We start from the raw sequence: 144,179 nt of genomic DNA on the forward strand, positions 1-144,179 counted from the left end.
AATGGCAACTGTCAGAGAGGAATAATTTAGTAGCCCATGACTTATTTCAAATGTGGGTGCCTTGTGGAATTTTCTAGGGCAGCTTCGTGATCATAGAACCGCTTATTCCCTGCTTACATATTATACTTAGATTTACCTCACCATGATCACAGTGAAACTCAGTCCTAGGCTTTAGAATGTCTGAGCTTGTTTTCCTGACTGGGGATAGCTGTCAACAGTTTATGAGGCAGACATTTCCCCAGTGGTGCTTCAGCACACACTGGGCTCTGTGTATGGAACCTCAAATAACTTCTCCAAGTTTAGGCAGTGATGGGACCAGCCTTCATTCCCCACTGATGAAGAAGATCCTTGGTGAACTTCCATCCCAAAGCTCATGAAGTGGGTTCAAGTAAATACTAACCTACAGACAGGAGACATGGCAAAAGGGAACTGAGCAACATTTATAGGCCATTCATGTTAGGAAGCTTCCATTCTTAAGGTGCGATTCTATTTCAAAGCTGTTTTTTTTCAACAAAGAATAAAAATAATTTTTTTATACAAAAAAGATGTTTTTTCTCCAACCATCTTCTCTCACAAAGACTCAAAATGCCTTACCATGAATAATGCAATTAAATGCTTCTACTTTAAATGAAGCTCTAGATATCTGTTCGGGATGCGGGTGGCGCTGTGTGTTAAATCACAGAGCCTAGGACTTGCCAATCGGAAAGTCGGCGGTTCGAATCGCCATGACGGGGTGAGCTCCCGTTGCTCGGTCCCTGCTCCTGCCAACCTAGCAGTTCAAAAGCACATCAAAGTGCAAGTAGATAAACAGGAACCGCTCCGGCAGGAAGGTAAATGGCGTTTCTGTGCGCTACTCTGGTTCACCAGAAGCGGCTTAGTCATGCTGGCCACATGACCCGGAAGCTGTACGCCAGCTCCCTTGGGTCAATAAAGTGAGATGAGTGCCGCAACCCCAGAGTCGGCCATGACTGGACCTAATGGTCAGGGGTCCCCTTTACCTTTACCTTTAGACATCTGTTGCTAGCCTTGGCTACTAGTATTTTCAGCAAAGTGCTCCCTTTGTGCTAAGCTCTTCCTCACTTGTGCCTTCACACTTCTGGGAATAAGGGGTGGAGTGATGTAGCCTGATGTCCTATGTATTGTTATATGAGTTGGATTCCCTTGTTGAGGCCACATTCCCTTGTGGTGGGTAGCCTTATGGGGACCACATGCCCATGTTGGAGCCAGTGGGAAAAGGAGGTGGAGCAGTGGATGTAACTCTTTCTTTTGTCCAGTAAGCTACATTCTGGCCATGCAAAAAGCAGAGATTTCTACACACCCATACACATCTCCCCACCCTCCATCCAGGCAAGCGGCAGCATGACCACTGGGCAGGGACATATTCCAGCCAGGCAGAAGCGCTCAAGAAGGGTGCAGAGCAGGGCTGGTGAAGGACACGGAAAGCCCTGAGGGCCAGATAGAAATGCCTAGGGGGCCACATTTGCCTCTGGGACGTGAGGTTCCCTACCCCTGGTATAATTTGGTGTTCAGAATTTGGAGCAATTTCCTTACACGGTATTGTCTTCCAGGCAAAGATTTTGCTCCCCTGGTCCGAGGGCATCAAGATCCTTTCTCAACCTGAAGACGTAACCTAGTGATAAGATTGCTCTTATCAGTGGCAATGCAAAAGCCTGGCCACAGATTTCCTGCTTCCCTGCGGATAATAACCTGCTTCGGTGGTGCTTTAAGAGCAGGATTGCATTTTTCTGCTCCTTAGAAGTTACCACAACATAAGGAGCAATGGGTTTTAAAGAGAAGCAAAGATCACATCAACTTACATTAATTATTGGCCTGCTTCTCTGAAATGTTATACGTTATCTTCTGCATGTTTGTTTTTATCTGTCGGCGTGGTTTATTATTAGGGAAGTATAGTATCGGCTGTCTCTTCCCAGCCTTCAAAGCTGCTTCATTAAAGTTAATAGTGTTTGACTTCCAGACTAGGATCTTTTACCAAGGTAAGACAAAGGAGCTTCAGCTCTTGATTTCTTTCTACCCCCACAGTATTAAAGGCACCAAACAGATGCAGTAATTTGTTCTGTCTCTTTTTTAAAAAAAGATTAATCGATTCTATTAAGTCTATTGAAATTGTATTTGCCTTTCATCCTTTGGTCTGAGCTCAAGTTGTGTAATGGCAAAAGCTTGGCAGGGCATCTCCTCTGGCAAACAACCATAAAAGAGGCAACGTTGAGTCACTGCTGTGCATCGGTTCAAAGACACCTGCAAAGCAAATACACCACAATTGGGTAATTGCAATAAAGTTCCCAGGACTACACATGCCTTGGCACTGCAACTCCCCAGGGACGCATCCTGCACTCTCCCTCATGGCCTTCTGAAAAGCTTCAGGGGCACCACTGAAGTGGAAGTGGTGTTATTGCTGTGGTTGAATTATTGGTGGCTGGAGTGGGTAATAGAGAGAGAGAGATGGAGTGAACTAGAGCCACATTTATTGCTACAGATCTCAAAAGAGGGAAATAACAATTGGCATGGGAGCAATTCTAATTGTATACTGCCTTGGGTGATTCACTTTGCCCAAGAGAGGAGACCTTTCAGCATCATACCTGAGCCACACCCTTAAGTTCCATAGGGATGTTTTCCTGACCCCTCCCCAGGGCCTCACAACTGTGGGTTCTAGGCTGCCTCAAAGGTGCTCCACACCCAGCCCATAGGTTACCCTGAGCAGCTGGCCTCCAGAAATAACTAGCACCCCAAGGGTGCCTACAGGTGATCACCTAATTGCCTCACCTCTCTACCCTGAATCTCCCTGCCAAATGTGACCAGATATTATTATTACATTCTATGGATACAGCTAGGCTGATGGGAGTTGTAGTCCAAAGTATCTGGAGGCCATCGGGTTGAGAAAACCTGTGTATAGCATCTCAAGTATCCTAATAGTGGGATAAAAATACAAAAGTTCAATTAGAATTAATTTCTAAATATATATGCTTGGGATTGAAGCATAAAAATGTGTGTGAATGATTATAGAAAAGTATTTGCTGAATTATTGCTTTTGAACCAACATTTTTCAATCTATAATTACAGTTATTATTCTAGAACTTCTTACTAGAGGACATTTCAGAAAGCATATCTCCTTTTAAAAGTTTTAAGTCTTCATTATTTTAATCTTCTCCCTCTACATCTTTCCTTATCTTCCTTTTCCATTTGGCATTTGAGAGACACTCTATGAATACATACAGCTGAGAAACATGAAACGGGCATCACTTTAGCAAAAGTGGCTGTAAATTTTATTGGTTGTCTTTAAAAAGCACACATGCCATGAATACTCTCTACTCAAGTCAATAGTTTTGTTTTGGTAAGGCAACTGGGGAGGAGGAAGGGTAGGCAGGAACAGCACAGAACCTGTATTAAAATAAATCTGGAAGGAAAAGATGTTCATTCATTAAGTGAATGAACCTATAAAAAGCTTATTTTTACTCTTACTTTTAATTAAGCTGCCAAATGTAAGGCACCAGCAGTTCCCCAAATGTTTTGGTTTTGTGTACAGCAGAGATGCTGGCTCAGTTAATGGTAAAAAATATAAATTGACATGGCACTTAGACAGCTTTCAGATGTCACAAAAGGCTTTCATTCATTGTCATACAAACAATCCTAAGTGGGAACAACATAGGAAGCTGCCTTTCACTGAGTTTGAACTCAGAAATGTTCCCTTAAATTCAAAAGGCCATATTCCCAGGTAGATAGGTTTAGGTCTTAATCTGACATACAAATCCCTTCAGCATGTTGAGTACATCAACTGACAGGCAGTGGATTGGGTCCTGAGAACCACAAGTGGGAGGAAGTTTGTGGAAGGGGACTTTCCTCCTGCAGCCCCTTGCTTCCCCAAAAAACTTCTCCAGAGGTTCAGGATTACCTACTGAATGGCTTAAGATGGGGGGGGGGGTGAGGAGTTCCAGTGGCAAGAGGGAATTGTACAAAATCAGGCAGAGGCTGTCTTTCACAAACTTTCTTCCACTCGCATTCTTGGGATCCGAGCCAATGCAAACTTGCGGAACTTCCACATTCCTTTGTAAGTGGCTTTATAAATGGGATTGGCAAACAGAAATATGGAGGTTCACCCTGACACTCCCATCTCATAGACTCATAGAATCATAGAGTTGGAAGGAATCACGAGGGTCATGTAGTCCAATCCCCCACAAAGCAAGAATGGTTTGCCCAACATGGGGCTCAAACCCATGACCCTGAGATTAAGAGACTCATGCTCTACCAATTGAGCTCCCTCATTCCGTCAAATAACCTTATTTGTCAGGATAGCCTAGAATCCCATCTATGAATGCTCAGTCAGCATGGCAGAAGAGACTGGAATTCCATCAAGTCATGCAATTCATGCCAAGGAAATGACATTCCTGTCCATTCACAAACTGTTGAGGCACTTCTGGCTTTTATAGTACACTGGATTGTGATCAGTCTTGTTTTTGTCACCTTCCACATGGAATATTTTCTTTCTTTCCTCTCCTCTCTTTTTAAAAAGTTGTCATCATGGCTTTCATGAAGAGGACAGAAGATTTAAGACCTTCCGTACCAAAACTATCCATTGTTCAAAAGGTTCTGAGCAAAGCTTTGAGGAGCTCCAGCTTGCCAAGAGCTGCACTTTCCACTAATAAGCCAGCAAACTCATTTCATCCAGCTTAGATAAAGCTCACATTTCTGCTGGAGTTGGCTCTGTTCCCCTCACCCACCCGCCCATTTCAAGTTATTCTGTGTTTGGTGTCCAACATAAACAAAACATGTTTCATGGAGAACTCTGACCCCCAACCCTTGGAAACCATAACAAATGCAGAGGAGCATTCTGAAGTGCTAAGGTCAGAGTATTTGTACTGCCAGATGGACGCAGCTCCAGTTAACATCACTCGGAATCTCCTTTGCAAAGTCTCTGTCTGAACTTGGCAGGCTCAGGTTGGAATACCTGAAGTCCACTTACAGGCCAGAGACCAGCACTCAAGCCTGAAATGCACGCAACCAGCATCTTCCTGTGAAATAACAATAAAACCCTCTGTCACCATTTGGAATGGGCAAATCTCTCACTCTCAGTTTCTTACAGTTTTTCCTCCTCCCAATCGTAATTCCAATTCTCCCCATTTCCACATCAGTTTGTTTTATATGGCCATTTTAGCGTGAATTTGTCCTACAAAACACACGTTAGGAGCAGTTGTGGAATTCTTTCCAGCAGTTATGGAATTCTTTTGAAAACAACATGCAGAGTCAGTGTGGTGCAGTGGTTAGAGTGCAGGACTGTTGGCTTTTTGTTTTGTTTATTTGTTTGTTGCTTTCTACACAGTGTAAGGCAGGAGGCCAACAGTAGGTGGAGCCAGAGGCAATGACAGGTGCTGCCACAGTTTTGATTTTTCCTGCTGAGCTCTACAAGGATTACCTTATTTTTCGCTCTATAGGACGCACTTTTTCCCCTCCAAAAATTAAGGGGAAATATGTGTGCATCCTATGGAGCGAATGCATGCTCTTTGGCTTCAGCGAAAGCAACGCGAAGCCTCCGAAGCACAGGTTGCGCACGGCTAAAGAGGAAGCCAAGACAGCCAACGGGATGGATCCTGCTCACTGTCTTGGCTTCTTTGCTCTTTGGGGCTGGGGGGGGGATAAGATTTTTTTCTTGATTTCCCCCTCTAAAAACTAGGTGCACCTTATGGTCCGGTGCGCCTTATGGAGCGAAAAATACTGTACATTGAAACTAAGGAGGAGGAAGCTGACAGTCAGATTCATGTCTGGGCTAGCTGTATGAAAGCTAGGAGGGTGGTGTGGTTGAGGGCAGATAGAGATTGGTGGGGCAGTGCCCCATTTGCCCTAGTAGACTGGCCTCCATTGCCATTTGTGCCAGATAGACAACACACCAGTGCCTAGACTTCTTTCTGAGTGCCAAAGCAGCTCCTTAATCTGCCTTTCTTTTATTCTTAAAGCTGGTTTCCCAGAATGTTGCTTTGCTATCAGTTAAGCTGGAGGAGAACATGCAGGGCTCCCCGCAAAACGATTATGCTTACGGGCAATAGAGCTCCGTCGGTGTGGTCATGGAAAGGAGGATCAGTCCAAATAAAGGTAATCCATTGCAGCGCATAACCGAACAGGAACAACTTAACAGTAATTGCCAAGAGGGATATGGCTGAGGATCAAAAATGTTTTACAAAACAGAAACACGATGATAAGAATAGAAGGATGTTCATTTTCAAAGCGTGAGATAAGATATGAATTACAGTTCATTCTTAGAAGAGTGCAAGAGGAAAAAAGGCTTAAAGCCCAGTCCCTTCCCCCTGTCCAGGAAGGTGCTCTTGGGCTAACGCATAACCCTTTGCCTGGGCCTCATACCAGTTCAGGAGCCTTGCGGCTTCAATGGCTATAATAATAATAATAATTTATTATTTATACCCCGCCCATCTGGCTGAGTTTCCCCAGCCACTCTGGGCGGCTTCCAATCAAGTGTTAAAAACAATACAGCATTAAATATTAAAAACTTCCCTAAACAGGGTTGCCTTCAGATCTCTTTTAAAAAGAAGATAGCTGCTTATTTCCTTCACATCTGAAGGGAGGGCGTTCCACAGGGCGGGCACCACTACCGAGAAGGCCCTCTGTCTGGTTCCCTGTAACCTCACTTCTCGCAGTGAGGGAACCGCCAGAAGGCCCTTGGTGCTGGATCTCAGTGTATGGGCTGAACGATGGGGGGTGGAGATGCTCCTTCAGGTATACTGGCTACCAACCAATCACTGGAAACTGCTGGGAAGGAGGGTGTTGTCACTGATGCTGCTTATGGATCTGACCATGGAGGCAAAGCATAGCCGTTGTGGCTAGTGGCTATGGGTAGACCCAACCTCCATGTCTTTGTCCAATCCTCTTTTAAAGCCATCCAAGTTGTGAGAGCGAGTTCCACAGTTGAACTATGGGCTGCATCCCATGAAGTATTTTTTAAAAATCTGTTCTGAATCCTTCAGCATTCCACTTCATTGGATGTCCACAAATTCTAGCATTATGAGGGGGGGGACCTTTTCCTATCCACTTTTGCTAAGCCATGCATAGTTCTGTAAATTTCTATCATGGCGCCTCTTACCTTTTCTCTAAACTTAAAAGTCTGAAATGCTACAAGCTTTCTTCAAGAGGCAGTTTCTCCATCCCCTTGATCATTTTGTTTTTCCTTTTCTTAACCTTTTCCAAAATATATATGCAAAATTAAGATTTATTTATTTTTTTGTCCTGGCATGCTGGCATTTATTTATTTTTTTGTCCACTGCTGCCGCTTCGCCGTGCGTGTGGGGAGGGCTTCCCCCTGCTAGCCCATTCTCCATCTTGGGCTTGGGGACGGGCCCCAGACTCCACCTCAGCACAAAAGACTCCAAGTAGGCCCGGGACACTGCTGCTGCCGCTTTGCCGGTGAGTCTTGGGGAGGACCGCTCCCCCTGCAAGCCCATTCTCCACCTTGGGCCTGGGGGCGGGCCCCAGACTCCATCTCAGCATATAAGGCTTCAAGGAGGCCTCGGAACACCACTGCTGCCGCTTCGCCGTGCGTGTGGGGAGGGCTTCCCCCTGCTAGCCCATTCTCCATCTTGGGCTTGGGGACGGGCCCCAGACTCCACCTCAGCACAAAAGACTCCAAGTAGGCCCGGGACACTGCTGCTGCCGCTTTGCCGGTGAGTCTTGGGGAGGACCGCTCCCCCTGCAAGCCCATTCTCCACCTTGGGCCTGGGGGCGGGCCCCAGACTCCATCTCAGCATATAAGGCTTCAAGGAGGCCTCGGAACACCACTGCTGCCGCTTCGCCGTGCGTGTGGGGAGGGCTTCCCCCTGCTAGCCCATTCTCCATCTTGGGCTTGGGGACGGGCCCCAGACTCCACCTCAGCACAAAAGACTCCAAGTAGGCCCGGGACACTGCTGCTGCCGCTTTGCCGGTGAGTCTTGGGGAGGACCGCTCCCCCTGCAAGCCCATTCTCCATCTTGGGCTTGGGGACGGGCCCCAGACTCCACCTCAGCATATAAGGCTTCAAGGAGGCCTCGGAACACCACTGCTGCCGCTTCGCCGTGCGTGTGGGGAGGGCTTCCCCCTGCAGGCCCACTCTCCATCAGGCCTTGGGGCGGGGCCTACGCTCATCACTGCCGCACCTTTGGGGACATTGGTGCTGCGGCAGCGGTTGTTTGAAGTGTTTTTATATGTTTTAAACTGTGTGGGTTTTTTGTTTTGTTTTGCTTTGTTGTACCACCATAAGCGGTGATTTTTATCCATGTATTTTTATTTTGTTTTGGTCTATTTTGGGTTGGGGTGGGGTGGTTGTGGAGTGGGGTGGGGATCGGCTTTATTTTCGTATAATTGTTTTTGTTTGTTTGCTTTTATATTCTGTAAATGGAGGTGAGCCTGAGGCTTGGGATTCCTACCGTGGAGGGGCAAGGGAGGTATGGCGGTGGGGGCAGATGTCATAGGCGAAGGGGATCGAGATACGGATATGCTCGTACCCCTTCCAATCTGCGCCCCATCCCGAGAGACGAGGGTAGGGTGAGCAAGGATTACTCACCTCCGTCACTGGTGTTGTGCAATGCCAGGTCTATAGGCAACAAAACCGCCACCCTGCGAGATTTCTTTACCTCGCAGGGGGTCGACCTGGCTTGTGTGACGGAGACCTGGGTGCGCGAAGGGGTAACTGTTACCTTACGAGAGATGGCGCCCCCGGGTTTCTCCGTCCTCCACCAGTCGCGGACTGTGGGCCGGGGGGGAGGGGTGGCGTTATTAATCCGGGAAGATTGTCCTTTCAGGGCTCTACCATCGCCATCGATCCCCGGCATTGAATGTGTTGGCCTAGTGTGGGGCTCCGAGGTGAGCTTGGCTGTCTGGCTGGTGTACCGGCCACCCAGCGCACCAGCAGCCACCCTGTCAGGCCTGCTGGAGGCGGTGGCCGGCTGGGCCTTGGAGTTCCCTAACCTATTGGTATTGGGGGACTTCAACATCCATGCTGATGCCACTCCCTCCTCGCAGGCTCTGGACCTGGTGTCTTCCATGGCGACACTAGGGCTCTCCCAGTTTGTTTCGGGCCCCACACATCAAGCAGGCCACACGCTGGATCTGATCTTTGGCATCGGTATAGATGTGATCATGTTTCCTTCGATGAAGGTGCCATGGTCTGATCACTATGCCCTGAAAGCCAGGATTGACGTTCCACCCCCACCCTGCTTGGGTGGCGAGCCAATTTGGGCTCGCCCGCAAAGGCTGATGGACCCTGATAGATTCCGTCAAGCCTTGCGGGACCTTTCTCCCCCTGGCGACTCATTGACTGAGCTTGTTGAGGCCTGGAATACCCAGCTCCTGGCAGCCATCAATGAGATCGCACCTAAGCGCCCTCTGCGACCCCGCAGAAACCGGGCTCCCTGGTTTACCGAGGAGCTCCGGAAAATGAAGCGGGACCTCAGACGGCTAGAGCGAGTATGGCGGGGTGCCCGTGACGGAGCCTCAAGAACATCTTATAGGGTTTTTATGAAAACCTATGAGATGGCAGTGAAGGCCGCTAAGAAGTCTTACTTCTCGGCCTCCATTGCATCCGCTAGCTCTCGCCCGGCGCAATTATTTAGTATAATTCGGTCTTTAACGTCCCTCGAAGGACAGCCAAATTTAAATAACAATTTGACACACAGCTGTGAGGCATTTGCGAGCTTTTTTGCGGAGAAGGTCTTGTTGCTCCGCCATGACCTCCCTGCCAATTTGGATACAATAAAGGAACTGGAGGCCCCTCGACTGTCCTCGGGTCCAGTATTGGACCACTTTGACCGGATATCCCCAGCCGATGTGGACAGACTCCTCCGAGCTGGAAAGCCCACCACATGTCCTCTCGACCCGTGCCCGTCCTGGCTGATTAGAGCGTGTCCAGACGAGGTGCGGGCCCCCCTGGGGGATATCATCAATCTGTCCCTTGGCACCGGGACATTCCCAGGGGAACTGAAGGAGGCAGTGGTGCGCCCGCTCTTAAAGAAAACATCATTAGATCCCTTAGATCTATCCAATTACCGCCCGGTTTCGAATCTTCCATTCCTGGGTAAGGTGATTGAGAGAGCGGTTGCTGAACAGCTTGGTAGGTTTCTGGATGAAACATCGGCTCTGGATCCATTCCAGTCCGGCTTCCGCGCTGGTCATGGGACTGAGACGGCTCTGGTCGCCCTAACAGATGACCTCCGCAGGCAGCTGGATCGAGGCGGGTCGGGGCTGCTGATTCTTCTAGACCTGTCAGCAGCCTTCGACATGGTCGATCACGAACTCCTGGACCACCGCCTTGCCGACGTGGGGATCCAGGGCACAGTCCTTCAATGGCTGCGCTCGTTTCTCTCCGGTCGGGGACAGAGGGTGGCGCTTGGGGGGGAATTGTCATCCCGCCACTCCTTGGTGTGTGGCGTGCCCCAGGGTGCAATACTCTCCCCAATGCTTTTTAACATCTTTATGCGCCCCCTCGCCCAGCTTGTCCGGAGTTTTGGGCTGGGCTGCCATCAGTATGCTGATGACACCCAACTCTATCTGTTGATGGACGGCCACCCGGACTCTGCCCCAGACACACTGATCAGATGCTTGGAGGCTGTGGCTGGATGGTTACGTGGGAGCCGGCTGAAGTTAAATCCTTCGAAGACAGAGGTCCTCTGGCTGGGACGGGACGACGGGGGGCTGAGGGGGCAACTCCCATCTCTTGCGGGGGTGCAATTAGTGCCAGCACCGTCCGTTAAGAGTTTGGGTGTAATCTTCGATACCTCCCTCTCTATGGAGGCGCAGATTGCAGCTATAACAAAGGCGGCATTCTTTCATCTCCGCCAAGCTAAGCAGTTGGCTCCTTACCTCTCACGCCCCGACCTAGCCACTGTGATCCACGCGACGGTCACCTCCAGACTGGATTATTGTAACTCGCTCTACGTGGGGCTGCCCTTGAGACTGACCCAGAAACTCCAGCGGGTGCAAAATGCTGCAGCGAGACTCCTTACGGGGTCTTCGCTTAGAGATCACATTCATCCGGTGCTATACCAGCTGCACTGGCTCCCGGTGGAGTACCGGATCAGGTTTAAGGTGCTGGTTTTAACCTTCAAAGCCCTATACGGCCTAGGGCCCTCGTACCTACGGGACCGCCTCTCCTGGTATGCCCCACAGAGGAACTTACGATCTTCAAATAAAAACATCTTGAAGGTCCCAAGCCACAGAGAGGTTAGGCTGGCCTCAACTAGAGCCAGGGCTTTTTCGGCTGCGGCTCCAACATGGTGGAACGCTCTCTCACAAGAGACAAGGGCCCTGCAGGACTTGACATCTTTCCGCAGGGCCTGCAAGACAGAGCTGTTCCACCTGGCCTTTGGTCAGGGCGCAGCCTGACTCCCTCCTCTGGCAATCTTTACAAAACTTTAGTTTATGGTTGCCATCAATTTTGATTTTAATTCATTTTAATCCATTTTTATAATGTTTTATAATGTTGTACTGTTTTAGTGTTGTTAGCCGCCCTGAGCCCGGCTTCGGCTGGGGAGGGCGGGATATAAATAAAATTTATTATTATTATTATTATTATTATGCATTGCTTTATACTTCTTTATATTGAATTGTATTGGCCATTTCCCCATTCATTCACTCAGTTTGGAAAGATCATTCCTGTAATATCTTTTGTTTTGACAACCCTGAACAAGTTAGTATCGTCAGCAAACATGGCCACCTCGCTTCTTTAGGAAAAGTTTAAAAGCACAGGTCCCTTTATGAAAAGCTAAAAGGCACAGGTCTCAGTAACAATCCTTGCAGGACTCCACTTTCTCCAACTCTTTTTTCAAAGAAGTACTCTGCATCTTGCTACTCAAATAATTCCTGATCTACAAGAGGACTTCTCTTCTTATTCCGTGACTACTAAGCTTACTCAGGAGTCTTTGTGAGTTACCATGTTGAAAGCTTTTTGGCTTTTTAAAATTTATTTATTTGATTTTTCAAATTAAAGTTTTACAGAGATATATCAAACATAAATAATCAAAAACAAAATTCCAAGGAATCTCCTGGACTCCCATCCTACCCTTTGTGGGTCCTGTCATTAATCATTTCCTTCCATGATGGTCCAAATCTTTTACATCGCCATTGTATCCAGAATTCACCCTTAAACTACAAATGATATTCCAATCCTACTACCGATTCTAACTGTTTACAATGGTCTTTAAAATAAGTTATAAATTTTCCCCATTGCTGATTAAAATTTTGATTTCTGATTCTTCTGGTCATTTTAGCCATTTCAGCATAGTCCATCATCTGCCATTCTTCTCTGGTAGGGACTTTGTCTTTCCATCTCTCGAAAGCCTTTTTGAAAGGACATACACTGATTAGACTTTTGCAGGTGCAAAGAGAGTTGAAAGTGGGATTGCGAAGAACTGCCCTGAACACTAATAATCATGAATGCACAATGAAAAGAGCCTACCAGATGAGACCAGTGGCCCATCTAGTCCAGCATCATGTTCTCAAAGTGGCCAACCAGATACCCATAGGAAACCCAAAAGCAAAACCTGAAAGGGAAAACTGGAAGGGCGCCAGGTTTATGCTGAAGGAGCTGATATGTATATGATGACACTTTAACAACATTTTAGCACTCTTTTCATGCTTAAATCTTTTAGCACAACTGTTGGGTCTTTGAGATCTCTTTTATCAATAAATGTAGCTCTCCCTAATCCTTGTGCACTACACAAAGTGCTTTAAAGCTCAGCAATGGTTTCATTCACTAAAATGAGTATTTGAGTCGATTCAATGAAATTTTTAGGTGAAGTCATTTATCAGAAACTAGATTCCCTCCCCCATTATAAATATTCTTCTTTCCTTCTTCCTGAATCCCTAAAAGATACCAAAAACAAAGTTACAGAGGATCTCTGGTAAGCAGATAAAGAGCCAGTAGGTGGCACTCAAGTTTGTGAAGCCCAGCATCTTCACCAACATAGTTCCTTTTGCCAAAGTATTTCATCTTTTATTTTACAGCCATGTAGAAAGCAGAAGTTACGTCTTGTTTTAATTAAAAAAAAAAAGCAAAATAGAGTAAATTTGTCTATCTAACAAAAAGGAAAACGTAGAAGTGCCAGCTAATATATTACATATAGCATAATCAAAGACTCTCTTGATCATCCTCTCTCCTTCACACCCACTTCCTTAGCTCCAATTCCCACAGCAAGGATGGCTGTCCTGCTTCCTCTTCTGAAGAAAGCATTACAACGGGTCCTGCCTTGTTATCCATAAAGAGATCTTGTCTAATGTGTCTTAACAGGTGAGCATGAATTTTTAGACCATCATTCAAAACACTGAAAGTTGGCAACATGCAGCATCTGCAAATTCCTTATTGCACTACAATTTACAGTGGTATCTGTAAAGCTCAAATTCAACATGCACAGAAATGTGGTCCTTGTGCAGTGCTGTAGCTTATGACAGGGGCGCCTCTTCAATGCTTTAGCAGTAGCATGTCCTCAGCACAGGGGCTCAATTCAGCTGAGGAACCTGTCAGACTCCCATCAGATCCAGCCAGCGCAGCCAACGATCTGAGATGATGGGAACTATAGTCCAGCAATCTCTGGAGGGTCATAGGAGAGAAACCAATCAGAAATAAGGAGATGGTGCTTTGTTGACTCATTATAAAAAGACAAAATAGATGCAGGCTGTGTTGACATCTCTGATTAAACTGTGGCCAAAGGATGCTTTGTTCTGTAAATCTCCTAAACTGCAGACAAACTGCAGATGATAATGTGTGCGTGTTTGTTTTAGCGGTCGAGTCTATGGGCTGCTGGCACTCCTTGGCAAACAGGATGTTACCTTTGTACGAGGGAAGCTGTGAGACATACCCATTCCTCTTGGTGGTCTTTGTTAGGTATTGTGCCCAAGTAGGCCAATGCATTGTCCACTGAGCACAAGTACATGCAACCGTAACCCCTTTGGGGGCAACTCCTTGAGGCCTGGATGCCAGAGCCCATATCACTTGACTGGGCTGCAGAGGAATGCATTGAAATAATAATAATAATAATAATAATAATAATAATAATAATAATAATATTTATACCCTGCCCATCTGGCTGGATTTCCCCAGCCACTCTGGGTGGCACCCAACAGAATATTAAAAGCACGATAAAACATCAAACATTAAAAACTTCCCTGAGCTTCCCAATAATATCCCTCAAGTCAAAACCCTAAGTCTCTGTCATTGAAAACAACATGCTTCAAAAACCATATCTGAATTAAAAGCCATAAACTACATAATGGTAGCTTGAACACTGTCATAGATGGCCTGATTCAGCAATATCAAAAGCAACATGATGGCCAGAAACAATTACAATGTGAAAAACTTTATGGAATAATTCAAAACATCAAAACTAACAAACTGAAGTCTCTGAAAGTCCTTAAATGAATCACGGTGCCAGACTTCACCTGGCAGAGAGCAAGCTGTGAAGCTTTGTATAATAAGCAAATGTCCAGCTGGGTTGGTTGATTCAGGTTATATGCTCAATGCCTTTGCCAAACCCTACTTATATCTGTAATCAAACCCTACTTATATCTGTAATATATGGCTTATTTTAACCCAATGCTGATGTCCAGTGCTTTGTTTATCTTCCTTGTCATTGACCCATGCCAGTCGCAAGCTTCCTGCTCATGGGGCCGCAAGTCACCACAGACACACTGTAATATATGAAATGTGGGTACCAGAGGCACACATTACTGGTATAAATCCAGAAAATATGCACACACATTTTATTGGTCTTAATCCAGTTTCTTCTGTTTAATGAACCACTAGAGGCTACATTAAAATTCCAAGTTTATCAGTACTTATACATTCTGTGTAAGTAATCCGACAGATTGCAATAAACAGCCGTATGCAACTCTATCTGAAGTCTCCTTCTGCTTCAAGTGCATGGGAGTTGTGCCATCAGAGCTGTGCAAGAATGGAAGTTCCAGTAATTTATTACTTCAGGAATCTCATGTCTTAGTTAGTAATAGGCTTCTTTCCCCCAGAAACTTTAACAAGCCATTGACCAGACAACTGAATTTCTCAGCATCTCACTTTCTCAGGTCACCCATAAGCACCTCAAGATTTATGCGAAGGAGAAAGAGTGTTGCTATTTTAGGTGGCGGTGTTTTCTTAAGCAGTGCATCTCTGACCGAGATTTATTCTAGCGAGGCATACCGAGGGCCTCTGCTCTGAGAGGGCTTGGTATGAACTGGGTCACAAAGGCAATTAAAAGTCGTAAAGCAGATGTATCGTGTCTTGGTTCAATCCCTTTGCTTTCTGTCAAGAGGTGAAATCATTGCATGGTACTTGCTGGTGCATTTCTTCATTCCAGAAGTGGAAATGATGTAAACGGGGGAAGGGGGTGCAAGTGAGAGAGAGGGAGAGAGAGACTCTCTTATGCTATAATCCACGTTATCTCATATGCTGTAGTGTGTGTGTGTTTGCACATGTGTATAAGAAAGAGGTCGAGATCTTGCCACTGATTTCACATGCACAGCTGGTTCTCATGATCAATCCATGATGTTTAAGGGACAAATTATGTAGACATTGCAATAGAAATTCCACATGACAAAGCGCAGAAGAGGAAAGAGCAAAACATTCCATGGGATTGGCTTCAATGGTGCTGCATGGGGGAAGAGTATGCAAGAGTCCTCCCACCCTAAAAAATATGCTGTCTTCTCCCAGTTGCAGAACATCACTCAAGGCAACACAGTGTTGGCTGTTCATAAAACTACAGCCAGCAAATGAATGCCTGCTGATTCAGTCCCACAGCCTGAACCCAGATTGGAGCGTAACTAAATACTTTCTGAACTACTACTGCACATCAGTCAGTGCTGATTCTCATTGATATATATATATTTTTAATGGAGGCTTTCTTATCATATTTGCTTCTCACACAGTTCATTCTTCTTATACAAAATCAGTGTTCCAAATAGATTTACTTGACTGTAAAATAATCAGCCGGTGGTGAAATCCCTCTGAACATAAAATGAACTAAGCAATGGCTATTTGTTTATGTTGTGGGAAAACAAAGAACCCTTTTCTATAGTTTTGTGGAGATTCTGAATTATAATGTAATAGGTTCTTGTCATTTCCCATGTGTTTTGCACTGGGATCCAGCAAGTAAATATTCTGTATCCATCAGGCCTTTAAACTAGTAAATTTTAGTTGGGACAGGTTACATTATTGAAGGAGTACACTGGCAAATATTTGCTCTGATGGAAAAATAAACCACACTTCTCACTTTCTTCAGAGATAATCACAGCCCCGCCAGCCCCTGAAAAATGTGTAAAAGACACAGTTAATAAAGAGGAGCTATTTCCAAACAACAGCATATATACATAGCAGACATTCACATTATTTCACATTCACATAATTTCCTCAAACAGAAAATCAGACAGTGAGGAAATTAGGCATACCTCTAAAAAAAAAATGGTGCCAGGACTTTTATTCTCTTTTATTTATTTGGCACTTGGAACAGTTTCCATATAACAGTCAAACAGTATTGATGCAAAGAAGAAAACCCAAATTGAAACATTAACCATAGAATGACCATAAACAATTCAAAAATACAAATGGAAACTAAAGGCTAAGAATGACCTAAGCATGGTCTTCAAATGCTTCAGTAAGCAGTTGTGTTTTTGCCATGTGACAACATCCCATATGTGTTGCAACCATCCTTGCCTCTAGTGAGAGGGAGTTCTATAACTGAGATCCTATGCAACTCCCATGTGATATAAGCATCAACACCCACTTCAAACTGGAAAGCAAAAACTTCTAATACACTGTCATTTCCCCATTCAAAAAATCTTCTATTGTTTTATGCATTTATTTAAGTGTATAATAATAATAATAATAATAATAATAATAATAATAATAATAGCAAGTAGTTCAAACTGGAAAGCAAAAGCTTCTAAGCCACAGTTCATTAAAAAAAGAATGTTTGCAAATGCTATCTTGCTTTCCAACTCAGTATAAAGTTAATACAGTTTGCAAGCAGGAAAAGGACTAGAAATAGATTACAAAAACCAAAATATGCTGATACTAAGGGGAAGGAAAGGTTTTTTTATGCCAAAAAAGAGAGGAGGGACGATTGCAGTATGACCTGGAAGTCTGAGAACTTGGAGAGCATTGCTGCAATGTTTAATTTTCTTTTTCTTTGGCACAGTTCAATTTACTGGCTGTGCATTAGGACACAGATGTTGACTGTCTCCAGCATGCAGTGATTATGACCTAGTACTCCAGTGATTTACTAAGCCTCCGTTCTATGTAGCCACTCAGCTAGTAAAGGCCTAATCCCTTAATGGTCATTTGTGTCTTTGCAACACATCTTAAGGAATTCAACAACACTGCAAATTGTACTTGGTGGATTTACTTGCACGTTGTCCACCCTTGTTATCTTATCAAGAGGCTAATTCCCACAAATTATCATGCAGTTTCAAGGAGGGGAAAAAGGAGCTGAATCATAAATTTGTCCTTCTCCAGACAGTTGCTAAATCAGTAGAATCTTGATCAAGTGAGAATTAGCAACTGCTCTGAACGATGAAGACCTGAGAATATATTTGACCCTGGGTCAATGAAATGTACATTGATCGAAGGAGCTGATAGCATTTTTTTAGGGGGGGGGGAGATTCATTCCTAGGTGGAAAATAAATAATTGTTCTCAAAAGTTCTCACAAAATATATTAAATGTTTGGGTTATTTCCTTAGGATCAATCTTTGGAAAAGTGATGAATACATACCTCTGTCAGTATTTTCTACAATCAAGCACTGTATAAATTTTATGAAATTAAATGAATGAATGAATATTGCATTCTAAACACATTTACAGTGCAATCCTACAAATGTCTAATCATAAAAAGTCCCACTGAGTTTAAGGACTTGCTTACAGGTTAGCGTGTATAGAATTATTCAGCAAAGTCATAATCACCAGTGTTGAAGCAATGATTCTTCAACATCAACTTCGTTGGACTGGTCATATTGTGCGGATGCCTGATGATCGTCTTCCAAAGCAACTACTCTATTCCAAACTTAAAAATGGAAATCGTAATGCTGGTGGTTAACAATAGAGATTTAAAGACTCTCTCAACACAAATCTTTAAAAAGCTAGCATAAACACTGACAACTGGGAAACACTGGCCTGCGAGAGCTCCAGTTGGAGTACAGCCTTTACCAAAGATGTTGTGGGCTTTGAAGACACTCGAACTCAGGACGCAAGGGAGAAATGTGCTAAGAAGAAGGCACGCTTGGCAAATCCACACAGTGATCAACTCCCACCTGGAAACCAATGTCCCCAGTATGGAAGGACATGTGGATCCAGAATTGGCCTCCACAGTCATCTGCGGACTCATTGTTAAAACTGTGTTTATGGAAGACAATTTTACTCGGCTACAAGGGATCGCCAAAGAAGACTCAGTGTAGAAACAAAGTATATTTTCATTTGAATTTTTAACATGTACTGTATGCAACTTATACACCAAAATATGGTGTGCTTCCTGATGACAAGGTACCCCCTTCCTGTTCTTCTACAGAGGTACACAGTATGTCCATCAATAGATTGACTCTCAGCTGTACATCACTCAGTGGCAACATCCAGCGGTGACTTGTATGTGTGAACAAACCATCGCGTATCAAACATCATGGCTGGGACATTCACCTCACCTCACATTGCTTCCAAAGCAATGTTTTTCAAGGTAGTCAGTTCACACATTAAACCATGTCGTTGAAGTCATTTTCAGGCATTTCCCTGAACATGCACCCTCTGTAGCGATGGAGGGGGGCAGAGGCACACATGCAAACCCACCCCAAGTCCCCACCAGTTTTGCTTCATATACTCTCTGTTGAATGTGGAAAGTCTGCAGGCGATTCTACTGCTACAACACATTAATTTGTACCAATTACCCCTCACCCAACTAGAAACATTAAGTTTGCTCTTTCTAATTTATTTATTTTATTAATCATTTTTATTTGATTTTACAAATATAAGTTTACAACAATACCAAATACATATCCGTATAAAGAGATCTCTCTGAATCTTGAGACTTCCCCCCATCCCCTCCATAGGTCCTATTGTCAACATTTTCAACTGCATATTATTTCATAATCTATATTTTGTATATATCCATATTATCCATAGTGTTTGTTACATTACAAGTGAGATTAAAATCCCGCTAATGTTTTCATTTGCTTACAGTGGTCTCCTAAATAAATTAGAAAATTTCCCCATTTTTAATTTTTTTTGTCCTCTTGGTTCCAGTCAGCTTTGCCATTTCGGCGTAGTCCTTCAACTTAATTTGCCATTCCTCTCTGATAGGAACTCTTTCTTCTTTCCATCTCTGGGCTAGTCTTTCTAATTTTGTTCAGCACTTCCTCTGGCCTGTTTCTCTTCAGGCGACGGAGACCTTCCTTTGCTTCCTCCTCCCAACTCCTCTGTACCCCGATGATCAGCATTGCGTGGGGGAGTGGTGGATCAATGAGCTGGTGCTGCCATTGATCCAACCAAAATGCTATATGGCAATGCCAGGGGGTGGGGGGCAGGGGTGAGGAGGCAGCTTCCTTTGGCCCCAAAGCCCACCTGAAAGTATACTTAGCTCTGCCGGTGATCCTTTGTTCAGCATTTGAGAAACCATGCTGTAAAGAGGGCTTTGAGCAGATACACTTTCATCAGCATCCTATTCATTGACATTACTTGATGAAGCTGTTATCCGGTGTAAGATATAAGCAACCCTGCTCATTCATTTGAGCCAAGGGTTTCAAACATTGGTAGGGCAAGATGGGAGCCAAGACTGAACACAACTTTAATCAGTGGCAGCAGCAGCAGAGTAGCAGCAAATGTAGTGTGTACATAAACAGGTGATAAAAGCCGATAAGAGAGATGACAAAAATTAGGAAAATAAAAAACACTGTTATAAAGATTTATGGAGCAGCTAAAGCAGAGCTAAATAAATGATAACAACCACTGATAAAAAGAAACGGGGCATCAGCCACATAAACAGTCGGGGAAACTTCAATGCTTCTGTGTGTTACTATGACACTGGTTTGTTTATGCCAGCATTGACCTTCTGCACCGGGAGAAGTATATTAACCATCTCAGTGTCTTTTGTGTTGTTTCACTCCTCAAGAGAAAGTTGTGCAGGGCTGATTCTGATGAATGGCTTTTGCCAAAAGTCAAGTTATCCTTGACTAGATGCAGATGGCCCAGTAAAAAATGAATACTGCCAGCAGACGTCGTCTTTATCAGTCGTAAAAGTTCAGCAGGGACTAGACTTCCTCATCTCTGGCCAGAAAATCCCCCCCAGCCTTCTTTTTCAGCACCAGATCACATATTGTCCTGACGAATTCTTGCACTGCACTGCGGCTCAGATAAATATGCTTATGTATGAATGGTTTCTGGCAGTTTGGCACATGGTACAGAATTTAAATAAGCGTTTCGAGTCCCGCCTGGGACAGACAGAAGGAATTTATAGAGCTCAGAAATATTAGACTGTTCTTGCATTGTTTGTCCTGCCTGCTGACCCGCTGTGTCACAGAGCACAGTTTTGTGGTCTCCAGACGGTCTTCCAAGGGGTGAAGTCAGCAACAGACTTGAGATGAACTCCTGCTTCCCAGTCAAAACAGGACAAGACATCAGCTTGCTTCCTTACGGGCAGTTGTGCTCTTCCTAGGAATATAGAAAGTCTATGATGTGGGAGTCATTCTAAAATGGAGCTCAGGGTTCATAATGATGAAGTCTTTTGTTTCATTCACTTCATGTGTGCTGTTGGTGTCCAAATGGGGCAGCAAGCATTTTCCCTCGTTGCTACTCCACTTCTGGTAAAAACCATACAAGTTAGCTGGAAAGTAAATATGCTTGCCAGATTATCTCTAAACGTAGGACTCTTATGCAAGGCCAGAAGAGCCCTGCAACAGCCAGGAGGGGGGAAAGAGGGTTAAGAAACACAACAGCAGCATGAGATGAGAAAAGGCTGCAGTTTAGTGTCACGGCATCTGCTTTTGATGCAGAAAGTCCGGTCTGAATTCCGGAGAGCCACTACCAGCCAGTATAGACACTAATGAGCTATAAGGTTTAATGCTCTGACTCAGTATAAGACAGTTTCATGCATTCCAGATACGTAACACTAAGCAATGCAGCGCCATAGCTACAGGGGGGGGGGCTAGCCGGGGTTTTTGCCTTGGATGAATCCTCCAGAGGGGGTGACATTGAGGCTCTCTGTGTGCGCGCGTGCAAATGTGTGGTGTGTGTGTGTGCCAAACTGGGTTTTTGATCCAAGTGAAATAAAGCCTAGTTTCTTTCTTTTCTTCCCTGCCCCCCATCTCTCTATTATGTTCTATTTTCCTGTACAGTGGTACCTCAGGTTACATACGCTTCAGGTTACATACACTTCAGGTTACAGACTCCGCTAACCCAGAAATATTACCTCAGGTAAAGAACTTTGCTTCAGGATACGAACAGAAATCGTGCTCCGGAGGCGCGGCGACAGCAGGAGGTCCCATTAGCTAAAGTGGTGCTTCAGGTTAAGAACAGTTTCAGGTTAAGAACAGACCTCCAGAACAAATTAAGTACTTAACCTGAGGTACCACTGTATTCATCAGATTTTTTTTAAAAAAAGATATTCCCAAAATAAAATGCAAATTACTAGGAGGGCGGGAACTGGCCCCAGGAGAAGAGGGGAGTGGGAGGGCCGGGGATAAAAACTGCCCCACTTTCCGAGGAGGAAGGCCCCTTCTGCCTGCCACAGCTATTATATCTGTAGAGCATGCCCTTCCCTCCTCTCACGGGCTGCTGGAAAAGGGGAAGCCCAATCCAAGGCTGTCCCAGTCCTCTCCCAAGAAACCAGGGCTAGATTTGGGGTGGGGGTGCGGGAAGGAAGGAAGGAAGGAAGGAAGGAAGGAAGGAAGGAAGGAAGGAAGGAAGGAAGGAAGGAAAGCCTAGTTTCAACCAGAGAAGAATGGCTGGTGAAGGTGATTGACTATGCTGAGAAGGCAAAATTGACTGGGAAAATCAGAAACCAGGAAGAGAAGAATTTTAAGAAGGAGTAGGAAAAAATTATAATGTATTTAAGAGAACACTGTAAATAACTAAACTTTTGGCAGGATTTGAGTAATGCTTGTAATGTACAAAAAACTATGGTAAAAATGGATTGTTTTTCTTTAAAAAAATTAGAGAAAACAAGGGAAGCGGTTAGAGAAAAAAAGATTCATGATAGTAACCAAGGAAGAATGGAGGGGAGTCAAAAGATTCAGGGTAATGTGGATGGTTTGTTTGAATTTAAATTTGTTATGTAAAACTTAATAAAATTTTATTTTTAAAAAAGAAAAGAAATAAAGCTTAGTTTCACCCCTAAGCAATGGCTGCATTTTGGTTTGAACTTGGTAGGTTCGCATTTCAACATGAACTGAATCAAACATCTGCCTATCCATGAGGCAGGGATGACACCCTGGGATGCCTCACATTCGTCTGTTGCTTGCCATGCATTTCCTGCTTTTTGTTGTTTTGGACTTTTTAATGCTCTGAGGAAGGGTGAGCCAAGGGTTTCCTATTGCACAGCACTAGAGATTTGGTAAAAAAAAAGAGGCTCAGTGTAAAAGGCTGCTTTGAGCTGCAGCCTGTTTGTGGGCTAAGATTCCCCCCCCCCCTTTCCCTGAAACAAAAATTCAGGGGAAAAGGCACTTGAATGGTTTGTTTTGATAGGACACTCCTCACTGTGATTTTTCTTTTTCGTTTGTTATAAATTTTCAGCCAGAGGTATAATTTCTCTTTGCACGATGCTTAGCCAAAGAGGTGCAATGGAGGAGGGTTTCCACCTGAAGACGTAGGTTAGAGGTGCATGCTATAAAGCAGTTAAATTAAAATATGGTACCTACTGACCTGGTGGAAGAATGCCCTTCCTTTCTCTTCCATAATGAATGAACTGTTCATTAATTCCTCTGAGCTCTTCAACTATTTTCATGCATGGAGAAGATACAGGCCTTAATTTGAGAATTGCTTGCTAATTCAGCATGAGACATATGGGTCCAAAAATAATGCACAACACTTGCATCTTCTCAACAAAGACATTTTGAGTGAGCTGTGAGAACATTCAAATGTTCTTACATAATTAAAGAAAGCCATCTTTGTTTCCAGCTGTAGCTTAGAGGCTATAAAATTGTATAGTCAATAAATAAAAAAATATTTGGGAGTGAGCCATCTAGTGGTTGAAGATTATGATACTGCAAAATTAATTTTTGAGCAGCCCAGATATGTGGTTTTGAAGTTTTCTGAAAGCAGTGTTATAACTTTGAGGGGAAGGTAGAGAGACCCTAAGAACATCTTTTCTTTGTGTTAGAAAGGCTACAGAATAACAAGCGTTTTATTCCACATGTGTCAGGACCATCTCTCAGTGAAAATCTTTTGGTCTCGAGTGTTTCAGCCTAATTTCAGACATAACCAAAGAACTAATTGTTCCAGAGCCTAAATTTGCTACATTGTCTTTATTTCTAGATAATCAAAATAAAATATATGAAAACATAATTACACTCAATTATGGCCATGAGAACAAGGATAAAGGGGAAATCTCAGCAGGTTTTTTGCTATGTAAGCTTCAGATTTTCAGAATGTGTTACTTGGGTTCTCAGAAATTAAATGCATATGAAGGGCTTCAAATATATTGACTAAATAGCCACATTCCGCAGCAATAGTTGACCCTCAGTCCACAGACCATCTGGCCAACATTTCTCGGGCTGCAGAGAAGAGAAGAGAAGAGAAGAGAAGAGAAGAGAAGAGAAGAGAAGAGAAGAGAAGAGAAGAGAAGCACAGTTTACAGTCCACTTTACACTGGAGCAGTTGCACTGATCTTAGTTAAAAGAGCAACAGAGGACATGATTTGTGGAATAAATCCATAGAATAATTGTATGCAGATATGTCTTCAGGCTACTACTGTGTTAGTGCTCTCATCCCTATCACTTCTATATTGGTATGTTTGGTGAACTAGATAAAGTGCAGTTCTTGTGTGGTTCTGCCAGGTCTTCATAAAGTTATGTTGACCTATTTGCTGAAGTTGGCTTTTTTATTTGCTGTTTTATTGTCACATAATGTCATTTTCAGATGGTAAAATCAGATTATGAGAGTATTTTACTTATTCTTGCTGCTGTGATCATTGCTCCTTACTTTCCTGTATTTGATACTTTTCCAGTCCTCAAACTCTCATAGCTACAATGGGGGGTTTTCTTTCCTTCTGGTGAGCCATTTTGCCCCAAGTGAGAGGGAAAGAAACAAAAACATTATTGTTTTCCCCACAAATTAAGTAAGCCCTGAAGTGGAGGCTCTTAATCATAAAAAGTAATTTGGATTGGTGCTTGGAACATAGATCAACAATAGCTATTACACTGGAAGAGGAGGGAGTTTTGGATCTAGCCTCAGAAATTACCCTTCCCAGAAGCTGCGAGCCAATAGCTACTGGGAAGAATCAGAAAGCACTTCAGCTGTTAATGGACAAAGAGATACTGAAAGTCACATCTTTTCTGCAGTAGGGTGAAATTAAGGCAGGGTCAGGCTTTGAACAGGAAAATAGCTAGGGGTGGAACAGTTGGGCAGACCCTTCCCCATGAAGCTTCTACAGCTATTTTTCAAAAAATACTTGGGGGAGAGGAGAATAAACAACTGAGCATCAAGTATAATTTGGGCCTTAAACTGCAATAGTGAAGACTTTACGATTATGTGCAACAAAATGAGCATATGTATAGCCAGTGCTTTTTTTCTGGGGGTACGCATACCCCTAAACATTTTGTGAATCTAAGTTTGGCCTCATTGAGGGGCAGTATTTCAATATGAGTAGGAAAATGGGAGTACCCCTAAACATTTTTTTAAAAGAAAAAAATACTGTGTATAGCTAAAAACCTAGAATTATCAGACTTCCTTGTTACACCAGACCCAGATGTGTGTGCGTTTAACAAAGCAGCTGCTTCTATACCTTGCAGGGTGGGGTTGGGTACCTTAGTCTACATGCTCCTTGGATGATCCATAATGTTGGCTTTGGCAGCACTCCCATGAAGATCAAGGCTTCTTGTTCGTATTCTGAAGACTGTTTTTCAAACACACATGCAGCCTTCATACTGTTGGGGTAAGTGTGTCTTTTTGTGTTTGGGCTTTTCTTCTGCAGGTTTAGTGGACTAGGGGAGAAGCGGAAGTGGGATGGATTTGGCTTGATGCACCTTCATAATATTGGTGAGAAAAACTGAGGAGTCAGAATCTCAGGACATTCAAATGCCTTTTTAAAAATAAACAAACTAATAATGGGAACTTCACAGTGAACAAAGCCAAATCAAATATCTCTAGCTCACTTATTAGCTGAGAATTCTACAGTAGGTAAAAGGAGAGCCTTGGATGTTATTCACACATGCATGTTCCTCACCTGATTACTTGCCACTTGCTGGCTGGTAGCAGATGTATGAACTGACACTCCTTCACACATCTATATTTGAGATGATGAAAAGTGATAGAGGTCATATTGGTAGACTTTTCTCTGGTATATGAAGTCTCTCATTCACGCACCCATTTTCGTTCTAGCAGTCACTCCATGTTCTAAGAAAATAGCAGCTATACACAATCTATGTGAAGCATGGCTGGGATCTATGCTAGTGTAGTTGTTTCTAAAACTTTGTTGGGGTCAGGACTGGCACAGTGACACACTGCTCTGAAACATTGACGACGAATGTTGTTCCTCTTTCCTTATGATCCGTACCATCAAGACCCCACACATAGGAGGTAATTGGAACTATTAGGAATGATTAAAAGAAGGGTGGATCTAAGAAAACCACACACACACTCGCTGCAAATAGCCTTTTCATTACTTATACCACTAAATCAGACTGAAGAGTCAATCTGGTTATCATGGAACGACGTCAAATGCCATTTAATGACACCTCAAAAAAGGCACATAGGTACCTTGGAAAAATTATATCACAATGCATACTTCAAGAACTCATGTTGGTGGACACCATTCTTTGAAGAATACCTAAGACAGGGCACACCTCTCTTGGATACCTAACTTAGCGCAATCCTATTCATGTCCATTAACAGATCTGTTTTGGGGAGGATGACTGCGGCTACAGGAAAGAGGGTATGTGTGTGGTTTGTGGAAGAGAATGGGACTTACCTCTAAGTAGACAGGCATATAATTGCATTGACAGACATCTTGGAAGAGGCTGTTGTCCTCCTCTTTCAGATAGGAGGGAATGTTGTTTCAAAACAGAGCCCTTATGACATACCCATGCATTACCTAAAATAAGATTTTTCTTTTCAGAATTCTTGTAGTTTATATGCAGATTTAAGCAGATTTACAGTGCAAACATATACCTAGCTACTCCGAAGCAAGCCTTATAGTATTGAATGTAGCTTACTCTCAGATAAGTGTGCATATGTTCAAACTTACCAGTAAATGTCACTGAACTCAACACAGTGTATTTATAATCTCATAATATTCTTTGACTAAGAATTCTTCAATTGGTGACAATCCAAATCAAAACATTTTTATGATTTGATTCCCAAAGTGTCAGTTTTATTCATCATAAACAAGTTCTTAAAATTATTTAACTATTGTACATTTTGAGTTGTAGCATAAATACATTTTAGCAGGTGCTTGGGATGCAAGTTAAAACCAAACCAGCCTCAATATATTAAATGCGTGCATTCTTATTAAGTCTAAAAATTTTAAGAGGGCATTTTTACCTGAATCATCAGGATATATAATCTGGAAATCATATGTTGTGTGTGTATCTATTTCTAATCCATATCTATAAATAAATATGGGGGTGGGGTGCATGTGAATATGCAAAAGCAGCTAAACATACGACTTTTAAAATGCCACTCTTGTTATGAGTTTCTCCAGAGGCCTACTGTCTTCTGACAGCAAAAGATAATGCTGGCTAATACAAATGAGTCACTGTTCCCTTGAAATAAGATGATTCAATTCCTATGTAAGAAAGGACTTGAATAATTAACTGTTGGCTTATCCTAAAAGATGCATCAGTAAACAGTAACAGAAAGCATAAGCCTCGTCATGTTTGCTCTCTTTGTTCTATATATTACCATGGGGGAAATGATACACACACACACACACACACACCAACTTCTGATGTGTGTCGTGTTACTTCTGGGGAAGTTTGTCCACCTTTGGTTCTCACCCTGAACTCAGCTATCACCTGTGGTTCCTAAAGGCTGTCAGCATGTTACAGTGGCCACACCCTGAGAACAGTTTCAGCTGGCCAGCTAAACCAGGTGAGGGTAGCTGATGAGTGAGTTAAGGACATCCCCTGCATGTGAAGCAGGCTCCAGTGGATTGAATAGGTGAGACCAATAGCAGGTCCAAAGGTCAAGAGAGCAGTTTCTAAGCGTGCAGTAGAGGCAAGTGAGGGACAGATAGGGCTTGTCAACCTGGGAAGGTAGCCCACCTAGGAGAAAGAAAACTTTGATCCTAAACGACCGCTGCCTTGCGGGATATCTTCAAGAGAAGAAAAGGCTAAAGAGTAAACCCAACACAAATCTGGAGCAGAGTCCCTAAGATGGTGGGATGATGCCTTGTATGCCTCCTTATAGCAACTCCTGCAGCCAAGCTGCTGCCAAAGATATAGCTATGCTTTTCTTTGGACCACATCAGTCAGACCAAGATGGGGGTCTTGTTGTCTAGGCAGCCCAGGACCTCCATACTCGCAGTCCAGGCTTGCACCCTGGGGAGGCCACTTCGGTGCTGCTAACACAGCAGTTTGACTTCATTCATTGTGTCTCGAGACAGATGGATGCCAACAACATACACATCCAGATAAATTGCAAGATTTTAAAAAATAATAAAGGGCATGTATGCACCATGTATGCCATATAATATATTATCCATTACTGTGGAAAAATCCAATTGGCTGTATACCTGGTCTCCACCCCCATCGTTCAGCCCGGACACTGAGATCCTCCTCTAAGGGTCTTCTGGTGGTTCCCTCACTACAAGAAACGAAGTTACAGGTAACCAGGCAGAGGGCTTCTCGGTAGTGGCTCCCGCCCTGTGGAACACCCTCCCTTCAGATGTCAAGGAGATAATGAACTACATAACTTTTTATGTTTGATATTTTACTATGTTTTATATGTGCTGTAAGCCACCCAGAGTGACTTATGGGTGGGGTATCAAGAGGAAGAGGAAGAGGAGGAGGAGGAGGAGGAGGAGGAGGAGGAGGAAGAAGAAGAAGAAGAAGTAGTTAATGCTAATAATAATAATATATTTGATGCGTATATCCATACTTTATTATGCACAATGATTCAAGTGCTGGAAATAAGGGACACTTCAGACATTATATTTTTGGGGGTGTATACCTAATGTTTTTGAAGTGCACAACAACAAATGTCCATTTGCAAACATATGTATCGTGATGCAGGTACTCTAATCAAGGAACAATGACTGGCAACCATTCCCTGTTGAGTGTATAAAGGTAAAGGTAAAGGTACCCCTGCCCGTACAGGCCAGTCGTGTCCGACTCTAGGGTTTTCACGCTCATCTCGCTCAAGAGGCCGGGAGCCGGTGCCGTCCGAAGACACTTCCGGGTCACGTGGCCAGCGTGAAGAAGCTGCAGCTGGCGAGCCAGCACCAGCGCCGCACACGGAAACGCCGTTTACCTTCCTGCTATAAAGCGCTACCTATTTATCTACTTGCACTTAGGGGTGCTTTCGAACTGCTAGGTGGGCAGGAGCTGGGACCGAACGACGGGAGCTCAACTCGCCGCGGTGATTCGAACCACCGACCTTACGATCAGCAAGTCCTAGGCACTGAGGTTTTACCCACAGCACCACCCGCGTCCAGTGTATGCTTGATGGCAAATCATGCATCTTGGTAATGTGTGAAATACATAGGTGAAATGTACACCACAGCTGTAAATTAAATATAATTGTATAAGACAATCATTCCCAATGTGAGTATTTTAATCTACAGCTCCTATTATGCCTAGCCATTGATCATGCTGGCTGAGACTGATGGGAGTTGGTGTCCAAAACATTTGGAAGGCACCACTTTGGAGCAGGCCAGTATGAAGAAATAACTTCCTAATATAGTAGTCATTTCATGTTGAGCATTTCCTGAGATTTGAACAGGAGCCGGATAATAATTACCATGCCAAACTTACTAGTTAGAAAATTTAAGTTCAGCATACTTGCAAGGAAATGGAAAACCAATATAGTGTAGTGATTAGAGTGTCTGTGGAGATCAGATCCCCACGCAGCCTCAAAGGTCACCATGTGTCCTTCAGACATTTACTCTCTCCAAATCTAATCTACCTTACAGGATTGTTGTAAGGATAAACTGAGATAGCCTAGATCTATGTACACCACCCTCAGCTGATAGGAAGAAATGTGGGATGCAGATGTGGTTAAAAATAAGAATGCACTCGGCCATGGTTAGGCTGGGATTGTGTGGTGATATGATTAAAGTTAGTGAGACTGTAATCCTTATCTGGGTGTAGCTACATTATGTTTGTCTACTCTAAAGTAGGGAAAGATAATTCACAGAAATCAATGAGACCAATTCAAGTGTGGCCTCTTAAAGGAAAACTGCTGAAAGTATCTGGGAAGAAGAGTGAACCAACTCTTTACAACATAATATGAAATTTGATACTGTTGTCAGTACAATTCCCCAGTGAGAAGGATAAATTGTGGTCAGGACCTGGACAGGTTAACTAGTGGTCATCCCTTCTGGTGGTACCTTTTATATACAAAAAGAGGTCAACACGATCGGAGAAGAAATTTGAAACCTAATACCAGCCATGAAACAAGACATCTGTTGGACTCTTATTTGTTTCTTTTTAAATGGGCTTTAATTGAAAGCTCAGTGAAAAATGCAGGTTACAGTCTTTGTGGTATCAATAGCTTATAGCAACATCTGAACCGTGATGCATCTAAATTACGTTTGTTCACTTTCTAATTTTAATTGTTTAAGAGCAATACATTATTAGATATATATTTATAGACATATATACACCACTTCAAACAATTAATCGTAAATAATAACCCCTAAACCCTGAAATAATATATTTCCTCACATTGGGCATTTATTTTTGCACATATAATTGTAAATGAGAAGACGTTCAAGTCACTTAAGAGCTATTTGTGTAGCTTAAGAGCCATATGTTAATGGAAATTCTGGACCAGCCTCTTCTTGAGTTCAACTTTAACTTTATTTTACACATTTTGCTAGCCATATAACCAGCATGGCTGCATGTTAAACAAATCCTAAACATTTACAATGATACTGACTTTACTTTGTGTGAGGATCTGTATCTCAAAGTGGAATATTTAACATTAAAAAGCTGAAATTTAAACCAGCTTCAAAATACAAAAAAAACAAACATACACTTTCTCTACATTAATGCTGCTTGTGTTAAAACAAGTTAACTTCAATGCAAGATTTTCATTTTCAGTATAGAAAAATATCAGTTCCTCTAACTTTACCAGTTTTAGAAGCAAAGCTAGTGATCTTGCAGATCGTACACACTCTCATAGTCTCTCTCTCATAGTCTCCTATGGGAAGGGAAAGTCCAATGCAACATATTGTTTGAGCTTCCTTAGAAGACTGCAAGCATACCAGCACTTCTTTCTATTGCCCTTCATCAAGGCAATAGGGGAGGAGAAAGAGAGTCTCCAATAGCAAGACGATGGGGTTGGTTAAAAACCAAGTCATTGGGGTGCAAAATATATTGTGCTCAGTGGTGGCTGGCACCTGAATATGGGAGTCAGATGACTCTCATCTTGGCTGCTTAGGAGGACAAGAAGCATCTCTCATTTAAATGTTGCTCCTGCCTAAGGCACATTCAATTACAGTGGTACCTCGGATTACATACGCTTCAGGTTACATACGCTTCAGGTTACAGACTCTGCTAACCCAGAAATATTACCTCGAGTTAAGAACTTTGCTTCAGGATGAGAACAGAAATTGTGCTCCGGTGGCACGGCAGCAGCAGGAGGCCCCATTAGCTAAAGTGGTGCTTTAGGTTAAGAACAGTTTCAGGTTAAGAACGGACCTCCGGAACGAATTAAGTACTTAATCCGAGGTACCATTGTACCAGTCTGCATAACACAGATGACTATACCACTGTATAGGGTTCTCTCCACTTGAACAGGAATCTTGAAAAACGAAGGTTCCCGATCGGACATAGAGAATCCTATTCATATATACTTTTATGCTCATCGGTTCTGTGCAGACTTTAAACTGAGCATGCACAGGTTGTGGAAGGGCATTGTGCAGTCCTGGCCTCCCCCATATACATCTATTTATTGACTTTCTGAAACCAGCCACACTGGTCCCTTTGTTTTCCCTCTCTTCGGTGTAAACTATTGTGGGAACTGCACAAGCCTATGTGAATTGTGGGGCTCTGGTGTACATCAAAGTGTGCGTCCAACCCCCAGATGAATTGTATGTGCATATAAGAAACTCCTAGAGCACCCATAACTCTGAGGAATGCAAGCAAGATATTGGAATGGTTGACACTGAAGATTCACAGAACGATATAAAATTGTCCCATTTGGGCAGTACAAAGATTACTAAAATTGACTCAATATTTGTACAGGACTGCATCAGTATTTTGAAACTTCAGTGTTTGCAGTAAGCACACAGTATACATGGAACAGACTTTCAAACATACCAATCATTTATATATGAGCATGACAAAGCACTAGCTTGCACTTGCAAATTTCAAGTAAGAAATAAAAAGTACAAAACCTTTTAAGGAAAGAACAAATATACATAGCTAAAGTCTATCGTAATATTTAAAGTATAACATAGTCAACTTGTAATTACCGTATATAATAATGTTACAAATCGATGTTGTGGAATAGGAAGGTTCAAAATTCCAAGCAGAGGCCTATACTGAACATTATCCTACAGTTTAGTTAACTTGTCTCAACCGCATTATGAAGGCATCTGAGATTTCCTAAAGATTCGACAGACAATGGTTGAAATGTTTGCAGTAGTTCATAGGGTCCATCTGGTTTGTACAGTGTGAAACATCTAAAGTGTAAGTTGAAGTTTAGTCATGTTCCTGTTGTGCATATTATGATGACGGACCAATTCATCAGACCGAGCAAATTTTTTTTGACAGCTGGGCCACCGACAACTGAAAGGCTTTTCACCTGGCAACAAAACACAGAGTTATTAAACTGTCACAGGATGATTTTTATCATCTAGGCCCATCCCTTCTTAGCATATAGAAAATGTCAATAGAAGCGTGTCCCTAACTTTTAAATATATGGTGCTCCATGAAGGTCTTTGGAGTCTAGCCTAGTGATTTCAAAGGGAGATGGATGGTGCTTTTAGCTTCTATTACTTTTCGTTTAAAAATATTAATTATGTTTCCACCATTCTCTGCCTCCAAAAAAGCTCAGAGTGCCTTATTTATGCCTCCAACAGATCTTCCAGCCAGGCAAAGCTGAGGAGTAGATCTAGTTTGCTTCAGCAGGAGAACTGCTTCATGCCCCTATATATCATACTCTGGGCAATAGCTTCTATTATTATTTTCAATGGGAAATGAACATTCAAAATCTATACAGAACTGAGACTTATGGAATGATATTCTCCTGTTGTCATGTAGTTTAAAGCAGTTATTTGTTTATGGTTCGTTTACAGATTTATATGCCCTTATGGGGAAATGCTCACAAGGGAGCTTACAGATAATTACCATTAAACAATAAAAATAACCAAATCAACAATAATCTTTAAGAAGTGCCACTCACTTTTAAACAAAGGAATGGGCAACTTCTACTCTCGGCTAAGCCAGTTTCAGCTTCCTTTTCACATTAGAAGGCAGCCTATTATTGGCCATCCCAACCCCACCAACTTTCAGCAATGAACACAATAGTGTTCTGTGTGATAGGTCCTGTGTGAGTGCCTGGAGGCGGTTGGAGGTTGGATGGCGGCTAACAGATTGAGGTTGAATCCTGACAAGACAGAAGTACTGTTTTTGGGGGACAGGAGGCGGGCAGGTGTGGAGGATTCCCTGGTCCTGAATGGGGTAACTGTGCCCCTGAAGGACCAGGTGCGCAGCCTGGGAGTCATTTTGGACTCACAGCTGTCCATGGAGGCGCAGATTAACTCTGTGTCCAGGGCAGCTGTCTACCAGCTCCACCTGGTACGCAGGCTAAGACCCTACCTCCCCGCGGACTGTCTCGCCAGAGTGGTGCATGCTCTAGTTATCTCACGCTTGGACTACTGCAATGCTCTCTACGTGGGGCTACCTTTGAAGGTGACCCGGAAACTGCAATTAATCCAGAATGCGGCAGCTAGACTGGTGACTGGGAGTGGCCGCCGGGACCACATAACACCGGTTCTGAGAGATCTGCATTGGCTCCCAGTACGTTTCCGAGCACGATTCAAAGTGTTGGTGCTGACCTTTAAAGCCCTAAACGGCCTCGGTCCTGTATACCTGAAGGAGCGTCTCCACCCCCATCGTTCAGCCCGGACACTGAGATCCAGCGCCGAGGGCCTTCTGGCGGTTCCCTCATTGCGAGAAGTGAGGCTACAGGGAACCAGACAGAGGGCCTTCTCGGTAGTGGTGCCCGCCCTGTGGAACGCCCTCCCATCGGATGTCAAAGAGATAAAGAATTACCTGACGTTCAGAAGACATCTTAAGGCAGCCCTGTTCAGGGATGTTTTTAATATGTAATGCTGTATGTTTTTAATACTGATTGGGAGCCGCCCAGAGTGGCTGGGGAAACTCAGCCAGATGGGCGGGGTATAAATAATAAATTATTATTATTATTATTAGTATGATAACACAAAAGTACTGAAGAAGCAACCGACCTCAAAAGAATAGATCAGCACAAAAGTGGCATAACTAGTACCCTCTGCGCCGCAGTTTTCAGAAGCGAACTACGTTCTATGTCAATGGTGTATTTGAACCCCATCAGAGGCAAACTTTGGTAATATGGCTCCCTAAGCGAGGACAAAACTACCACCACCACCCTCTATTTCTGATATTTCACAATAATTCCTTTTGGTTCAGTGGCTTTTTTTGGATCTTAAAGGGTACACTTATAAATATTGGTTCTTTCAAATTACTATTATTATTTAGTGCCCCCTCGCCTCAGTTCCCTGTGCAGGAAAACCGCCTGGAGCACCCTAAATCCGACACTAATCTCATGCAGCATCAAGGCCACAATTCCGATCAGCACTTTAGCACAAGGAAGTAGGGTTTAACTCTTCTTCTGGCGGCAATCCTGCGCTGCTGAAAATTGCCCCTACCTGAAGCTGCAACTTGCCTCCAGAGCTGCAGAAAATGGCAGCTTTGGGGACAAACAGAAGCTATGTATTGCGGGATATGATTTTTTACAAGAAAACGGGGCAGGGGAAAAGCTAAATCTCCTCTTCTGCTGAGCTGTGGTCCTGACAGAGATATACAAAGAGGGGGGTTGATTATTTGTAGTGGCAACACCACTCTAGACTTCTAAGGATTTTTTGTAGATGACCCATTAATGAAAGCAGCAGATAATTTTTACATTCCTTTCCAAATATGATCCTACAGTCTCCAGCTTCAGTGTAGTTCTCACTATTTTTCAAATACTTGATGTTCAGGTGAAGGCACACGAAGCTTCTTAGGATGGAGTAAGCAGGATCACTTGTTTAGTACATCTCCATATCACACCAAAAGAAAAGTGCCGATATCACCTAGAAAAGCTCTAAAACTTTCAGCATTTATTTATATTTTGCACCCTTATTTAAGTTTTACTTTTACACCATGTGATTGTGATAACTCTAACCCATGCCTCTTATGACATTCACTAATTTCCTGGAAAGACTCTCCTCCCTGAAAGAGAGGGGAGTGGTTGTGGGCGGGAGCCCGAACGCCGCTCCTAGCAGGGGGCGTTGCCCTGCCTCCAGCTCACCTGGCTGGCGCTCACGCCCCCCCCCGGTGGCCATCCAACCAGGTGCCATTGGGGGGGGCGTGTCCAGCAGCCTTTATGCTGCAGTGCCAGCCTCTCCCCAGCCTCATTTCTCTTCGTCGTCCTGTGCGAGTCACCCACCCTCCACTCCCTTTGAGTTAGGGCTTAGGTCATTGGCCTTGCTATGGACCTTAGGTTGGTCGCCCCGGTTGCCCAGGGGGGCCTGGTAGGAGTTTTTCCATTTGGCATTAGGCTTTTTGGTTTTTTCACCTACCTCGTAGCAATCGTCACAACTTTTTGTGGTATTGGTGGGTAGGTTAGGCATTGGAATAATGTGTTGTGGTGTGTCGAAGTGCTAGGTGTGGCCATCGCCTATGCCTTCAATTTCTAGGGGTATTCCATTAAAGGAATCTGGCGGTCATGTATTCCATCCAAAGCCTGCTTGGCGGGAGGTCATGGCACGACCCTCGGTGACATCAGGGGTGAGCCTATAGTTGGATTATCATCAACAGGTGATGAACCCCTGGTGAATAAACCCACTTGTTTCGCGATCCAATGCCTAAGCCAATACCTTTTCATTGCTGTAATCAATAAAGTTGTGGCCTTTTCTAGCCCATTAACCTTATATCACGTGTCCCTGTGTCTTCATTTTACTTCGCGGGGGTCGGGTCCTCGAACCACAACTACCATATGCATTTAAAACATAGCAAAATCAATTCAGGTAAAATAAATTTAAAAATATAAATGGGAAAAAAGTATACGCACTTGTTTTACCTGTATGAGTCCTGGTGTGAGTCTTCAGGTGGTCAGATCTGGAGAACTTTCTCTGACAGGTTTTACACTGGAAGGGTTTCACACCTAAATAGATAAAAGAAGTCTAGTCCCATGTTCCAATACCTTTTCAGAGGAGTGAGGGACACCAGTTGCTTATGACCTCCAAACTATGGATTTTTGCTTTGCGTTTGTTGTTTAATAGTTACCGAAATTAATCTTTCTCTTTGCACATGCCTACACATCCCAAAGGTCATTAATCAGGCTTCTCAACTTCATAACCTTTATTCAACCCTCTTTCACCAGTTAGTGCTTTCACAGTGTCTTTGTTCCTGGCAAAGCAAGTAAGGATTAACTCACTACCAGATTTGTAACTTGAAAAGTAGCAAATGAGGAACACCCTCTGGTGCTGGGGCATTATTTCATTTAAATTTGAAATTTACTTTTGTTCAATATTCTACATATTTTCCTAGCACGTTAAAAAAAAGGTCCATCAATTATGTGCTTTAACCTAGGTCATTTACTTTCTATATCCAGCAAAGGATATGCTAACCAACAAAAGAGCTAACCAACCATAAAGCTAAGCACAATATTCCATGTCCTTCATCACCAAGCCTAAAGTTTTAATATTTGTTAACAAAATGTTTGATGCCCATACAAAAAAATGTTTAATGGTGTATTTCCCCCAGCAGAAAGCACTTCCACAAACCAAGGCATTTTCTTTTCTTTTATTCACTCCCCACCTGCTTAAGTTCCCCCATCCCTTCCAAAAAGCTGCTCCTGAGGGTTTGGAGACTTCTGGGATAGTATGGAATGTGGCATGGAGTGCTGAAGTAAATTGGAGAAACTGGATGGCACACTACCCATTGAAGCAAGGGTACTTAACCTTTTTTGTCTGAGGGATACATTCATCCTTGACCAACCTGGGGAGAGGGGCACATGCCACATGTGGGCAGCAACATACCTAGACTCTCCTGCGCCCTTTACAAGGAGCTGTATCAGCACCCATTCACCCATCCCTTGCACCCTTGGTAGGAGATACATTGGTTCCTCCAAAGCCAGGAGAGACCATGGACCAGAAACTCAAAAAGTTTACTTTTTGTTGCCTTCTGCACTCCTCCAGTGATTTCCTCCATGGCCATCTCCATTGGGTTTGCTCCACCTCCCCCCACCCTCCTCCTCCACTGGTTCACCTCCCTCCCTCCACGCACTGCTTTCTGTTCTGCATCCTTCCTCCTCCCTCCCTTCCTTTTTCCTCCTCCTGCAACTCTTGCCCACTCTCTTTAGCTTTCTTCCCTCCAAGCCTTGCTGGGTGCTCCACTCACACTTCTAATAGTGCCCCCAGCCAATTGGGTTGGGGCCCCTGCAGAGATGTTGTGACGGTCCACACCAGTGACCAAATTCTTCTGCCAAGGTGCTCAGAGGAGCCTGCGTGCCTCACCTGGCCACTCAGAGTAGTGGAAGCCCTGCCCGGGGAGCATGCAGATGGGCAGGTGGGCTTCTAGTCACTCCGAGCCACTTTTTGCACCTCCCTGGGCCTGTGCCCTTGGGAGGGGCCAACCTGAGTAACCCCCAGGTACGCCCCTGCTTGTGGGTGTAAATGAAAGTTGGTGTGGCTGCCCCACACTGTCACTTGCAAATGTACAGGGCACATCCCCCTACATCTCCCTGGGGGGGATTATTGCCCCCTTCCTACTCGTCATATGATTGACTGATGACTGAGGATTGTCCACCATCAAGAATGTTGGGCTGGACAGAGAGAGTTAAACTTCGCCATCCACCACATCACTGTTTCTACTTTCTTAATTTTTCTTTTTGGCACAACACAAAATATGTGGGGTCTTTGGGGTGCCCCAAAATTTGCTTGGTGATTGCACCAAACCCCCAAATCTATGGCTAGTGATGCCTGCACTAAGCCAAAGGCACTACTGGGTACAACCCTATATATGTTAACTCCAGAGATTCCAAAATTTGGTACAGAATGTTCTGCATTAGCAAATGTTCTCATTATTTCTTAAAACAAACATAAAATGCTCAGGATTATTGCCCATTCACAGCACCATTGATTTCCATAGGTCTATCCCAAGTATGATTTGATTTTCAATCCAATCAAAGTGCTGCTACTTTCACATCATTCTGGCCAAACAAATTTGAACCATAACTTCACCTCTACTAACTCTTAAAAGAGTGTGTGTGCATGTTTACTAACTAGGAAATGGAGAGAACAGAAGGGGGGTCCTTACTTTTTCTAACTGATGAGATGAGAAAGAGTGAGAAGGCAGCTTCAGTGTAGCTATGTTAAGAGCACTGCACCAGCTATGTTAAGAGTACTGCACCAGATGTTCTGTTTTGTGCTGAAGGTTGTTCCTGACAGTGTACTGCTCTGAGCAGCTGAAAATGGTGCCAAATGGAAATTGCTCCTAGAACCAGCCTTTGAAATTGAGGGCTTCAGGGCAGCTGAAAGTTAACAATGTACAGTGCCATGAAAAGTGCATCTTGCACAAAATTCACTTCTGATGGCCACAGTAAGCGCACCCAGTGTCAGGTGATTGGCAGCTGGATGTTTGGGCTGACAAATGCCACCTCATGAACCAAACTAGCCTGTTGGATCAAATTAGACTGGCAGCTCAGAGATTCCTACTTTCTTCAAAAATACGCCCCAGCATTTTAAATTGGGCTCGGGTGGAAATAGGCAACCAATACTGGTCATCCAAAAGAGGTGTAATATAAATTGCTCTGGCTGTACCCATTAAAAACCTAGTAGTCATGTTTTGCACTAAATGAAGTGTTTAATGCAGCACAGTAGTCCAGCTTGGAGGTTACCAGAGCACAGATCACTGTGGCTAGGCTATCTCTGTACAGGAACAGTCACAGCTGAAGAAGCAGCCATCTCTGATGAAAGGTCTCTCTGACTATTGCATAGCTTTCATGTGACCTACTGCAGTGTTTCCCAACCTTGTGCCTCCAGCTGTTTTTGAACTACAACTCCCATCATCCCTGACTAGCAAGACCAGTGGCAAGGGATGATGGGAATTGTAGTCCAAAAACAGCTGGAGGCACAAGGTTGGGAAACACTGACCTACTGCACAAAGGCACGAGTCACACCCACTGAGCCACCCACTTTTGTGCCTGGCGATCCCCACCACTGGCATGTGTCCCCCAGAAGATTGCCTGTCAGGAAGCATGATCCTTGATCTGATGAAGTTTCCCCGTCCCTGTTGTCAAGAAAACCAAGAAAGCAAAATAGCAATATTATCTGCTGCTTTGTTTGAAAAACTGAGACACAGACAAGAGGCTTTTCACAACTGATTTAACAATTCCAGAATAAAGACATCAAAATCACCAGGCATTAAGTTTGCATTAATAATATATTATAAATTATGCATGTAAATAAAATGTATAAATGCAGGTAATAGCTCTCCAAATAACAATGTTTCTACTTAGTGAAGTTTGCATAAGCCCTTTCACAGGGTTATTCATCAGGATCACCTGTATCAATGGACAACATTATTTGTTCTTTGCATTGACTCCTCTTAAAAGCAATTGGATTCTCCTGCATCTAAGAATATGCACCAAAAGCACAAATCTTTTTGCTTCTCCCCAAAACAGAAGTGATAGTGTTGCTAGCCATGCTACAATTTTAATGATACATGAAAATATCCACTGCCTATGTTCAATAACTGCTTTTTTGCCGTTTAAATTTGAATGTATCCAAACAATTGATGACACATGAGCCCATAATCCTGAATTACAGGGGCAAGGAGGAAAGAAAGGAATTAGAATTCAATTTTTCATACTCTATGTTATAGAAACTGCAAGCTGCTACAAATTTCAAAAGCCAAGGCATGCAACAAACCTGTATGTCGTCTTTGGTGTCGTTTGAGTTGATCTGAACGAGAAAATCTTCGTTCACAGTCCTTAAAGTCACACTGATACGGTTTTTCACCTTAGGGAGAAAAAGTTTCATTTGAAAAAGGTGAATTAAGTTGGAAAATAATAGCCCATACAAACACACTAGAACAATTTTCAATCACTTACACATTTAAAGCAGGTGAATATACCTGTGTTGTAGCAGGAGTGCTTTATATAAGTCATTTTCAAGGAAAATCTCTGCATGGGAAGAATTGGGTATGCAGTCACATTTGAATTGTGGCAAAGCAGTTTATTTTGCTACCAGTATATGGATATGACAACTTATGTATACTGCAGTTACCCCATCTGTGTACTTAATGCAAAGTAAGTTAAAATTCCTTTAGGAACGATAATCCTGAAACAGATTTTTGTCGGATTCTGTCGGTTTTCTGCCATCAGAAATAGTTTAAAAGCTGTTCTGACAACCTTGTAGATTTAAAGTACCAAGGGTGGAATTTTCCATACCAACCCCAGCAGCAGAAGACTTGCACGAGGACTTTCAATTGCATAATGGGGCTTTCAGTGGGCTGGATCCAAGCGAAGCATGAATGAAGGTCCACTGAATGGTGGGGAGAAGGTGACTTCTTCCAGTTCACCTTTTTGCCTGAAGTAGCCCTTTGAGCCCCCTTAAATCTGCTCAGAGGAAGAGGGAACCTTCCAAATGAGAGTGAGAGGTGTTACTGGAGACAGCTGTGTAAGGGGGAATCACATTGAACAGGAGCTTCTGTGGATTCATAGCCCATTCCATGACCAGGACTCTTGTTGCTTCTTAATTGCATCTTATGTTTTGAGAATATTCAGTCACTGTCTACCAAAGTCACAGCTGGGCCCATGCTTTGTTTTGATTTTGGTTTATTTTATTTTTTATTTTGAAGAAGGTCAACATGTACTGGAAGTGATTAATAATTCAAGATCACAAGTGGCAATTTACCAAAAATAACTAAGGATAAAGTTACATAAATAATATGCTTATTTTCTTCCAACATTAATAGATTGTGAGACCATAACATTTGTTGGAAGAAAGGCCATGCCTTCATCTTGCCCCAAAATTGTCCTATCTGTGATTTTGATTTTGTTCTCTAGATCTAGTAAAATATGTCAACTTTGCCATAAGGGCATCCTTCCAAATTATTCTATGGATGCTTCATTGCTCAATCTCCATTTCTCAGCATAAAGAATTGTAGCTGAGACTGGCAAGTAAGAAACCATGTCTAATAGAACCTTCCAAATGATTTAGCAATTTAAAAAAAAAATACTGGGGTTCGATTCATATGAGATTTTAGTAGGGCTTTCTATAGATGCCAAATAAACATCCAGAGTGGTGGCAGTCTTTGTTCTGACCCTTTGCAGGCAAGAGGCTTAGGCAATAACTCTATACATGCCTCATTCTGTCACAATAAGTCATTTCATACCAGTTTTCAATCTAGAGACAGAAATGCCATGTGCATATACTTGTAATGTCCCAACTTTTCAATATTTTGATGACCAAGGAAGGAAAACAGCATACAAAAAAATATTACATTTAAAGCAAAACAGGCAAATGTGTATTGGTAAGATATTTATAGTCAATGGTCAATTCAGATGTTCAGAAACAGATGAATGCATATGAACCTGTCTTATACTGAGTCAGAACATGGGTGCATCTAGCACAGTTTATTCATTTTGTTGCTTTTATATCCCATCCATCCTCCCAAAGGAGTCCAGGGGAGCAAACACCTCTGTGATTATTATTATTATTTTAAAAAAGAAGATTAAAAATAAAATGAAAACATATTATACTCATTTTTAAAAGGAAGAAAAAATCTTTAAAAAAAATAAAGCACAATAAAACATATGAATCAGATTTAAGAGCAGGTGTAACACAATCTTGTGTCTGGATTGGCTTACCAAAGCTGACATTTTCAGCAGGCATCTAAAAGGGTAGTGATGGTGACTGCCTAATATCAATAGGCAGGGAGTTCCAACGTTCAGGTGCTGCCACCCTAAAGGACTAGCTTGTTACAAATGCAAAGCAGACTTCCTCTGAGTGACAGTGAGTTTCAGGCTGGGTTCCCCTGCATCCCTTTCATCTTCTAGAGATGCTAGTGATTTGGCTTGGAACCTTGTTCATGCAAAGCATATGCTCTGACCACACAGCTAAGAATCCTGCATAGTGCCATGCATTTCTATATTTCTTCAGGACCAATAAACACTGAATCAGTTCTAGTTTATTCAAGATGTTATATGATTCTTTTGTAAACTAGGTTTATTCCTATTAAAAAGAGTTATTTTTGCTAGCATGCCATAAAGCAACTGCTTTGAAACATCGTTATGTCTTTTCCAAATGACAAGCGACATCACCCATATTAACTGCTCTTTCACATTTACACTGAAAGCAAGGAGTTCAATATCTAAACGTTTCTGTTGGATATCTGTTAGAGAATCTTTATAGCTTCCTGTGGAAGTCACCCAAAGGAGTTTACTGGCTTTTAAAACCCAAAATGGGTTGTTTCCACGTCCATTCAGATTAATTTATTTATTCAAAAAGTTATATTTGTCACATCTGTTTAAAACGGTTCCTTTTAAATCTGGCCACAAGGTCTCCCGTAGGAATTGTTGGGCCTTAAAACTGATTGTGAGGAAGGCTGAAGCCTTGGCAGGTTTAAGGCAGAGAATGCTGGTGGAACACAATGCACTGAGCAGATTGTAGTCTCCAAAGTTCAGTGCAAATGCAGTTCTAAAGCATGAGCATTTGAGCAGCATGAAGTGATACATTTCACACTGCTTCCACATTGCAAACAAAGGTCTTCTGTTATTATCAGGCTTACTGGAACTGTTATATCTTTCTCAAGTTAAGCTACAGCAACCATCTGCTACAGACCTCTGCTGTCATTCATCTATGTGTGGGAATGTTTTCAAACAGAATATGTCATTTACCCTTTTCAGAATCATACTTATCTTCACATGTCTCTGCATTTCCGAATAGAAACTTTTGTCATTGTAGGAAATCACATTAGATTTTGATGTAAAACATGCATGAAGCCACTTATGTAACCAAGAAAGTTTCAATAACCCAGGGACCTCATCACACTTCATGAGTTGTATCCAGCTAGGCCATACTCAATGTAGATCCATTATGCTCAATCCATTAAAATCAACTGACCTCCACTAGTTTCAGTGGATCTACTCTTGAGCAATGCTTTTTCTGGGGGTATGCAGGGGTACACATACCCCTAAACATTTTGTGAATCTTTGTACTTTTGCCCATTTACTGTATTTATTTTTGAACTATAAAATGGTGTTTTTCTTGAGAAAAAATGAGAGTATCCCTAAATATTTTTATAGGGGAAAAAGCACTGTTCTTAAATATGACTTAGTCAGATGCAACCCTATACACCTAAGATGTTTCAAGTTTACACCCATAAATAAAAACATGGGTGTCATACAGTTCCCTTGTCAGGAATTATATGCTCAATAGCAAACCATTTACAACGTGTGAATGGCTTTTGGCATTGTTACAAATCTTATAGCTTCTGTGTGTTCTTCTTGAGCTATCACTACTATTATCTGCTATTTATTCAGTGTAAGAAGTATGCTAGATCCCAAGCACTTTGTTGAATGATAACATGGGGCATCTTGTTATGCTTCCGATGCAATTTGTGTCCTGAAATAAGGCTTAAGAACTTAGGACAGTGTCATGGGAGTTGCCCTGTGGTGTCCTGCCAGGTTACATATTGTGCCCCATGCTTTGTAACACCTATATGAAGCCCCTGGGAGCTGTCATTAGGACATTTTGAGTGAAGTGTCATTATGCAGAAATGACGGGGGCCTTTTGCTTGCAGAGTATGTTCTCTGCCACTGGGCTACTGCCCTCCTCCCTATAATTAGCTACCTATGAATTTCTAGTAAACATCAGGATTGATTCAGACACATGCTGAGATATGAGATGCCAGAAGCACAATGCTAAATTCCGGACACTTTCCAACACGGACTGGGCTCATAGAAAGCACCTGTTCAGCAGCACAGCAGCAACATCTGACCTACTGAAAGCCATAGATTATGGGTGACCACCGCATATCTATCCATAGTGCAGACTGCTGCTACTGTGCATTCATGCTTGGGTGCACAAATTATTCTCATAGCATGGTAAATTTAATGTGCTGAATATCATTACCACTGAAAATGTAAGCAACAGAAACTTGTGGAAAGTCACTCAATGGGGAATACCTGATAAACCAGCTATGAAACATTTACAGGAAGAAAGACCATGTGTATTTATTTTCCAAAGAGCTTTGTGGTTATGTAGAAAACCCCATTCATGATACTTTTTTTATACACTAGCTATCTATAAATTTAAACTGGCCTCAAGATTACACTCGGTGCATACATTCCAGGAAATAGCAGATATTCCCCAGAGAGCTGTCTCCCACTCGTTTCTCCTCAAGGCTAAACCACTTCATTCTATTCTGTTGAGGCAGCAGACTGATAAGGGCCCAGAAAAGTGAGGTTTGAGGGACATCCCCATACTGATCACCAGTAAACTCCTTTCCTGCCCCTTTTGCCTTTGGTAATTAGGAAAATACATGGAAGGTTCATCTTCACAGCTATCTTCCCACTGTCTGGTCCCAAATCTAAGGTGCAAAAGACTTGGGGCCAGATTCTGCTAAAGAATTGTGCTAGTGGGAAGCAGGGCAATGAGTTTCACCGGCACGATGGAGATTTCCCCTCTTCTCCTCTCCACTCCCATCAGGTCTGGAGAGTCAGGAGAACCTCCAGAACAGCTCACAGGGAGAGAAGAGCAGGGGTCATTCAGTCTAGCAAGCAGAAATGCTTGCATTGATGGAACAATTGTATTAGCTCAGTGTTGAATTCCACCCATTTGCCTGATTGGAAAAGAGTTATGAAGCACAATTGCATCTTCAAGAATGTTTTTCTTATAGGAGGAGAGGGAGAAACCAGTCATACCAAGGAGATGCTGTCTGTTATGTGTAATCAGTGTGTAATTATGGGAATGCTGATCTTTAGCTTAGCTTGGTATGTGCATGCGTGCTTGCAGCAAGCTCAGCAACTTGCATCAGTGCAGCATAGGGTGACCAGAAAAGGAAGGTGTGTCTCCTGCACAATTAATAGGTAAAGGGACCCCTGACCATTAGCTCCAGTCGTGACTGACTCTGGGGTTGCGGCGCTCATCTCGCTTTATTGGCCAAGGGAGCCGGCGTACAGCATGACTAAGCCACTTCTGGCGAACCAGAGCAGCGCACGGAAACACCATTTACCTTCCCGCCGGAGCGGTACCTATTTATCTACTTGCACTTTGACATGTTTTCGAACTGCTAGGTTGGCAGGAGCACGGACCAAGCAACGGGAGCTCACCCCGTCACAGCGATTTGAACCACGACCTTCTGATCGGCAAGTCCTAGGCTCTGTGGTTTAACCCACAGCGCCACCCGCATCCCATTTAATACCTGTGTATAAAATGGCTTTTCAGCAGGTGTAGGCTGTCATTCAAGCTACCATGTAGCCATCCTAATGTATAGCCGGAGCTGAAAAGTTGGCATGAAGTTTACAGAAGGGTTTATATGTGCTGATATGTACTTTTTCTCTCATAGTATAATACCTCATAACTGGTATAGTTCTCCAAGTTCATGAATATATCCATGGGCCTTGAAAAACATTATTGTTCTGAAGAGAAATGGGGTACTGGATGAGGTTGGAAAGACTGCACACCCAGAGAGTGCGTGGTCACAGAGAACAACTTCATAAGCTAACTCTAAAGGCAATCCTTTAATTGGAAGAGACCAGTCTACAGTGATGGTGGGAACAAAATGGCCTGGTCAGGAAAGAATGTGTAATAAGAACCAAAAGACCTAGTATGAACTGGGGTGAGCTGCTCCAGGTCATCAGGTTTGTGACAGTGACTTATGCCAATGTTCTGAAGAAGAGACGGTTGTTTAATTTACACACTCTGTATCCTTCCCTGGAGAAGGAGCCGTGACTTTCCAAACAAAATCTTTAATATAAATTTGTTAAAGTAATGACATTTTGCTTTTCAAAACTAGAAAAACTGTTGCAAGAACTGTGCCTGTTATACGGTTGTTTGTTCTGTGCAAAACATTTTTACAGTTTTGCTGAGAAGATAACTCTGATGGGTACAAAGTAGTGCACTTCACTGATTAAAAAACTAAGAGTGGTACTCTACTAATGAGTCACATCAGTGCATAAGGACTTCTGTTTGTGCAATAGGGCTTCCCCCCTTCATCTGGGGGGTGGGATCAGGCGAATCCCTGGAACAGTGCACAGGGGAAGGAGGTGGGGAGTCATTTTGGCTAGAAAGCGCAAAATTGCATTCCTTCCAGATTCCCAAACCGTACACCAATTTCCAGAAAACCTTCAAAAACACAAATCATAGTTGCTGGGTCATGTTAATGGTGATTGAAAGCTCCATGAAATCTTACCACTTAATCCAGTGCATTGTTTATATTGCTTTCCCCCTGTTGTATTTCTCAGCTTCCTAATGCTCCAAATCAACCAGATGCCTTTTATTATTATATGTTTCAGTTAATGGTATTGTTAATAACCAGCAAAGCACTCAATAAGCAGTTAAAGGGCACATGAGAAGTCAGCAAAAGCTGTGTTGAAACATTAAGAAATGCTGATATGAATTCCAAATTTTTCTACCCGAGCTCTGCATGTTTTCTAATCCAACTGTGGGTAACACTATCTGAGTGAGCAGTCTGCAGGAAATGTAATGAGCCAGTCATGTATAAATATCTAGGTGATGAGAAAGAGGAATCTTATGGAGCACATCCAGCCCCCCCCCCCCCCCGTGTGTGTGTGTGTGTGTGTGTGTATTATCAAGCACAATTCACTGGAAAAACATCACATACAAATCATTAATTTGGAATGATATAGAGAAGCATTTTGTTCCTTAAAAAAAAACCCTTCAAGACTTGTGAGGCCGTGCCTGACAAATAAGGTACTTATTCAGTTGTGCTGTATGTGCAAAGCAACCACACACACAAACACTGCATCCCTATTACAGGTGACCAGTGAAGGACTATCTTGCTCTTTTTAGCCCAAGGATCCTAAAATGCCCCATGTTGGAGGGATTATGAACACAGCATGGTCATGTATTCCACTGTCGGAAGGAGTCTTCTACTTGAAGGGTCCACTCCAAGTCTTAATTAAAAACCATAGTAGTTCCTTGAAGTTCCCCATCAGCAGTAAGAAGGCCCAAAGGTCACCTAGTCATAGTGTTTCCCATTATATATATTGTATTTCTATTTAAATCATATGAATTTGTATATAAATTTGCATACCTATAAACCTATGCGAATTTTATGCAAATCAGCACTTGCTTTTGCTGTTGGTATGTAAATAGCCATTTTATATGAATGGGTTCAATTCCCAGTACAGTGGTGCCTCAAGTTACATACGCTTCAGGTTACATACGCTTCAGGTTACAGACTCCGCTAACCCAGAAATAGTGCTTCAGGTTAAGAACTTTGCTTCAGCGGTGCGGCGGCAGCAGGAGGCCCTATTAGCTAAAGTGGTGCTTCAGGTTAAGAACAGTTTCAGGTTAAGTACGGACTTCCAGAACGAATTAAGTACTTAACCCGAGGTACCACTGTACAGTAAACACCAAAGCACAGAATCAGACTTCTAACTAGGGACACTTTTGCAATCCATTAAAATACTTACCTGTGTGCTTTCTTCCATGCATCTGCAGATGAGACAGTTTGAAATATCGTTTATTGCAGCCAGGGTATTCACACATGAAAGGTCTTTTCTCATTTGTGTCACCTGCTGATCTAACAATCATAGGAGCTACTCCAGGTACTCGTCTCACATCCTATAATGACATTAAGAATTTGGATTATTATATGACCAGTTTTCAGAATTGGAAGCAGTGCATGCAATAACTGCTCCAATTATACTACCTTAAACTCAAAACATATCAATTGTAATTAATATTTATTTAATTTGTTTATTAATCTTTTTTCCCCTTCCTGTAAAACAAGCTTTAACATATTACTGCTTAGCAAAAATGAAAATTTCAGGCCTTCAGTTAATAATCACATGTCATCTGACATGCCAGATCTAATATTTAGGAAAGTGCAATGCCACTTTGAAGTTTCCCATTTAGAGGAATATTGTAGCTTGTTCTAATGAAAATTATTTCTGTTGTTTCTTTTTCTTTAAGTCAGCCAATAGTTTCTCACTGAATTTATTACTGATGCAGTGGAACAGTAGAGAAAATATCCTGTAGAGAGGTGTAAAAAATAATAATGCATGGCATAGAGAAAGTAGATAGAGAAAGGTTTTCTCCCTCTCAAAGCGCTAGAACTCATGGACCTCCAATGAAGCTGAATGTTGGAGAATTCTAGGCAGGCAAAAGAAAGCTCTTCACACAGCACATAGTTAAAAGTATGGAAGCCACTCTCACAGGAGGCAGTGGTGGCCACCAATTTAGATGGCTTTAAAAGGAGATGCAGCAAATTCATGGAGGATGATGTATATTAGTGGCTACTAGCCATGATGGCTGCCTCCATGGTCAGATCCAGTAATTATTCTGAATGTCAGTTGCTGGGAACCACAACAAGGGAGAGAATCCTGTCATACTCAGGTCCTGCTGGCGAGCTCCCTATGGGCATCTGGGACCATGGCCTGATCCAGTTCTTAACTTAAAAGCAGCAGTTTCCAATGACAGCTGGAAATCCATTTATAATTGTACATTTTCTGCAATATACTTACCTGTATTCCTCTAAAGACTCCATGGGTGTGTATTCTATACTGGGCCCCACAGCTGTATAACATAGGGCCTGCATGGTTATCACTTTCATATCCTGTTGCATGGCTGAAAATAAAGAGAGGCCAAAGGTTGGAAATTAACTATACTCTGTTGATGAAGTATTAGCGACAGGCCTTCATTCAATCCGAAAACAACTAAATAGACCAAGGAAACGTAATTGAAACTTAGTGATTCTGTTTCAAACATAGGTTTCAAAGAGAGAACATAAGATTTGCCTAGTAGTGCTTTAAATTTTGATTACTGAAAAAAATAGTACAGATAGGGGTGGGGGAACACAGAGAAGCAAAAGTTAATGCAGCAGATACATGCAAGTTATTTATCAGTTAAATGCCAAGTTGGCTATTGCTAATATCTTTGGAATGAGCAAAATGCCTCAGGTTTCACATTAAGTGCAGTGGGTTTTTGTCAGCACCTCATGACTCAGATATAACCAGATAGGACTGAGAAAGTGATGACATTTACAAGAACAGCAGTGGTGCAGCCACAGGATAGGATTACAAATCAGAGTCCTAACTATTTAACCCACATATCAGCTTGGAAGATGTACTGTAGCTTAACCTTTAGTAAAATCAACAAACAAGGAAATCGTTACCTTGTGGAAATCAGTGATCCCCCTCTGTGCAGCAAGGATGCAACCCAAACATTTCCCTTGAAGTATTTAGGACTTTCAGTTTAAGGCTAAAAATAAGTGAACTTCATCCTGCAACATTTAACTTTCTATAAATATAAACCTGTATTTACCGGACTTCTGATAGCTGAGACACACACTTTTATTCTAAAATGAAACTGGAGAACCATTTCAGTCTTACACTTGAAGAAAAAAGTTTACCTTTAAGTCGTGTAAGAGTTAAGAAATTACACGACACCCATCCCTTGACTTCTGTATCAGTCATTGATCTCAGTGTGCTTCCTAATTGGAAATTCAATGGAATTTACTCCCGGATAACTGTGCAAGGCTGCAAATATGCAGGGCAATAATAATTATTATAATAATTATAATTTATTATTTATACCCCGCCCATCTGGCTGAGTTTCCCCAGCCACTCTGGGCGGCTCCCAGTCGAGTATTAAAAACAATACAGCATTAAATATCCTATGCATCCTATGCATGCTTGTTTAGAAGTACATATCATTGTGGCTTTCTCCCTAGTAAGTATGTTTTAAGGACTGTAGCCTCAGGTTTCTTATGTTTCTTATGGCACAGCACACAGAATGGAAATTACTGGCATAGATGGAGACCTTTTGTGAGGGGACCATTTGTGCTTTCTTTACCTTGAAGCTAGGTTACTTGCCCATGGGCAAACTTCTGGGGAATGCATGTCAGTTGTGGGAGCAGTCAAAGTGAATGTAGTCACACACACACACACACACACACACACACACCACTATCTATCCTCCATCCAGGCAAGCAAGAAGTATTATCACAGCTCAAGGGACATTCCAGCCATATGTAGTGGCAGATGCAGAGCATGGCTGTTGAGGGTCATGGCCAGTGGGTGAGTGTCCTGTACAGAGTCCTGAGGGCTAGAAGGTCCCATTCATCCCCTAGGCCTAAGGTGCTCCACCCCTGGTATAATCCAAGGAACCCTCTCCAAATATCACATCCTATTATAATGACCCAACACAAACAACACGGAAAAGGAAAGAGGCAGGAATAAAAAATGGATTCTCTAACCTGCAGAGCAATAAGAAACTGTAGATTTTATCCTCATCAGTCAGTCTTTTAGAAAAAAAGAATGTTATAAAATCATAGAACTGTAAAATTGGAAGGGACCCTGAGGGTCATCTAATGCAGCTCCCTGCAGCAGAGGAATCCTGCCCACAGCTTTCCCTCGGTGGGTTCAAACCACCAACCTTTTGGTTAACAGCCACATGCACTAAACCACAGCACCACAGGAGGACCCCAAGATGTATGTAACTAGTCAATAAAATTTCCACTGCTGTTCCTAAATAAAAGAACATCCATGTGTCTTTTACTTATAAAGTTGCCTGGGTGGTTTAAAAATTTCCTGGGTGGCTTACAAGCAAGACATTATTTAAAAAATACTGAATTAATAATTAAAATCAATAAAAGACGAAAACTATATTTGCAACAGCAACAGCATAAATAGTCTGTAGCCAACTAAATCCTACTCGAAGTTAGACCCGTTGATATTGATGTAATAAATTTAAGTCCATTGGTTTCAATTGGTCTACTCAGAGTATGTCTTATTTGGATACAACCTACAGCCTGGATTATACTGCAATAGCCCACAGTAGCCTAGAGCAGTATAAAACACAACTGCCAATTCAAATAGTTTGAACACCTTATTTCAAGTGCTAAAAAAAGATGCATTCACAACTGAGAAACAAAAAAATGCCCCCAAAATGTTAAGCAAGCATTATATATTTCTCTGTTTAGAAGACCAAAAAATACTTGATCCTTGGGACAGAAGAAATGTAAAATGATTGAGCATAATAGTATATAGTACATCCAAGTCTATTTAAATGTATATCTTATATAATAAAATGTGTGATGAAAAACAGAGCAGCTCTGAAGAATCATGACAACTTTGTTTTAAAAGAAAATCATAAAAAGATATCTGAAAAGTATGAATCCTTGAATTACTTCCTTCGACAACCTTTATTTTGTTGCACTGGCATTGTTCGTAAGATGGATATACTAGAGCCCCAGGTTAATAAAGATGTACTAAGCTTTTTCTAGGGAATCCAGAGGCAAGTTAGCAAACATCAGCATAAAATATGAAAACTGAGTGATTCATCACCATCAACCCTGGATGTTTTTTAAACAGTTGGGGGGAAGTGGGGGGAGATTACACAGAACAGATACCACATTAAGCCATAACTTAATAGCAGTTCAAGAAAGAGATCAGGATTTTAGCATGGAGAAGCAGCCAAAAATGTGAGGCACAGGAAATATGCCACTTTCATTTAGGAAAATAATGAAATGATGTTCAATATGACTATTTAAAACAATTGTCATCATAGCACTGAAAAATATACACTGCTGCTTTCTTTGGTAATAATGCTACTACCAAGCAGATGTATTATGAAGATTATTTACATATTTTTTTTTTAGAAAAAGTAAAACTCTGTTGAGGCATTCTCATTGCCCAAGCAAGGCCAGTGCCACAGTCTAGAACAGTTAGGTACTCTTAAACCCATTGCTTTCATTGAGCTCCGCTAATTGTACCTATTGGGGGACGCGGGTGGCGCTGTGGGTAAAACCTCAGCGCCTAGGACTTGTCGATCGCATGGTCGGCGGTTCGAATCCCCGCAGCGGGGATTCGGTCCCAGCTCCTGCCCACCTAGCAGTTCGAAAGCACTCTTAAGTGCAAGTAGATAAATAGGTACCACTTTATAGCGGGAAGGTAAACGGCGTTTCCGTGTGCTGCTCTGGTGCCGGTTCGCCGGAGCAGCTTCGTCACGCTGGCCACGTGACCTGGAAGTGTCTGCGGACAGCGCTGGCCCCCGGCCTATAGAGTGAGATGAGCGCACAACCCTAGAGTCTGTCAAGACTGGCCCGTACGGGCAGGGGTACCTTTACCTTTACCTTTAATTGTACCTATTAAATTAGCTCCTCTATTTACCCCTTCCTGCTTCATCCCCCAACACCCCATCCAATCTTGTTGCAAAACGCCCAAAGAACACTTCTACTGGGGAGGGGAAGTTGGGAATGGGGTTCTGCCCATGCATATCCTGATCCGCACCTATTGCTTATTGCAGTCTTTGCCTTCTGAGTTCTAATTTGAATTATATTCAGGCTTGGAAACAGCACCAGGCAGCTCCCAGAAAATTTTATGATGGCAGGTACTTGACATTTGCTGGGAGTCAGTGTTCTGGAAATCCTTTTAACGTGCTGATCATATTGGGAAGTCACCAATTTGAAGAAGAAAAGAACCAAAACTTCTTTTTTTGCAAGTGGAACCACCATAACCATGAAAAAAGTAGTGGATGACGGAAATGTAGTTGGGTCATTAGTGTTTAAACTACATACCATGGGAGAAAGTAATTGTCAAAGATTGGCAGTGTTGTATAGATTTAATACACCTTTGTCACGGCTAAAACGGCCACTGTTTCTTTAATGTGAATAAAGCTGGGTCAGCATGAGTCAGCGGCCTGCACCAGGTTGTATATATAGAGTGAGAAATGTTAGTTTGTTGCTGAGTTGGGTTGGTTGGTTGGTTGGTTAGTGTTGGTGTGTACAGTTGGTCAGTTGCTTTTGCACAAAGACTTTTAAGAATAAAACTCTGCAAGGATACTTTTCTCATGGACTCTTTTATGCCGACAAGGGTCTGAGGACCAGGCTGAGGAGACAAAGGGAGGTCAGAACCCTTTCCTTTTTTTTTTTTTTTACAAACACCTTTTCTTTTTTGGCTTAGATTCAATAAGATCTTTTTTAAGGACCGGCTTTTTTTCAGAAGCCATGCCAGGCTATGATGGGATAGGAAGGAGGTGAGAAAGCCCTGTTGTGAACAAAGAACACTGCATGCACTTCCATGCCAGTAAAATCAGGATAAAGAAAAGGTGGTATGCATGTGTGAACATGTGTGACCTCAGCATGACCTATTTCGAAAGAGTGTGAAACATTGCTGATAAGCCCTCGTGTGTTCCGGTTTATGATTAATACATGGCTTTGAACCTCTGCAGTTATTTAAATATAGTTTATTGTATATCGCTTTGGATTTTTTTCAAAAAGAGAAAACCCATAACCCCACTTAGGATGGGGAAGGGATAGGCTGGCACAATCACCTCTCCACCAGCAGAGAGAAGTGGTGCTGGGTGGGGAGGCAGGTTCTGGGGCAGTAGAAACTCTGAGTTTCATCCTGGTGTGCGGAATCCAGCAGAAAACCCCCAAACAGGGCATGAATGGGGTCAGGGACTGAGGGCACCAGAGAGTTTGGATCTGCTAGATTCAAGTCTCCTCCCAATATGCCATCCTGGAGCTGACACACCAAAACAAAAAACAAAAAGACCTACTGCCTGCACCACCTTTCTGCCTGGCCAGCAAGAGGCAACCAGAGAGGCAGCAGTAAATTTGCCACTCCACATCTCCCTAGTCCCTTGTTAGAATTGCTCTGCCCACACGGCATTTATAAAAACTAGAAATCTCAGCAGTAGAAATATAACAACTTATTCACAGAGCAGGGAATCCTAGCTTCTACTTTTTGTGTGCTTGTAGCATAAAAGAGGGTGGCTTAAAGTGGTAGATTAGCAGATAAATTGTGAAAAAGAAGCAGCAGATGAACCTCCCTTAGAATAACATATCATTTCCTTCTGTAGTTCTTTGTTATTAGTCCCACTGTTGTTCATTGACTTTTACACCACTGGCAAGGGCTTGGCTTTTGTTTTTAATTGTATCTAGAATATTATGCACTTAATAAATAATAAGTCATCATCATAATTTTAAATGCATTTTTGTCAAACACAAAATGAATGGTTTGGTTTAATTGCAATTTAATTTTAGGGTCATGTGAATTGATTATATTTGGAGTGTACTGTTTTAATATGAAAAAGAATTTATCACCCACCTTTTACCAGCAGGTCTGAGGGTAGGTTTGGACAATTTGAGAATCAGTATTAAAAACAGTTAAATATAGCTGTGATTACTGCATTGCAGGGAGTTGGACTACATGATCCTTTGGGTCCGTTATAACTCTGGTTCTATGAAATCACAGTCTCAGGAGCAGGGTTAGGGTCCTGAAAAACACATCTCATTTGTGCATGTGTGATTTTACCGAATGTCATATACATCACTTGATCTGTGTTTAAGGTTTACTCACAATGGAGCACATGAACTTGCTATTATTTCAGTGTCAACGATGCAGTGCCCACAGACACCAGCATGCCTGCTAGTACTTCCTATGGTGAAACGTGTCAGAATATATCTATTTCTTTATACAGTGTTTTACCAAATTTATAAACCTCTTTGCAGATTGAGGCCATCAAAGCAGTGTACAACACAATAAAAAGTAAGATAAATCCAAATTCTAAAAACAATTTAAACCACTTCTGCAAACTCTATAGATGTACAATTAATTTTTCACAAATGACTGGATCACACCTCAGGTGCCTAAACACTGGACACCCGTCTCATAATTAATTCCAGAGATCTGGAGCCGCAACACTAAAAGCCCAGTTTGTAAGTGGACTTCCAGGGCAGGTGATACTCTCAGCAGCACTGAATCTGGGGAGCACAGTTGCTGGACAGGGATATAGCGGTGGGCGTGGGGGTGGCTTAGGTAAGTTGTTTATGGTTCAAAAATACATGGTAACATGTTAGTTCTTCCTGCCCAGTTCCTTTTTTCACAGGCTCAGACTCTTCTACGCTGAACACACCCCATTAAACTTCACTGGATTCCAGGATTGGATACCCACCTTCCCATTTGTTTTGAATGGAGGAGAGTTGCACAGAGTTCCTCTCTCTTGAGTGTGGCAGTGGCTGATTTGGGTACCTTTCCCACTAATTAATGGGGTTGCTGACAGGTGAGTGATATGCCCACACCATGTTTTGTTCCCATCTCCTTTTCTGCTCTTTTAGATGTGGTTGCGCCTTCAAAGTATCTACTGTGTGTTGTGCCACAACCATGGAACCATTTTGTGTTGCGTCACACCCCAATGGCAGCTGTTTTATGACTGGTGCCCATGGCACTTCCTCAAAATTCCAAGTGGGGCCCAAAGCTTGGTGACCCTTGAAGAGAGCTGTTCAAAGGACAGTGATTCCAACTATGAGTGTGCACACAGCAATGATGGATGTAGCCCTTTCAGAAAATCATCAGACGTACTAAAACCAAGTGTTTGACAAGTTGGGGCCTAAATCCAGCAACATCTACCTCTTCTGGAAGGCTGTTCCAGAAACTAGGTATGGAGATGATTTCAGTGTACACCACCCATCATTGTGTACTATTAGGGCTATGCCTATGTCCAATCACATATGCCCCCAAGCAGAATCTGCTATGGTACATTTTAAAAAAATCATTTCTCAGATTTTGAAAGCCTTTTCAAACATTTGTTGCAGTATAGTATGGGAAGGAAATCTTAACTGAATCACATAGGAGAATGACAGCAAGTATATAAAGGCTAAAATCTGTGAAGAGATATATAGAAGCCACATATTTCAATGCAAAGAAGGATGCCAATATTCATTAAGTTCTTCAAGAAGGAGGGAAACATCTGAAACACTACACTCCTGGGAATCCCTTATGAACAGTCCATGTATTTTAAAGATGTAAATCTTAGGAAGAGTAGCTTATGTTCATGGCAACTGAAACTGAAGGCGCTGTGTTTTGTAACTCTCTCAGCCAAAGAAGACAGATAACTATTTTGGCTCATATTACCAACGATGAGGCTATGTCTAGCTCTGATTTTCCACAGATTCTACAATCTTGGCCTATACCAAAACATTTAAATTGACTTTACCATAGATCGTTCATCATGATTCCATCTTCTCTTTGCTTTTTCCTCCTAAACAACCCAGGTCGCATCACTGCTAAAAGTCTGCACTTATGGATGCATAGAATGCCATTTATTGTCTTCATTCTACTTTCAATATTTCTGTTTAAGCCAGGGGGTTTCCTCCTCCACCACCACTAAGATCCCTAAAGAGTAACCTCTTCCTTGCTTTAATTACTTGGATCTCGGACAAGGTTTATATGCTTCTTCATTTTGCAGGATATTTTCTCTAGAAGAGACAAAACATCATATCTAAAGAGGAAATTGCAAACAATGAAGGAGAAAAGTCCGAAATGGCCTCCAAAAAAAAAAAAGGGCAGAAGTGGGTATTGTATTGAGATTTTTTTTTAAAAAAATCAAAACCATGTAATGTGATGGATTGTTGATAAACTGGGTATTCTTTCCATTTTTTCTCTCCTGTGAGTTACATGCCAGATGTCAAAGGTACTGCTGGAAACATTGGCCTCAGTTCATTACCATGTTACCGTTACATTTTACATTACTATTTAATGTGAATTTTAACCTGCACATTTTATTTTGCAATGTAACAAGTATCATATCTGAATGGGATGCAAGAGTACATTATTATTGTTATTGTTGTTGTTATTATTATTTATTTGTATCCTGCATTTTTGCCTGACAGGCTCATGCAAGTCTGCAAACACATTACATGGGTCATACAATAATGCTCACCAAGGAAGTAGCTAAAGAATCCTTTAATCAGTTGGAGGTATGTGCTGTTAATATTATTCCCATCTGTGCTCAAACTATCCAGCAGAGATGGGAAAACTGTGATCTTCCAGATGTTGTTGGGTTTGCACTTCCATCAGCCCCAGCCAGTGGTCAGGGATTATGGCATTTGTGGTTCCATAACATCTGGAGGGTCATGGGTTCCCAAGCCCTGCAACAGAGGATATAACAGTTTGCTACATCCTAGGAGTAGGGCTTATTTGTTTTTATAAGCTTACCAAGATGAATAAGTAGCATCATTAACTTCCGTTTATCCGCAACGGATTGCAACCACACCACTGAGATAACTACAGGTTTCGATTTTCAGTCATCTTAGCATGACTTTATATGTAGCAGTTTCCATATAATAAATGACACGTTTTCTCAGTGCTGCCATAGCAACATAAACAATGCATTCCATCATACTGTTCTCACTGTAAATTTGCTTACTGGCCCAATTTTATTTCCTTTCTTTTTTAAGGGAGGGGGGGTCTCCTGATGTCCAACACACAGAAAATGAGCTGAAATAGAAAAAGTGTTGTTTTTCAATTGCTAGCATATGCAGTGCTGAATCATTTGAAACAAGTAGCACTGAATAAGAGTGCTATCTAATAATGCTACCTCCCCATAATTAGATAGTATACATTTTGGTTAAGATTTCCAGTGACATGTTAGGATATCTCTTGCACTATAGGTTAATCCATTTCTGTTTAGTGTCATGTCAAACTCACATTACTTACACTCTATCTTTATTTAGTTTTCAGCTCATTCCAGGGCTTCTGTATAATAAGTACATACTATGTCTGCACATGCTGGATTGGGGGGGGGGGAGAGACCTGGATGAGCAACTACTTCTTCATCTTTATGTCTCCCTTCCCACTTTTTTTTTTCTTAGAAAGAATCTCTTGACAATAATTGATTATGTGTGGATGGGGAATGCTCAGATCTAATTTTTCATGCTTCTGTTAGGGCTTGGTTTCAACAAATACACAAAGCATAGTCAGGAAAAACTAATTCAGAACCTCAAATGAGAGGGTGTGGAGGAATTCCAACACAGAGAAATGTGCACTTAACACGCGTTGGTCTCAGTGAGATTAAGTGAGACTAACTCTTCCAGTTGCAGCTAGGCTGTTTGAACTGTGGTATTTCAGTCCACAAATAAATATTGTTAAAAGATAGGATAAGGAATTTTGCTTTTCTTCAAACCAAAATTATTTTCAACATGCTAACATCAGAAGGATCCAACTATTAGCTATTACCTTAGGTACTATTAGTACCTTAGGTTATAGACGCCTCGGGTTACAAACACTTTGGGTTACAAACACTTTGGGTTACAGACTCCGCTAACCCAGAAGTAGTACCTCGGGTTAAGAGCTTTACCTCAGGATGAGAAGAGAAATCATGCGGTGGCGGTGCAGTGGCAGCAGGAGGCCCCATTAGTTAAAGTGGTACCTCAGGTTAAGAATGGTTTCAGGTTAAGAACGGACCTCCAGAACAAATTAAGTTCGTAACGAGAGGTACCACTGTAGTTAATTAATACTGATCAATCTTTTTAAAAATAAAATAAAATGCTGCAGCTTTACTCTCAGAAGATGCAAGTAAACACCATGCCAGAAAAAAGCAATTACTGGTACATATAAATGAAAATAAAGCAATTATAATTATTTAAAATATAGTGAATCATTTTTTTTCATAGATTTGTGAAAATGCATTTTCTTATTTTCTCTCAAATGTTGATTTCAAATCTACACACCAGATACAAATATCATTTATAAATCACACAGTCGAAAGGTTCTACTCCACCAAAACATGCTAGCCAACATTAAATTCTGTGAGTTGTCCTCTGATTGCTATACTTATAATGACCTTCATCTCCCCACTTTGTTCAAACTTCAGGAAAGAAAGGAGTGCACTGTCCATAACCGCCCCCATATCCTGCCTGCAGCCTCATCAAATATCTTTAGTAGCATGTGGCTCCTTCAAGAAGGACTTCCTGCTTCCAGGGTAACAGGAAACAATTTCTGGGCAAGCAGTGGCCAGACTGGAGCCCACTCCCTACAGGTGGGAGAGAACAACAGTCTGGTCCATAGGGAGGAAGCTAAGGAAAATGGGAGGGACAGCGGAAAAGCAAAGGCAAAGGATGTAAGATCTATGAGAATCCAAGGTAATAAAAGGACGCGAGAGACGGAAAAAGTATAAAGAAATGGGGAGGAAGATTAAAATAAGACATTTAAAAAGGGATGGCGAAAAGGAAAGCGTGGGCTGTGGCATTGTTACTGTCAGGAGCCACTGTGGCTGGAACCGGGAGCCACTTTGGCTTTGCCCTGAGCTCTGTTGCTCTTTGTGTGAGCAAGCAAGGCCACAGACTAAAATCATCTCCAGGCCCATAGTCCTGCCTCAGGCTCCAAAGTGACACAGCCCATCCAAGCAGACCACTGGTCTCTTCTGACCTGGCAAAGCTGTAAAAGCTTCCAGATCAGCTTTAGGGTTTCCCCTCTTTGGGGCCAGTTGACAGAAAATTAAAGGGCCAAACGATTTTTTCCCCACCTATCCACCCTCCATTATGTATCATAAGTAAATAAAATCCTGTTGTATTGGACCTTGCCTCCACACCCTTTCCAAACTGATGAACTTTAGCACTTGGGTCCATTCCAAACCCAGAGAACTCAATTCCCCAACCCCAGGCATCACCCAGACCCCAACATCTGGTATTCAGGCTTGGGTTTATACTAGACAATAGTCAGCTTGGCCTTTTCTATGTGGTTACTATGCCCAAACTTTATTTTTCTGTCTGCTGGCCCTGTTCCTAGGTACTCTCCATCTCGCCAGCTCCCTGCGACACAGCCCTGCAGTTTTGGGAGGGCTGGATGCAGTAGGCACAGATTTTGATCAGGTCCATTTATGGAGTTATTCTAAAGAGCTGCAAGTTTATTCAAGGTGTATGGTTTTGTTAAGAAATGCTGGTGAAAAATAGTGTCATTGTTCTGAAAGTCACCCCCAAAATAAAAAGGATGAATACCATCCAGATCAATGAATGAATGCTGTCACAGCCAAGGCATCTATGGGACTATAAGGCTGCAGTCATATATGTTCTTACATGAGAATAAGTTCAACTGAACTCAATGGGACTTACTTTTGAGTAGACATAAATAAGATTTCACTGTACATCAATGGATACTGTAAATCTACATGATTACACCAGTGTAAGTGAAAGCGTGATTATCGGAAGTGCTTATGACTGCACCATATTTTTTTCAAATGTTATAAAATGAATGCAATCCACACCTATAATGTGTTATGTAAAAGATTCTAGCTCATAACAAATTAGATAATATTGCTCTCTTGTGCCCTTTAACTGCTTAACACGCTCAAGAAAAAAATGGTTTTATTGAGCATTTCAAAATCTAACACACACAAACATAAACAGCCATGTCAGTGACAAATATCCACATGCTAAGAAGTTTAATATTTTGATAAGTCGTTTTATCAAAAAATAAATTACGGTATTTCATAATTCTGCAATATAAGATTGATTTAAAAACAAAACAAAAACATAAACCTTACCCCTTAAGTTGAGATCCCAAGTTCATTTGATTCCATGTCATGCATTCAAGCTGTGAGGTCATTTGGTATAAATTGTCACTGTTACAAAAATATTTAAAGTTAGAACTAAAGTTATGTGATCCAGTTCAAATAATTTGTTTTAACTGAGAAGCAATATTCTTATTTTCTTCTTTAAAAAGAAATTCAAAAATAAAGGTAAACCAGTTTAAAGTAATTTATTGCTTTGCCAACATGGTGCTTATCTGTAAGGCTGAATTAAAAAGAAAGAAAAGAATGAAAAAAGAGGAGAATATCAGAGGAAAATATATCATACTACTTTCAGGGTAGCATTCAACTAAGTTTTATTTAGAATAGACTCACTGAAATTAATGAACAAGACTAAGTTAAGGTCATTAATTTCAGTGGGTCTACTCAGAGTAACACTTAGTTGAATACTTCCCTTATAGTGTTTTTAAAATGTCCATAAAATATGATATAACGAAATTAGTTCTGCAAAGAAGAAAAACATTACATGCAATTAAATTACAGTATTTATAGACCCATAACAGAAAATTATTGCTTTGGGGGAGCTGGGGTGGAATTCAGTATCATGCTCTTTTGATCTGAACTCCCCTCTCCTTCCCCCATGTGATGTTCTGGGGGTTCTCCAGGATCCCTCCTCATCAACTTTTAGGGGTGTGGGGGTATGGAGGAGGAGAGGACGGGAAGCCCTATAATGCAAGCAGAAGTCCTTCTGTAGGGCTTCCGCTGATGGGGCTTGTTAGCTCAGTTCCACCTATATTTTTTTACTCTTCAATGAAGACTGCAATAGTTAATTAACTGAAACAGCTATAGGGATAGGTGATTAATATTGCTTCATAAAGTAGCTTGACTCCAAGTAAAAAAAACCCATAAGAACCTGAACTTCAAACTGGGCTCCACCAGCTATGAAGTTTGTGAACACAAATGCTTTTTATTGTTTCACTTTTATTATTATTAAAACATTCTTAGACAACATCACCTTAATGTTATTAATATAATATCTGGTGACTATTCTTGGGGCATTGACGTGGGCAAAAGGTGGTATGTAAATGTTTCTATTTTTAAACAGGAGAACTAAAATAGCTGCAAGACCCATTACATGATTGTCATTGGACACTTCCAGCCCATAACAGCAGGTTAGTACTGTAGTGATCCAAGCAAATACTTACTGCACATAGGTGCTAACTCCCTGAGGCCCTGGGTGCCCAAGCACCCACAAAATTACTCACGAAGGGGCCATGCACCTACAAATTTTGGTTCTAGGGTCATGCATGCTGCATGGGCACCCACAGCCCCAGGTACCCACAGTCACAGGGCCAAGCTGGTGCTCCTATTCTTTCAGAGGACTAATTATTACATGGAAATGCTCCCATTTCCTTGGAGCTCTTAGGACAAAAGTACTGATGTACAAACAGCTAATATCAACTTTTTTACAAGTTGCTAAAGGAACCTTCCTGACGAAGGAAAAGAAGTTACCTTCCTTGATTCTCATTCATACTTGCATCAGGGGTAGGATAACTTAAAGCCCCAGGGCCATATCAGGCACCCCAAGGCTTTCTTGCAGCCTGCACATAGCCCTGCTCTGCTATCAGGCATCCATTTGCCCCTGTTCTTTGTTATCAGAAAACATTATTCTGGGGAAAGTCTTGGTGTGCTGCTCGTTCACTGTGAATTTTGAGATACAGATAGATAGAGGTAGAGACAGATACACACAAACACACACACACCACTATAAATCACCAAACCTTTCTAAATTTAATTAGAACTAATTTCACTCAAATATATATTTTTATACCATTTTCCCTTCAGATTTCACTGGACCGCTTTTAATATACGTACACCCTTAGAAGCAAAGAAATAAAGTTAAATGACTTCAGCTGCGAAGTATGCGTAATATCATTTGTCATTACCGCTGAATACTATTATTCATGAGAGTGTCTAAACTGCTATTATGTGACTACAATGTCCTGCATATCAGCTCAGAAATTGTTAAGACTCTCCTGCAGTTTCCCCATTTGCAACAGCAGCTCGTGCTGGTCTGTGCCACTACATCTTGCAATTCCATGAATTCTTCCTGTAATGCTGATGTAATTAATTCCTCCAGGGCCCTGATTTTTATTAGAAGCGCCAGACCTCTGCATTTACAGCAGGAGATTTTCCTTTAACTTTATTTCATTTGACAGTTCATTTATAAGGGCCTCCTCCACAAGATCTCCTTTTTTCCTTCATTTGCTTTTTCATCAAGTAATACACTTACTCATCTTGTCACCAGCAGAAAGCCACTCAGGTTGCCAGGTCCAGGCCCTGAAATGACTTGTATGTATATTTTTATGAGTTACACTGAATGAAGATTTCTGCTAGGGCAGCATTTTCATCTTGCAGTGCAGTAGTGACAGGAGTAGCCAGACCATATGCGGTTTTTGCTTGAATGGAAAACCCATTTTTATATATGTAGATACAGGAGAGGGCAATTGCCAAAAGGATTTAGAACTCAGGACAATTTTTGAACTCAGGCACAGGTTGCAGTATCTTAAGAACCTAAGCAGAAGTCTGCTAGATCAAAGTAGGGATCCACTGAGTCCAGCATACAGCTTCCCACAGAGGCTAACCAGATACCCACTGGGAAACCACAAATAGGTCATGAAGGAAGGCAATACATCTCAAACTGTTGCTTATGAACAAGCAGGTTCCAGGTAGCCATCATAACTAATAACCATTGATAGAATGACTCATGGAGCAAAATCAGCCTAACTGCCTTTCAAAGCCATCTAACCTAATGGTTGTCACCAAATTAAATAGCAGTGAGTTCTATACATTAATTATGCTTTTGTGGAGTACCTAGTTTCTCCAAAATCTGCTGTAAAATAGTTTCATTGAGTAACCTCAAATTTTTGGTATATCTCCTTGTTTCTCTAGTCTGTGGACTTTGCAAGAAGTGAGGCTGTGCAAACTGGTTCCTGCAGAGCATTGAAGAACTCTGGATGGTTTGTTAAAGTACAGCAGTGGAGGATTAAAAAAAAAGTTTAAAGCATCATTGACTTTTTAAAAATCCTGTGTTGCTCTGCTTTAACACAAACATAAAAACAGAGCTTCATGCTTAAGGTCTGTTGGAGGCCTGAGGACACAAGCAAGTCCTGGATTTATTTATTTTTAAATGTACAAGGAAGAATATACAATACTTGGCCACCTATTAATTATTTTAAGGTAAAAAAGAGCAAAAAACAAACCTCTCTCCCTCTGTTGAAAACATGATGTTAATATGAATAGTGGAGTCCAAATGGCCTAATAAAGATATTGCCCTAATACAGTTTTTATAGAGGAAAGCTCCTGACAAAAGCACCTTGACCAATATGTCTGAATTTTGGCAGACTTAAATTTGTGCCTGTAAATTTCATCCACTTTGGACAAAAGGGGGGAAAGGAAAACACAATTTTTAAATTCCTGATTATGAGGAATGGGGACCACAAAGCTTTGTTTTACGCAGAATGGCTCAGAACTCAAAGCAGAGATCAAAACTTGATAGAGCACAGAGCAGGGGTGCCAACTTGAATAAACTATTGGGGGACCCAGGTAACCCCTGTCCCACATAATTGATCGTAAGACATGGAGCATGCACACCATTTGAATAGCAATTCCATTCAACTTGGGGGGGTTGGCCCCCTCAAATATTTTATTGGGGGGAGCTGAAGGGACCTTGTTGCTAGGAGTTGGCTCATATGGCACAGAGTGAATGAAAATAAGATCAGCTTTTTTAAAAAATGCACAGATACTAGGCCAGTATTGGGTCTTATGCACACATCCCTAACCACACACACACGCCACAAACAAGCAGTGTAGCAGACTTCTTTGTTTCCATGATGGGAAGGACCCTGTGGGCACATGCAATGTCTCTGTGGATGCATGTTCACCCACTGGTGCCACATTGGTCACTCTTGAACTATGGACAAGTATTGTGGCACATGGCTGTGTAATTGATTGAAGTCTGCCTCCCAGAAGAAAAAACAGCTGCTGTTGAAGTGAGCAGGCTGTGAAGTGGAAGGCAATGCACAGGGGTGTAAAAGCTGCAATTGTGCAGACTCATTAACATACGTAATATAACCCTAAGACTGCAATTTGAAGAGAAGAGTGTCTGAATGGCTAATGCACAGTAATTGATTGCAACAGAGCACCTGCGGATACATGTAGGGAAAAATAACAAAGAGATAGTGTCAATGCAACCTCAGGTCACTTCTACAGGAGGACCTTTGCCTTAGAAGATACCTCTTCTGACCAGAATGATCAGATTTTTCCCCTGACCATGCAATCCACCTACTTAGAAGTTAGGCCCATTAAATAAATTGGGAATTGCTCCCAGGTAAGTGTGTATAGGAATGCAGCCCAAATATACTGTTGCTAGTTTCTGTTTCTACTCCAGTCATTCATGACAATGAACCAGAATAGAAGCCTGGAAGATCCAGAGAATGAGCGAGTAAGGAAATAAATAAATACTGTTTCTGATTTATGAGGGAGCAGAAAATAATTCCATGAGCCCTCTATGATGGCTAGAAGAACTTCTGTAATATAACATAGTGTTGTGAGTGGTTGAGGGCTTAGGCTGTATGCCTGAGTGCCTTCTAATTCCTGGATGCAGCTGGAATAGTCAGGCCAGCTTCTTGGTAATGCCTCACCAAGCATGTGGGTATGCCTCCCCTCCCTCAACTGGCTGGTAGTTAGAAGGACAAAAGCCAGAGTTTGTGAAAGAGAGCTGGGCTAGAAGCAGGAGGCAGGCAGAAGCCTGAGAGGGAGAGACATACTTGATATCTGCTTGAATCCAAGGCTGTGACTATGGAAGACACAAGACCTTCTCGGGGCATTAATGCTGTGAGCCCCTCCATTGTAGGCTCAGGTTGAATATATGTGTAAATAAACCATATATCATAAAGACGCCCCAGTCTCTGCTGTCCCTCATTACGAGGAAACCGAACCCTGGGTCAGTGCCTGCAACCCCTGGAATCATAGATTGGGATGGCACACAACAGTATTCACATCTCATTAAAATTGGCTTACATATCAACATGCAATAGAATACATTTTTTGAACCAATGGATCTATTCAAATATCTGCTTTAAATGAGTCTGAAGTACTAGAACTAATTGGAAATAATTGGATTGTTTCAATTATTATGAACTGAACCTCCTAAGCCACTGCAAAGAAAGTACTACAAAAGTCAGTCTTCCCTTCCAGAGATGTTTTGAAAATGAAGTAGGGGGAGGGGAAAACATTCATACAACAGGGATTAATGTCAGTTGGAGTGAAATAAAAGGAAGTTAACTTTAAGCAAAAAAAGGGGGGGACTTAAAAGGAAACCAGTAGTAGATCATATAGAGTTTGTTTTGGCCTGTACTGCTGCCTACGAGTTCTTGACCTTGGTGCAGAAAGAGCTATAATCTGCACTGCAACTCCTCCACTCTTAAAGTCTTTGTAAGTGTGACTCATAGTAAATTTTCAGCATTAAACATGTTTACTGCATCAAACTGCATCAAACTGATACAGAAAAGTTCACAATGTCATTTTAATAGATCCGCAACTGTTGGATATCTAATGCATGTTTGGAGTCGGTGTTTCTTTGCCTTCTGCGCCTGACCATCAAACACCAACACAACGTTCTTGAAAAACAGATATTATGTTGCAGCTAGGGTTGCCAAGTCAACAATGAGGAGATTCCTGTCTGTTAAGGGTTATATAGAACGAACGAATATTTTTTTCCAGATACAGCTTTCCTACTTAACAGTTCTGCTATGACAGGAGAAGCTGTATTTGGACAAATTCCGCTTTTCAAATATTTCACTCATGCAGCATAATCCCATGCAAGTTTTTCAGACTCTCTCAGTTCAGTTCATAAACTGCGTATACAAGTAGCCTTTCAAACATATAGGGCTTGTTTTTTCACAGTGTGCTTTTGTATGTAACGTTTTGCAATTGTACACAATAACTTCCTCTAAGGCAGCAGCTAATATCTGTGTTGTCTATGCACACCGGTGGGCATGTTTTCCAACTAGTGCACACTGGTTTACTCTAGACCCCTCTCCTCAATTAGTATGTCCGCTGAGTTCAGGTACTTTTCGCCCTTTCAAAAGAGAGAGGTGGAAACTGGTGTGCTGATACACTGGTATTCAGAAGTATACAGAGGTGAGTAAGTCACTGTACTGTTTCCTGTTTTACTTATTTCATTCATTGACAAGTTAAACATGGTGAGGGAGAGTGGCACAGCCCTGCAATGTCAGTAGGTCTGCCCCAGTAGGAGGTGACCTGACAAAGCAGTCTCTCTGTACACATGTCTGCAGCAAGCGCTTGAGAAGTGCATGCTAGGCACAAAGCAGATTACAACGGTTTCAGCAAAATGTGCTTTGGATTGGCAAATAGTGCAGGATGGGGAAGGCATTGGGATGATGTCATGCATACAGCACTCCAAAAAGGCACCTGCATCCAGCACTGGCTGCACGTTATCACACAGTGTGTACACACACTCATAGATAAAGGAGCTATCTTGGCAACTGTTCTTGCTACAAGGAAGAAACGTTTACTAAAACAAAAGCAGGACCAAAAAAAAAGAAAAAGTCCACCATAATATTTGTACTGTGAAAAGTTATAGGATTCCGGTAGGAAGCTAGGGACATGCACAGAGTGAAAATGAAGCTTCCTTGAAAAGGGAGGAGGTAGAGAGAGAGGAGAAAATGGCGTGGTGCATCTGCAGCAGCACAAATCAACATCTTCCAGCAGTTTTAGTCAGTAGGTGCTATGGCTTTTTAATAGTTTTTGAAAAGTACAAAAGTACTTTCACCCTATGCTTTGGGGTACTTTGACAGAACTGTTTGTAGAAGTTGTTTCTTTGGCCATGGATGGATCAAGCTGTTAAATGGAGGGACACTGAGTGATACAGATTTGAACAGCTCTGCTCATGTTATAAACTGCAAAATGTATCTGCTTAGTACATAATCTGGTTGCTTTGTCAGAATTATGAGAACATCAGCGTTAAATAATGTTTAGTCCACAGTTGCAAATAAAGTTATGAAAACACACTGTAAATGATATTTTAAACCTCAAAAACAAAAAAAAAATGGTATAAATTGGGGCTCTAAAGATTAGATTTTTAAACAGGTCCTTGTCCACAGTACTAGGACTCCACGTGTGCAAATGCACATGCCAAGCTATGGTATCCCCATTTCCTGCTTCTTAGCAACATATGCAGAGAGCTGTCATGCCCATTGGTATAGTGGAGCAGGAACACAGGGGAGCAAAGCTCTGATACTTCTCTGCATAGAAAGAGCAGTGGTGTAATATGCCAGGACTTCATTTGCCAGAGTTGTAAGGGGTTTTTTTTGGGGGGGGGGTGGAGGACAGAGTGGAAAGGCTCACCCAGTGACTAGCTCAAGTTCACTCAGTGAGTTTGATGTCTGAATGGAGATGTGAACCTAGGTCTCTCCAGCCCAAATCCAACATGCAAACCAGTACACACACACACCCGTTGCCAGATCACTATTCTATGACTGCCATAGCTGATCTTAATAAAATGGGTTTTAGGCTATGTACTGTTGCTCTTTGGTGGGGTGGAGGTGTATCAACAAGCTGCTGCATTTTTGCATTTTCCTCAGGGAGTGTGGCTGTGGGAACTGTCATGAGAAGCTCCTGCACTTCAAAATGTACTGCAACTTGTTATGCCATGGCCTTCAAAATGGAAATAATGGAAGCATCAGAGTAAGGACATGATGTAAGTGAGTGGAAGCACACCACTTTCTTGCTTAGGAACCAAATCTTCTGGAGCCTGTTCCCCACTCCTTTGCTACTGGCCATTCTGCACTGTCTTGGCATCAAGGAGTTCTCCATAGGAGGGTGGTTCTGGTCCAAAGAGGGCTCCTGTGCAGCTCAGAAGGCTTACTACCCAGTTTGATCAACAGGCCTACTACTGTATCTCTAAAATAATGAAAGTTATCTTATTGAAATTCTAGCTGTTATTAAGTCAGGAGAACGAAGTATTATTATTTTTTCATAAACAAGTTACTGTGGTCACTGACAGGAATTGTGCTCAGTGAGTGAATGTCTTTCCAGCCAGTCATTAAATATTATTAATTGTGCTTCCAAAGATAGTATCCTTGAGAAATGTAGTCATTTCAGTTTCTCAGAGTTTGCTCCTCAGTTTTCGTACTGAGTATCTTCATATCTACCACAATGGGAAGGCAAAACTAAACAAATTCTCAAATGAATGAAGAAGTAGGTTAAGGAGGTAGAGGCATTTTGATAACATGCATATTTGGTTTGAAATAGTAAGTCCCATTGAAGTTGTTCTATGGAGCAACATCTTGACTTGTAGTACTTGGGTGTAAGCAAGGGGAGAGAGGTGGTGGCCCCTCAACCAATCCAACCAGAAGGCCAGCTTATGAATAAAGTAGTTTGCAGAAGGCTGATGCCACAGCGAGGCCTTTGGAGTCAGCAAATCATGGTTCTGCAAGAAACTCTTGGGCAACCTAAACCAGAAAACCTCGCGGATTATGTGCGAGGCGAATCAGGTGAGAGATGCATTACTTGGGCAGAAAAGAGCTACCCTTAATCCGACAATAATGAATGGGACATAGAATCTAGGGAGCCTATTAGAGCCGAAGTCTTGGCTACACAATGCATCTCTTTCCGCTTCGTTTGCTGCCGCATTGCTTCTGGCACCGACCGGTGAGCGACAAACAGAGCCTAGAGGATACTTTGTTCGGTTCCGCTAACGGCTGACACCCCAGCCCTGCTCCACTCGGATCTCACTCATTAAGCTTAATGAAGCAAGCGCAACGCTCGGCTCCGCGACTCCTGCAGAGCAACACCTCCCAAGGAGGAGAGGCGCTCAGGTCCGCGCGCCCCTCCCCGCCCCACCTTGGCCCTCCTGACAGGACCCTTGTGGGGTTTCGCGGGGCGGAGACCTTTGATCTGCCCTGATTTGAAATAATGTGAGAGGCACAGGAGTCTCCGCAGCCCCGATTTACTGGAACCATGTTCAGGAGGTTACCCGAAGCAGGCAGACTTGGGACCAGGCTCCTTTAGAAACAGTGGAACTGACTGCTAAACACACCCAGCAAAGAAAGAAATCGTGGTGTCTCACAGAGGAGCGCACTGCGCAGAGGAGATTTGCTCCCCACGGTTATTCCTGTGCAACATCTCTCTCCCTCCCTCTCTCTCTCTCTCTCTCCATCCATCCATGCACCCTATTTTTCCCGCCTCTCCTCCTTCAATGACTTCAAGTCAGGCTCACTAGCAAAGGGGCTTCTAGAACCGAGCGGCACAATATCAATCAGTAGAGTTAGAACGAAAGTCCGCGTCGCTCTCCTTTGCAGGAGTACATTGTTTTTGCGCCGAACGTTTCTTAGCAGCTCCCTAGACATGGGACTGGTTCCAAGTTCACCAAAAGTTGAAGCATAGGTGGGAGAGAGCGGAGTGGAGGGTTTTGTTCAGGCTCCTAAACAAGCTCAAAACAAACTTAAAAGGTGCTTCTCCCCTCGGCCCCGGACCCGCTCCACCATCGCTTCAAAGCAAAGGGCAACAGCTACCGGTCCCAAGGCAAAGGGTAGCAGATGGGGGTTGTTTTGATTTTTAAGCGCCTGCTGGACGGGCGGGGCCACAAAGCTAAGCCCGGATAGAATGGAAAGGGACGGTTTTGTTTAAAATCAGCACAGTGTGGATGGCCTTGAGCGAGTTACGTTTTCAACCTCGGTTCCCCCATCGGCAGGGAAAGAAAAAGCTTTTTAACTACCAACATCTCCTGTAGTGATGTTATTTCAGGTACTGCATCCCGCATCCGACTTTGAAAAAATGAGAATATTATTTTGCTGTGAAACCCCGCAGTTTGGTCTTTTTTCTCACAGTTGGTATCCATCTCTGGTAAGAGGCCGTTTGCGCTGATTAAACTTTACATCCCCAGAATTTCGGGATGCTGCCTATCTCAGGGACGCCTTGACATTTTGAAGTGGCTCCTATTTGGTCCTGCCATTCTGCGGTGGTGGAAAGAAACACACCCGGGTAACTCCCTTCCTCCTTTCTGTCAGACAGATGGACTTTTGCTACAGACCAGAATGGAGAAAAATTAAGGAGCGCATCCTTTCCTTCGCTTACTAATTAACAAATGAACAAGCTCCTTAATTTTCCATATCACTGACAGACCAGGCACCCAGCACAGTTAAACTGAGTAATACTTCTGTGTCCAGCCAGATTGGTCCCATTAACTTCAGTGGACCCTAAACTGAACTTGCTTCCAAGGTCCTAGTAAACTGGACTGTGAGAAAAGGGTCAAGTTCCTTTCTAGATCTGAATGCAGCTTTATCAGAGGACAAGACACAAAGCCTTGGATGAAACACAGAATAAACCCAGTTGTTCCAGGCTTAGCACCAAATACAACTAATTAACGCTCTATACAAAATACACCCATTTTGTGTCAGAAACCATTTTTTTAAACTGAAGAGGTTGGCTGGTTAATTGGGACATGAAACCTTGGGCTACCATAAATTTATTCATCTTTAAGGGGCAACAAGATTCTTTTTTTGCTTTTGCTGCATTATATCATCAAGACTAAATCCACTTCAAATGGTAGCCACTGTTAACAAATATGGGCCTAGAGTCACAAAATCCTTTCAATGAGAATTGAATGGGCTCGTTGGAAGGAAAGGTGGGATAGAAATCTATGAATTTAATTTTTTTTTTAAATTGCAACAAGAGTGGAGTGATTTAAAATAACAAAAATAGATACGGTGTTTGTTTCATTTATCTACCACCCTTCATCACGAGATCTCAGGGCAGTCCGTAGAATAAAATACTTGTTGACGAGACGGCAGGACTAGAATCAAGGGTAGAAACTGCAAGGGAATAGATTTTGGCCAAACATTAGGAGACACTTGTTCCATAGTGGATGAGACTGCCTCCAGTTGTGATGGGCCCTTCTTCCCTGGAGGTGCTTAAAGCAAATGCTAGAAGGCAGTCTGTCAGGGATTCTGGTAAGGAAAGGCATTGCAGATCCTGTATTAATCCAGGGGCTTGGGCTAGGTGCTATCCAATGTACCTTCCAATAACATTGCCACATCACATATATTTTTAATAACAAACAAATGTGAGCATCTAAGAGCAACACGGTTTTCTGTCCTTGCGTTTTAATATTTACGGCTATATTTTGTCAACTTTAATTCTCTGAAAGGAGAATTAGAGACATGCTAAAGTGAGATGTTTCTCATGTTATCGGAGGCCTAAATATGACAGTTTTGTATAAATAAAGTCTGGTGGGGTGAAGAAGAAAGGAGGAGGTATAGGACAGCAATTCAACTTCGGAGGCGTTTGCACCAACAATAAAGCTGTTTTGCCAATATATGGGAGGTGAACTGTACACAAAAGAACTGGAAGATGAAGAGACCAGAACTAAAGGCTTCGCACCTGTTGTATGGGGTCCTCAGGAGCAAAGCCTGGCTGCCCGTGCAACTGTCCGTCGGGGTGTGGCAGCCATAAACAGGAGGAGGCATCGAATATTGCTGGTCACCTGCAGACAAACCATAGAGAAGTTACTACCCCACAGCAGGGCTGATTTCCATGCTCAGAAGGGTTAATGTCACATCCTGTAAGCTAAAGGAAGGGCTTTTTCTCATGCTCAGGAGTCGATGGGACAGGGGGCACCTGAGTCTTCAATAATTTGGAACTGATAATTATTTCCATTTTCAGTAGATATTTCATCATTGAATAGAACAGAGCTAAGGCTTATAGTTATTCTAAGCTGTGTAGCCGTTGACAAAAATCTTATGGAAAACAAGCAAACTGTTTTTGCAAGTGTTCCGTCTGATCTCCAGTTCTGTGTGAGCTATCGGATGATAAAACCTTCAAATCTCCCTTCAACCATAAACCTGCAAAGTGCTTTTTTCTCAGCCTCCCATTTGTTACATGAAAGTAAGACCATAGGAAGCTGCCCTATACCAGTTCAGATAATTTATCCATCTAGTTCAGTATTGCCTATAACACTACATTGACTGGCAGTGTTCTCCAGGATTTCAGAGAAGGAGCATTTCCCACCTCTAGCTATAGAAGCAAGCTAGAGATTAAATTTGGGACTTTTTGTATGCAGCACGATTACTCTGGTGCAGGGGTCAGCAAACTTTTTCAGCAGGGGGCCAGTCCACTGTCCCTCAGACCTTGTGGGGGGGCAGACTATATTTTTTTTTTGGGGGGGGGGAAATGAACGAATTCCTATGCCCCACAAAAAACCCAGAGATGCATTTTAAATAAAAGGACATATTCTACTCATGTAAAAACACACTGATTCCTGGACCGTCCATGGGCTGGATTTAGAAGGCGATTGGGCCAGATCCGGCCCCCGGGCCTTAGTTTACCTACCCATGCTCTGGTGCATGGCCAACTTTATACTGGCTGTCCTGAAGATGACTTTATTAGGAATTGCTCCCAGGTAATTGTGTACAGGATTGTAGCATTAAGACTTCCAACATTTGAAACACCTTTTGTAAATGCTAAGAGCATCATCCAAACAAAGGGCACTATCAAGCTTGAAATCCCAATATAGTTTCAGTGGGATCTGCTTGACTTTGACTGCTTTATGCCCTGAATATTTAGTCAATAATATCACAATAATTACCAGCCAGTAATATAATCTAGTCACACAAACTAGAAGTGTCCACTTAGGCAGGAGAGAGCTTAGATTTTTGTCCATAAGCATGTGTGTGTGTGTGTGTGTGTGTGTGTGTGTAAAAGTTGCACTTTCAATGAAACCTACTACTTATAGTGCACAAGCATGTTTATTCAGAAGTAATCTTTACTGTATTCAATGCAGGTTATTCGACTCTTAAACTGGAATAAATCCCACTGAACTCATTGAGACACTTAGGAGCAGTCAGGCCTAGGTTTGCGCTATTGAAGTCATATGAGCTTCAGAAAATCTACACTTGTCTAGGCTATGATTAATGTACTTTTATGTGCACAGAACCACATTTGTGTTCCGTTATCAATGATATAATCTCCGAGAAGATATTTTGAACAGCAGCGGAGTTTTTATGGGTACACATAAGGGCAAACCGATGCCATCCTGATCATGATTATCAGTACCACTAACTTGTTCGCTACTTATTTGTCTCAAAACTACTTCGGTTTGGTTCCTAGAAGCCTAAGTAGTTACCTAGAGACGTCTGCTGGACGATGGGATCCTCGTGCTTGAAGGAGTGGTTTGTAAACTGCGCTGCGTGGTGAGAGGGGGTGTGGCCATAACTTGGAGTTCCATCAAACGCCACCGTGCCGTAACCTGCCAAGAGAACAACATTGTCAAGAACCAGGAGTTGAATCGCCTGCCCTTGAACTTTCTCATGAAGCGGCTTCCTGCAAGAATGTCCCCACCCGGGGCAGGCAGGCGTCGAAAACCTGAAGCCCCCGCTGGGGGCTCCTTCCTTCGGGAAGAGAGAGCCTGCTCAATGAACCCAGATAAACCCACGGCGTGACCAAAATAGTTCTCTCTGTGTTTATGACTGTGGTGAGAGTCCATTCTAAATCTGGTCTTTGGGGCTGTTTGCGTCACTTTCTCCGTCATTGCTTAATTCCTGAATTAGCATCCGAGCTCGGCCTGGTGGAAGGTAACTCTTTCTTTCCATAAACATCAGCACACAGGCTGCTGGTGGCCAAGATCTGCTGAGGGGAATCATTGGGTGTTAAGAGATCCATTAACATCCGAGGCGCACGTCTAATTACTTTCCCCACGATGTGCCTCAATTCTCTTTTTGTAAAATGACGGCAGTGCCGCTTCTCTCTGGGAGCAAGGAGGACTGAGTAGGAGGCTCTCAGGCACGTGCTGCAGGAGCTGTGGGCAGGGGGGAGAATCTTACAGTTCCAAACACTTTTTTTTAAAAACGTTGATCTCAATGTGACTTGCTGCCAAGTCATAACGAGATCATAAGTTTGTTTACTTGGAAATGACTTGTGTTTGGGAATCTAGGTACCAAGTAGGCTGTTGGGATGGCGAGGCTCAAAGGTTGTTGTCAAAACTAGTCAAGCCTGGGATCGATACTTCGGTGGGATATTAGGAGCCAGGAGTTTTGGCTACGCCTGGAAAGGGCAGGCCGGTCGCTTCTCGCAGTGAGCGATGCTTTCATTAATTCTTCCTCATATTTAAGGGAAAGTCCCCCGTCTGTTGAGCAAACTAGTCTGCCGATTCACATGTAAAAGGTACCCTTTAATCTCGTTCTCTCTTAACTTCTCACTTATTTTATAAGATTAACTTTCTGAAGAGCCTGCAATAAAAATGGCAGGCCGTTAAATGAAAAATAGCCTCCTACTTTAAGCGAAAATTGCTCGCTCAAATAATAATAAACAGCCTATTTAAAAAAAAAAAAAACCGGAGTGAATTCAGATGGAAACGGATCGCCTCTAGTGACCTCAGGGTGACACCGAATCGTAAATCAGGCGTTTGGACACCAACTTTCATTAATTACTTGGAGTCAGTTAAACAACTTCAGCTAAAAAGTAATTACAAAGTAATATTATCTTTGAGGCTTCTCGGCTCATCAGCATTTACCCCAAGACCAAAGAATGTTTAGTGTAGCCCTTATGAGATCTACCCTTGGTTTCCCAACCACACGTTATGTTGACTTAAAAATATATTTTAAGCTCTATGCTTGCAAAGTTCTTAGGTACATTTAAAGACTAGCGTCTTCTCAACCCCCGCCCCGCCCCGCCCCGCCCTCTTTCAAGACCACCGTTTCTTTCAAGAACACCAAACTGGCGGCAGGAGGGCAGGCAAGATTGTGCAACGCACGCAGAGACAGCAAGCACCGCTGCACACTTTTCTGTGACATGAGCTTTCCTAGGGCAACAGCCTACTTCGCTAGATGCATCTGGCGGACTCCCGATGGAGTGACCGTTCTTTCAATAAGCAGTAGATCGGGGGTGATCACGATGGATGTTAGACAGAATGTGACAGAACTCGGGAGAGAAGGGCGAAAGGGAAATTCTTCCAGATCCCTCAATAACAACCCAAATAAAAGCAGAAACACATAAAACAAAGAAGGTTCTGGTAGAAGACAATTTAGACCTGTATTGCTAAACACATATCTGTGTACTGAGAACAAACATACTTAGTATGCTTGCTCAGAAGTACTACTGATTTCCTAAACGTGATCCCTGGTAAACATGCCCACGCTTCAACCATCCTTGACAGTAAAAACCCATTGAAATTCATTGGATGAAATCTGGAAGCCACCCGCGTTGGTTTATTCTGCCTGTGAACCGTTTTACCGATTGGAACGGAACTTATGTTAATATTTACAAATTTAGGTAATCGGAGTACCGGGCCCTTTTGCTTTAGTGTAAATAAGACCCGGAACGTGAAGGCATTTGCTTAAGAAGTAAATCTCACAGCTTTTAACGGAACTTGGCTCTAGAAAACAATGATTGGATCGTAGAATTAAGCTCTTGTCCTAAAGTACAGTTGTGCTGGTCTCCTGGAGTGCCACATTGATGCCAATGGCGCTGATCCAGAAGAAAATTATGTACGCGGATTGCAACTCTTTTGCTTTAGGGTCTCAGTATAAAGTAGATTGGAGTACCTGCTTCCGGTAGAAAACGTTTGCAGTGGTTCCTATTCTTGCAAACTTTTACAGTGAGGTAGATTTTACAGTGAAATAGCTAGATTTGAATCGACCGGTTTCCACTGAAGTCAGCAGGATTAAAAGCCGGTCCCGATCCTGAACTTATTTCTGCTGAAATGAGTCTAAAGGCCGCCTGGTTGGAAGCAAGTTTCTTTGTAGCACGATATTTTCTCAGCAACCGTTTTCTCGAAAGCAGGAGCCACTGTGCTCAATGGGGCTTACTCTCGAGCAAGTGCGCATAGCGCTGCAGCTCCAGTATATCCTAGATCTGAATGTAAACGGGCTTAAATCACAGTGTTTACAGTGATATGAAATGGGCTGCATTCTTATCTTGTCCTCTCTGGAAAACGCGCTTTCCTGAAGCGCTTTTGGTAACTGCCCTTCCCCACCCCTATCCCTGCCGCAGGGGTGCAAAAACGTTTGAGCCTGAAGGGCGAGGCAGAGAGTTCCCTCCACAAGAAGCGAAGGAAGGTGCCCAGCACTGTTTTCCCCTTGCCAGTTGGCCAGCGGTGGAGCAGAGAACGGGAAGCGCCTCTCCAAGGCTGCTGCGTGCGCCTGGCGCGTTCTGTTGCGCGCAGCCTTCCTTTTTCCCCCCCCGGCGCACGGACGGCGTTGACAGCCGGTGCCCAACCCTTGCACTTCCCTGCTGCAGCTGTCCCGGGCTTCTTTATCTCCGCTCATAACCCACAAAGCAAAGGTTTGCCTCCTCCCTTTCTCCCTCCTCTTTCCTTTTCAACTTTCCCCGAAGCATTGACACTTCAGATCTGTTCGTTACTCTTGGCCCAGCGTGCAACTTTATTGGGTGACCTTCACAATTCGACTCGGAGCAGAATGATGTTTTGGCCACATTTCCCGGTGTTGCCTGACCCACAGCTTCAGGAATGCGATAAGGGGGCTGAGTTCTGAACCAGCCCTCTGATAGCGAGGGCTCTTTAATTAGGACTTTATCGGAGGCCGGGCTGATTAAAATGTGCTGAAAATAATTGAGATCTGGACATCTGGCGGAGAAGACAAATCTTCTGAAGGGATACAATTGTTGGAGGAGCACAGCTGCATGGAAGAATAGAAGCGGCGGGGAGGGGGACGCGGACGGGGCAAGAGATTCAAAGCAGGAAGGTCCCCCCCGCCCCAAGCCTTGGCAAAACCGTCAAGGTAATATCTTTCCCACGGAGAAAACTCGTCTGAAACCTAAACTTCAACCTTGACTGATTCAAAGCAAGAACATTACATTCGTGCCCAAAACACTGTTTGCCAACTTCTCCAAATTCTTCCCAGCCACCCAATGAAACCTTGGTGTCCTGCCATAGTGCTCTCCCCTGCCCTCTCTTGCCTTCGCCTGTTTCAGCTAGAAAGACGCTGGTGGTTTGTTTTTATTCTGGATTATCGTTAACTTTCTTCTCTACATTTTTTTTAAAAATCATACTCTTCCTCACCGTTGGTCTTGTGATGCAGTAATTAAAGCAAACCAGCATATTGTTATCACCAGCTTTCTCACTTTCGAGTATATAAAGATCGGGGATCTAAGTTTGAATCTAAGGTATCTGGACGAACCTGTCACTCATCAGGACCAAGACTCACGTTGCCAAGAAACCCATATTTATCAATGCGCCCTTTTGAAAATCAAAAGTATGGATATTTATTTTCATTTCAAAACAGCAGTTATAAGAACTCGAATTCTTATTTTACAAGCATAACTGCCCTACCAAAGTAAATTATTTTCTTTCGCTATTCTGATTTAATATATAGCCTCTGGCTTCTGACAGAATTACCGTGTCTCGGACGTAGGACGTATGGACAAAATGCACGCCTCCAAAAGCGATTTCTCATCACTAAACAAGGCGAGGAGAACTAATTCAATTGTGGAACTTCTATTTAGCACTTTTCAACAACACTAATCTGATTTGTTAAAAACAGAATATAAAAGTTGCCGTTGATTAATGTGTCCACGGGAAAGCATGGATTTAGGATAAATTGTGCTAATTTCCCCTGCATTCTTTTAATGTTAACAATTACATTTATCCTGCTGTCATTCGAACTCTTTCCCTATATCTGTACACTTCAGCTAATCTAGAAAGATTCTTTTGCAACAACTAACAATAACTGACAACAAACATATTTCTGGTCTCACACAAAAAAAAAGGTGTAAGAAGGGATGTGAATTTTAATCGACACATGATAAAGTGATATAATGCAAAACAATTCTAACTGCAATGAGAGAATTCCAAAGCAATGTTCTTCAAAAAAAATTACTGTATGTATTATATATGCATATATGTTCACAGGTATGTGCATGCATACATACAGGGAGAAAGATACACGAAGAACATGCAACTGGATCAACATAGCAAGAGAAGTACTCTGAGGTTCTAATCACTTATATCTGAGTTTGCTTATTTCCTTCTCCTTCCCAATCAATTTTCCTTTTGTGTTGTGTATTTTCAAATTGCAAGTCTTTGTCTGGGAGCCTTTTTTGAACGAGGAGTGGAATAAAAATAATATCTAAATGAAAATAAATGAAAATCAACTGGTGGTGAACAGGTTGGCAGTTCACATCAAAAGAAATTGAATTGCACTTCTGTTCCATTCTGACAGTTCTGATTAATTTAACTACCCTCCCCCATGATACACAGAAACCCACACATTATATAGGAATCATCATCATGTGGAATTCGCTAAGGAGTCAGAAATTGTCAGACCCAATAACCAAACATCAGCATTCCAGTAGAGCAGGGTCCATAAAAAATTACTATTGACCCAGATGCAAGAACTTGACTGGGGGGAGGGAGAGGTTAACTGCTATTTAGAAAAGGAGTGGCTTCCCAAAATAATGAAAGAGATTGCCTCCCTAACCTAACATTTTGCAGAACAAAGCTCTAGGTCTTAAAACCCGCCAACAAGGTAACACTTCCTAAAAAGGATTTTAAAAAGTTTTCTCTCTCCTCACTTTATCCATGGAAGTGTTACAAATTTTAGCCATGCTGATTTGGTAACTTCCTTAAAATAATGATAAACTGAGTGGTTTCGTGCAAAAGTAAAACTTGGCGAACTGTATGAACTGTGTGAAGTACTGTGAACTGTTAATTCGATTAAATGAATTCTTACTGGAAATTAATCATACTTTGGGCTGCTCTGCATTGTTCCAGAACCGCATTTTCAAGGGACAATTGCAAAGTAAGCGAAAGGAGGTCCTTCGCTTTTCTGCAAGATGCCTTCCCTCCAAGACGCTGTTGAGAGCCTCAGTCGGTGTTGTATCGCAACAGATCAAGTTGCAGAAGCAACCACGAGTAATTATGGAATTCACAACAAATAATTCTCTGGAATTCACCAATAATTATATAGTACTTCCACTTCATGCATCTGCTAAAGTAGGCTATTGCCTAGGAAAACTAGTCAACTAGTCAAGTCAACTCAACTCAGGGCGCAATAAACTGTTCAGGTGACAAACAATCCACCTGGATGTTCCCCCGAATTGAATTGGAGCTGCAGGGTCTAAGGTTAGGTCCCACTAATTTCGCAGTAGAGGACACGCCTTTCTCTTCTACATATAGGAATCTAGATGAAAACAAGAACAATTTAGCAGTTTAGTTGAATAATTGTTTCAAGCTGCTTCCAGTTTTACAGTCACCTGTTTTCCTGTTCCTAAATAGAAGACCAGCCAGAATAAGAATATGACTCGATTCGAGACAAATTTCCTTGAGTCAATGGGATTCTACATATTCTTATTTGGACGTGTCTTCTACCGAAATCAATAGAATTTATATGTCTAGGTCAATTTATTTGTTTAGGGTGCAGCAGAGGTTCCGAGCTTAACTGTTCTTATAAACTCCCGAGTCTAAAGAGATAATAGTGCAGTTCTACACACGTCTTCTCAGAAGTAAACCCCACTGAGTATCTTGCTACTTACTCCCAGGAAAGTGCGTTTAGGATCGCAGTTTGAGTCCTATGGATTTCAATAGAACTTACTACCACACACTTATTGCTGAGGATGGGAGGGGTTACTGTTTAGTACACCGTTCCCCTGAGAACTTACACCTTTTAAACTATAGCTTTAATATATTCCTCTACAATATTGTGTAAAAATTGTTATTCAGCCAAGCTCTGCGCGGAAAAAAACCCACGCGTTTCAGCACAAGGCATTGCAGGTTTAGCTTCTCAATATGAGCAGGTCAGCCAATTGCCTAATGTTACCTTTCTCCCACCCCCGGCCCTTAAAAAAGAACGTTGCAGGAGGAAAGCCATTATATGATAATTTCCACCATCTCCAGTGCTTATACTGTAGACTGGCAGAAGAATCCTGCATGCAAGCTGCATAAGGTAGTTTATGGAATTTAGTTCCAGTCAAATCAATCTTAAAATTCCTCTTGGTAAGTGTCATTCCCGCGGTTTGGTTTCTGTAACATTAACCAAACATTTCGCAGGGTAATCAAGAGCGCCATTATGTACTTTGCCAGGATATCTCCAAGTAGCACTACAACCTGTTAGCTAAAAAAGGAACGAAGTGGGCGTGTGTTCAGAGCACGGATTTTAGAGTTTTACTAACACCAGGCACCACTGGAGTGAGAATAAGTAAACGAACGCTAACTGACAGGAAGACTGATATCCCAAAGAACTGTTAAAGATAGTTTACACACACATACACGGGGAATTTTTTGCACATGGGGTAAGGCAATAACAGCGAGTCTTCTCATAAACTCATTTAGGCTGCAATCCTATGTACACCTACATTCCTTAAGTACAGTTATTAGAAGAAAGTAAGTCCTGTTGAACTCAGCATCGCTACTAGGGTGGAGAAGTTTGTTTTCCTGAAACACCACTGAATCTACCTCTTTGAAGGCCGCTAGGAAAAAAGAAGTCTGCGGAGTTTATGCTCATCCGGTACTTGAACAGCCGGAAAGGCTAACACTAAAAATGGCAGCTACCACAAAATCAGTGCTAAGTGACTGTACAGTAGTGAATCTGTATCGCAGCCCCCAAAGAAGAAGCGCCGGATAACTTCCACCCCCTTCCTTCCAGCTTCATGTGGGGCGTTAAATGTCATAATTGTTACACATGGCGAATACTTCAGGACCACAACTGATTAGAAGCTCCGACGCTTTGAATTGCAGTTTTGAAGCCGCAAACCCTCAAACCGCTTAATCTCGTAGTAATTTCTCTGCATGTGTGTGTGGGGGGGGGGACGACTATAATTCACAACGCAAGCTGGATAGGACACAATTAAAGACATGCACCATTGTCGCCTATTATATGTTTTTTTTAAAAAAAGGTTAGAATTATCGTTTTAAATTACATGGGGTGAGTGCCGCTGGCTTCTAATACACCCCAACACCCAGCTCGGAAGTATTCACCTGCCGCCTGCTTAATCTGGTACCTATTGCTTTCCCCGTAGTCTGAAATGGGAAATTCCAGAGCAGCCGAACCTCACATTTCTAGCAACCCGATTTTTATCTTCCTTCAAAAGCAACTCCCGTTCGATTCCACATAGACCCGGCTGTCGTTTGGACTGAGAAGGGGTATATTTACAATGCAGTCAAACCAACAATGCACATCCCTACAATGGTTAAGATTGCTGGCGTACTCTCAGCGAAGTACGGCTGCAATCCTAGGCGCACTCCCTCCGGAGGAAGGCTGCAGCGTGACTTGCCCCTGGAACTCGGCGGTACTTGCTTTCGCGTGGACTCGCATTGCAGCACGTGTGCGTCGGAAGACACGTGTGAACGGAACACCCGTGTGAACTTTCCCCCTGAAATATCTAGATATTTATACACAGGCCGCCGTATATACCAACTCTTTATGTAACAACTGGGTTGTAGCAGCCCGTGGCTAAATGCGGAGAGCGGGGATAGCTCAACAGACCGTCTGGTTCTGATTCGGGTTCCCGCGTTTGCCAGCGATGGCACCGTCCGACGCGAGCATCTTCCAGCCCTTGCTGTCAATCACGGCGAGGGAGGCGAGCGAGAACCGCCGAGGCAGCCAGTCAGGCTGGCGCGCAAACGCGGCGGGTCCAATGGACGCGGCGGCCTTACCTTGGTTGCGGATGGCTTGCTGGCTCTCCAGGCAGCTGGGCAGGTAAGGGCCGCTGGGAAACATCCTGGCCTGGCTGGCGGGCGCTTGGCTGGGCGGCGGCGGCGGCGGCGGCGGCGGCGCGAAGGGGCCGTAGCGGCAGGCTCCGGCGGTGCCGGTGAACTGGCCGGAGAAGTGCACGGTGAAGGCGCTCAGGCACTGCTCCTCGTGAGCCTCCGTGGCGCTCCAGCTGGGCTCCTGCTTGATGAAGGCCGAGTGCGGCGCCAGCGAGCCGTACGACGCTCCGGGCGGGAAGTCCAGCACAGGCGCCCACTGCGCCGCGCCGCTCACCGGCATGGGGCAGTTGCCGTTGCCCGGCAGCGAGGGCACGGCCGGAGGCAGCAGCGCGTTCAGGTCGCGCACGTCCGAGCCCATGGCGTCGCCGCAAACTTTCCGCCTGGCCGCCGGGAACCACTCGCTGCCGCCGCCGCCGCCGCTAATGCCGCCGCCGCCGCCTCCTCCTCCGGCGCCGCACTTGCTCCAAGCGCTCTGGCCCCTGCCCGGGTCCGGCTGGAGGCACCAGGCGGCCGAGCCGAGCCCTTTCGGCGACGCGGGGTCCGGGTTGGGCACGCAACTCCCCGGCTCCAGCCCTGCGGGAGCGGGCAAAAGCGACAGCGCAAGGTTGGTCTCCAGGGTCGCCTGCGGGTCCGGCGGACAGCGAAGTTGAGGGGAGAGAGAGAGAGAGCGGGTGTGAGGGAATAGAAAGGCGAGCGCGGCAAAAAAAAGGCGAGTGAGGGACTGGCTGGAAGCGGCTGAGGGGAAGACCTGGCCTGCTGAACTGGCTGCGCGGGAGGAGGGAGGCGCGAACTGACTGACTGAGGAGCCGCCTTGAACTTCTTACTTCAGCGGCGGCTTTGCCCTGAAGTCCCCAAAGCTCAGCTAATTGAGAGGGGGGAGCCACGCGAGGCGGCAGCGGCAGCAGAGGAGGAGGAGGAGGAGGAGGAGGAGTCAGTGGCAGCGCGGGCGCTCCCTTCACACTTCGCTCGGCGCCTCAGCCGCCTTCGCGCGCCTCCGAAGCACTCGCGGCCCCGGGGGCAGGAGCGGACAGGGCAGACGCCTCTCGCGGCGGCTCTCCCGCCATTTCGCGGGCGGAGGGGCGGAGCACCGAGCCCTCCCGCATGCCGCGGAGCCCTGAATTCAGCCACCCGACCTAAACACACCCGGGTTTCTTTCCCGGGCAAGCTGGAGGCTGCTGAGGCGAAATGCTCGGAGGCTGGCTTGGCTCCCTAAGCGGCTTAGTTTGCGAAGGGAACTTTGACAAGGCTCAGGGAGAGAAAAGGCGCTTGGAAGCAGAAGATGCCCAATCCAGCGCCCGCCCGGCCTTTCCAAGGAAATGCCCCTCCCTGGATGAAACCCTGGGAGACAGGGCGGACCACGCTGAGCCAGGCAATCCCCACGTGCCCACATAACACCTGTTCTCAATACTCGTCCTGCAGTGGTCCCAAAAAAAATAACCGATCTTGTAGTATGGCAGTCCTTACACTTTGGAACTCCCTGCCCCTTGACATCCGTCAGGAACTTTCGGAGAGCTGCTTAAAACATTTAGGCCAGCGTGTCCGGACATGGAGAAGTTATGTGTGTTTAGCTTATTGCTGATTTTACTTTTTGAATGTTTTGATACCGGCTTTTACAGTCAAGCGGTGCACAAAATTTGTTAAATAAATAAGGCGGACCAGGAGTTTTAAAGCACGCCCCGCGGCCCGCAATAATTCTAAACAGAAGGTCCTGGGAATTGTAGCTCTGCGTGAATTGTAGCTCTCCAGGTCCCAGGATTCTTTGGAGGTCCTTTAAATGCATGCTGTGTAGCAGCCTAGGCCTTCGGAGTATGTCCGTCCATCATCTAGAAGCACACAAGGATTTAAGAAGTTCTGAAATTAAAGACATCTGATTGGGTCGCAGATTCCCCTAATGCGCCCAGTGTTACGTGGCACAAATATACTCCGTCCTCTTCTTCTTCATCTCATATTCATTAGGTTGGCCGGCTGCCATCCGAGAGTGCTTCTTCCTGAATTTCACTGGAGGTCGAATCCTGCTTTAGGGCTCCCCTGCCATGTGCTTTTATGGAAGCCGGTCTAGCTCACGATGGCCTTAAGGCGCTGGTGAAGCTCATCTTGCAGCTCTACCTCTGAGCTGCGAAACAGGAAGCCTCCGATTCGAATCTCACCTCAGCCAGGAGGTCTCCCTCCCTCAGCATCCGTGGGTGCCCATCACCTTCCGAGCCAGTTAGATGAATTACAACCCGTTTCTAAGAACGATCAAGGGCACTGAACAGATGCACAGATGTCAAGAAGGTGACATCGGCTGAAATGAGGGAAAGGGGGACTCTGGCGATGTTCTAACAGGAAAAGTAGAACGAAAGGGAGAGCGACTTTTAAAGTAAATCACCGCTTCCTTCGCACTTCGTGGTTGTGTTAATATGCATCCAAACAGTAAAACAATGAGGGCGGATTCTCACTTCAACAGGGTTTGAAGCAGTTGTTGGCATCGGTGGTCTGTCCCGGGAGACAAAGGAGTGCGCCTCCGGGGATGAAGTCAAACCGCTGGAGGATCGCAGCGCCTGCTGTGGCTGCAGAGACCAGTAACTCATAATTGCTGCCTCCCGTATTGCTTTTGTCTAGTTAGGAGCACTGAAGTGACCTTCCTGGGATGCAAGCCTGGGCAGTGTGCACGGAGGTCCTGGGCTGCCCAGAATACAAGACTTCTTGGCCTCGCTGATGTGGTCCAAAGGAAAGCAGAGCAAAGTTTGGCACCAGTTCGGCTGCAAGAGTTGCTGGAAGAAGACGCCATCCTGCCGTCCCAGGGACTCATGATCCTGGATGCTGCAGACCTAAGGCCCAAATCATAGTGAAATTGCTCCACCAAACAGCTGAGCTGAACAAAAGGGAATGGGGGCACCATTTCCACGCCTCTGCCATCATTTCTTCCCAGACCTTATTATTGAAATGCCCTACAGACTACCTTCCCTACTAAATCCGCCTCTTCTTCCTCCTCTAAGGGTATGCACGAATAAGGCTGCCATCCCAAGCACGCCTTACTCGGAAGCAAGTCCTTTGAAACCAGTGGGACTGACTTCTGAGTACAAATAATGAGGCTGCCTAAGAGAGCTCATTTGAGGAAGGTTTCTTCTTCTAATCCCGTGAACTGAAGAAGAGCTTGAAATTCACAGCATCAGCTGAGGCGGATCTGCCCTCTGTGGCTGGATCCCTGAGGTTACTTGAAGAAAAGTCATTTTTCACAAGTACCCCCCACCCTCAGTTCATTTTGCCCCTCCTGATTTTATTTTTATATCTGGTGTTGTCCCTGGTCGTCTGTATTGACCTATCAAGGATCTCCCCGCTCTCTTGCTTCCAGAATCGACTCGACACACTTTTGGTACTTGAGCCGAAGGGGTGGTGACCCTCCCGCTTTCCACATAAGTCGTATGTGCCTGAACCAGCAGGTGGATCTCACCGCCACACTAACAATACGACGACGCAGCAGGTTCGCTTATGGGGAAGCAGGGCAGGCTGCCTCTACCCTCTCATTGATGCTCCAGGCATTCTAGCATCTGCTGCCTGAAGCACTGCCTCCCTCTGCCTAATGATAGGGACCCGGTTCACTACGGAGACCCTCATTTGAATCCAGGCCTTCTCAGACCATGCCTTCCTCAGTCCACTACACCGTGCAGCAGGCTCCTTTCTGAAATACAGGACTCATACCCTCGATCGAATTCGAATGAGGAAAAGGAGGATGTTGTGGACATAGTATATATTATTTACGGAGAGTAGTTGTGTTACTCCGGCAGTAGAAACCACAGAAGAGTCTTAGGGGCACCACAAAGACTTGACCCTTTTTTTCATTGTGGCATAAGCTGTTGTTGATTAGAGTCAGCTACGTTAGATCATGTAGCAACTGTATGTGTTATTGCTTCTACGACACTTTTCAGTGTACAGAGTGCTTGACGTGCACCTAATTCCTCAATGCAGCGAAAAGGATTTTCGTGGAGATTTTAAGGTCGGTCCAAAACCAACCCTCCAGATAGAGTGGACTTCTAAAGGCATCCCTTTAGTGGACTCTTTCCGACTAAATAAACAGCCCCTTTGGTTCTCCTTCACTGTCCCTTCACTGCAAGAGATTGAAGGAAGGAAGGATGACAGACACTTCGTCCTAAGAACCTTTTGTCGCTCATTAGGGGGTTTGATCCGGAGCGACTCTGAAGAGGAGCTGCAATAAAAGAAACTGTGATTAGAGGGTGTTAGAGGGTGTTTGGCCCAGTAGCGGTCGCTCAACCCAACCTACTGCACAGGGTTTGTTGTAAGAGAAACGGCGAGTGACTTACTACAAGGAAATGTAATAAACAATACAGTTTAGTGGAAAGTGGAGTTCTGTGTGTCATGTACTTTATCTATTTAAATGCCCGCCAACCAGCAAACAGCTTAAGAGAAGGACCGCATTTGATTTCAAAACAATGAAAGTACTGTGTTCATGGAGTATGATAAAACTCATCTCCAAATCTCCACATAGTTAATATTCAGATTTTATTTAGCACCCAAGCCCAAGCTTGTGCATTTATCTACACTCCAACTAACCTATATAACATATAGAGGTGATGACTTTCTCTCCAAGCAATTAATTCCCGCAGAGACGAGGGGGAGGCAAGCAACACCCCCCAAAAAATCTCACCTCCCACCTGGCTTCCCATTTCTGAACTCCTGTCATTCATATATGCTGCTATTTTTCTTTGTCGCCCACTTAGAAGCACACTTTGTCCCTTCTGTGCCCACCCTGATATTTTCCCCCTGGTCCCGCCACTGAACTCACGATCCTTAAAGGCGGCGGCGGGGGGGGGGGACTTTATTACGAGTGAAAATAGGAGCAGACGCTGACGCTAATAACATCGACTCAGAAGTAAACCGCACTGAGACCAGTTGCACTTTCGCCGAGAGAATCTCAGCCTCAAGATGGCAGCCTGAGCCGTTTTTGACATCTGGCTCTGATGACAGCTCCTAACAGATGAAATTTAATGCAATAAACTTACCGGTGTATATTACAGGAGAGGAAGTAAAACGTTGCAAATCACTCTTCTGGTGTCACGTGCAGTTTTTCAGCAGGTATTAAACAACCTAGTTAACATAACCCTCTCTAGGGGACAGGGTTACTTGGTACATGAAAAGGGCAACATCTAGAATTTCAGACTCAGCTTATGTGACTTTCTTAACATTCAAAACTAGTGCAGCAATGTATACCTTTTTAAAGGATCTTGTAAAGTTTGGATATGCATAGTTACTTGCATATATATACACGCACATAATGCCCAAGTTTGTTTTGTTTGCTGATTTCTTTATTCATTGGACTATATAGTGCCCGGAAAGTGCAGTATTGCCAAATATCTTCATTTAAAAAATAGCACCCATATATTTCTCAGTTAAAAGAAAGTGCCGAATCAAACCAAGTCAGCAAAATTATTTTGTTTCCTGATCGTGTCTCTGTGTGCGTGTGTTTAGCTTCAGTATGAGATATGGTTTGTAAAGGACCTTTACTTCTCCTTTACACACAAAGAGAGAGACAGAGAGAGAGTGTGTTTTGGACACATAATTCCAGAATTCAACTTTGAATGACTTTGGTAAGTTTATACCTTTCCCTTCTTAGACTGAACTCAGTTGCAGAGTGACAAATCACCTTTGCCTTCGGAGAGTGGTAAATGGTACAGAGTTCAAAAGCGCCCAAGCCTCCTTCTGCTCCTACACAAGCAGTAACAGGTAGGTGTCTATTTAATCGCTAGCCATCGCTTTCTGGGTTTCCCCTTGTTTCTGCCAATTCATTCCGATCTGCCGTAATATAGCACGTAAAACTGCAGTGGTTTAAATTGCAATGCTTGAGAAGTCCGATCCGTTCTGATAACTGGAAAGTTCATTTTAAACCCGGACACCGTGATCTTTTCCTTGCCAAACCGCACCGTCTCAAATAAATCCAGGTAGCATTTTTCTCAGCACAGAATGAAAGATACTAAGTCAGAGCTTACCAGTATCTTTTTTGAGTACAGGCGGAGAGGCATCGCTGTTTTTAAACCACTTAATGGTTGTTGCTGTTGTTTTTTAAACCCCCCTACCCTAAACTATTGCGAAATCTTTAGCAATTCCCATTTGCTCTTCCCTCTAAACTGGCAAAGGCTCTTTTTAAGTACCGTAGAACGAACCGAGATAATATCATCTGTCAACGACCCGTATCCCAGGTTCGCCATCGGCACTAATGAACGACCCCTGCGGCCCTAGATGGACCAGAGCTCTTTGCGAGGGCCATTGTTGTCTTAACCCTGTGTTAGCTTTTTTTTTTTTTTTTTTTTGTCCAGATTATAAATTGGTCGACCTTTTCTAGGTTAGCTTTTGTCTATTTACATAGTACAGTTCAGAGTTGTTATTGAGCTTTTGGCTTTCAAAGGAGAATAACCCGCCCTCAGACCTCTGGAAGGAGTGGGGAAGAATGAACCACACAGCCACTGGTTTTTAATCTGATTTCCGTCTAACTGAACGAAATACATTCAGAGCAGTGTGGTTTGGCTGGAGCTCAACATGGGTCACGCTGACTGATAAATCCCCCCAAAAAACATGAAGTGGCAGGATCAAATTTCTGCCCCCTCTCGGCTAAGTTCTCCTTAAATTTTCCACTACCCCTTTGAAATGGATGGAACTGGCTTCCAATGGCACTTGTTGCCTACGTCGAGGAGAGGCTCAGAATTTCAGGAATGGAGACCATAACAGGGCTGGATGAAAGCCCATTGGCCGGTCAGTTTCCCCAATGGATCCCGTGTAAGATGGTCCCATCTCATGTTTTGCTTCTAGATCCTCATTCGCAGCATTTAAAAATAACTCCAATAGCAGATACAGTGGTACCTCGGGTTACATACGCTTCAGGTTACAGACTCCGCTAACCCAGAAATAGTGCTTCAGGTTAAGAACCTTGCTTCAGGATGAGAACATAAATCGTGCTCTGGCGGCGCGGCAGCAGCAGGAGGCCCCATTAGCTAAAGTGGTGCTTCATGTTAAGAACAGTTTCAGGTTAAGAACGGACCTCCGGAATGAATTAAGTACTTAACCCGAGGTACCACTGTACACCGGGTTGATTGGGTTTCTCCTTTGAGCTTGAAGGCCAAGAGAAAGATAAGACAAATGCTCGGTTCTCTACAATAGCAACAATAAGTGGCCAATGACGCGCCCCCTCTCATTTTTTATTTTTTATTTCATTTTTTATTTCTCATTTTATGGAAACCAGCAAATTCCAAAAATATTTGGGAGGGACAGCCGTAGAAGCAGGGTCTACCGACGCCTCCGGTGGGGAGAAAAGATTTCTAGATGTTGGGAATCTTTACTTTGCTATTGCTCTGGCATTCAGTCACACGACTCGCTTAACCAGTGGTTTAACCCCACCACTTTGGGGAAGACCGGACAGACACGCGGGATGTCGCAGGAACAGCATTCCAAACCCAGGTCCGTAGAAAGCGCCCAAGGAAAGTGAGAACGAAAGTGTCGTTCCGGCACTCTCACTTTCCCGCTTGCACACACAACCGCCTCCCCCACTCAGCTTCGGAAACGATTTGATCTCGTTTAGGACGGGCGGAGGATGTATGATGCAGGATTCAGACTGCAATCTTCCTTCGTCATGTCTATTCCGGAGCAAAGCCCACTGAAACCAAGCGGGGCTTACTCCCTGGTAAAGGAGATTCGAAGGAATGCGGCCTGAATCATCAAAATAAATGCGCTCAGGGACCGCAGCCTTCAAAGAAGTGGAGCGGGAGGGGGGGAGAGAGATCCAAGCGCATTTCTGTGCCTTTTCCTCGCCGGTGAGTCTCAGCAGAGAAGCAGAGGGGAAATATCTTTCTTCTCACTCAAGGGTTTGATTATTTAAAGTGCCAACCCCGGGAAAAACAAAGCTGTGAACCATCTCCAGGCAGGAGCCGCGGAGGGTGAAGGGAGCAGCGAGAGCTGCGAAGAGACAGAGAATCAATCACCGGCCGCCAGTCCCCCATTCCCAGGAGCGAACCTGTCACCCAGCGCGCCAGGACGCAGGAGCTGCAGCTCAGAAAGCGCAGTCCCGGGCGGCAGCGCTGTACACAGCAGCCTTCTTGTTCTTCCAAACTGGGCGCAGCTACTCTTACATGGATAGTCCACCTTTCCTGCAAGCAGCTCAAGGCGGTATACACTGTTTTCCCCCTCTCCCCTTTTTTATCTTCACAACAGCCTTGCGGGGTAGGTTAGGCTGAGGGGCAGTCACTGGGGCAGGCAGAGGCTTCTGGGAGAGCAGCACAGAGTTCTTCTGAACTGGGGCCGGGTGCGTGTCCATTTTGCCTTGTGAATCGGCTGAAGCTCCGCTATGCCCAATATCCGGAGCTCAAAGGTGTCCCTTTCCCGGTCGAGGATTCGAGAAGGAAGCTTCAACAGCCGAATGGAGAAGAGAGGGGCTGTTCTGGCTTCTGGCCCCTTCCACGCCAGTCCTTCTCCCCACCCCGGAAAAAAAATCTGAAAGAGACCTGCTGGGATCGTCCATTGGACCTTTGGGCCAAGAAAGTGTGCAAAGTGTGCAGGCTTTCCGGTTTCACAGAAGCCTTCGTCGCGCGCGGCAGCCTAGAGGGCGGCAACCCTACAAACACAAGAAGCTGGGAAACTTAACGTAATTTGTGTAACTGGAGATGATTGCGACTATTTTGAGTTCTTCAGCTGCAGGGGGGCGGCGGCACGAGAGACGCGACGATAAGTCTTGGTCGCCTGCAAAGGATGTGAAGATGTACACAAACCTCTTCCCAGGAAGTCCAGGCGTTAGATCTTTCTCTCTCTCTCTTCCTCCATCTCTCCCTTGCTAGGTCACACCTCCCGCACAAACAAGCGCCTTAAGCGAAAAACCCCCCAATTGCTGTGAACGTCGGCGGAGCCCCGGCCATGAAATCCATCCCGCCTCCGCTAGAGCTATAGGCTGCGTTCTCCACCCCACCCCCTTTCCCCCATACCAAACCGGCCTAAATCTGTCAGCTTCAGCTCTTTCCAGGTGGGGAATTCCTGGCACCTCTGAAAAAAATACATGTTTAAAAGGAGATGTTTCCACCCAGCTTGTGGGGGGGAACCCTGTGCTTAAAGCAGGGCTGGCGCAGAAGAAGTTGCTTTGGTGGAACAAGCATTCCAGAAAAATGCACATGCACACAAACACACACCGAAACGCCCATCGCGCTCTACTGGAGAAGGGAAATGGGCACATTTGTCTCTGTTTTGCACTCTGATTTCCGGGCTCATCGGAGATTTTTTTTTTGGGGGGGGATCCATCGTAAGCAACATAAACCAGCGCTATGGGAGCGATGCGCAGCCATTGAAAAGTTCAGCTCCAGAAGTGGGGTGGGGGTGACAAGGAGCGATTTCGCCGGCACAGGAAACCAAACTGCGTAAAAAACCATAATAATACGAGTCACCACTCGCGCTGATCGGCGTGTAGACATATATTATTCGGAGATCAAAAGAGGCGCGCTGCAAAAGGGAGAGGGATTCCCTCTGCCCTCAGACTCCTTCCTTTCAACTTCGGCGCGTTGTCCTCCCCATCTTTGAAGGGGGGGGGGGCTGTGAGCAAAGAGGGAGAGAGCGAGAGAGAAACGAGCCGGGTCTCTGTTAGCTCATCCTCGCCAGGGAATTCTCGGCGCTTCGAGCCCGTCTCTTCCCGCTTCCTCTGTAACCTCACCAGCAACGCGCAACTGTAAAAACAGACAAGAGACGAGCTATCTGTCAAGATTCATGGACTCCTTCGAGCGAAGGAACTTAGGCAAGTAATAAATAGCGCCGCTGACCTCCCTTTGGCCTCAGCCAGTGCCGAAGTATGCATTATGAGATCCCAGGGCAGGCCTGCCATTGGGCTGCCGCGCCTTGGCAATCCCAAGATGTGGACCAATGAAAAATGAAAGGGAGCCGGGAGAGACTTGAATTAATGCGCGTCTTGCTCCGGGAGTTCAGCGCGGCGGGGGCAGCGAGGGCGAAAGGGGGCAAGCTCGCATTCACAGCCAGAGCTGCTCGGTGGGGAGGCACTCTCTAACCCTGAAGGACTGCAGAGAAAGGGGCCTTTGGATGCAGCCCTAAACCCACGCACATGTTTGAAAGAAAGACCCATGGAAATCAATGGATCTCACTCCGTTGTCTGGAGTGAAGCCAACAGGAACAGTTAAGGAAGTAATCCTGTCCCCACTTACATGGAAGTTAAGACTCCACAGAGCAAATTTGAGTTTGCTTTTGTGTAGACATGAATAGAACTATGCTGTGTACAGCGGCAATTCTAGCTTAGTACAGTATACTTATTTGGGAGCAAGTGCCATTTAATATAGATGATTAGGATAGGGCAGTAAGATAAAGATCATTATTTCAGGAGCAAATGTCTGAAACTAATGTAGAACATAGGGGAGAGAGGAACAGGCCGAATTCATGGAAAGAGAAATGCGCAGCATCATATTCCAGCTGATTTTAAGCGGACAGTTGCGTGGCTCTTGTTACAAAGGAAATGTATTTAAAGAATGGGGGAGCCCGTCCAACTAAGACAAATGAGAATAAATGCCCCCCTTTGTAAAATATGTATTAATGTTCTTAACCGTCAAAGGGCACGATTCATGGAAAGCCGGGCTATACATTACACACACACACACACACACACACACTTACTTAACCAGATTGTGAATCAGAAACATAGGCGCCGACTCCATGGGGCCTGAGGGGGCCTGAGCCCCCTCAAAAATTCGTTTGGGGGGGCTCCGCCCCCCAATAATTTAAGAAAATTATTAGTTATATTATGCTTTGTAAAATCACAAAATTATGTTGGTATTTTTTATTTTCCTTGTTTGACGATAGTTACCTTTTAAAATACATTCAGTAATGAGTTAAAACAAAGCCACTCCCGATCTAGAGAGGGGGTGGGGTTGCGGGCTCTCGACCCATCAACAATCTCGTGGGGCTGGCATCAGCCCCGCGAGAAGCGGGGATTCCCCCTAGCTCATTAATATTCACTGCCCACGGCGGCAGCCAATCGGCTGCCGCAAAGGGCGGGCCCTCACAGGTTCACTTAAGGTCGGGGCAGCCCGGGGCTCGCCCCTTTCGTTCCCCCAGCAGCAGCGATTTGGAGGTCTTGGGCCCCCCCAATATTTTTTATAAGTCGGTATGGGCCCCCGCCCCCCCAATATTTTTTATAAGTTGGCGCCCCTGATCAGAAACTAACATAGATAAGTTAAGCGTTTGTTAACAATATATATTTTAAATCAGAAACTTTTCTGAAATTTTAAGAGCTGTCTTAAGTTTCCCGTCCTCAGACTTCTTAGTCTCGAGTAAATGCGCTCTAGCGGTTCCTTCGGAGAGAAAAAATTACCCGATTATGAGAATGAGCGCGTGCCTAAGGAAGAAGGCAAATAGTCGGACCCACTGGATCTCCACCTCCAGCCCCCCCCCCGCCCCCATCTCGGCTGGGACGTTCACCCCGGCCTAGTCTATCTTAAACCTCTTGCAAACACAATGAGGGCGTAATGCCCTTTGTTTTGGGGATGCTTATGGGAATCTGCCCAATATGAAAAGAAAAGAAAACATATTTTCCTTCCTGCATCTGACAGATCCCAGCCAACAGTGAAGAAGACTTTTGATATGTTGTTGTGTGGTCTCGGGATATGACCGCTATTGCTTTTGGGTGTCCAACTCATAGCCTGTGTTGTAAATTTATTGTGCTGGATTATTAATTTTAAAAATAAAAAAAGACTTTATGTATCCTTCCTTGGGACTAATCCCTGTTGAGCGCAATGGGGCTGCATGTGCAGACGCTTAGTCTGTCTGAGTTCCTTTGCTGGATCAGACCAAAGGCCCTCCCATTTCCATCTGGGGTCATGGTGCCGTTCCTGCTAGGAAATGGGGCCAGACAATGGAGGGGTAGCCATTTTCTCTGGCTTGATCCCAGGCGTACCACAGCTGAAACTACCGGGGGCCCTTTGGGGCCTGGTGGATAGATGAGACTATCGGGCTGCAGTCCTATTCCCACTTGGCTGAGAGCAAACCCCACGCAGTGCCACTTACTTCTGAGTAAGCATACGGAGGCTTCCGCTGGAGAACTTTTTCAAGCTCTCTTAAGCCTCCCTACTAGCACCGCACCTCCTGGCAGTTAGAAATGCCTTAAGAAGATTGTTCTCTTTTGCGGGGGTGGGGGTGAAAAAAGTAGGGGGGTGATTTAGGCTGTTGGGAGTGTGTGGACCTCCCTCTAGTAGGCAGACTGTGGATCCTTTACATTTAAAACCCCCCACACAGAGAGCAAATTCCATAAAACCAGTGGGACTTATTTAGTTCCAAGACCCAAGATTATTATGCACGTTTACTCGGAAGTCAGCCCCAGTGACTTAAATGGGGCTGCTTCCCAAGTAGGCTTGCATAGGTTGTGCTGTGCTATGTATCCCGCCCTCTTCTTCCTCGCCCAACTTATAAATATATGGCACTCTCTCGTTCTGGGTTCCTTCCTAGCTTCATGCACTGCTAATGGTTTCACTCCCATACCAGCAACTCATCCGGAGTCCTGGCTCCCTCTTCATCCTCTCCAGTGCCAACTTTGCGCAGCAGCAGCAGCAGCAACATCTCAGCCAAATCACTCTCCTCCTCCTTGTTCGGTGGTAGGAGGCAAAAAAAATAATTAATAAATCCCCAGCTTTTGTGGAGTTTGCTCTATTATTTTACCGTAAATCTTGGGCAATCCTGGAACTAATTATCGAGAGGATATGTCTCAATTTGTTCTGCATTAATGCCACGTTGGGAATGGAGTCGGGGCCACAGCCAGAGCAGACACTCGAGCACATGAAATTGATGAACTGAGACTTGCTCCGAGTCCTGAACACACCATCTGGAATTCCAGTCTGAGGTTACAATTAGAAGTTCTGACCCCAGATTCAACTTTGGGGAAGAACAAGAGGAGGGGAGCGAAAGAAAGAAAGACAAGGGGAGAGGGGTCTCGAGAGAGATAAACAGGGGAGGGGGGGGACCAAGTTGCTTTTTCTGCACCTGTAGGAAACACAGTGCTTCTAATCTCTTCTCCCAGAACATTATTCCTCTCCAAACTATTTTGAAATGATCCTATGAACAACTTGTCTGCCGGGAGGAGGGTATTTATATTGTCATAACTTTCCCAACTAGAAGAAAGATTTTGGCTGCAAATTCTGAGCCCTTGACGTCAACAGATTGCCTCAGGGTGTTCTGGATTAGGAACCTTGCACTGATCCTATAGCAGCAGGATATGGGTATGGGTGTGGAGTGGGGGCAGTCTTCATTAGGTCAGGTGACTGGGATCCACAAACCTCTTAAGCTGGTCCACTTCCATTTGAGCGGCCTGCTGCATCTGGGGCTATACCAGTTTCATAAACCAATTAATCCTGTACCTGGGTTTATGACTCACTACTGGGGTTTCGTTGAACTGGAGTGGATTCCTCTCACTCCCCAATCTGGAAGCAAGCTCTGTACCAAATGAAAGCCCTGATCTGAACCTGTTTCTCTGGGGGGATGCAGGGGGACACATACCTCTAAACATTTTGTGAATCTTTGTACTTTTGTCCATGTACTGTATTTATTTTCCCCGATTTGAATGATAAAATGGTGATTTTCTTGAGTCAAAATGAGAGTACCCCTAAACATTTTTTAAAGAAAAAAAGCACTGATCTTACCTAATAGAAAAGTAAAACCCGTTGAACTGGGGTTCGGTATGGTGCAACGCAATCCTAAATCCATGTTTGCTTGGGAGGTACGGTAACCTGTGTTTCAATGCAGACTATGTTTTGATTGCAACCTTGGTTCCAAGTAAACATGCATAGGATGGGCCTGCGCTTGGGTTCAGAATGGAGATTAGACTCAGCTAACTTGGAATTATGCTTAAAATCACAATGTTCTTTAAGTCCCATAATGATTTAGATAGACAGGATCGCAGCTGTCTGAAATTGCTCAAGCTGTTTTCACAGATTGGTCTGTTAACCGGTTTCGGTCCACACGTTACTACTTCCTGCATTTGTGAATTGCGCTCTTTCTTCCAGTTTTCTAGAACATCTCCCCCCTTTCTCTGCCTCCCTGCCCCCCACAAGCGATGTCTCACCTTGCAACAAGTTTCATTTTGAATGAAGTACGAGGGTACTACAGGGGTCTTGTTAAATTTATTAGCATATTGCTAGGGCAAAACTGAACATAAATCACCAGGCTGCATAAGGCCATAAAATATCCCTCTACAGCTAGTTCCAGCCAAGATTCTGGTGAATAAGAGTTCATATAGGAGTAGGTATCGGTAACATCTTTCAGATCTATGTGACGTTTTAAACATCTCAGACACACAATAGGATCTATGGAAAGATTAGCTGGGGCTGCTCAGAAAGTGTAGCCATGATTAAGTCTTCTCAAATATACAAGAAAAATAAAAGTGAGTTAAAAACCTTTCCTGTTCAATTTCATAATTTATATTAACCCTTTTCTCTGTAGATTGATGGAAAAGGGGGCAGACCTCACGACTCTCCACATTTGCTACTTCAGGGGTCTTGAATAGGGTTCCGCTTTGTCCAGAATTTCCTGGACATACCCAGAATACTGCAGTCCGAAGAAGTGTCGTGGCGGAAATCGGCGAAATGTCCAGGAAAATCTGGACATATGGCAACACATGTTGGCAGTGTCGTTTTTGCCAGTTTTCCTGAAAAATAGCTCAGAAAGTCAATTTTGTTTGTGATTTTGCCAAAAATGCTTCTTGCCAAGAAAAGCTCAAAAACACTTCTGTCCGGATTTTCACTTTTTAAATTGAGGTAACCCTAATTTTGAATCCTAAATGCGTTATTTTAAAAATAAAAGTCCTGTTGATTACAAGGAGGAAGGATCATTAGGCCAACCAGCTGTTGGCTTTTTAAAAAGTAGTTCTAAGCCATTTTCAGAGATGGAAACAGAAAAGGTTGTTATGCTGATCCCATATGCATCAAGATGCACATTAACTGGCCCTCTGCATTACTCCCTTATTGGCATTTAGATATGGAATATACTGCACTGAAATCAACAAACTTTCCTTCCAAGGAAACAAACACAATTTGTTAATTTGTCAGTTGCTATGAAGGCTGAGAAAAGGCAAAGGTTTATTGTGCTGAGAGTTTATTCTGCTGAAAGAAGTCCTTGCCTTTGTTGCCAGAGATTGCTGTTTTTTGCCACAGTGGACTAACTCAATGACTTTGCTATACCAGCAGGGCTTAGTAACAATTATCTATGTCTATGTCTATGCAGAAATAAGCCTTGTTTAGTTCAATGGGATTTACTCCCAGGTCAGTTAATTGGATTATGCCCAGTTTACAGTGGTACTTCGGGTTACAAACACCTCGGGTTACAAACGCTTCAGGTTGCAGACTCCGCTAACCCGGAAGTAGTACCTCAAATTAAGAACTTTACCTCAGGATGAGAACAGAAATCGTGCGCTGGCGCCAGAGGGAAACACCATTAGCTGAAGTGGCACCTCAGGTTTCAGGTTAAGAACGGACCAGTTCGTAACCAGAGGTACCACTGTATTCAATTTGCTTTCAGCATAGAATCATAGAACTGTAGAGTTGGAAGGGACCCTGAGGATCATCTAGTCCAACCCTCTGCAATGCAGGAATATGCAGCTGTCCTATATGGGGATTGAACCTTGGCATTATCAGCACCGTGCTCTAACCAAGTGAGCTATCCAGCCTCAGATACATACTGAAAAATATTATGAAGTGTTTACTTATACGGAATGTTAGGTTATATCACCAGGATTCAAGCCTGTGTGTTCAGAAATGCTATTTAAAGTTCCAAAACTAACAAGAAAGGGTTCCCATTGGAAAGGGGGGGGGCGCACACGTCTCTAGCGAATCAATAAGAGTGTTTAGAATGAAGTACAGTATGCAAGATGTTTTGATGAGTCAGTGCCAGTCATTGGTAAGACACAGAGAGACAATTTGATGAGTCAATGTAAGTCATTTGTAACATCTCTGAGGCGGAAGAGAAGTCAAGGCCATGTTTATTGTAGCAAAGCTATAGTGCAAACAGTCAAGAAGGATGAAATGTTCTACATTTCCGGCACCCACCCCAATTAAGTACCAATGCTGAGGACAGACTATGACTTCATGTTTCTACTTTTTAAATCGCCAGAAGAAATATTGGTTGTCAGCAATACAAGGAGATTCTTTTGGTCACTCAACCCTTGAGTATCCCAGGAGCCAGTGATATACAGCTATATTCCCTTCAATAGCACAACACCCATTGGCTTGCTCCTTTTGTGGCCGCTTGTCCCAAAACTCATTTCAACATAAACTAGGATCATATTTCAAATGTCAGGATAGCAGTACATATTTTATTGCCCAAGTTGTAAAAGACTGTAATTCACTGTCAAAGCATGACAAATAATTAAAATACCTATTTCAGATCCCATGTTATTCCTTCTCAGAAGCAGCCAAATCTGTGACTAGCTCACAGCTTCTTTGCTCTGAGTGGGAGTTGTTTTTAACAATTAATGCTACAATTCTATACCCACTTACCTGGAAGTTTGCCCCACTAAACGCAAGTTAGCATGAATGGGGGCGGGTGTTTGCAACTTGGTCCTATGCACCAGGAAAGCATGACAATAGCCCTTAGGCTGATTCCATAACTCATATTTGCTAAGAATTTACAAAATGCTCTATATGAGGAAATAGTGTTCTCTTTTGTATGTACTAAACCCCACATTAATCTCCTAAACAGATTAGCGGATTAGCACCCTCCATCATGCACCACAGTTCTTGAAGATCATCTCTCTCCCCAATTTATGGCAAGAAAAGTTCTTCCATTAGGCAACCGCTGAAGTAGCAGATTACAAGTTCCATCTTAAATTGCAGCCAAGACTTTGTAAAACAGTGAGTTTCTTTGTTCACAGGACTGTCCTAGGGAGACAATTTTACACATCTAATATTTTACAACTTAATTCCTGTGACCGTAGCTCTTTCATAATGATAATTAAGAAATACAGACCTTGGATAAAATCCAACTCCGATCATACCTTATTTGGCAGCTTGTACTGAAATTCCATTAGGGCAAAAATGTGTGTGTATGTGTATGTTTTCAAACTGTCAAAGCACTTTCCCTTCTATACACATGATATCTCATATACCTACCCACCTATCAAAACTTGAGCTCTCTAAGCTGCCTTTTGCTATAGTCAACCTTTCCCAGTCCACACTGACAGACCTTATTCCATCCCTTGCCCCAGCAATCAAATTGCTTCTTATTGCTGTTATTTGAATATGTGGACAATATAGGTAACTAGTTTCTTATAATTTTCCAGACAGACAAAGAATATGAAACAAAACATGTTTCTAATTTATCTTTATGTAGCAGTAGAGTAAAAACAAGCAAACCCTATTTCTATTTTATTCTATCATTTATTTATTTATTTATTTATTTATTTATTTATTTATTTATTTCTCTCTCTCTCTCTCTCTCTCTCTCTCACACACACACAGTATTATTGTTCTTCATGAGCACACAGGAAGTTGGTAGTACAGTGGTACCTCGGGTTACATATGCTTCAGGTTACATACGCTTCAGGTTACAGACTCCACTAACCCAGAAATAGTGCTTCAGGTTAAGAACTTTGCTTCAGGATGAGGACAGAAATCGTGCTCCGGCGGCCCGGCGGCAGCGGGAGGCCCCATTAGCTAAAGTGGTGCTTCAGGTTAAGAACAGTTTCAGGTTAAGTACAGACCTCAGGAACGAATTAAGTACTTAACCCGAGGTACCACTGTAATTGTGTTCAATATCAGCAAAGATGAATCTGGGAGAATTCGCCCTGCTCAGAGCGAATGGCTGTCTAGAAGCCTGAACAGGACCATGCCTTTTTGAAGGGAGAATAATGCACTGCAAAAACTTTGTTGAAGAGCCGCCCACTACTGATGCTGCTGTTGCTGCTACCACTACTACTCTGTTACCCACTTTGCATATGCAAGAAATGTAATATTCTGTCTGTGCAAATTAACTCAGTGGTTAAACAGCTGACTCTTAATTAAATTTGAGTTTAAACTGCTCTAATATACAGGGAAATACAGAGCTTGAAGAGCATATTTGTATCTGTCATCCAGAATGCATCAGTCATGGAAATGCAGTCAAGGGATCTTAACACCAGTCTCCTACACCAAGTGGGCTAATTCCCTATGATCCCGCATCCACAATCATTAAAAAGTGGAAAAGAGCGACCAGGCCGTGCAGGTCAAGCCCCACATGGCAATGCAGGATTGTTCCCTATGGCAAACATTTCAACTCTTTGTCAAATTGAATGTTATGTTTCCCACACTGTGGGACTTCCATCATGTTCCTGAAGAAATGAATTCATAATCTAACAGATCTTCTCCATACTCCAGCTCCTTCCGTTCCTTAATTGCCTCCATTATTCATTATCCCTTCATGCAATAACTCTGCGTTGTGGGTTGTTGTTTTTTAAGTCTCCATCATGCAGGATTGGCCTTGGCACTTAAGGCATTTAACTCCGATCAGCAAGACCAAGGTAGTGGAGTACCCAAAGCATGATCCCAGTTCATACAATTGTATTTCTTCCTCATACTCTCAGGCAACCCACATCCCAATCTCGCCCATGGCCACATGAGCAGGGGACATGGTGAGCCAGGCAGGGTTTCAGAACTACTACAAAAGCTGCATCTGAGGCTATCTTTGGAGGATAGAGAAGTTGGGCTGAGAGCCAGGAAGAGGTGGATTCTCCAGCTTCTGTATCAGCTCCCTGTCTAGAGCAGCTTCCTTGCTGAACTAACAGCTCTTTCCCAAATTTTAGCCTTCTTGGCCCAGGGAAAACAGACAGGACCAGAGGAAGAACTCATGAATTATAAGCACCTCAGTGCCTCCACTATTACTGATCTCAGAAGTTCCTGTCCCTGTCCTGTTGCATCCATTTTACATGGATCGAAGGAAAGATAGGTGTCAAACAAATTGCACTTCTTAAACAAATGCTGGGAAACACCCTCTCTTATCACCTCCTGGCCAACTTTCAGCATGAGAAGTAGGAGTTGCAAGAGGTCAAGAAAGGGGTTAAGGGAAGGACAGCTGGGCCATGAGAAATAAGTTGTGGGAAGATAAGGAGATGAGCACTAGAGATGCCGGAACCAAGGCCTTTCCCCAAGAGAAGATTTAGGATGCAAAGGTCCTTCAAGAAGTGGACTCTTGTCCAGGAACATTTCTGCTATAATAAGTTGGTTCATCTTTAAGGACATTTTTGCTGCAATAGGCTAACACCAAGGGCCTTCTCGGTGGCTGCTCCTGGACTTTGGAACTCCCTGACTAGAGAAGCTAGACTTGCTCCCTCCCTCCTTCTTGTCCTTCTTCCGGCAGCTGAAGACTTTTCTGTTTCTACAGGCTTTTGGGATTGTTTTTAATGAAAAGGCTGGTGCCATGCTGTTTTTATTGTAATTACGGTATTTGTATGGTTTTAATAGATTTTATATATGTACATAGTTTTAATTCTATCAACCTTTAATTGTTTTGTTTTTTATATGTTTTTAGCAGTTCTTATTTTTAGCATAAGCCGCCTTGAGTCCTTTTAGGGGGAAATGTGAGGTACAAACAAACACAGGTACACCGTTGGAAATTATGTCTGATTTGTGTCATCACTTTTCAGCACTGGTCTGAAGAGAGGTCATCCTATTATGTGGGAAGCTGTTCTGCAACAAGAAACAACCTAACATACTGCACATGGAGATCAATTAGCTAAAATCCACCTAACTCTGTGTTGGGTTATGGGCAAAGGTTCTCAGTCTGTCATCAAAATGTGCATACCTGGGCAGATTCACCTGGGCACACACTGTATCTCCCCTGAACATTAACATTCTATATTGAAGAAAGAACTTGAAGGACTGCTTCATTCTTTCTGAACTTCCTTGATAGCTCTGTTCATTTGCTCATCCTTGATTTCAAAGGATATATTTTCTTGGGCTCCCTTCCAATCCAATTTATTAATGGTGATCCCTGTACTGCCCAGTACCTGAAGATCTCTGGGCAGCTTACACATACATTCTTAAAACATAAACAGTAAAAATACATCGTAGCAGAGATAGATCAATAAAATCAGGCAGGTCTTAATACTTGAACAAAACCATTTTGTTTGTTGTTGTTTAAAAAACCAACCCTATTGATCTGATCTGCATTTTTTGGTAAGCCACTTAGGACCCAAAAGCATTGCATCGGTCTTAAAGGTTTCACGCCCTTGCAGAATGTTAGCCTGTTGGCAGGGGGTCAGAGGGTTTGGCCAGCTAGCCCCACCCATGAAGAGTAAGAACTCTGGCACAGCTTCAAGTGGTTCCCAGGGGCAAAGCCTATTTATCTGGAGGCTGTTTGAGGTGGGTTGCTGCTGGTAGGCTGGCCTCAGTGGGCAAGAGGGTGACATCAAGTGGCCTTCTCCCCTTTGTGTCTCTCCTTCAGGGCACTCTCTAATGGAAAAAGCTGCATCTGTGATGACAGCATGAATGCATCTCCCAAATGTGATTGGTGGGTATTTGGCGATGGTGCTATTTTACCCTGTTTTGGTTGATTTATTGTGTTTATTGTACTTTCATTCTCTCTCTCGTTAGCATTAATGTGTTACTCATTGCTTGGGGAATCTTTGGGCCAAAAAGTGGTATATAAATAAATCATAACCTAACAGTGGCTGTGGATTTCTGCCATTTATTTTATTAGACATTAGAACCCTAAAATGTTTTTAAAGTCTTTTAGGGTGAGTGTTGCACAATGGGAATACATACCAACATTTAACAAAAGCCACACTGCAAAATGTAAAAACAAAAAAAGGACTTCCCCCCCTTTTAGCTCTTCTCCCCAAGGAGCGAAAAGGCATTTTCTACATGTCTAAGGAGACATTAAAAATAATTATGTGGAAGAGTAATAGCTCCCTTGGTTGTTTTAATGTATTTTTGTCTACAAACAGGGAAAAAATCTCTAATCTGCTGCCTTGGCTTTGCTTGAAAGGTCTCTCAAACAAAAGTACTTTCAAGTAACTTTAGGATTGTTAAGCAGCAAGAACAATGGATGTGGATTTCAATACAACTCCCTACCTTAAAACACAGACACTAGCAGATAGAATAGGGTTTAGCTGCTCAAATCTTTCACAGTAACATGAGATGCACAAAATATACTTTTGGATTTAATAGTGATCCCTCCCCAGGAAAATATATGAATGAGATCTAACATACTGTTATCTAAAGGCAATACAAAAAAGTTGATAGAGGGACACTGTTGGACTGGGGGGGGATTAGTGATTATGCGACTCAAATTGTAGCTTTTATATGACAGGGGCCAATGACAAATATTTATTTAGACTCTAGTTTGAGTATCAGGGAGCTCTTCGTGCCATGTCAAGAACTGTGTGGGAAATGACATACATAACCAAAAACTATGCACTCCATTAAATGGTGGAGTCATATCAGAAGACACTTTAGGTTGCATGGAAGGTTAATTCTAACCAAGTGCAATTTGTGACATTGCGCAACATCACTGCTGATCACAGGACACACCTGTTTAGACATCAGCCTAGGCTTCCAGTTCTCTGGCTTCTGGAACTTGAACCACTGGGAGATAGCCTTAACAGGTTTTTATTTTAATCATTGAATTTAATTATGTGCACATCCATCTCACTAAAATTGAAATGGGTCAGGGTATGATTTTAAGCAGAGGCACCATTTAGTGGAGCAAGTTTCTATCTCTATCCCATGTTCCCAGGTCAAATTCCATGTGACATGGAAGATTCCTTCCCTCAAAGTCTTCCTCTGCCATTTTTTGTTTTTTGCTGCTCTCGGTGCTTTTCTTCTGGGGGGACGCAGGAGTACGCATACCCCTAAACATTTTGTGAATCTTTGTACTTTTGTCCATTTACTGTATTTATTTTTCCTGATTTGAAGTATAAAATGGTGATTTTCTTGAGTCAAACTGAGAGTACCCCTAAAGATTTTTTAAGAAAAAAAGCACTGGCTGCTCTGATTCTTCTTTTAAATAATAGTGCTTTCTGTGTTTTAGGCCTCTAGGCTGTCAGTATTTTGCGGGAGAGATTTGTGCAAGCAAATCAGGATGAAGCACCTTGATTGTATTTTCATCATATTTTTTATCAATAGATAGCCTCTTTATTTTATTTGTTAGTTGCCTTGAACCTTTTGGAATGGCAGGATGCAGTTGATTTTAAATGGTATTGAATAACATGAATGAACAGAAATCCCCATGTATTTTTCTGTCAGAAAAAACAGCTCAGAAGGGATCCAGTTTAGGACCTCATCCTTTACCTCAGTGCTACAGACCTGATACAAATCACTCTTTGTCCAAGGTGCCTTAAGCCTCAAAACAGAGTGTCTATGGACTCCATAGTTGAACTGAAATCACTTGCCACCCAAATATCAAAATACAAAATGATTACCTCTGATCCTAGCAGAAGTGAGGTCAACCAAAGAGACCGAAACCTACTGCCAAGTATGTGCACTTATAGCTTGGGCTTAGCACTGTTGGGCAGCTGCCAAGGCTCCCATCATAGCCATGGGCCCCTGACACCTCATGGCCCTGCCTTCTTTTTCTCTGTGCAGTCACTGCCTTTTTGCTTCTCACCTTCTAAGACAGTTCAGCAGTAGACAGGTGGAGTAAGGATAAGGAGAGTCTGCCTCTGGCCACCATGCCATCTGAGCCCAGTCTGCACAGCTACCCAGATGGAGAGGGTAAGATAATTGGCAGTGGTGACCACTTTAGACTTCTTGCCCCCCCCCCAAGTCTGAAGATGGAAGCACTTATGCTGGGGGGGGGGATTCATGATCACAGCTGGCTGTGCCCGGGCTCACATGCTCCAGTCTTTTGCACCATGGTGGTCATTCAGTGGTCTACTTGCTCTCCATACAGTGATCCCTGGGTTCTTCTCTTCTCTCAGGACAATACAATTCAGTAACTTGGACCCTGTACTTTTGGGATAGGGAGCACCAAGCACTAGGGTCAAATTAATCTCTCCTGGAATTCAGGCCTCTTTATCTGTTATTCTCCCCAGACCACATCCTTATCAGCCTGGCTTTGCACCCTCCATGAATGTTTCTGCCTGGCTGGAATGTGTCCTTGAACTCTGGGAACGCCTCTTAGTTGACTGGAAGGATGCTGCTGAGGGGAGTGAGTGGGTGTAGAAACTGCCCAACTGTGCAATGACATTCATATTTCTTTATTTCATTTATATACCACCTTTATCTTCCGACGTGCTCAAGGCAGTGCACATGGTTCTCCTCCACATCCTTACAACAACCCTGTGAGGCACACTATGAGATGGTGAATGGCCCAATGTCACCCAGTGAGCTTCATGGCTGAGTGGGGATTCAAACCCTGGTCTCCTGGGTCATTGCCCAACATCTTAACCATTATTCCACGCTGGCTTTCCACCCATTTTGTTGCTCCACCAACTTTTACCTCTGACCCTACCTACCCATAGGATGCTGCCTCTGGAAGGTTACAAAGAAGGGAATGCAGCCCCCAGGCGGAAAAAGTTTTCCCATCCTTGCTGTGCGTATATACAACTACAAGCTTGAAGACCAAGCTGAGCTAATGGGTATACTTGCACTTCCGTATACACAACGTGTTGCTTTTTATAAACAGATATTAATAGAAACAGACACAACTTTTTCCTCCTATTTCTGTGAACTGACATTCTTCCAGCAAAGAGGCTACTAAAGTATGTTTTGTACTTTCAGGCAGCAGGAAGGGGCGGGGAGAGACATTTGTGGGGGAAATAAGCGATGGGACGTTATCCAAGTCCGTTCATATGAACCAGAAAAACATATAAAAACAGCCTAGATGAAGGAGCCAAGGTGGTACCGCCAGCTGCAGGGCCATTAATTAAATGTTCTCCGGTATGTAGCAGTAAGAATGACCTCGGTACTTGTTGAATGCAAGGAGATAACATTTACAGAGAAGCTCTGCTTGTCCTACACAGGTATATTTATCCAAGAAGTAGCTTGCACATTTTACTGCTCTCGAGGCAGTAAATTAGTTCTAATTGCAGAGATATGTAATAAAGCTGTGCTCGGCCTTCTGCAGCATTTGAAGATTTATTTTAGGGTTTCAGCTTTGCTTTGAGTGTCCAACTTAAAAGGGAGGGGGGTGGAGAACACAAGGGGAAATGTAGGTTTTATGGATCTATAAAATTACTCAGCTTCAGATAAATGTATGTTCCAGTGCAACTTAAACAGGATAACCAGAGGCTATGGGACTGTGGCAGGCAGTGCAATGCACTGTATACTTTTACATTACATATTTCCCTCACAAGCAGGGGGCCTCTCTGAAAGCAGACATAATGAGCGTTATCATTATCTCTTGGGAAAGGAAAATGTGGTCACCTGGAAGGACACAGGAAATCTGTGTTAGCCCAGGATTTCTATTAAAACGGTGAGCTCACTAGTAATGATTCACAAAGCCAAATTCCTTTAATTCAGTTGCTGTTGAATTCAAGGGTTCCATGTGAACTCTTTAGATTTGCCCCCCTCTCTTTATTTTAGCTAAGCAAAAACAAAATAGAACAAAACATGAATGAACCAGATAAGAGGCCATGGGCTGGATACAACTAAACAGTTACACTAGAGGAGCCAACAGTACAAGTGCAATGGGGCTTTGCCTCTGCTTTCCTTTCCCTAGTCAGTTCTGGGGGATCAGGAAAACCTCCAAGACAGGGCACAGGGGTCGTGTGGGGAGGACAGAATGATCAAATTAGCATAGTGTTGAATTCCACCCAGTGGAACCCAAAATCTCAGTATGTCACACAAGGGGTGCCAACTTGAATAAAATATTGAGGGGCCCCAGGTAAGCCCTGCCCCACATAATCAATCACATGACAGGGTGCATGCACACCATTTGAATAGCAGTGCCCATCAAATTTAGGGACCCTGGCCCCCTCAAATATTTTATTGGGGGGGGGCTGAAGTCCCCTCAGCCGCTAGGAGTTGGCTCCTATGTGTCACACAGAAATTAGCCTATTGGTAACCTGTTTAGTATTATTTGAGATAAAACTATGTATGCTGGCCACAATTTGTTTATGGAACAAAATGGGACTGGCAACAAAATGTTGCAGCGATTCCTGACCTCCTAGCAGAAGTGCTTCTGTTTTGAGAGCGCCAGCTAGCTATGCCCTCATTTAGGACACACCCTTCCAACATCAACACCATTTCCCATTATTCTGGCCCACAGTGTAGTAGGGTTTTAATGATTCTCAATAGTGCAGGGAACCTTCATCACATAGCTGTCAACTTTCAGATTTGAAAATAAGGGATCAGCAGCCTCACCTTCCCGGGGACAGTCTATGGGATATCTAACAATCCGGGATAGCAGCAGGAAGCAGTGGGAAACGGCGCTGGAATAAGGGAATTTCCTGCAAAAAAAAGGGGAAGGTTGACAGCTATACTTCATCATGGAAAAGGCACAGAGAATTTGTGCAGCAATGGCCCCATAGCCCCACTGTATGAATGTTCCCTTTTACCTCCATAATGCCTGAAAAGGAGTATTCTCAGGATAAAATGAGGGTGGAGTGGGACACAGAAGCACAAAGACCTTGGAAGATGTACTCTGACCTGAAGTCTTTGGGAAAAGACAATATGTATATTTAATTAATGAATAACACTCCCCAAAATGTTCCATAAAGAGCTACTGCAACAGTGTTCCACACCTTCAATCTGCCAAGCAGAATTTAGCCCCTTTTAGCACGTCATTGTTCCCCAACAGTGTTGTGGAAGTTGGGTACTTGCCCACCCACAATGATCCCATAACTGACTGGTGGAGCTCCGCTTCTCCAGTTGGGAATAACAAGTACAATGTAAGAGATTAGGATATAAAATGAAAATTTATTGCTTCCAGTTATTGCCCTAATCTTTTTACCTTTAGCGGCACATCTGTCTTCCACACGTTTTAGCACGAGAAATGCATATAAAACTTTTTTTTTTTTTTTGCACTGCACAATTTTGGAATGTTACTTTGCATCTCTTCTCTGATCTCCAAGAATCTGCTTATTTTTAGGAACAGAGTGAGAAAACAAGGCTGAACTTCTTCAAAATGGTCAGTGTATGCCTGCAAACAGCAATCCCTTCCATTGCCAGCACAAGCCTTTGTTATTGCCAGAAATAAAGTGTACAGAGTGAGACAGAGCCCCACTGAAAAGTTAATAAAAATTAGACCGCTCCTTCTGAGGCATACTAGTGCATACTGGTTCAGCAATGTGCAGGCAAGCCAATAGGAAAAACGAGGAAAAACTAGGGACGCAGGTGGCGCTGTGGGTTAAACCACAGAGCCTAGGACTTGCCGATCAGAAGGTCGGCACTTCGAATGCACGCAATGGGGTGAACTCCCGTTGCTCGATCCCTGCTCCTGCCAACCTAGCAGTTTGAAAGCACATCAAAGTGCAAGTAGATAAATAGGTACCACTCCAGAGGGAATGTAAACGGCATTTCCATGCGCTGCTCTGGTTCGCCAGAACCGGCTTAGTCAGGCTGGCCACATGACCCGGAAGCTGTACGCCTGCTCCCTCGGCCAATAAAGCGAGATGAGCGCTGGAACCCCAGAGTCGGTCACGACTGGACCTAAAGGTCAGGGGTCCCTTTACCTTTACCTTTAGGAAAAACTAGTGTAGCAACTGGGTATAAGGGGAGGTGAGAGCACCAACTGCTTCCTAAATTCTCTTTACCCTTCAGAATCGGTGCCTGGTCTTCATTTTTAAATGAGGCGTTCTTATCTCTAGTTAGATTTTTGGGTATTGAATTACAAGAGGATCTGTCCTGGAGTGTCAACACAAGGGGGCTTGTGAAGAAGGCGCAGCAGAGACTGTACTTTTTAAGAATCCTAAGGAAAAACCATCTTCCGCAGAAACTGCTGCTTGCCTTCTATCACTGTGCCATTGAGAGTGTGCTCACTTATGGCTTATGTGTGTGGTACGGAAGCTGTACTACCCAGGACAGGATGGCGTTGTGCAGAGTTGTTAAGGCAGCAGAGAGCATTGTTGGCTGCCCACTCTCCACCTTAGAGCAGATTTATGCCACAAGGTGCCATAGGAAGGCACTGGACATAGTAAAAGATCCATCGCATCCTGGTCACTGTCTCTTCGAGCTCCTGCCGTCGGGACGGAGATACAGGACGATGATGACAAGAACGAGCCGTCTCAAGAACAGCTTCTTCTCCAGAGCGATCTCGGCCCTGAATGGGAAACCTGGACTTTGAAAGTCATCTAATCTTCCTTGCTGTATTATATTATATTGTTTTAATTAGTGTTTTTATAGTTGTTCTGATTTTGAGTGGAGTGCCCTACCTGGGTGGATGGAGCAGCCAAGTAATTTCGTTGTCCCTGAGAGGGGGCAATGACAATAAAGATATTAGTACTAGTAGTAGTAGTAGTAGTAGTAGTACTTGAACTTAGCACTTAAATCCATGAAGGAAGCTTGGGTCACTCCAATGACCCCGGTGGAATGAGGTGGGGGGCAAAATTGAAAAGATCCATTTGGGGGCACCAAATTTTGGTCTTGCACAAGGCGCCATATTACAAAAGATTACTGCAGTCTGCTCCTGCTGCCAACCTCTGGAGCAATCTGATCACATCCCCTCTCCTACTTTTTGTTGCTGCCTCTCTGCCTGTGTTCACTGAGTGATCAAGCAGTGATAACAGCAAGGAGGAGGAGGAGCTGCTATCTGTGCATCTAGGCAGCAGTGTGCATGGGGCCAAAGGAAGAGGGAAAGTGAATGGGCAGTGCTGAGAGCAGCAAGGAGTTGGCCCATTGACAGGGCCAGCCCTACCATTAGGCAAAGTGCAGAGGGTAGCAGATGCTGGAAAACAGGGAATAGTGGTAAGGTGTTGGGAGACAGCCTGCCTGTGCCCCCTAAACTAGCTTGTTGCTCTCAGGAGGACACTGCCCCATTCACAGAGTCCAAATAAAATTCAGCTGCTAATCTAAACATCTTATTTGTCTGAAATGGGGGTACTATCTTGTTTTTTGCCTCAGGCAACAGGATATCTCAGGCTGTCCACTTATGATACCTTGCGCCTCAAAAAGTGGAAGCAACACTGCTACTTGGCTATCCTATGAGTGCGGCAACCTCAGACTAAAGCAGGGTCACCCACAGGCTGTCAGTAGTTTGCAGGAGGGATTCAATCACATGCTGGGAATTTAGGTTTACACAATTAAATTAGCTGGAAGACCTCTGGTATTGGCCAAGGGAGCCGGCGTACAGCTTCCGGGTCATGTGGCCAGCATGACTAAGCCGCCTCTGGCGAACCAGAGCAGCGCATGGAAATGCCGTTTACCTTCCCGCCGGAGCAGTACCTATTTATCTATCTGCACTTCATGCTTTCAAACTGCTAGGTTGGCAGGGGCAGGGACCGAGCAACGGGAGCTCACCCCGTCGTGGGATTCAAACCGATGACCTTCTGATCGGCAAGCCCTAAGCTCTGTGGTTTAACCCACAGCGCCACCCGTGTCCCATCTATAACCACTGTATACAGCCACAAATCAGGAGGAATTCTTCTTGTCATATAACTTCTCCGCAAATGGATCAGGATGAATGTTCAGTAAGTTCCAGACCTTACTTAACCTCTGCCTAAGCTCTGTGCAAGCAAATCAGGCCAAATGCTCAATAAACAGTACATCTGGAGGAAATATTTTGCGGTAGCCTCACTACTACTTCTCCCTGTGTCTCAGCAAGATAGTTGGGGAATCCAGTTGTGAATTCTTAACACCCAGACAATTATGCTTGTGTGTAAATTCTGCAAGTTAGCAGACTGGATGACGAGAAAGCAACTGACTAATTAAACTGATATATCAGTCTTCAGAACCCAAGATAAATATTGCTAGCACATCAGTTAGGCAAGCCATTTTACATGGCTGTGGGTAATATATAAACAAAGTGCTTTATCTGAGCATTGCTTACAAACTCAAAGATTGTAATGTACTTTCAGATAACATTCCAAACCTATCCTTTTAAGCTTTCAGCCAAGAAATTATTTTTGTATTTTCTTTACTGTTGACAAAAAAAAATATTCTGAAGCTTTGCTCCAACTTCTTTTGTTCTTGCTGTATGTTGCATATTTTAAACCAAAACTTGATACTAGCATTAACTACCTGTTGCCATCTGTTTCATTTTCTTCTAACTTGCTTATCTTATTGGATAGCAGGTACTAAATGACAAAGTGTTGGCCATCTGAATAGGACTCCATCTAAAAATGTGACTGGATTTTTGCAAACTCCTTCAAATCCAATGAATTTCTTTCTACTAATCTTTGCTGTCTCCACCAGAATGTGTCCACTGGTGTTATGGCAAGGATTTATAAAATCATCCTTCAAGGAGGGGAAATCAGTGTTGTCTCTACACTGCTCCCACTGAATCTAATTGTGAAACTCCTCAGTGACCTTGGTGGGAGTTGAGGAGTGATGAAAGTCGATTACATGTTTTCTGCACTCCCATAACGTTATACTGGAACTTTAAGCACAGTGATGAATGTGGGGGGAAAACTGAAATGAAATAATCTGGAGTGGACTTTATCACTCCTCAACAAACCTTATTCACCATCTGTTCATCGACATTATGAGAGGGAGGGTGCAAGGTTTGAATGCAGCGTTTGAATGCAGGTTTTGCAGGCTGACTAGCCTTAACATCTCTGTGTAGACCAACAGTGGGTCACCTGGGGCCCTTCAGAGGTTGATGGACTCATCCTTGGTCACTGGTCCATGCTGGCTGGGGCTGGTAGAAGTTGGAGTCCAAAAGCACCTGGAGGGTCAAAGGTTTCCCACCACAGATACAGACCTACATCTTCATTTGCATAGCTCCACCCTACAGGACTGGCCCTGTCATGTGACAGAATAAAGCAACCTACGTATTTCAGGCAGCATCCTGAGCAGTGGGCAGCGGGAGAATTCAGGAATTAGTGTCTGAATGGTGTATCAAGCCTTGTCAAAGTGTTTGTCCTAGCAAAAGGGAGGCCATTTTGGCTTTGCTTCAGATACAAGGCTGGCGTCAGACATTGTGGTGCCCAAACAGGTTGGTTCGGCCATCTCTGCTCCTCTTTCCTCCTTCTCCCCTGACCTAATCCCCCCTCCTCTCCCTCATTCTTATTCCCCACCTTTTAAAGTATTTTGCCACCACATAAGCAGGCTCTCTTCTTCCGCCTTCCCATTGTATCTGACCTTGCTCTTAGAAAGGGGGCCTTTCCTCAGAGACATTCTGAACCAGGTGGCCTGGGATAGCATTGGCAGCATTCTGCCACCACAGCTAGAAATTCTCTCTTAAATTTAAACAAGTTGCATTAGCCTCTCTCTTGCCAGATTAGTCTGTCACCATTCAAATTAGCAACAGAGGGATGGTGGGAGCAGTAATGGAAACTTATATGAACCAATGACTGCACAGGAACATTAAATATCGGAGGCAAAGCACATAGGATTCCAAGAATGAAATATTTTGCTTCTGATGCTAGCGTTAACACGATCAAGGTCAGACTAAATACTTACTGGGAAAAATAGCTTCTCCTTTGATAGTCTACTCTGTATGTTTGGGTTGGTGTTTTCTTTTAACCAACACCTGCTCTATATTGATTGTACAACAAAAGTGTTTGGTCTATGGATCACAATCTCAGGAACAAAGACTGTGTAAGCACATTCCAAGCCATCAGATGTTAGAATTCTTATAGCAATGTACTTCAAAAGCATATGAAGGGCAAAGCTACATGTTGCATGTAAATGCATGTTATGTTAGCCTGATGTTGCTTTTTAAACTGGAAAAGCCATTTCCAGATGGGAAAATTTGGAGTGGAAAAACACTCAACACTTTTCTGTCTTTTGTTTCCTGGTTTCAAAATCGCATATACCCTCCTGGCTTTTCCATTGTGGAATTTCAGATGCATGCTTCAGAAGGTTTAGAACCCCATGGGGAGAAAGTTGCTTGGGGAACAATTTCAAGCAAGGAAGTGGCAGAAAAAGAAAGGGCTAAACATCCCTCTCCTGAATGCACATACACCCCTCTTCACTTTAAAAATTGCTGTCAGGCTGCTACTGCACATATTTGTTTCTAATGTAGTATTGCAAGCTACCCCAATCTCTGACTGCTGCAAGATTCCAGGGGTTCCAGGTGCTTGTCTAGGATCCTGTCTCCTCGGAATAAGGGACAGCGGAGACTGTGGTGTCTTTATAATACATGGTTTATAATATATGGTGTGTGTGTGTGTGTGTGTGTGTGGTTTATTTATGGTTTATTTATACAAACAAACACACACACTTACAAAACAAAACAAACATGCTCATGAGAACTTGTGCAACTGTATGTATGCATTGACAATTATAAAAGCACATGTGAAGAAAGAAAGTATTCGATAGGTTCAGTAGCAAACAGAAAATTAGCCAACTACCAGCTAATAGCTGGTAATTTAATTTTCTTTTTGTATGCATGGGGCTTAATTCTAATATGAAAAACATATTTATAACACACTCAATTAGCAACATGGATTTTACAGTGTTATTGTCATTTAACCTTTTTAATGCATCTTATTGCAAAGGCAAATTTACTGGTTACTTAGATTATTTCATATTGTCTCTATCTGCTATCATCTGTCATTTGACAATCATGTGCTAGGGCAGATCTGCTACCAATTCCTCTCATCTTCTATAGGAAGAAACTTAATTCTTTAAGCCGAGGGTGTAAGACAGGGTCATGAGGTCAACTTAATCTTACAAATAATCTTTGCAACATAGAAGGGAGATCCTCCAGTGTGCTTATCTCTTGTGCTTAGGACAGTTATCTTAGTTAAAAGTCAGGATTAGAGTTATCAGGCCAGTGCCTTAAGTTTTAGGAGTTAGACTATTGATCATTATAGGCAGAACACTGGCTTGGACAAGCAGCACATGAAAGATTTCCAGTCCACCCTTTATAAATTAAACTGACTGCTATTTTAGTTAGTTAAAAGCTTTTCTAGAATACAAATTCTCATTATCAGTTAGATAGGAATGGGGGAAAGACCTATGCAATCTATGGAACATACATCGTTTCAGTGGGATAAATGCCATCCACCCTATATTTCATAAGACAAAGCCTTGCTTAGCTTGGTTAGAAAGTAAGGAATCTGACATGAACTGTTTTAGTTTAGGGAATGCATACACAAAGTTAATATGGTTTTAATGTGGAGCCAGTAGAATGTATCCTTTCAAGCAAGTATGAAATGCCTATTAATCTGTTCAGCTGTCCTCGTTCTTCATGTTCAGGATGTTAAAGAGCTGTAAAAGGATGGAATTTTGTCACTTTTTCAATGTACAGCTAGGTGCAGAGTGTTGTTCCTAAATTAGCTTCAGAACAAATTATTCCAGATTTTTATTGAATGCATCATTATTGTTAACTAATTATTCCATATTACTCCTCTGACATGTGCTGTAAGACAAAACTGGAGACCTACTTACTACAGCAGGGGTGCCCAAACTTTTTTTCAAAGAGTGCCAGATTTAATGAAGTGAACCTGCATGAGGGCCGACCGAAGTTGTTGAAGTTTTTTAAGGATTGAAGTTGTTGAGCTTTTTTAAAGATTTTACCCCAGGACACATATTGCCGCGGGGACCGGATTAAATTGACCGGCGGGTTAGGCCCCCAAAACAGACTTTGGACCTGCCTGTACTACAGAATGCAGGGCATGGAAGCTGAAGAACGGACCATGGCAGCATCAGTGTAGGAGTCAGTCACCATTCCTAAATAATGTCTTGTTGCCCTAGAACAGTTAACACAACACTTGCTGTCTGTGGGCCAGGATCTATCAACACTATTCCCCACACAGCCCATATCCACATTTCTTTCCTTTCCTAGTAAAATACCAGGGTAGACATTTCCCAGCTCCACAGCATGAATGGAAAATGGCAAGGGTCTTTAAAAAAACATAGGATGCTGTTCCCTCATCGCTTCCTCTTCCAACCTGGAAGTAGTTTGGGACCTGTATCCAAGATGTTGGAGATATGTAAACATATCCATATGAGAGACTTCTTAACTGGAAAGCAGTTAAACTTCCAAATGATCATGATGATTTCAGTTTATATTCTACTCTTCCTCCCAAAAGAGCCCAGGGCAGCAAACACATAAATTTTATATGTGTATTTATGTTCTAAAGGCAGTTAAAACAATAACATTCTCTTAGCCAATGATTTCATGGTTGCCAAGAACAGTGCCCACTATTAAATGCCTGAGTAAGCAGGAATGTTTAAAAATTCCTCCTAAAAGTCAAGGAGGGAGACAGGTGCAGCTCACCAGAGAAGGCATTCCACAAATGGGCAACCACCACTGAGAAAACTCTATCAAAGGTCAGTGCCAACTGAGCAGCCAGGTACTTTTATACTCTGTGCTTTCAGAACAGGCCAATCATATCCAATGAGCCACAGATCAACAATCTGAATCCCTATTTTCACCAGTCTTTTTATAGATCAGCGCTTCCTGTTTGCACTTTCTCTGCTGCACGGTGGGATTTTAAAATGTGCTCATCTTGTTCCTCTTGTCCTCCCTAAAGTGAATTTGCACATCTTCAGCAGGATGGATCAAATGATGAGAAACCATCACTTTTGGATAAGTTGCAGTGTTAGCAAAGTCATCCTTTATAGCCATGACAATAGTACACGCAGATTTCTTCCTTTAAAATAATGCATTTCGACTTGGGCTTCCTCTCCCCGCCCCCCATTTTGACAAATATCCCCCAAATTCTTTGGTGGATAATCCCTGTCGGTTGTAATGACATCTACTGGATGTCAGAGCTGACAAAGAGCAGATCCTCCTACTGCTTAACTTCACAAGACCTACTGCCAGTTAAAAGCCCAGGACTAGAGTCTTCCAGCAGGCAAAACTCCTCGTGTAGTTAATGGAACTTTTTGCCTGGAAGGGGCTACAAGACAGATCGGGACTTCTTTTGGTTATTTAAATTCCTGTTGCTCCTATGAAGCAATTTTCTGTCACTTTTCAAATCCCAGGTAACAAATTTCTAAGCAGATTGCAAGGAAGTAAAGATGCACTAAAAAGTGCTATAATTAACCAAACTGCTCTGCTCCCAGCTGTTATTTATTTCAGAGCTTTGTATATAAGCTGAAGTCAAAATTATTAGGTATTCTCCAAGGCTACTATACAAACAGTGAGATGCAAACTATATTTACTGGACTAGACCTGTTCTGCTATCCTGCCCAAGCTGTCAGAAAATTCACTTCTTTGCTTTGGATTTTTCATTTGGAGAGAATCTAAAGCTTTCAGATAGGTTTCACAAGCACCCAACACCACATTTTTTTCATGCATTAAAATGGCAATCTCCCCAAAGTGATATTTCCCAAACTTTTGACACGTTGGCTTCTTTATTTTTCTTTGCCTTGAACACTTCACACATACACCCCCAAAGATACTGATGGAACATGAGACTTTCCAATGGGAACACTGCAGGGTTTTCTTTGGGTGAAAGAGGAATGGAGATTTATGACATATTCGTAATACTGTATCTGTTTTATTAACCAGTGAGAGCATGGAGAAGGCAAGCACACTCCTATAGGCAGGCAGCACATCTTGAGATGGATTCACAGAGAGATACTTTTGCAGTCGCTTCCAAGTCTGCGCTCCCACTAACTCCAGCTAGGAAGTCTCAAGGCTGAATCAGACATTACTTTAGTGGTGTGATTAGCAATCATGTCTGGAGGTTTTTTAATGATTAAATACCAGACCTGGGAGGTTTTTGTTTTTTTCCACTGGGACCACTACACATGGGTAGGGGAGATTTAAGACTCCCCTTCTAACCTGTGTTCCTGATAAAAGCACTACCCTACACGAAAGTTTGACTTAGAAAATGGGAGCGTCTCCCTCCAAAAAGCTAATTGCAGCTCGGGAGCATTTCGTTCCCATACACAATAATACACACTTAAAGGTAAAGGTAAAGGGACGCCTGACCATTAGGTCCAGTCGTGACCGACTCAGGGGTTGCGGTGCTCATCTCGCTTTATTGGCCAAGGCAGTGGCGTAGCGTGGGTTGTCAGCACCCGGGGCAAGGCAAGTAATTTGCGCCCCCTAACCCATGGATTTGCGGCCCCTAACCCATGGATTTGCGCCCCCCTAACCCTAACCCCCAGATGTTGCGCCCGGTGCAGCCGGCCCCCCTGCACCCCCCACGCTACGCCACTGGGCAAAGGGAGCTGGCGTACAGCTTCCGGGTCATGTGGCCAGCATGACTAAGCCGCTTCTGGCAAACCAGAGCAGCGCACGGAAATGGCGTTTACCTTCCCACCGGATGTGCTTTCGAATTGCTAGGTTGGCAGGAGGAGGGACCAAACAACGGGAGCTCACCCCATCGTGGGGATTCTAACTGCCGACCTTCTGATCGGCAAGCCCTAGGCTCAGTGGTTTAACCCACAGCGCCACCCATGTCCCAATACACACTTAGCATTTATTTTATTTTTAAAACTCATACATGGTTGCTAAGCATGCTACTAAAGTAATGCCTAGTTTGTCCTTCAGCCTTCTCTTCCTCTGCCCATTTCAGCTTCCAAACTGCTGTCTCCAGGGCCAAACCACCCATTATGTCCAAGGCATTTTTAACCTAGGACCCTTCCAGATGTCTTTTTTATTGTGCATTTATTTCACAATGGTATTGGTGCGATTATACACAATCCCACTTTCAGTACTGTTTGTGTGCACATTCATTTTCCAGTCGATGCAAAGCTGAAATCCTGTAACTTTTCATACCACCAATGTCCTGGGGTTGTTGGGGTGTGTGTGTGTGTTTTGTCCTGCTTTCATTGCACTATAGCACAAGAGTGCCCCTTCAGGAGGCAATAATGCATTTACATTGGTGAAGCATTTGTTCAGTGTGTCAACCTACAGATCCTTATTCTGCAGCCTAGTTGATAGACAATTCAATCACATTCAACAGCTCCCATATTTTCCTAGTTATATCTAATTTAGTTGGGTTTTTCTTGTGTTCTTCACGGGCTACATCTTGGACTTCTGGCGCTGTGTGTCCTTCTTGACTCCTTCCTGGTTAGTTACACTGTTCATCTATTCTCAAAGATCCATTCAACATGGTGACTTAGTTTGATGAAAGTACACATCAGCGGGTCTAAGAGCATTTTTGGGAAACACAGCCTGAAGCACTCAACTCTGTCTAGAGTTGGTGGGTCTGAGATATATAAGTTACAGGTGTTTGTAATTTAGCCTTTAAAGACACCAACTGGTGTGATCCAGCAAGTAAGGTAAGGTAAAGGACCCCTGGACGTTTAAGTCCAGTCAAAGGCGACTATGGGGTGCGGCACTCACCTCACTTTCAGGCCAAGGGAGCCGGCGTTTGTCCACAGACAGCTTTCCAGGTCATGTGGCCAGCATGACTAAACTGCTTCTGGTGCAACGTAACACGGTGACAGAAACCAGAGTACACGGAAACGCCATTTACCTTCCCTCCGCAGCGGTACTTATTTATCTACTTGCACTGGCATGCTTTTGAACTGCTAGGCTGGCAGGAGCCGGGAGCTCACCCTGTCACGGATTCAAATCGCCGACCTTCTGATTGGCAAGCCCAAGAGGCTCAGTGGTTTAGACCACAGCGCCACCTGCGTCCAGCGAGTAACAGTGCCTGGCAGAATCCATTCCGTAGCCTGGTTTGCATTGACTCTCAATCCTATTCACTGAGGAAACCTATGGCAAGTTGCTGCCTCCCAGTCTGGTTGGGTTGAATGGTGCCCTTCCATTGGCAGTATAGAAGGGCAGCGTTCACCCTTCAGATAAGGGCAGTGGACATTTGCAGGTCAAACCCTGTACTTCTCTGAAAATTTATGGCAGCATGTGCACATTCCAACTTTTCTTGAAGCTCCTTTCATCAGCTCCTCTTCTTTCACTTTAGCAGCACTCATAATTATGTTCGTTGACGTAAAGGCCTAAGGTTAGGAGGAACCTGTCCATGTGTCAGATACAAATGTGAGTATAAAGACTTATTGATGCCCTGCACGACTTGCTATCAATGCATGATCAGCCCCGACATAAAGACATCAATAAAGAGAATCGGCTTCACAGGACAGGATAATAGCACAGGGAAGCAATGCATCATAGCCGGATGGCTGTGACAGTGACCATAAACCTTTGGATGCTGCCTAGCACCCACAAGGACAACAAGAATCTTCACATCTGGAAGGAGGCCAATGCAACAGTCACTAGGAAGTTTATTTATTACTGCCCACCCCTGGAAATTGTTCCCTTAGAGCCAAGGGAAACAAGAAGACTATGTAAGCTATGCAAAGAAAACGAAAGCACTGCCCATCCAAAATCCAGTTGACACAAAACATTCTCCATAGGTTCTTGGTCAATGCGAAACATATTTATGCATTCCTTTGTTTATTTGTTTAGATGCATAGGCCATGCTCACAATGTTATCAAACCCATTGAGAGGACTTTCATTTCTGTGAGTCCCTTCCTAGTTTTACTAAAATTCATAACATTACGTGGTAACTTCCAGCCCTGTATACTATTCCCTTGTAATATATTTTTAAAAATTGTTATATAATCTTTCATTTTACACAGATGTTATGTATAATCTACTTTCAGTGAAATGAGTTGGTGATTTGACTCAAAATGTACCTTTTGTTGGCTTCACAAATTGTTCATCATCTCTCTCCCTCCCCCCTGCCCCTATTCAGGCCTAGTCTAAATTTAATTATTTCATTTATCATTTGTATCCTGATGTTCTATTAAAGCAATAACCAAAGTACCTTTCAATAAAAATGAATGGTAATATAATGAAATAAAACAATAAATAACAAAGCATCAAGAGGCAGCAATTTCTCCTTCTCCTCCTCTGCAGTAGTTTCTCTGTATCTAAGTTAGTCAGGAAGACTAGCTGCAAGTCCCATTATTTCAGAGGGCCTCTTCTAAGCAGGACTAAGAGATGAATTTTAACCCTGGCTGGGAAGCAGCAGTACAGAGTAGTGGGTTGACGGTTGACCACCACATCCCAAGCCCCGTGGACAAGCGGAAGGTGGAAGGTGCAGTTTGTTCTGTGTTTTTTGATGTGCTGGTTCCAAGCTGATGCAGCTAAGATGCCCAGATTGGAATGGAATGGCTCAGGATCCGTGGCTGACTCTGTTCTGTTCTTGCCTGGTTTCAGTGTGCTGTGTTGACTGTCAGCTGCAGGAACACTAGTGGCAGTAGCATTCCTTATGTCTTCCCTTCCATGGTCAAAGTGGGGCCCTCTGCAGTGATGATGGCTGCCTGCCAGAGAAGACCAGCAGATACCAGCAAGAAGCACAAATGCTCCTCTAGCACCATTGATTGGAGATTTGGAGATTGCAGTCTCAATCTAGATCTAAGCCATAGTCTACCCTGTGGGAAAGCTTACAACACTGGTTCCTAAACACAGATTTCTGGGCCTTTTTGTTTGTTGCTTGATTAATTTACCTACATATTTTGCATATGGCATGTTATTGGTTTGATATTGTTTCACATATTTTATTATTGCCTTGAGCAAGACAGTTGGAAAAGCAGCACTGAAGGTTTTTTGTTTTGAAAAATTACGTTTGCCCCAAAGCTCAATTGTCAGTACTGTTCTTCAGCTCTTTATAGCTACTTTTTTAAATGGAAAAGAAAAATAGTTGCATGTCAGAGTATTAACCGGCAGTCAAAATATTTGTGACATCTGTTGTATTCATTCTAAATAATTATTTTAGTACCAACTGCAATAAATACAAAATTAATTTTAAAGCTATATTAAAATGGCATCAGTGATATATCCTAGCTGGACAACAACAGGAAACTGAGAAATTCACCCATACCAGGCCTCAATTTATTTATGCTTAAAAATAGGAGAGTATGTGATTGTATTTTAGGCCATATATATTAAAGAAAAGGAAGTCTGGCTCTGGTTTAAGCATGAGATTAAAAGGCAGGAGATTTTGTGTTTAATAATTTCTGTCTTAGTTCCATATTTTAGACAAGTCCCCAATTTTCACTATGTTTCCGTATGGGTAACGGAACGTAGGGTTTTCCTAGACATATGTCTGACCTGTAACACTAAAGCAGTGAGGGCATTTGCAGGGAAGAATTGGCACTGAATCATTTGGCATCAGAAAGTGGTGCTTAAACCTTCTTATGTGTGCCATTTCCCCTCCAGTTGGGTCAGAAGGCTGGCTATGGAGGGGACATCCGGAGCAGCAACATTTGCAAAAATAAAAGCAAAAAACAACCTGTGGACATGGGGAACAGCTGTAGCTCAGGGGCAGAGTGTCTGCTCTGGATGCAGAAGATCGCAGTTTCAATTCCCAGCATCTCCAGGTAAGGCTGGGGCTATTCCCTGCCGGAATCTTTGGATAGTTGTTGCCAGTTTGTGTAGACAGTACTGAGCTAGATGTACCAATGGCCTGAGTCAGTATAAAGCAGCTTCCTAGTTTCCTATGGGAGGATTAAGTACAACCATCGTACCTGGAGAGACATATATGGCAAGAATGCATTGCCCAAGAACATTGGGCAAGTTAGTGAAGGCTGCTAATAAAAGCTTGGGTTTTCCTTTTATAAAGCTCAACAATTTAGGGATGTCCTGGTTTTTACTTTTTGAAATAAGGCAACCCTAAAGTTAGCCATAGCTCTCACAATTAACAGGTAACAACCCAAACCTATCTTCAGGCAGTACTGCTTTAGTCTGCAAGTGGGAACTTGTGTGATAAAAGACCCTCCATGAAAAAAAAAATCCCACATGCAGAAAGCTAGCATGTCAGGGAGAAATGTTTCACTCTTGCATCTATTTGCTTTGTAGAGTGATTTGTTTATTCATTTAGTAGAGAAGCATTTAATTGTGTGCAATTGGAGAGAGAAAACGCTTTAGAATGAAAACATCCCCATCTTGGAGATAATTGATGTGTCTTACCATAATATGTGGCAGCCACAAGAGCTATTCTGTGAAGAAGTTGCATCATGTTACGTTGTTGAAGAGAAAGCCCTGTCATTAGATGCTGCAAGGTGCTTGACTATGCCCTGCATAAGGGATGAATCTTGTTTTTTGTGTATACAATTGGAAGAGTTAGTCTAGAAATAAGCTTTCTCCCCTTCTTCCCTTAGAAAAACATAGATGCTGATCAGCCAGAACCCTTCTGTCTTCATGTCTGGACAGTGCTGAATCAGAAGCAACTTGGGATGCCTCATATGGGTCTATAGGAACACAGTTGGAGACTGCTGCCAGCATGATTTGGCTCCCCCAGTCAAACCAACAGCACCATGTTACCTGGGATTATCCTCACTGCGGTGCATTCATGCAGTTTTGCTTAGCATTACGAGTGAACTGGGCCACTTTCTGTAGTGGTGCATTCCACTTGTTGAACAGATCTAATATTGTTAAAGAGCAGAGCAAGTCTATGCCACTTCTGGCTTCTGGTTTAAAGATTACCCTAATCATGTGTGTTTTTATTATCACAATCGTTTTTTATTATTACAGTGTGCAGGAGCTCCAAAACTGCAGCTGGAAACTTCTGCTTGTGCAACAGCACCCAAAGATAGTAGTATTCTGTGCAAACAAGGACACCTGTGCCCACTTGGCTCTGAGGAAAGGAAGATGCTCCCTTAGCTGCAGCTCCTACTTGGTGCAACACTGCTACCACTAGGTTTGCAGCTGGCCAAGTGGCCCCTGAAAGCTCCTACTGACTCCTAGGGGTCAGTTTTCCTGTTTCTCACATTTCCAAATTTAAGTTTGCTTCTCCAGATTTCCACATCGGTTTGCGATTTATTTATTTGCTTTAAAGCCCTCATGAAAACCCATTAAAAGAATTAGTGCTAATTCTCCCCAGTATACACATTTTTTTGTCTGCAACATTCCCATATCTTTCACAGAGTGATTTCCCCACGTTCTGTGGTTTTGTATGCTACTTGCTCTTATATGTGCATTTTTATGCTGCTGTAGCTGGCATCTGTCTGTCTCAGGAGACAATGCAGGAATGCGCCTTGGAGGGAGAAATGGTTGGTTTTATTGTAGTCTATGCATTCTGCACATGTTTCTCAGAGGGGGAACTGTCCTGCAAAATTCAGAGAAGTGTGAATTTCAGAGGATGGCCGGGTTTCAGTTTATATATTGCTTTGGAAAGTGCAGATTTAGATATTCACATTTAAATGTGAACTGAATAGTATATCTCCCTTATCTCTACTGAGTCCCTGTGCCAAAAGGTCACATCCTGATCATTCCTGAACCTTTTCCTCCTTCTCCTGTTATTACTACGAGCCCTTAACCCTGAGCAAGATCTGGCTCTTAATATAGAAATAATTACTAGTCATCTACAGCTGCAAGAGCAGCCAATGGTGTTCTGCTGGATTTTCAGTCTAGGTCTTCAGTTTGATCATTTCCCCTCTCACTTCTGCTTCTCCACCCTCCCCTGTGCCCTTGAAAACAGAAGCCTGACTGACAGAAATTCTGCAGGCAAAAAAATTTCTTCCTCTGTTCTGCATCCTGGAAAAGCATCACATACTAAACTGCTGTAGATCAGGTTCAAAAAATGGTGGCAATCCTACCAAGTATTCCAAGTCCTGTACACACTTTTGATCTTATCTCGGCCATCTCCTTAACAACTGCCAGAAGTCCTATATATACAATTAACGTACCCAATATGTTGGCCTTCATGATAACCTCTAGAAATAGGCTTCATAGGAACCATCCGTAGTTAGCCAAACACAACATTCATGCATGAAATTTCAGTTTTCTTTTCATGCAAGTAAATAGAAAGGAATGTCAGCTATAGCATTTTCAGGCTTTGTTCTAGATCATTCAGGGGACAAGAAAAATGAATAAAATTTCAGAATTTATTCAACATGGTTCATGATGCTCATTCCTGGAGTCCAAGAAGACATTAAAACATTGAGTTGTAGCAGTGGAAATTAAAGATTTGAACAGGAGAATTGTGAACTCTGGAAAAGAAAACATAACCCATCGGTGGTGATCATGCAGAAACTAAATAAGATTAATGAAGGTGGAGAGCAGGCAAACAACCATTTTTAAGGAGCCCCATGTGTCTTGTTTTCTAAAGAGCAGGAACAAGAATCCAGGAATAATTAAAGTGCTCAATGAGCAAATGTAAATCCAACTGGCAAAATCTAGATTTGTAGACCCTAGAGGACATCAGATTATGCAGTCAGATAGGCACCTGAATTTAAATTTGCTCGTATCCAGCTAAGGAGCAGCAGTCAGTGGGGGGGGGGGGGCACCAAACGCCTGACCTCCATTTGGCTGATTTGCTACAGTATACTGGGATGGGAAGGAGCTTGGCACTGAGGCTGGCGCCATGCAAATTCCATATTTTAAAAAAAATGTAAAAAAAGAATTTCAGATTTAACACAGATACAGAATTGAATAGGTATCTCCGCTCAAAAGGCTTGCTAAAAAATGAAGGTGTTCAGTAAGTACTGAAAAGACAAGCGAGGCGGTGCCTGTCTGCTGTGTAATGATAGAGAGTTCCAAAGGATAGGTGCCACCTATCCTTTTCTGGGGGGACAATGGAGTATGCATACCCTTAAACATTTTGTGAATCTAACGGGAGAAGAAACTAAAAAAATTAAAAATTTTAGTTTTTTCTCTAACACGGTTAATCGTCATTTCCATTGGAGACCTCATTTCCTGTCACAGTGTTTCCTGAGTCTCAGACGGAAGCGAGTGTTTAATTTGTGAAGTAGGAGTTGGAATCTAGCACAGTGATTGGTCAGTTTCGTTATTACCACCTCTGGTGGCGGCTTCATTTCCTTTCCTGGTGTAATGCATGTTCTTTGTACTTTTGTCCATTTACCGCTTTTATTTTTCCGGATTTGAACTATAAAATGGTGATTTTCTTGAGTCAAAATGAGAGTACCCCTAAACATTACACACACACACACACACACACACATATATATATCACTGGGTGCCCCCACACTAATGGCCAGATTCCTATACTGTTGGTTTGGGTTACATATGGTATTACTGGAGCCATGTTCATTTCAATAGATGGACCCCTATGAAAAAGCAGAGACAGCAGTCATGGAGTTCAGTGCTTTTGAGGGGTCTTCAGCTCTTATTGGTGGCAAGAAACCATTTTAAGAAGGGAAGCCATTTTAAATTCAACAGTATTAACCTTCACATCCATTGATTTATATTATCCCTCAAATGGCCATCCTCATCGTTACTGCTGTTAGTAGTAATAAAAGCAAGACAGCTGAGCTCTTGAAATCCTTTTGATAAAGACTGCTCTTGAGAAGTGTATTGTGTCAGGAGACCAGAGCCTGAATTCAGCAAAGACCAGAAACATGAGCTCTGTCAGGCTTTTCTTGATGCTTCCCAAACTAAGGCACAGTTCTGTGCAATCGAATGCATTTCTTCAAGAGCTACCAGTTCACTGAGCATGCATAGCTATTTAATTACACTTTAATTAGAGTCCTTTCTCTGTGATATGGGAAGGTGGGAGCAGCAGACATAAAAACTTCAACTATACCACTGGGATCACCACAACAAAAATCTAGCTAGAAGCTCAGTGGACTGAAGACAATAAAAATGGCTACTTCCATTAAAACTCTCTTTAAAGTCTGGGACATTTTATTTAGTGAACTTCCCTCCCTAGCGTTGTAAATCCGGTCATTTTGTTTTCCAATCCACAACTGCTTTTTAAATTAAATTGCTTCAGCATGCCACCTGATTACAGGTCGAAAAAGTGGACAATGCAGAAGAGTACCATGTTTACTGAATTCAAATAAAGAAAAGGGGAATTTCACAGGGGTGTACTGGTGGTCAAACAAGACAGTAATGATAAGACTTCTTGAGACAGTGCTTGAATAATAGGATGCAACCGACATAGACAGTATAGACTACCTATATCAAGATGGACATTCAGTCCGTGCCCTGATCACTTTCACAGATCATAATCTGGTCAACTTCATCTTTAGAACAAGAAATCAATTTTTAAAGAAAGGAATAGATTTATTAAGAATCTTTGAAAACAGAGCTCCTCCAACCTCCCTACTGGCGGCTAAGGGGGAAGGGACACCAGGAACAGAGGAACAAAACAATAGAGTGCATATGCAACAAAACCAGCAAAACCAGAGCCTACTGCACCAGCAGGAAAACATAGCCCCTATTGAGACTCAACTCCATTTGAATGACAGAGAGGACTTTTTCTCTATAGAAGAACATACCCTAATAAATCGGTTCTGGTCACCGCAGATGCCAGCCCAAAAGGAAATCTTGGTTAGACTGGACACCCTGAGAAGCAGACTGACCAAAAAGGAGGCCCATGTTGAGACTACGGAAGGCTCACACACACGGCCCATATCCCCCAAGTGCCTAGTGGACAAGAGGACGGTGGGAGGCGCCTTTAAATGTGTAGATTCGGAAGACCAATCGCAGCCCCCGCTGGTGTGTGGTAAGGCAAAACTAAAACAGACTGTCACATCTCCGAGTACCTGGTTCAACTATCTAAAACTCTCCCCAAATGAAATAGCTACTCCCCCAAGTCCAAACCACCCCCTTAAGTCCCCAAGAGTTATGGATAATCATTCCCTTATGCAGCAGATGCCTATTGACAAACTTAATGGGAGTGTTTTTTTAGATGTAAAGGGGTCCCTGGACACCGTGGACCCAACAAATCTACACCATGGAGGACAAAGAATTAAAGCTGCTGTCCTGGAACATTGCAGGATGGCGCGCTAAGAAAAACAATCAACAACTTGCAATGTTTCTTAAGCGATTCAATATCATCCTCCTGCAGGAGACCTGGCACAGCAACCCCATTTTGTTCAATGGGTATTCTTTTCACTCCCTATTTGCTACTCCATCTGTGAGGGGAGGTAGGCCTAGTGGAGGTTTAGCTAGTCTTATCTCCACAGAGCTTGAACATTCCTTAAAAGCCCTCCCAAACTGCAATTCACTAGCCACGGCAGTCCTACTCAAATTTAAGAGAGATACACTGGTAGTGGTCAATGTCTATCTGCCCCCCTGCCAAAAAAAGCAATAGTGAAAGCTAACTGGGCAGAGCTAGAGGCATTCCTAGAGTCCATAGAATCTTCCCACCCTTCTACACTGATTATAATTGGGGGGGATTTCAACGCCCGTATGGGAATTGATGATAACAATCTTTACAGCCAATATAATCAGATTCAGGACCCTGAAAGTCCAACCGAAGCAGGCGTTTCACGACTTTCTAAAGATAATAAATGCAACTTCTCGGGGCTATGTCTAGCCCAGGTCGCAAAAAAAAGGGAGCTGATGATATTAAACGGTAGTAAGGAAGAGGATCGCCCAGGGGAGTATACCCATTTTTCAAAGATGGGAGGAAGTGTGATAGACTATATTCTGATATCAAGATTCGCCTATAACTCTGTGTTGAAGTTTCAAGTGGGACATAACACCGAAAGCGACCACCTCCCACAAATTTTAGCGCTCAATGGCCCATCGTTTAACAAACCCACGGCTAACCTTTACTACACCCCCATCGTTAATCTGGGATCACTGGCCCCCAGAGGAATTAAATGGACCCCCATGCTCAATACAGAGCTAACTTATCTCCTCCATTCGGAAGATGTGAAGACCATCTACTCAGCCATTGTATCAGCTAATACCGGGGGAAAGGCCATGGACTCGTTCAACGAGTTATTAGCAAGAGTAAAGACCTTCTTAACAACTGAGATACTTAATTCTGTTACAAAGCGGGCAAAGGATCAAGAGAGATGGTTTGATTTGGAGTGTAGACAAGTAAGGAAACGTCTAAGATCAACCTATCGGAATTACAGAAACACCGGAGCACCCTCGCTATTTATGGCTTACATCTATTTAAGACGAAACTACAAACAGCTATTAAAAGTAAGAAAAACAAAAAGCTGAAAGATTGGCCGGGTGTAATTTAGTGAAGGCCTCGAATGAGAAAGACTCAACCTCCTTCTGGCGTACCATTATGGGCCTCCTGGGCCAGGAGCGGATTGGTCCCACATGTACTGTAGAACCCCAGGAGTGGATGAAATATTTTCAAACCCTCTTCTATGACGACAAAGCTCAGCACGATGATCCAAGTGCCTACTCCGAGAATTTACCATATTGGCCCCCTGTCTCCATAGAGGAGGTGGGGAAATTAATTGCCCAACTGAAAAACAACAAAGCGCCGGGCATAGACCACATTCCAGCAGAGCTCATGAAGAACAATATCAGTTGGTGGGCTCCTATAATGGTGTCAATATTTACATACATTGATTCAACAGCCATAATACCTGGTTGCTGGACAGAGGCAGTAATTATTCCAATCTGTAAAAAGGGTCCTATGGCATATCCAGCGAGCTATAGACCCATTAGCCTCCTTACTATCCCCAGCAAACTGTATGCCAAACACCTCCACATCAAACTAATTGACTGGATGGAAACTGAGGCAGTTCTGGCAGAGGAGCAAGCCGGCTTCAGACAGGGCAGAACAACAATAGACCATTGCTTCGTATTAGCACACCTCATTGACAAATACGTCAATAAAATATGTGGGATTTTATACGCAGCATTTATTGACCTGAAGGCGGCCTTTGACTCGATCTCACGAGTCAAACTTTGGGCTAAACTCAGTGCTACCAACATTGACAAAAGATTACTATTCTTGATAAAAAGAGACTACGTAGAGACTGTGTCACACGTTCTCTTGTCTTGCTCCCTATATAAAGATCTCAGGGACGAGACCATCACGCCGCTCCTAGCTGCCATCCCGGGCCGCTCTTGTGAAGCCAAATTGTTCTCACTCCTAGCCGACCAGAACAGCTCGACAACAGAGAAGGTTGCCAAATTTATTGAGAGAGCAATGAGACTGAGAGCTGCTATCTGAATGACATCAGTGTCATCACCCGGATTCCTCGCCTAGGATATTATTATTATCTTTACGTTTTATTATTATTATTTTATTACCTCTGCCAAGTTTTAAGTACTGAGATTATTAATTTATCTGCATCTGGTTATTATTATCTTTCTCCCTGTCCTGACCATCCCCCCGAGGTTATATTTATATTTATAATCTTTCAATTTGGCTGGTCTATTCACTTAACCGACCTGGAACAATTTACCAGAGAAAAGGCCGCCGCCCATGGGACAGAGGGTCGATGAATGATAATCCAGCTTCTACCTAGGGTTTTAATAGGTCATAAGATTTTATGGTAACTATATTCGTAATGTATTTTTGTTGGTGTTTGTCCTTTGATGCTATGGCCTGTCGGCTACGCAAATAAAGTCTATATCTAAAGTCTATATCTATAGGATGCATGAATAATATATTAATATGGCCCAAACATGCATATTTTACTGATATCTCTTGGGCTGTTTTTATGTGTGTGTGAAACATATAGATGCCTGTTGTGAAAAGAAAAGTGAATTCCAGCAGTGTACAATCTCTTGCACAAGGTCTGCTAGTTGTTTTGTTTTATTTTGTTTTGGTTTTTTTGTATTATTTGATATTTTAAGTGTTACAAGTTGGCTTGCATTTTTTCCCCCTTTCAATGAGATGGTACATAAATTAAATACAATACTGACCAATAAAACATATGGTTCATTTATTTAGAATAGTAATATATCGGGTTTCATCCAAAAGTATCCCAAGCAATGATAATGGAACAGTGAGAACCACACAGGAGGCTAAACCACCATCTGAATCAGCCTGAGAACCATTTTCACATAAACAGATACTTGTGCATTTAGAGGAAAATAGATATTTCCATCCGAGAAAACTTGAAGAAGTTGGAACTTTTGAGAGATGATTGACAGAAGCATGTATAATAATAGTATATTGGTTACCACCACTGGGAAATTATAGGTGCTTTACTGTAATAACTGTGTATCTTTTTTATATGTATATAAAAACCAACAACCTAAAAGCCTTAAAATGATAAAAAGGAACACCACATTTACCCAAATCACTTTAATCTGTTAACTCATGGTCTTAAAAGAGTGCATGAAGGATTACAACTGCTATATGAAGATTAAGAACACAAACTTATTTATTCAAAAACGTACATTATTTTGAGGGAGCACAAATCCCCAAGTGACATGACCTACTAAACTGAACATTAAATAGAAAGGCTGAGATGGGCAATATATTCCATAAGTAATTATCCTTGGATCTAACTCTAACTCGTTTGGTATTAGCCATTCAACACAACGCAGGAGACATAGTATGGTTTGACAACTTTCTTTTAAAAAAAATCAGATTGAAGATTATGGCAAGTGATTATCCATCTATAAAAAAAAATATTTAATAAAAAATTATAGCAGATAGCAAACAGTATACAGACTCGCTTTCTATTAACAAACCAAACAAGTCTTAACAAATATTTTATTATTTTTGATTGCTATGATGATTAGGGTTGCCACTGCAGGAGCATCCCAAACCCTGAGATTTCAGGGCCCAGATGATGTCATTGGGGGAGGGGGTACTTGGTTATGTCATTAAGTATGACAGACTAAGTATGAACCACAGTTGCTGAAAGGATGCCAGTGTCAATGGTTGGAAGTTAAGATAGAAACCTTTGTTAAAGGTGATGGTTATGATCCTTAGAGAGTCTATGCAATAATTTGCAGTTCGTTCCTGATGACTAAAGCTTGCAAGCTGCATACACAGTCTTCTTAATAAATAAATAAAACAATTAAAGGCACTCTTTAAGGCACCTAGAGAGGGGCAGGCAAATCTGGAGATTCCAGAGGTCTGGCTACCCTAATAATTATCTATTATATGGTCTATTCAGCCAGCCAACCATAGACCCTATTGTTACAATAAACCAAATGGTTAAAAAAAATGTATTGTTTATGGCTGCATCTTTCAATTTGTGGGAATTTTTATGATTTCTTCAGAATCACATTAGGTTTATATGGAACACTCAGAACCTAGAATAGCAAACATCTAAAGTTTACCAAGATTTGAAATACTTCAGGCTGCTAGCCCAAAGAAAAACTAAAATGCAGAACTTCTTAGATCCTTTCACGTTGGTAACATTTAATGCAAGGTCATTGCCAGCAAAATGTTCAGTTTTATTTGCCTTCCATTCCACATGGACAAGAAGATTTTTGTTTTTGAAAGATGTTTAGTTTGTAATGTATGGTGCCCATTTGAAAACTGTTTATGTCTCCTGTATGTAAAGTTTTCCAGAGGCTTTGCTGGTGTCACAAGATATATTTCACAGCATGTTCATGGACAAGCAAGCCGCTTAAATTACTGTCCAAGTCTATGCAGCTACATAAAACTACAAGGACACGATATACTGGTTTAACGCAGGGTGACTTGTGCTGCATTCAGATTAAATTCTAGTGCATTGTACTTGGCTTAGCTCTCAACAAATGTCCCTGCTGGTCTTCTCTCATTTCAAAAAGTTTTTCTCTTGCAAGAGAAAACACAGAGCCAAAGCAAAATTCCATAACGTTTAGATTAGATGTGGTTTGGCTATAAGTTTTGCCAACTGTTCCCAATCCCAATGAAGTAGAGTGCATCGTTAATATGGGGAATATACATCATTAACATGAGAAGAATATGCTACCATTAGAACTGACATCTCAAGTGAGCAGAACAGGAGAAGACTTCCTGGTGTGCTGAAGGAAAAAATGGATCGTAACCAAATAAGTTCTACTAAGAGCCAACCCACTGAAATTGTAGTTGGTACTAATATAGAATATTTGCCAATTTTCAAATAATTCATGTAAACATGTGTCTAAGGATGTGCCAATGAATGTACCATTGTGAGCAGGCCCAGCCTCCCTACAGGAGTGCCTGCTTGCTTGTTCAGCAGCTAGTTCAGGAACCAAAATATTCACATGACGGTGCTCTTCAAAAGGAGGGCATAAGGGGCATGCTGAGATAGTAATTAATAGTAATAGTAATTTATTATTTGTACCCCGCCCATCTGGCTGGGTTTCCCCAGCCACTCTGGGCAGCTTCCATCAAAGATACATTAAAATGTCACACATTAAAAACTTCCCTGAAGAGGGTTGCCTTCAGATGTCTTCTAAATGTCAGGTAGTTGTTTATCTCTTTGACATCTGGTGGGAGGGCATTCCACAGGGTGGGCACCACTACCAAGAAGGCCCTCTGCCTGGTTCCCTGTAGCTTAGCTTCTGGTAGTGAGGGAACTGCCAGAAGGCCCTCGACGCTGGACTTCAGTGTCTGGGCAGAACGATGGGGGCGGAGATGTTGAGACATTTTAGACTGTGCCTAGATGTGTATCTTGAGGACTCTCCTTTGACTTCCTGAACCATGTGACTTGACCTGTGTTTCAGCCATGCAGGATTTTTTGAAATAAAGCCTTCAAGAACAATCAAGTGTTCCAAGTACTGTGTCAAGGAGTGGGAGGTCAGACTGGAATGAGGTATTTGTGTGTTTCCCACATCCTCATCCAGTCCAGAAACACAGGTATCTATTGAGTCCTATTGGAATTCTTCAGAGCACTGGTGCTATAGCCTCATGCAATGTACAGCCATGTCTCTATACATATACAGTATTTATTTGCTACAACATGTGAAACTCTCCAGGTGTTGGAGATGGATTGAGAAGCAGATAATGTAATAATTAATAATAATTTTATTATTTATAGCCCACCCATCTGGCTGCGTACTACACATGTATTTGTAGAATATTCATCTACCAAAGGAAATGTTGGAGACATGCAAAAAAAAAAAAAAGAGAATGAGAATGTCGGAAAAGTTAATGCCATGTGCATATTCTCCCACTGGAACAACTTAATTTTTAATTTGGGTAACCGAGGCTCCAATTTTTTGGCAACAGAAGTTCTAATAATCCTGAATCAAACAGTAAGTGGACAGCCATGAACCAAATAGTAGTTAACACAGCAGATTTAGTGTAAACCTGAACTTACCTTGATCTCTCAAAGAAAAGGGCACACTGTGCTGACTGATACTCAGTATAGGCGGTAGGAGTAAAACATGCCCACAAGATAATCACATCCTTACAGAAATTGAAAACGTATGTGAAAGTCTTGGTGGTCCTGAAAAAGGGTGGGGGCTCAGACAATTTCTTGATTCTGTGTCATCATTCATTCTTTCATTTGAAAAAATCAAGAGTTTTAGAATGACAAACAAAGATTAATGTTTTATTCATAAAAGGATAGCTTATGAAATAGTGAAATGGAGCATATTTCTACCTGATAAATGCAGAGACCTGTAAACTCTGAACCCAGCTTGGCCTTTATTTCTTGTGACCCTGTTTAAGTGATTTATTTACCTTTAAGAACTGAAGTTTGCAGGAGGTAGAATATGCAGTGTAGTAGATCTTTAATTCTAAAATATTTAAACAAGGGTGGCTGAAATGCTCTACAGAGATGGAGAATCCTTACTTTGCAGCCAATATTTGATTTGTGAATATATACAGTAGCACCTTGGCTCCCGAACGGCTTAGTTGCCGAACAAATCAGCTCCCAAATGCCGCAAACCCAGAAGTAAATGTTCTGGTTTGCGAACATTTTTTGGAAGCCAAACGTCCAACACGGCTTCTGCTTGAGTGCAGGAAGCTCCTGCGGCCAATCGGAAGCCGCACCTTGGTTTTTGAACAGTTTCGGGAGTCGAACACGCTTCCAGAACGGATTAAGTTCGAGAACCAAGGTACGTGCGTGTGTGTGTACAGTGCTTTTTTTCTGGGGGTATGCAGGGGTACGCAAACCCCTAAACATTTTGTGAATCTAAATTTAGCCTCATTGAGGGGCAGTATTTCAATAGGAGTAGGAAAATGAGAGTACCCCTAAACATTTTTTTAGGAAAAAAGCACAAGAGAGAGATAGAGAGCGCATTCCCAAATCATATAATATTTGCTACATCTTAGCCCTCTTACTAGTGAGGTAGGAGTGCTGAACGTAATGCCAATATATTTCATATCTGGCAACCAATGCGCCCCTTTGGTTTCAGATAGTGCATGGGTAGATGAGTTTAAAAATTCCAGGACACAAATTTTCACAGCCTTCTAGCAGCTATGGTGACTCATTTACCAGAAGTAATGTATTTAGTGTTAATTCTGGAAGTGTATACTCGATTCTGATTCAACAAAGCCTCCTGATGTATATTTTGCTCTAGGAGGCATTGATTGCCAGATGTGAAGTTTTTGTCAGCTCTCCTACTTCACTATACAGAATCACACATAAAAAAGGGCACAATCCATTTAGAGATAACCATTTCAAATTCTTATTGTGTACACACAGATGCATGCATGCACAGTGCATAATACCACAGAAGAAAGGAAATGCAAACTATTAGTATATTTTGTAGAAATATTGTGGCATACCTATTTTGTTTCTTGCTGGCTTTAAGGGATTTTATTAAACTTAACCCATAAACTTCTCTTTATTTAATACCAGTAGGGATTGTCCAGTACTGCCTTGGAATTTTCAGAAACAAAAAAATAGTTTGTGATCTTTAAATGGTACAGTGGTTTTGGATAATGTAATTTGTGAGTTTGGACCCGCCATGCCAAAATCAGGTGTTTTGTGTTAATATCTGAAGAGGTAGCCAGACCTATGCCAAAAAAACTGGCACAGACACGCTCAAGTCACATTTCAGTCCACCATCTTGATTCAGAATGGTGCCTGGTAGAATATTCATTTCACATATTTATATACTTCACATATTCTTTTACAATAATCATGAAATCCCAGGTCTATTAATCAATTTAACATTGAACTGCTTTGCAAATAACTAATTCCCATCACCCCTACACATAGGAAACTATTCATTCTGCTTTAAAACTGTCGTGTCAAAATCATATATGTAAATTATACCACATATATACACTCTATGGGGAACTATTGCTAATCAGGGTTTCCAGTGTTGTATCTATGCAATGAAAGAGTCACATGTGTATTCAATACATTTCTGCCCTGCATTCTTGATGCACTGGCGAAGGAAGAGGAGGGGGGAGCTCACCGCCCCCGGCAGCGCGATCCCAGTGGGGTGCCATTGCGTCTGTCCCCCCCCCACCCGCACTGGGTGCCACGCCCCCAGGATGTGCACCATGCCCCTGTGGGCAGCGTGCCACGCCCCCAGGGTGCATGCCAGCCCCACCCCCGCCTGCTCTCTGCCACTGACAGGACTACCAACATAATGACGTGTATTCATTACATATTACATGGAAGTCATAACTGTGGAGGGCATGTAGCTTGTGTGAAGCAAATGCCAATTTCTTGTTTCATAGTTTTTGGAGATCAGAGTTGAAAATATTAACTTTTAAGTTATAGAGTTGTATGGTTTACTTTTTTGTAAGCTATTCCATTATCCATGGTTATAATCTTGGCTGGCTTCAAAAGTAATTGCTTTCCTAAACATAAAGGAAGTCTGATTTTAATTTGCTATCTACATCTACATTCTCATATTCTTTTTATAGATTATTTGAAGTTATCACTAGAATCTTCTTTCACTCAAACATAAGTGAAAGTTTTATCTTACTTTGGATACCACAGAAATAATTTATTACTAAGGAAACAAAACCTTTTGTCTCACAATATATTTCTTCAGGACAGCTGTGGTATTTCAGTGCAAGCACAAAAGCTGCGATGATCTGGGCTGCAATCAACTGTTTTTAATAGGAAATTTTTACGGACTTTTAATAAGATCTCCGAACATAATTTATGAGGAGAGGTTTTGAAGTGAAGAGGCATTGTTTGGCAAGTGTTCTTCTTCTAATCTCAGGAAATTTAAATAAAAGAGGGTTCATTTCCTCTAACTTCCACACACACACACACACAAAAGTTAAGGAAAACACCTGCTACATAAAGCCACAAAACAAGTTTATTCATAGTCCAAATAAAATTTATTTGAAAAAGTCTGAGGACACAAAGCCCTGGGGATGTCAAATCATCATGATATTCATATTACAACTAACATTTAATAGCAGAAGTTACCTATTAATTTTATGTGGCCTGGGAAGAGGGTTTGTGTGGGTGGGTGGGTGGGTGGGTGTTTGCTCACCATTTTTGTTCAAGTGACAGATTGGCCTAAAGTATGAAAGAGAGAAAGAGAAATTCCCCAATCCTATAACATCAGACAAATACTGGACTAGGAAATTGTGCAGACATAGCATCATCCAGTGATGACAAATCAAACAATTTGATTGCAAGTAAACTTATTTTAGCAGGATTGGAGGGAGTCTGACTGTTAGGTAGCACATTTCAAACCATAGAGAATACAGAGGCCACACTCCAAGGACAGAGTAACAGGAATGCCAACTTGAATAAAACAATGGGGGGAAGCCCTGTCCTGCATAATTGATCACATGACGTGGTGCGCGAATGCATGCGCACACACACACCTTTTGAATAGTAATGTCCATCAACTTTGGGGAGTGGCCACCTCAAATATTTTATTGGGGGGGCGAAGGGACCTTAGCTCCCCAGAGCTGGCTCCTTTGTGTAAGTAGCAGCAAGCCCGCCCTCTGCCAACAAAAGACTCTCCACACTAAGGAGTTTTAAAAACTCAGCTGAGAGATTCAAAAAGCAGAAGATTACGTTGCAACAGAAGGCTTTCCAGACATGCCCCATCACCTGGAAAAAAGACCCCAGGATCATTTCTTGGTGCCTCCAGATGAGAAAGACTCTTATCTGAAACTTGGGAGAGCTGCTGTTGGTCAGTATAGACAATGATGACTTAGATGGACCAAGGCTGTTCTCATGATGGGTTTCTGTTATAGCCCTGCTAGGATGGCTCATTGGAGCACAGCTCTGGAACGCCGGCCAGGTTACTATCTGCTGGTGTGTGAATTTTGATTGACTTCTGCTCCAGTTTATCTCCAGCAGCCCCCACTGGCAGCAGAATTTGCCTTCCATTGCAGCAAAACCCAGTCCAAAATTCAGCAGCAGCACTGGAGGCAAGTCTGTAACACCTGGCTTTCATAATTGCTCCTGGAAGCTAAATAAGGCTGTGCTGCTGTCAAGTGGTGGGCTGGCCCCAACAGGGCTATACAGTGGTACTTCGGGTTAAGAACTTAATTCGTTCTGGAGGTCCGTTCTTAACCTGAAACTGCTCTTAACCTAAGGTACCTCTTTAGCTAATGGGGCCTCCCGCTGCTGCCATGCCACCGGAGCACGATTTCTGTTCTTATCCTGAAGCCAAGTTCTTAACCTGAGGTACTATTTTTGGGTTAGTGGAGTCTGTAACCTGAAGCGTATGTAACCTGAAGCGTCTGTAACCCGAGGTACCACTGTACAAAAGGGAGTGATCTCCCTTGGGTCGGTGTGAGGGTGCCATCATTAATTGTTACTTCCCCCTCCTCCTCCCGGGAATGTTTGAATATATGTTGTCCCATTTGTGGGAATGGGTTTGCATTGGTGTGAGAGAACGGCAGTGGCGTAGCGTGGGTTGTCAGCACCCGGGGCAAGGCAAGTAATTTGCGCCCCCTAACCCGTGGATTTTAGCACTCGAGTGCGAGCGAGCGCCCCCCCCCCAGATGTTGCGCCCGGTGCCGCCGGCCCCCCCTGCACCCCCCACGCTACGCCACTGGAGAACTGTTATTTGTAGAGAGCGGGTAGAGCACAAAACAAATCTACCTCCCTCCCCCACTCAAAATGAGATCCTAGAGTGGGAAGTTGGACAGAATCTCCCTGGGAGAGAGACAGGGCAAAGGGTTTGCAGTATCGCAGGTGAGAGGTAGAGCTGTTTCTGCCTGGGATTCTTGGATCTGTTTTTTGTTTGTTTGCCTTCTGTTACTGTGAAGCAGAGATTGGTTAAGGGAATTATGTCAAGGATGGAGGAGGAGGGGGTCTCCCCCCCCCCCATTTTATTTCAGAATTTGATGTTCTACAATCTTATTGGTATTTATAACTTAGACCTGGGCAGATGAGCTGAGTGGCCATATGCTAACACAGCAATGTCCACCTGATATTTGGTGCAACAGCAGTCCAGGTCAGAGAGGGAGTTGCTATCATCCTTCAAAATTCTATTTCCCTCACAAGGAGACTGATCCACAGTGTGTCTGGGTTCAAGGGATTCGTTGCAATGTTTAGCTAGAGTCAGAACAGGGAGTATACTATACACCCCGCTGCACTACAACCATCCTGCGAGGTAGTCTTGGATGATGTGCAGGAGAACCCCTTCATGGTAGTGTTGGGGGACTTCAGTATCCATACCAAGCCTGCTTCCAAAGGGCCAGGTCAGGAATTCATGGCCTCCATGACATCCATAGGACTTTCTCAGTATGTTAGTTGGTCTGACCCATGTAGTCAGGCTGCTCTGTCGCCTGCACGCCCTGCCCCATCCACCGCTAGCAGAAAAGTTGCACTGCCATTGTTGCCAATTTTGGGCAAGAACATGCCAATTTGGTGTGAGTGTGAGCTCTTTTGCAGTTATAACTTTTTTATTGGTTTTACATAATTTTATGCATTTAACTTTAACCACTTAAAACATTAAAATAAAAGTTACAGATAGGTAGCCGTGTTGGTCTGCCATAGTCAAGACAAAATAAAAAAATTCCTTCCAGTAGCACCTTAAAGACCAACTAAGTTAGTTCTAGGTATGAGCTTTCGTGTGCATGCACACTTCTTCAGATACCTGGTATCTTCAGGTATCTGAAGAAGTGTGCATGCACACGAAAGCTCATACCTAGAACTAACTTAGTTGGTCTTTAAGGTGCTACTGGAAGGAATTTATTTTGCATTAAAATAAAAGGTTACAGTGGTACCTCGGGTTAAGTACTTAATTCATTCCGGAGGTCTGTACTTAACCTGAAACTGTTCTTAACCTGAAGCACCACTTTAGCTAATGGGGCCTCCCGCTGCCGCCGGAACACGATTTCTGTTCTTATCCTGAAGCAAAGTTCTTAACCTGAAGCACTATTTCTGGGTTAGTGGAGTGTGTAACCTGAAGCATATGTAACCTGAGGTACCACTGTATTTTGAACCTTCAGACCTCCTCTCCTCGCTCCACGGGTTCTGTATTTAAGATAAAGCTTTGTGCATCTTTTTACCATTATTCATCTGTTATATATCCATACTGTAGTTACCATAGTTAGTTCCACATTACATCCCTGCCAGTGATTTTAACTGTTTACAGCGGTCTTTTAAGTAAATTAGGAACTTACTCCAGTCTTTTAAGAATACTTGATCTTCCTGGTTTCTGATTTTCCCCGTCAGTTTTGCCATCTCAGCTTAGTCCTACAGCTTTGTCTGCCATTCTTCTTTTGTTGATACTTCTCCTTCCTTCCTTCCATCTCTGGGCTACTAGCATTCTCGCTGCCATCATTGCATACATAAAAAGTCTTTTGTCTTATTTTGGTATCTCTTCACCTATTATACAAGTGTGCATGCACACGAAAGCTCATACCTAGAACTAACTCAGTTGGTCTTTAAGGTGCTACTGGAAGGAATTTTTTTATTTTGTTTTGAAAAAAGCTTCTGGGTTTTTTTAGTAAATGTATTTTAAAACATTTTCTTTCATTCATTATACAGTGGTACCTCAGGTTACAGATGCTTCAGGTTGCGTGTTTTGGGGTTGCACACCAGGCCGAACCCGGACGTACCGGAACGGGTTACTTCCAGGTTTCAGCGCTCACGCATGCACAGAAGCACCGAATCGCAACCCACACGTGCACAGATGCGGCACTGCGGGTTGCGAACGTGCCAGATCACGTCCGCAACCCAAGGTTCCACTGTATATCATTTCCCAGAAAGCTTTTACCAATGTACATGTCTACCACATGTGGTAAAAAGTACCCTCCTTCCCTTTACATTTCCAACACAGATTTGAGCTAGTTTTATACATTTTTTTCAATTTTACTCAGTGTTAGATACCAACAACACATCATTTTCATATAATTTTCTTTCAACAAACAACATGCAGTAATTTTAATTCCTCTTCCCATAACTTTTTCCCAAGATGAGAGATGAATATTATATCCAAAATCTCTAGCCCAGTGAATCATCACTGCTTTAACTTCTTCATCTTTGGTATACCACTCCAAAAGTAATTTGTACATTTTTTTATAACACTTTCACATTGTTTTCCACCAGATCTATTTCAAACCTCGATCTCACAGTATCAAAACCCTTTTTTTAATCTACTTTAAAAACATCATTTAATTGATAATACTGTAACCAATCTGTTAGCATTTCTCTTATATCTTCAAATTTTCTCAGTTTTAATTGGTCTTCTGCCTCTATTAACAGGTCTTTATAGGTGGCCCAATCCCCTCATATATTTAATTTTTTAACCAATATTGCTTCTAATGGAGAGAGCCACCAAGGTGTTTCTCCTCTCTAGTAAGTTTTTATATCTGTCCCATATCTCGTATATTGATTTTCTTACCAAGTGGTATGTTTTTGTTTTATCATACCATACATATGCGTGCCACCCAAACCTATTATCATGACCTTCCAAATCTAGTAAATCTGTATTTTTTAATAAAATCCAATCCTGCAACCAGCAGGTGCAGGACGCCTCATAATATAACTTCAAGTCTGGCAAGGAGAAGTCACCTCTTTCTTTAGAGTCTGTTAGTAACTTCTATTTTATTATTGGTTTCTTCCCCTGCCAGATACCAAATTGTGAGATCTTTTGTACTCTGCAAGATCTCTCACTATTTTGGGGTGAAATCTTACCCAAAATCAGTGCTAATGGCAGCAGTGCTTTTCCACTGATGGCAGAAGCAGTGGGGCACCCACCTGAAGCAGCAGTCTCACCTGCCTCGTGGCTGGGCCAGCTCTGGTCCATTATCATTGGTAGCTTATTCTCTGGTGAGGTTTTGGCTACAATAAGCCTGCAATTTATGCACATTTAACATATGCGCATTCAGCTTTACATGCTTGGCAAAAAAATTGTAAAAATTAAAAAGGGAGTGGAAAGTGTGCATGTATGCAGGGAAAAAGACTTTGGCAATCCCACCCGCCATTGCACCGAATGTGTTTTGTCTATACACGATTTTAGCTTTAAGTGCAGTCCACAGAATGTATCCCCGTGTAAGATGAGGGCTTCATCTACTTCATGCTGCTAGGGTGGAGGACCCATTGAGATAGTCCATATTCTGGTTTTATTCCTTTTTTTAACATTAAGTTTTAATGTTTCAGATTTTTGTAAGTGATCTTGTAAAGTGTTAAGTTAAGCGGCTAAGTGTATACGAAGTAAATAATAAAACGGGAGGCACAGGAGGCAAGGCAAAGTGAATACAGGCTTTAAGCATTTTCTCATAAAAGCCTTTAATCAGCTAATCCACTGAAGAGATTCTGGAACACCCATGGAAAACAGAGCGCACACAAATGACAATATATATCAGTTCTAAATCTGTACATGCAGGCAGTTCATATCATAAAGAGGAGTGAGTGAAGCCCCTGCCAGACAGCGGATGAACACGTAGCCCTCATGAAAATGTTATCATAATCTCCAACGTGATAGTTGGGGGGTGGATTCCGTTTGAGCCCTTGATGTGCTCAGTTTCTTCTCCAGTTTATAGTCCTCAAGAACTGGGGGAGGAACTTTTCCAGCAGCCACATTCCACCACAAAAACCTTCCTGATCCATTCATCCTTGTTGTCTCTGATGACGTGTTGGAGGTTCCTGCATTCTTCCACTCCAGGGCTGCCTAGCGAACTGGCAAAGGGGTTTTACCTTATCCTCACCGATGCTAACATTTAAGAGCGAGCCGTGAACGTCTCGATTTGCCTTTTCCCTGTTTCGCTTTAAGAATCGGGTCTATCATGTACACGGGAGGGCAGTGACTGTTCTTTAAAAAACCCAAATACATTTGCACCACGCACAGAGAAAACTTTAGGGTTCTGAATAGCTGCTGCTACCCTGAGTTCCGAAAAGCTCTTATCTTGCACGGACTGCACGCACACAACTCGAGATTACGGCGCTCGTTAGCAGGTGCGAAAGACGCGTCATCCAGCCTTCGATTCACAAAGAATCGCAAACGGGACAACTGCTGCCTTTTTGCAATCCGAGGAGAGGGACACGAACGGCGCATGCGCACCTGGGGGCGGGCACGCTTCCAGTTAAGGCGAGTTTAGCTGCAGCCTCAGCTGAAGGGAGTGCGCGTGCGCGCTCGGCAACTGCCGTTCCGGGAGCAGGACGGGGTCAGCAGTGCCCCGGAAGCGGAAGTGGCGTGACTGGGCGTAGTCGCTTTCCTTTCTGGCCGGGGAGCGTGCTCGAGGCAGCGAGAGAGGCCGTCTGTAGCCATGAGCGTCCCGGCTTTTATCGATATAACCGAGGAAGACCAGGTCAGAATGGGGAGTGGCTCCGTCGCTGCCCCTCCCGGAATGCAGAAGGGCAGCTGTTGTCTCCTCAGGTGCCGGAGGCCACCGCTAGGGAGGGCGGAGGAGGGGAGGAAATCACTCGTGCAACCTCATTCACACGTATACACGGGTTCCACGCGCGCCCTACGAAGCGCCGCTTAGAAGCGAAGTGCTCCCAGCCTCTGCCGTGAAGGAAGCCGAGGCTGGCGGAGTTTTGCGTCCTAGCAGCTCCGTAGGCCCAGCTGGGGCCTCGTCCGGCCTTTAGACTCGGATCCTTTCTGCACCTGCTCGCCCCTCCCCCCCCCCGCCGCCGCCGTGGCCTCGCTAGCAAACGCCCTTCCTGCGAGGTTGGTTGCCCGGGCGCCTTTCTCGCTGGATCAGCCCCGCTGTCTCTAGTGGCGCTTAATCGCCGAGGGATTGTGCTTAAGAGCACGATGGGAAATGAATATTTCTGCCTGTCAACATGTATCGAATGAGAAGTTACAGGCTGAATAACCATAGCTGTCAACTTTCCCCTTTTTTAAAGGGAAATTTCCTTATTCCGAATAGGATTCCTCGCAAGAAAAGGGAAAAGTTGACAGCTATGTGTATAACAGGGGTCAGCAACCTAAGGCCCATGGTCTGGAAGCGACCCACGGAGGTTGTTTGACCAGCCCACGAACCACCCCTGAACTGAGTTGTCCGCTCGCACACGGCTCAGGGACTCGCTTCCACGGCACCGGAAATCGCGTCTGTGCATGCGCAGATGCCAAAAATCACATGCGCGATCCGGCCCGCAGTGCGGTCGCCATGGGACCAATCTGGCCCAGACAAGATAAAGCTTGCTGACCCCTGCTATATAATATAGAGAGCCCCATGAAGGGCTTTGTTTGGAGGCTGATCTGATCATATTCCTTTACTACTACTCCCCCTGCCTTGTATGTGTCAGTGGTTCTTGTTCAGGAAGAATAGAGACATATTCTTTAATGTATATTTATTACATGGCTAGGAGGGATGAGATCAAGTAGTGGGAGCTTTGGAGTTAAGCTATTTAACACAGCATCGGCGTAGAGTCACAAAGAGTAAACAGGATGATCATAAGTGTATGTTTATGACGTTACTAGGAGGAATATGATTAAAGGATGTTAGTTTTATAGATGCTTTTTTCCTTTCAAAAGGCTGCAGAACTAAGGGCTTACCTGAAATCTAAGGGAGCTGAGATATCAGAAGAAAATTCTGAAGGTGGACTTCACATTGACTTGGCTCAGATCATTGAAGCATGTGATGTGTGCCTGAGGGATGATGATAAAGGTTGGTTTTTGCATAATTTAGGAAGCTATTGATAAGCATCTGACCTAGGGTTGTGATCTAGTTTCTTTTAAATTATCTACCTTCTAGAAAAGTGAGATGTTCTCCTTTAGGGCATAATTGTATACAAGGGGCCAAGTTTTACAAGTGGTCACAGCTGCCTACCTGTCAGTTACCTGATGATAAATCTAAGTCAAAGGCTAGAGTGAGGCTTTTATTTAGAAAAATAAGAACACTGAAGTGGAACATGATAAACATACTGTTATAAATAGTGTGGAGTAATTGGGTAGAACCTGACATTTCCCACTGAATTTGTTTAGCGGCCAGTTTCAGAAAAAACCAAGTGCTTCTTCACACAATGTATAATTAATTAATTAATTAATTAATCATACAATGTATAATTAGCAATGGTGTCCTGATTTGCACAACTGTGCAGAGGACAGGGGTGTAACAGATTTTTGTCTCGTGCCAGTTATCAAAGTAGCCATTGTAATTTTTTATACTTCATTTCAACACCCTTCAGACAAAAACAAAAGGCCTTTTAAACTGGGAGTGTGTGTTTCGGTTTTTGTTATATGTATTTTTGTGTCTTTATACTGTAAGCTGCCCTGTGATGCTTGCATGAATATAGAATATAAAAATTCAATCAGTAAATAAATTGGAAGTCAAGTAAACATGCCACAGTCACTGTTGGTGTTTGCAAAAAAAAAAAAAATTGGTCCATTAGTCTAGAAAGAGTTTTCTGTGTGTTGTATTAATAATGTAAAGCTGAGACAGTCTTACCAAAGAACAATTCAGTGTCACATTTTTCATTACAGAAATATATTTTTGTTTTTCAATATAGATGTTGAAAGTGTGATGAACAGTGTAGTATCTCTGCTTCTTATTCTGGAACCTGACAAACAAGA

At 43.1% G+C, this 144,179-nt stretch overlaps 2 protein-coding genes and 1 long non-coding RNA gene across 7 annotated transcripts in view; 1 reads left to right on the top strand and 2 right to left on the bottom strand.

The window, feature by feature from the left end:
• Positions 1–31,284: 31,284 nt before the first annotated feature.
• Positions 31,285–82,776, bottom strand: WT1 (WT1 transcription factor). Of its 4 annotated transcripts, none has more exons than XM_081835628.1 (9): positions 82,651–82,776; positions 73,292–73,414; positions 71,551–71,653; positions 60,100–60,177; positions 48,297–48,399; positions 47,244–47,394; positions 39,508–39,597; positions 35,646–35,738; positions 31,285–32,135 (listed from the first exon to the last, which is right to left on the bottom strand). In XM_081835628.1, the coding sequence occupies exons 3-9, from the start codon at positions 71,634–71,636 to the stop codon at positions 32,014–32,016; spliced, it is 723 nt and encodes a 240-aa protein (XP_081691754.1). In that variant the 5' UTR covers positions 71,637–71,653; positions 73,292–73,414; positions 82,651–82,776; the 3' UTR covers positions 31,285–32,013. The 4 variants fall into 4 exon arrangements, with proteins under 4 accessions (XP_081691754.1, XP_081691752.1, XP_081691751.1 ...); XM_081835626.1 differs by lacking the exon at positions 82,651–82,776 and adding an exon at positions 81,773–82,644 and having other exon boundaries at positions 35,655–35,738; XM_081835625.1 differs by lacking the exon at positions 82,651–82,776 and adding an exon at positions 81,773–82,644.
• Positions 82,777–85,541: 2,765 nt separating this feature from the next.
• On the bottom strand, positions 85,542–86,707 carry LOC309331086. The gene is made up of 2 exons (XR_014151725.1): positions 86,642–86,707; positions 85,542–86,027 (listed from the first exon to the last, which is right to left on the bottom strand). It is a non-coding gene; the product is annotated as an uncharacterized lncRNA (long non-coding RNA).
• Positions 86,708–141,556: 54,849 nt separating this feature from the next.
• The window catches only part of EIF3M (eukaryotic translation initiation factor 3 subunit M), a 17,030-nt gene continuing 14,407 nt past the window's right edge, over positions 141,557–144,179 (top strand). Inside the window, exons 1-3 of one of the 2 annotated variants that reach the window (XM_081835813.1) lie at positions 141,557–142,037; positions 143,142–143,274; positions 144,116–144,179. The exon at positions 144,116–144,179 is cut by the window's right edge and continues 75 nt beyond it. In XM_081835813.1, coding sequence (XP_081691939.1) covers positions 144,130–144,179 — 50 coding nt within the window. In that variant the 5' untranslated portion in view covers positions 141,557–142,037; positions 143,142–143,274; positions 144,116–144,129. The remainder of the gene's footprint in view (positions 142,038–143,141; positions 143,275–144,115) is intronic. The other variant, XM_081835812.1, reaches the window with a different exon arrangement.

The sequence above is a fragment of the Podarcis erhardii genome (assembly GCF_964252035.2).
Source record: "Podarcis erhardii genome assembly, chromosome: 1".
Lineage (NCBI taxonomy): Eukaryota > Metazoa > Chordata > Lepidosauria > Squamata > Lacertidae > Podarcis > Podarcis erhardii.

What these genes read in the sequence shown, in the direction of transcription:
- WT1 (XM_081835625.1), bottom strand. Translation starts at nt 82,184, where the DNA reads ATGGGCTCGGACGTGCGCGACCTGAACGCGCTGCTGCCTCCGGCCGTG. An exon ending in GCATGGAAGAAAGCACACAG is followed by an intron (nt 39,598 to 47,243) that starts GTAAGTATTTTA and finishes TTTCTCCCTAAG; the next exon opens with GTGAAAAACCGTATCAGTGT. An exon ending in GACTCATACAGGTAAAACAA is followed by an intron (nt 32,136 to 35,645) that starts GTGCGTATACTT and finishes TTTTGTTGCCAG; the next exon opens with GTGAAAAGCCTTTCAGTTGT.